Source organism: Hypanus sabinus, unplaced genomic scaffold, assembly GCF_030144855.1.
Source record: "Hypanus sabinus isolate sHypSab1 unplaced genomic scaffold, sHypSab1.hap1 H_3, whole genome shotgun sequence".
In the NCBI taxonomy this organism is placed as follows: domain Eukaryota; kingdom Metazoa; phylum Chordata; class Chondrichthyes; order Myliobatiformes; family Dasyatidae; genus Hypanus; species Hypanus sabinus.
This window is the reverse complement of record NW_026779044.1, coordinates 1,282-145,460: the sequence shown is the minus strand read 5'-3', so window position 1 is coordinate 145,460 and position 144,179 is coordinate 1,282. Positions and strand designations below refer to the sequence as shown.

Below are 144,179 nucleotides of genomic sequence, written 5' to 3'. Positions count from 1 at the left end.
GACCTACCCTGGCGACAGAAGACGAATTGCTGGCACTCCGATGCGGGCTGGGTCACTCTGGTGACGGAAGGTGAATTGCTGGTACTCCGATGCGGGCTGGGTCACTCTGGTGACGGAAGGTGAATTGCTGGTACTCCGATGCGGGCTGGGTCACTCTGGTGACGGAAGGTGAATTGCTGGTACTCCTATGCGGGCTGGGTCACTCCGGTGACGGAAGGTGAATTGCTGGTACTCCGATGCGGGCTGGGTCACTCTGGTGATGGAAGGTGAATTGCTGGTACTCCGATGCGGGCTGGGTCACTCTGGTGATGGAAGGTGAATTGCTGGTACTCCGATGCGGGCTGGGTCACTCCGGTGACGGAAGGTGAATTGCTGGTACTCCGATGCGGGCTGGATCACTCTGGTGACGGAAGGTGAATCGCTGGTACTCCGATGCGGGCTGGGTCACTCTGGTGACGGAAGGTGAATCGCTGGTACTCCGATGCGGGCTGGGTCACTCTGGTGACGGAAGGTGAATCGCTGGTACTCCGATGCGGGCTGGGTCACTCTGGTGACGGAAGGTGAATTGCTGGTACTCCGATGCGGGCTGGGTCACTCTGGTGACGGAAGGTGAATTGCTGGTATTCCGATGCGGGCTGGGTCACTCTGGTGACGGAAGGTGAATTGCTGGTACTCCGATGCGGGCTGGGTCACTCCGGTGACGGAAGGTGAATTGCTGGTACTCCGATGCGGGCTGGGTCACTCCGGTGACGGAAGGTGAATTGCTGGTACTCCGATGCGGGCTGGGTCACTCCGGTGACGGAAGGTGAATTGCTGGTACTCCGATGCGGGCTGGGTCACTCTGGTGACGGAAGGTGAATTGCTGGTACTCCAATGCGGGCTGGGTCACTCTGGTGACGGAAGGTGAATTGCTGGTACTCCGATGCGGGCTGGGTCACTCTGGTGACGGAAGGTGAATTGCTGGTACTCCAATGCGGGCTGGGTCACTCTGGTGACGGAAGGTGAATTGCTGGTACTCCGATGCGGGCTGGGTCACTCTGGCTTGTCATAGCGGCAGCGACTTGCGAAGGCTTCTTTAACACTCTCACCCCGAACGGCTAAAGCCAAGGGCTTATAAACTGCCGGTTTGGGTCAAGAGTAGATCACCTTAATTGCCAAGCTCAAGGGACACATGAAACGGAATTAGAAGGGAACAAAGAGTCAATGGTCCGGATCTTAATGCAACCTAACTAAATTTAAAGGGGAACCGATCCGGACCATGACACTGTCGTGATAACACGTGCCCTCTTATGCTTAGAATGATTTGTATGGATGGTATGCAAAATAACATTCTTCATTGTATCTCGGTACCTGTAACAATGCTAAGCCAATTACCAATTAATCATTAATTTAAAGGTTAAAAAAGACTTTCATTTCTACTGCACTGAAAAACTTCTGATTGTGATAAGCAGCTTTGAAATGCTATAGAGCTATATCTTTTGTGTGGAATGAAGCATCAAACAGTAACTTATTGAAGTGTGAATCGTCTAGCGGGTTGAATATTTAACTATTCTCTAGAATGGATAAGAACTTTGTAAAACAGGGAACCCATTAGGCATTCCAGAGATCATGGGTTCAATGCTAGTTATCAGGGTTAGTAAGCTGATATCAGACTGAGTCCTAGTGAACTGATAACAGGGATATTCAAAGCAACATCATCAATGCTATTGATATACAGAAAGGAAGCATTGCTTTTAAGAGATTAGCAGCCTGATTGTCTCCTCTGATCTTTCACAGAGGTCATAATTGAGATGAAGTGAAAGGCTATTGAAGAGGAATTATATTTAACACAGAAACCAAACCTACAGCTGAACTCAGAAGTGCTCCAGCGTAGGTCACCCCTTGTGTGGTTCCCAGGTCAGCCACATCACGTTCATTACTGGGGCTTACGGCTGAGCCCAGGGTTGGAAAGGCTGGTGATGGAATGATAGCTTGTAAATGCATTGGCATCCCTGCTTATCTGGAGAGGCAGCATACAGCAAAGGCAAATATCAGTTTCCAAATAAACCTGTTCTTGCGTTTCATCCATGTGAGGTTTCCCACTGTTTTGAAGTTCACAATTAAACGCTATTTGTGTGGTTGTGATACCAGGCTGAGTTCTGAATCATTTCTTAAAATGATAGGATTATTAGTCATATTGAAAATGCTTTTACCAATGAAGTTTGGTTTTAATGTGACAGTCTTTGTTCTTGATTCTTCCCGCTCTGTTGAACAATTCCTCGGTTGCCCTGTCTGTCTGCATGCCCCCAGCTGTGGCACAGGGAAGTACCTGCCCCAGAAGGGTGTTTCTGCCACACAGATTCCCGTCATTTGCATAACGTTTGCCCTCCTCAGATCTCCACACTGCACAGTTGCAAACATTACAATGCAGCGTCCTCACGTTTAGTGGTGGAGTGAGTCAGCACGTGTTTTACAAATTGCAAAGAACAAAAATGGCCAGTGGGATTGAGGCTGGCAATAAGACAAAAACTTCAATTGGCTGTCCCTGACACAATTAAAGTATTCTTCTAGTTGGGTGGTTGGCTGGAGTGAGGAAATAACTGTGGCAGCACGTTGCCCTCACCCTTCCCCCAGCCTGCAATCAATGGGAGAGATTTCCCCCTCTATTGTCTGTCTAGTCCCACACTATCATTGCACAACAAGCTGGCCTCCGACTGTCTGAGCACACAGGTCACCCTGACCAGTAGGGTCAAAAGCCTGGTCAAAACCGCAGCTGTACAATCAAATTTGCTCCACACTTTGCAGCTGTTTGCAATCAAAATACTCCTTGTAAATTGTAGGAATTAACTTCTAATGTGAGTTTAGGGCAAAACTTTCAAAAACTCCTGTTGGTGACTTAAAATCTCCAAGTCACAGTTCTCGTTTCGTTGTTGTATGTGTGTGAGCGTTGTGTGAATGTTTGTGTGAGTGTGTTTGTGTGTGTGTATGTGTGTAATGTGACACCATCCAGGGAAACACAGAGTGCTGACCAAACAGTTCTCAACTCTGGCTCCACACCAAACCACACAGGGCTGCAGAGTGGGTTACTGTCTGCATACTCCCTGTTCAAAGAGTCCATGAGGAAATAAAGATGTTGTGGCGACCCACTTTCTGCGCAGGCGAACCAGCTCACAAATAGCCAGCGCGCGGAGGGAGACTTTGGTAATTCACCTCTGACGTCATTTCCGCCCGGAGAGGGCGGGCGCTGGAGATTAAATGCCAGCGCCGCGAAATTTGAATAAACTAGTCTCAAAATGACTTACTGACTGCGTGTCGTTGTCTCTCGCTCTGTATGTAGTACATGGCTACATTGGTAACCCCAACGGTCCAAACGGGATTTGGACCAAAGATGACCGACTCTTCATCTGTTCACGCAGTTTCTGGACGCTGCAACCACGCGTGTGGGTTTGGCCAAGCAGAAGCCCAGTTCCAGATTCGGCAGATATCCTCTGACCCCAGCGTTACTATCACGTGGTGAGCGCCCTTGACCAGGAGACGGCCGCCCAGGTTGCGGATTTCATACAGTCGCCCCCGGAAGAAGGCAAATATGAAGCATTCAAGGCGCTGCTCATTGGGACCTTTGGCCTCTCACGGTGTGAGTGGGGTGCTCGCTTGATTCATCTGGACGGTTTGGGAGACAGGCTGCTGTCAGCATTGATGAACGAGATGCTGTCCCTGGCTGACAGACACAAGCCCTGCCTCATGTTCGACCAAGCGTTCCTAAAGCAACTGCCCGAGGACATACATCTGCTGCTGGCCGATGCAGATTTCAGCGACCCCCGGAAGGTGGCGGCCCGGGCAGATGTGCTGTGGAAAGCCAAGAGGGAGAGTGTGGCGTCTGTCGGTCAGATTACCAGGCCATGCGCCCAACAGCGGACCAGACCAGGCCCAGCAGGGGGGCACACACAACACAGAGACAGAGGACAGTGAACAGTGGTGTTTCTACTACCAGCGGTGGGGCACAAAAGCCTGCCGTTGTCGCCCGCCCTGCAAGGGCCAGGGCCAGCTGCTGCTAATGACTATGGCGGCTGGCCACCAGGACAGCCTCTTGTACGTCTGGGACAAACAGTCGGGATGCCGCTTCTTGGTTGACACCGGAGCGGAAATCAGTGTCTTGACCCCAACAGGGTACGACACCCGCAACAGGAAGCCAGGACCCACCCTGAGGACCGCAAATGGCAGCACGACACAGACCTACAGCACCCGCACAGTGCAGCTATAGTTCGGCACCAGCCAGTTCACGTGGGACTTCACGCTGGCCACGATGGCTCAACCACTCCTGGGAATGGACTTCTTGCGAGCTCACAGCCAGCTGGTCGACTTGCAAGGGAAAAGACTGGTACATGCCAAGACTTTCCAGACATTCTCCCTGGGTGAAGCCAAGTTGCCGGCCCCACACCTGGATTCCATCACGCTGTCGGACAACGAATTCACCAGAATCCTGGCGGACTTTCCATCGATTCTGGCACCGCAGATCACGGCAGCCATGCCCAAACACAGGGTACAGCACCACATCCCGACCCAGGGACCACCCCTCCACGCCCGCGCACGAAGGCTCCCCCCGGTAAAGCTCCGCCTGGCGAAGGAGGAGTTCAAGAGGATGGAGGAATTGGGGATCGTACGGAGGTCCGACAGCCCATGGGCCTCCCCCCTGCACATGGTGCCCAAAGCAGCTGGGGGTTGGAGACCATGCGGCGACTACCGCAGACTGAACGAGGCTATAACTCCAGACCGCTACCCCATGCCGCACATACAGGACTTTGCAGCAAACCTGCACAGGGCAAGAATCTTTTCCAAAGTAGACCTCGTCCAGGGGTACCATCAAATCTCAGTGCACCCTGAAGACATCCCCAAAACAGTACTTATCACCCCGTTCGGCCTGTTCGAGTTCCTCCGAATGCCGATTGGCCTGAAGAATGCCGCACAGACGTTCCAGCGGCTAATGGACGCGGTGGGATGCGACCTGGACTTTGTGTTCATCTATTTGGACAACATCCTTATAGCCAGCAGTTGTCGTCAGGAGCATCTGTCCCACCTCCGCCAGCTCTACTCCCGCCTGAGAGATTTTGGCCTCACGATCAACCCAACCAAATACCAGTTCGGTCTTGATACCATCGACTTCCTGGGCCACAGGATTACCAAAGATGGGGCAACACCTCTGCCCGCCAAGGTAGACGCGATCCGCCACTTTGCCCGGCGCAACACGGTCAAAGGCCTACAGGAGTTCGTTGGTATGGTGAACTTCTACCACTGTTTCCTCCCCTCAGCAGCTCATATCATGCACCCTTTGTACACCCTGATGTCGGGTAAAGGCAAGGACATTACTTGGGACGAGGAGGCCGCGGCCGCTTTCGTTAAAGCCAAGGAAGCCTTGGCAGATGCCGCGATGCTGGTGCACCCCAGAATGTACGTTCCGACTGCCCTCACAGTGGGCGCATCCGACACAGCAGTCGGTGGGGTGCTGGAGCAGCTCATCGAGGGGTGCTGGCGACAATTTGGCATTCTTCAGCAAGCGCCTATGACCACCCAAACTCAAGTATAGTGCTTTCGACCAGGAGCTGGTGACACTGTATCTGGCAATCCGGCATTTCAGGTATTTCTTAGAAGGCAGACTGTTCACCGCGTTCACGGACCACAAGGTGTCCGATCCCTGGTCGGCTCGCCAGCAGCAACATCTGTCCTACATCTCCGAGTACATGACGGACATCCAGCATGTCTCGGGAAAGGACAACATCGTGGCGGACGCTCTCCCCAGACTAGCTATCCACCGTCACTTGAAGTCGGCTCTCATGGCCCGCCTGAGAGGACTTAACTGGGTGGACGAGTTTCCCTGGGTCCTGCTTGGAATTCGCACAGCGCTCAAAGAGGATCTGCATGCCTTGTCGGCCGAGTTGGTGTACGGCGCGCCCTTGGCCGTCCCAGGAGAGTTCATACCAGCCCCAAGGGGGCAAAAGGAAGAACCCGCAGCAGTCCTGGACAGACTATGCGAAAGGCGGCAACCTGGCCCCCGTACTGACTTCACAGCACAGAGACCCCGATCCATGTACCCAAAGACCTGCAGAACTGTAAGTTTGTGTTTGTACAAAGGGGCGGACACCGGGCACCGCTACAGCGGCTGTACGAGGGGCCGTTCAAGGTGATCAAAAGCAATGGGTCCACGTACGTTCTGGACATTTGGGAGAGAGAGGAAGTTTTCACAGTGGACCGACTCAAACCAGCCCATGTGGACTTGGCGCAGCTGGTCGAGGTTCAGGCACCGCGGCGCAGAGGCAGACTGCCCAAACAGAGGCTGATCCAGACTGTGGACATTGGGGGGTGTATCGCCGGTTCTGGGGGTGGGGGGGGGGGTTTACGTGGCGACCCACTTTCTGCGCAGGCGAACTGGCTCACAAATAGCCAGCGCATGGGGAGAGACTTTGGTAATGCACCTCTGACGTCATTTCCACTCAGAGAGGGCGGGCGCTAGGGATTAAATGCCAGCGCCGCGAAGTTTGAATAAACTAGTCTCGAAACGACTGTGTGTCGTTGTCTCTCACTCTGTATGTAGTACATCGCTACAAAACTGCCTTGCAGCAAGAGGGCCTGAGAATCTGATAGTGATTCTGATAGCTTACAGGTTCTACCTATATAAATATACAGGTTCTACCTATATATACCTCTCTTATTTTTAAGTTTCAGTCAAAAATTCAGAATTGTCCAAATCTTTGAAAAATGTTTTGCACAAATCTTTCAACAATGATTAGTTCTCTAAGTAAGGCCAAATTTGTTTGCTTAAATTACTACTGACCTAAATGTTCTAATCTGATTCAGAGCTTTTGTTGAAGGAGGCATGCCTTGACTTTTACCATAAAACTTTTACTGCTTACAGATCTTTTATACTGAAAAGTTACTTCAAAAGTCTTGTTTTCTCAGAAAGTGAAGAAATGAGATGAATTGAATCCCATGCTTCAGATGTAATATTCTCAGCTGATCCATTAGATACAAGAGTAGGCGTAGTCCTTGAACAATTTTCATTCAGCAGATTCCTGATTTTATTATGTGTTTCCATAAAAACATAAGATATAAGGCATTAGGTCATTTGTTTATCAAGTCTGCTCCAAAATTTCATCATGGCTGGTCCATTTTTCCTCTCAGCCCCAGTTTCTTGCCTTACCCCCATATCCTTTCATGCCTTGACCAATTAATAATCTATCAACCTCTGCCTTAAATATACATAAAGATTTGGCCTCCACAGCCGCTTGTGGCAAAGAATTCCAGACTCACCATCCTCTGGCTAAAGAAATACCTCCCCATCTCCATTCTAAAAAGATGCTCCTCCATTCTGAGGCTGTGTCCTTAGGTCTTGGAAAATATCCTCTCCTCATTCACTCTATCAACGCCTTTCACCATTTGATAGGGTTCAATGAGGTCATCCCTCATTCTTCTGAATTCCAGTGAGTACAGGCCCAGAACCATCAAACAGTCTTCATATGACAAGCCATTTCTTTCTGGAATCATTTTTGTGAACCTTCTTTGAATCCTTTCCCCTGGGCTGCAGAGGGGGTGAATCTCATGGCCTCTCTGTATATTCCCTCAGCACATCCTTTCTAAGATAGGGCACCCAATCCTGCTCACAATACTCCAAAGTGAGGCCTCACCAGCGCTTTATAAAGTCTCAACTTTACATCCTTGTTTTTATATTCCAGTCTTCTTGAAATGAATGCTAACATTGTATTTGCCTTCCTCGTCACAGACTCAACTTCATGACCCCTGACACGTGGAACTTCCTCCATTCTGCAAATGTCTTCTACACTTTTATTTTGGCTCTGACTTCCCTTGTTAGACACAGTTGTGCCCTTAGATTACTTCTTCCTCTTTTGGATGTATACATTGCGTACCTACCAACTTGTTCCCAGAAATTCCACCTATTTCTGCTTTGCCATCATCCCTGCCAGTGTTCTTTTCCCATGAATTCTGACCAACTCCTCTCTCATGCCTCTGAATTCTATTGTAATACTGATACAACTGACTTTAGCTTCTCCTTCTCAAATGTCAGGGTGAATTCAATCACATTATGGTCACTTTCCCCAAGGGTTCTTTTACCTTAAACCAGGGGTCACCAACCTTTTTTGCACTGCGGACCAGTTTAATATTGACAATATTCTTGTAGACCGGTCGATGGGGAAGTGGTGTAAATCACGATCAGAATATAGTGATACTCGAAGGGATTTTCTTTTGTCCTGTTTATTCCGCAATTTAGTTTTCATGGCTCTCAGCACTTGCTTCTGTCCCAGTTGTTCACGTGTTTTCCGCTCAAAAAACTCAACGGGTTTGTCTTTAAGTGCAGTGTCTTAAGGTGCCAAAGCAGTTTTGAGGGCTTCATTGCCTCATTAGACAGCCTCCGGGCCCGAACTCCAGCCTCCCACCCACCTGCCCACCACCAGACGCCTTGGCCAAGTGAGGCCAGTCGTGGGTGGGGTGACAGAACAAAGTAAGGACCGGAGCTGCGGCAGTCACGGTCTGGAGAGAGTGACCAACTGAGCGAGGAGCGCAACAGGGCGTGCGCCCAACCCCCTTATAGATAGGTAGGATCTATCAGCCGACAAAAGTTTGGCTCGAGGGATGACTTTCAGTAGGTCACAGTGAGGTAGCTGTTCTGCTACTTACAAAGCCCTGAGCCTGATTTAGGTCGTCTGCGAATATTTTACCACTGGGTTCCCCACGAACATTTGGTGTGCTAAACAGGTTTAGAGGAGGCACCCATCTGTCCACACTCCAGGCCAGTAGCAACGGCACTTCTCACCGGCTGCACGAAGTGACCGGTTACCTGAGGCCAACCAGTGATCCCTGGCACCAGGTTATCACTGTGTTTAGGTGACTGATGACCTTGCGTGGGTAATGACCACACATCCGTAATGACCGTGTGTGCATCCAAGTTCAACAGTCGGCGTGACAGGGCATGAGGAAAGGTGCAGCTGACTCAGATCGCTTCATATTGCCAAATCATATCATTTCCTCACGGCCCAGTAGCACACGCTTTGGCCCGGTACTGGTCCGCAGCCCGGTGGTTGGGGACCACTGCCTTAAACTCTCTAATCAATTCTGGTTCGGACCATGACATTCAGAGGTTGGTCATTACTAGACTGAAGTCCTGACTCAGAAAGGACCTGGACCCATTGCAATTTCAACGGCAGACATAATCTCAATGGCTCTCCGCATGGCTTTAGGCCTCCTGGACAACACAAACACCTCGGTCAGGATGCTGTTCATCAACTATAGCTGAACATTTAATACCATCATTTCCACAATCCTAATTGAGAAGTTGCAGAACCTGGACCTCTGTACCTCCCTCTGCAATTGGATCCTCAACTTTCTATCCAGAAGATCACTGTCTGTGCAGATTGGTGATAATATATCCTCCTCGATGATGATCAACACTGGTGCACCTCAGATGTGGTGCTTAGCCCACTGCTCTACTCTGTATACACATGACTGTGTGGCTAGGGATAGCTCAAATACCATCTACAAATTTCCTGATGATACAACCATTGTTGGTAGAATCTCAGGTGGTGACAAGAGGGTGCACAGGAGTCAGATATGCCAACTAGTGGAGTGGTATTGCAGCAACAAGCTGGCACTCAACGTCATTAAGATGAAAGAGCTGGTTGTGGACTTCAGGAAGGGTAAGACGAAGAAACACATTCCAATCCTCACAGAGGGATCAGAGTGCAGCGAGTGAGCAGCTTCAAGTTCCTTGATGTCAAGATCTCTGGGGGTCTAGCCTGGTCCCAACATATCAATGTAGTCATAAAGAAGGCAAGACAGCGGCTATACTTTATTAGGAGTTTGAAGAGATTTGGCACGCCAACAAATATACTCAAAAACCTCTATAGCTGTACCGTGGAGAGCGTTCTGACAGGCTGCATCAATGTCTGGTATGGAGGGGCTACTGCACAGGACCGAAAGAAGCTGCAGGAGGTTGCAAATGTAGTCAGCTCCATCTTGCGTACTGGCCTACAAAGTACCAAGGGCACCTTCAGGGAGCGGTGTCTCAGAAAGGCAGCGTCCACCCCCAGCACCCAGGGCATGCACTTTTCTCACTGTTACCGTCAGGTAGGAGATACAGAAGCCTGAAGGCACTCACTCAGCGATTCAGGAACAGCTTCTTCCCCTCTGCCATCCGATTCTGAAATGGACATTGAATCTTTGGACGCTACCTCAATTTTTTAAATATACAGTATTTCTGTTTTGGCACATTTTTAAAAATCTATTTAATACTGTATATGTAATTGACTTGTTTATTTATTATTATGTTTTATTTTATTTATTATTTTTCTCTCTCTCTGCTAGATTATGTATTACATTGAACTGCTGCTGCTAAGTTAACAAATTTCACGTCACATGCCGGTGATAATAAACCTGATTCTGATTTTGATTTTGCCGTCTGGGAAAAGGTGCCAAAGCATTCGGGCTCTCACGACCAGACTATGTAACAGTTTCTTCCCCCAGGCCATCAGACTCCTCAATACCCGGTGCCTGGACTGACACCTTACTGCCCTATTGTCTTGTTCATTATTTATTGTAATGCCTGCACCGTTTTGTGCACTTTATGCAGTCCTGGGTAGGTCTGTAGACTAGTGAAGTTTTTTCTGTGTTGTTTTTTATGTAGTTCAGTCTAGTTTTTGTACTGTTTCATGTAACACCATGGTCCTGAAAAAACATCTCATTTTTACTATGTACTGTACCAGCAGTTATGGTTGAAATGACAATAAAAAGTGACGACTTGACTTGAGTACATATGGAGACAGATACACAACATAATAACATTTGTATACATTAAATATGAGTTCACCTGTTTGGGTTTTACAAAAAGATCACAGAGCCTATATGGTCTGATGCATGGTTAACAGCCTTTTATAAGGCTACTTATAAATTAACCAATGATAAAAGTAATGTAAATTTCTTAACAGTATGGCTCTGCTCAATGCCAGACCTTTCTCTGTGCCAGCAAATGTCTAAGAAGGTTAAGATTAAGACAGAAGAGACTTCAGATGCTCTTCTGACCTTATCTTGTACTTGGTGCTTTCAATGTGATCTCTTGTACATCAGTGAGACCAGGCACAGACAGGCCTTCTGCTTTGCCGAGCATCTACACCCTGCCCAGAATGGCTATCTTGAGTTCCTGGTTGTAACTCCATGCCAACCTGTATCTCCTCAGCTCCCCACTGCCGACATGAGGCCAAACACAATCTAGATGAACAGTTCCTCATAGTCTGCCTGGCTGGTCTACAATTCAGTGGCATGAATGCTGAATTCTCCAAGTAGCTCATCCTCCATCTGTTCTCTCTCCTCCTCATCCATCCTGTTCCTCTTGCTCATCAAACCCCACCTTCTTGCACACTCCTGGCCTTCCTTTCATATCACATTCCCTCATCTGCAGCACTCTGTCGTTTGCACGATCAGCTCCTCCTGATTCCATCTGTCCATTATCTCTACCTCCCCTAGACCCACCTATCATCTGTTAGCTCCTGCCTCTCCTCCCCTGAACCCACCAATCATCTGTTAGCTCCTGCCTCTCCTCCCCTGGACCCACCTATCATCTGTTAGCTCCTGTCTATCCTCACTGGACACACCTATCATCTGTTAGCTCCTGTCTATCCTCACTGGACACACCTATCACCTGTTAGCTCCTGTCTATCCTCACTGGACCCACCTATCACCTGTTAGCTCCTGTCTATCCTCACTGGACCCACCTATCACCTGTTAGCTCCTTCCCCTCTGCTCCCTCTTATTCCTTTACATTCTCAACTCTGTTGCAGGATCTTGACTGCCACCCTAGGGATCAGATGAGTGGCAAAGGTATAAAAGAAAGTATTAACACAACTGAAACCATTGATCGTATGTGCTAAGAGTGTAAAACATTTTGCACTTTGTTTGTTCCTTTGTATATAGAGCCATTGAACAATACCGGACAGATACAGGCCCTTCGGTCCCACCAGCCCATGCTCCTACCCAGCTAGTCAAAATTTCTGTCATTCTATATGCCTCCTATCGGAATATATCAATTAATACATTGCTATACGTATTAATATAAGTTCATATCTTCAGCTGAGGCATTGAGTATAAGAATTGGGAGCCATCAACTCTGCACTCAAACGCATCTCACATTTCACACACATCTGCCCTCACCCCATCCACCCACCACCCCACTCAGGATAGGATTCCCCTTGTCCTCACTTACCACCCCACCAGCCTACGGGTCCAACATATAATTCTCCATAACTTCTGCCACCTCCAAATGGATCCCATCACCAAGCACATCTTTCCCTCCCCCCACTTCTGCTTTCCACAGGGATTGCTCCCTACTCGACTCCCTTGTCCACTGGTCCCCCCCATCCCTTCCCACCGATCTCCCTCTCAGCACTTATCCTTGTAAATGGAACAAGTGCTACACCAGCCCTTACACTTCCTCCCTCATCACCATTCAGGGCCCCAGACAGTCCTTCCAGGTGAGGCGACACTTCACCTGTGAGTCGGCTGGTGTGGTATACTGCATCCGGTGCTCCCGGTGTGGCCTTTTATATATTGGTGAGACCCAATGCAGACTGGGAGAGCGTTTCGCTGAACACCTATGCTCTGTCCACCAGAGAAAGCAGGATCTCCTCGTGGCCACACATTTTAATTCCACGTCCCATTCCCATTCTGATATGTCTATTCATAGCCTCCTCTACTATCAAGATGAAGCCACACTCAGGTTGGAGGAACACCACCTGATATTCCGTCTGGGTAGCCTCCAACCGGATGGCATGAACACTGATTTCTCTAACTTCCATTAATGCCACTCCTCCCCTTCTTACCCCATCCCTTATTTATCTATTTATTTATTTATTTATTTATTTATTTATTTATTTCTCCTTCTTCTTCTTCTCCTCCTCCTCCCCCCCTCTCTCTCTCTCTCTCTCTCTCTCCCCCCCCCTCCTTTTTTTCTCTCTCTGCCCCTCTCACAATCACTCTTTGCCTGTTCTCCATCTCCCTCTGGTGCTCCCCTCCCCCTTTCTTTCTCCCTAGGCCTCCTGTCCCCTTCTCCAGCTCTGTATCCCTTTCGACAATCACCTTTCCAGCTCTTAGCTTCACCCCTCCTCCTCCTGTCTTCTCCTATCATTTTGGATTTCCCCCTTCCCCTCCTACTTTCAAATCTCTTAGTATCTCTCCTTTAAGTTAGTCCTGACGAAGGGTCTCGGCCCGAAACGTCGACACTGCTTCTCCCTATAGATGCTGCCTGGCCTGCTGTGTTACACCAGCATTTTGTGTGTGCTGCTTGATAAGAATTGGGTTGTCATTCTGCAGTTGTACAAAGCGTTGGTTAGATTGTACTGAAATATTGTGTACAGTTCTGGTCACCTCACTAACGAAGAATGTGGTAGTAAGGAGACAATGAAGAAGAAATTCAGCAGGATATTACCTGGAATGGAGGACTGTCCTTAAAAGGAGATGGACTGGCTTTATGTAGAATACAAAGGGGTGACCTTATAGAGGTTTATAAGATTATATAGGGCAATATTGGGTAGACAGCCAGATCTTTGTCCCAGTGCAGTGGAATCTAGGTTTAACGTGAGAGGGGTTAAACTCAAAGAAAATTCAAGGAGTAATTTTTTCCATACAAAGGCAAAATCTGGAACTAACTGCCTAAGGAAACAGTGGAAACAGATACAATTACATTTTAAAGGTTTTTGGATAGGTGCTTGGGTCAGAAAGACGTAGAGGAATAGGGGTCTGAGGCAGGAAAATGAGATTAGTGTAGATATAATGAAAAGCTTTTGTTCTGCATGCCATCTGGACAGACCACGCCACAGATCGAGATAGTAAAAAGAAAACAGAATGCGGAACATGGAGTTGTGGTCACAGAGAAGGTACAATGGAGGTAGACAGTAGGGAGCAAGGGCCATGACAAGGTAGACTGGGAGGTCAAGAATTAAAGAGATCATCTTTGGATGAGGTTTCTTAACCAAGACCATCTAGGGTTCTAAGTTCAGCTAGAGCAGGATATTCTGTTACGCAAATTTGGTTTGGGGTAACAGAATTGCAGAAGACCTTAATTTTACAGAGGATAGAATTAGAAAGATCAAAGGTATATATCTAAAGGTAGCAAAAGCCAAAAGCCTCGCAAAAGCTAAAGTAAGTAAGTTAATGTCTTGACAGGGTACAGATAGTTTTCAAACGCACATACCGTCATAAAGCTATACAGCATGAATGCTGGCCATCAGCCCATTGAGTCTGCACCAGCCATCAACCACCCAGGCTACATTAATCCGGCAATTAACGGAAGCATCGGGAAGAAACCCTTGCAGAATGTGCAAGCTCTATGCTCATAATAGCTGAGGCCAGGATTGAACTTGGTTCAATGGCTCAGCAAAATCATGGAGAAAGATTGAGTCAGTGCCAAGAGAATGGAATGTGTGTCAGAGGCCAAAGATAGTGGCTTTGGTCTTCCCAGCATTCAGTGGGAGTAAGTTATTGGGCATGTTCCACTGACAATTTGGTAGTAAGGAGATAGAGGTACTTCAAGTGAGATGGCAAGATAGAAATGGATGCTAGTGATGTTTCAGTGGTGAGCTGATGAATGAGGAATATCACAGCTCTTCCAAGATGGTGACTGCTCAATGCCAGGCTGACGTTCAGCTGCTGCACAGTGTACTGAGTGAACAGAAGTCGACAAAGCTTCTTCACATATGAAGAGATGTCCATCATTCTCCAATAGTTGAACAGTCTCAGAAATCATAAACTAGTATTCAGTGTTTTAGGTGTTTCTGTGAATCATTTTGTTTTAAAAGGAAACAGCACAAACAGGGCACCTCTTTTCCCTTATTAGGGAGAGAGAGAGCCTGTGGTATGTCGAATACTGGGTGAACGAGTAGTCTTTAGAGTACTGCAAGTCTGTGTCTTTATTGATGCTTTGTTGCATGCTTGAGTGCTTGGTTTTTTGCTGGTGGGGAGGGGACTTTGCTTTGCTGCTATTTATGTGTGGGAGGGGGGAGCTGGAAGGGTCTATCATTTAACTGTCATTCATTCTTTGGGGCACTCTTCTGTTTTCGTGGATGTTGGTGAAGAGAAAGAATTTCAGGATGTATTTTATATATATCTCTCTGACATTAAATGTACCTCTGAAACAATTGGCAACTCAGTTAAATTGAATAAAAGCTGCATGAGAAGAAGCTGAATAAGATGTTTATAACTTTATATGTGTATCCATTCATGCATTTCCATACTGGGTTCCACGGCAGGATGTTGTTATGAAAATTCATTATTATTGTGATGCTCCTCCAGCCATCTCACAAAGTGCACAGTTGGAAAGTAAAGGTGAACTATTAGAAACACACAAATAGGAACAACCGATTAAAGGTCGAATGACCAACCTGATTTATCACCACAGCACAATGTGGCTGAAATCTTGGTCCACCAGGAAATGGCTTACTTTCCAGATGCTGAGAGTTTCCAGAACTTGGCTAATATATGTTGTAGTAAAGTCCACTTTTAGCCTCTCTAAGAATGCGTGCATTTAAGTGATGATCCAGCATGATGGAGTACTTCTTCAGCCCTCATTCCTGTTTTGTTTTGATGGCTCTACACTACACAATGAGCAGTCGTCTGCATGGTTGACCTGTCAAAGCATGAATTATCTGCTTAGTTTCCTTTGACTTTTACTCACCCTCATTTAACCCTGTTGAACTGGTTTCTCCTTTTAAAAATTGTTTATTTTTGCAAATACTTCTATTACAAGCTGACAAAGAATTTACTGGATTTATTCTGAACATTCTGCAGGAGTTGTATCAATTTTGATCAAGAAGGACTGACCTGAATGTTCAGTCAATTAGCATGTTGATGTGTACAAGAATGCTAAAAAATGGACTAATAGCATTCAGTTTTCTGTTATTAATGATATATGTTCGTCCTGCCAGGTCAGTCATGTATCAGACATGTTAACTAACTACCTGAGTAGATCACAGGTCAAGGAATCTGACGCTGGGAACTTGCCTCAGGTTGATGCTCTAAAATAAATTCTTTTGGCAACTCTCCCTCTAGCTTCAGCTCTTTGCTGCCTCCATTTATCACCTCCCAACTTGTGACACATTTTCCACTCTCCCCTCCTCCATCTGCCAATCACCGCCTCATCTGGATTAGAATCAGAATTAGGATTATTAGCACTGTTTTATATGGGGTGGAATTTGTTGTTATGCAGCAGAACTACAGTGCAAAAACATACAATTACTATTAATTACAAAATAAATAAATAATGCAAAAAAGAGGGAATAATAAGGCGGTGTTCATGGATTCATAGATCATTAAGAAATCTGATTCCAGAGGGGACAAAGCTATTCCTGAATCATTGAGTGATAGATGTCTTCTTAGGCACTTCCTCTCGAAGATGTCCTTGATGATGGAAAGGGGTGTGCCGGTGATGAAGCTGGCTGTAAATGCGAGTCTCTGCAGCCTCTTTCATTCCTGTGCACTGGCTTCAAACCAGGCTGTGGTGTAACCAGTCAGAATACTCTCCGCTCTGCAGCTATGGAGTTTGTAAGAGTCTTTGGTGGCATTCCAGATCTCCTCAAACTTGTTAGCTCTTGCCCCATCACTTGTGGGTCAGGCATAGAATGTACGATTTGGGATATTTTGCTGCAAGTTTCCAGCAGCCATCACTCAGCTCCCCCAATCACAATCTTTCTGTTTTCTCTTTTCCCCCTCTCTCTGTCTCTGCCTGCCTCCATCTAGCTCCCTGTCATTGTCTCCCTACTCCATCCCCACTCCCCTTTCCTCAGTGCCATCTTATACCCATCCTCAGTCCACCAAGCACCTTGGAGTAAGTTCTCATCATTCGTCTCCTCTATGTTAGCCATTTGCTCTGCTCTCTGCTCTCAGCCTCGATGCAGAGTTTCAGCCCGAAACATCGACAGTTTCTTTCTTCCCACAGATCCTGCTCGACTCATTGAGATCCTCTGGCCACATTTGGAATATTATGTGCTGTTCTGGTCTCTACTCTACAGGAAGGATGTGATGTGCATGAAAGTATGCAGAGGAGATTCACCAGGACGTTGCTTGGATTGAAAGACCTCAGTTACGGGGACAGATTGAATGGTCTAGACTTGTTTTTCTGGAGCAGGGGAGGCTAAGGGGTGACCTGACAGAAGTATATAAGGTATAGGTAAATAGATAGATAGTCAGAGTCTTTTGCCCATAGTAGTGGTGTCAAAAACACAAGACCATAGATTGAACAAAGGAGTTTTAAAGGGGACTTGAGGGGCAAGTATTGTTACACAAAGTAATTTGCTAACTGTATGCACCAGAGAACTGGCCAGGGTTACTAGACAACACCTTCAAGCTACACCCAAAAGTGGATACATTGTAATAATCTTTTGGTCACTAGCCTAGGGAAATGCACAGGGACACAGATACAGCTGAGAAGTCAGTCAAACTCTCACGGAGAGAAAAGAAGACTTTTGTAGTCCAAATTAATTAATTAATAAACAAACAGGAAAATGGAGCAAATACTTACATCTACTTAGAGCCCTCCCCCCACCAAGACATTTGATTTTTCTAAAGCACGGGACTTGGAGAGATTTAGGATCGCAAACAATCATGCTTCAGAAGGGCATCAAGTAAGCACACTGATATACTGCATGAGCGAGAGAGCAGATGACATCATGGCTGGGTTGGGACTGACGGATGCTCAGAAAACGGAGTACAAAACAGTGCAGGACAAATTCAAAGAACATTTCACAGGGAAGTGAAATGTGATACAGGAGATGGTGTTCAACTTCAGAAACCAGGAGCCCGATGAAAGTGTAAATGACTTAATCAGAGTGTTGCATGCCCTCTCATACTACTGTGCATATGGAAATCTGAGAGATCAGCTCATTAGAGACAGGATTGTTGTTGGGCTACTGGACACTAAATTCTCAGAGAGACTTCAGTTGCAGGTAAATTTCACAATAGAGAAAGCTACTACTATGGTCAGGCAGTGTCAGTACCTCCAGTTGAACTCTGTCTTTTTGTGTGTTTCCCCTTAGCCGTCAGTCTGTGGTTTTGTATTGCCATGTGCTATTGTTTGTTTTCTTGCCCCTGCTTCAGCCCCTGTATCACTGAGTACTCAATCTGAGCCTCTCACCTGTTTCTCATTATTACCTGTGTTGCTGCCACAGTGTCTCATTGTGCTCCACCTATCATCTGCCTCTCTGTTTAATACTCAGTGTATTTCAGTCCTGTTTGTTGCCAGATTGTGCCAGTGAACTTTCCTGAGCCTTTCCAGCATTCATATCTAGACTCTGTCCTGAGTATAGACCCTGCCTGCTTATCTTGATTGTTCTAGTTTTTGACTCTGCCTGTTTCCTGACTCTGGTTTTTGGATTTCTCTGGATGTTTTGATCTCTGCCTGAACTTTGACACTGACTTTGTTGGCACCTCGGGATTTGTTACTCAAGTAATATCACTGTGTGCACAGTACTGGGTCTGCGATTGGATCCCTGCTCCAGAGCCTTTGACAGGCAGAGAGAGAATGATCGTCAGCAACTGGCAGAACTCGGGCATGAAAATGATGCTGAGCAAAAAGAATTGTACAAACAAGATGCAGTCAGAAAAACGACAGAAAGAGGGGACAGTAGAGCTCAGCTCAAACAAAACAGGCAAGCAAGACAAAGAGCAGGTAAAATGTTCAACTGCAGGAGATACAGCCAGTCTCCATCCCATGTCAAAGAGCTCTGTCCAGCAAAAGAAGTGAAATGCCACCAGTACAATAGAGTTGGCCACGATAAAAGACAGTGTCACTCAGAAACAGTTCTTCAGGAGGTCAAAGGTGACTGTGATTCAGACAAAGAGAGATCTTTCTTGGGGCCCTAGATTCAAATAGATAAGGCTGGTGTACTATGGTTCCACTGCAAAATGAGGCAGAGATGTTTAAAATGGACACGGGGCAGATATCACAGCCATCCCCAAATGCCTGTTCACAAAAATGGTGAAGAAAATAGGCATCCGTCAAACCCAACAAAGGAAGTGCTCATGGGTCAGTGTGAGAGGAGTGTTTACTATTTTCATCTGTAAAGATGAGAAACAGTTAAAAGAGGATGTCTCTGTTGTTCAGAATCTCTTCTCACCACTACTGGGATGACATGTCATCAAGAAGCTGAAGCTCATTGCAAGATTGGAGTCGTTTCACAATGTTCAGCGGCAGGAGAAGTACCCGGAGTTGTTCACAGGCCTGGGAGTACTGAGAGAAGTGATGACCAGGAGTGATGACCACAACAAAGAATCTACCCGTCCCATTGATGAAGAAAGTCAAAGCTGAACTTGAGAGAATGGAGGTGCTTGACATCATAACTAGAGTGAATGGACCTACTGTCTTGGTGCAGGCACTGTTTCTGTTCCCAATCCAGATGCCATAGTGAAGATCTGTGCTGATCTAACAAAACTGAATAACTCAGAAGGGAGAAGTTTATTTGGGTATGCTAGGTGGAAGAAAGTTCTTCACTAAACTAGATGTAAACTCAGGGCTCTGGCAGATCCGTTGAGCTCCTGAGTCACTGAAGCTCACAGAATTTATCACACCATATGAATACTATAACTTCAAGAGTCTCCCTTCTGGCATCTCATCAGACCCTGAACTCTTTGAAGTGAGGATGAAGCAAAATTTTTGGAGGGATTGGAAGGAGTAGTCTACCACATGGATGATATACTCATCTTTGGAGGCTTAAGTAAGGAACATGAATAAGAGTGGAAGCTGCCTTGGAGAAACTGAGACAGGCTGGTATCACCATGAACAGAAAGAAGTGCAAATCTGCGAAGTTGGAGGTAAAGTTCTTAGGCCATCAACTGTCTTCAGAGGGATAGCAACCAGATTCAGACAAACCGTCAGGAGTTTGGAACATGGAAAAAGCTATGAAAGCATCAGAAATCCGCATTTTCCTTGGCACGCTGAACCAGCTGGGAAAGTTCAAGATTTGGCAGAGCAAACAAAGCCACAACATGACCTCCTCTCTCAGAGAAATGTTTGGACCTGGGATACATCACAGGAGAAATCATTTTCATTACTTAAAGGAGAGCTAATCTCTCTGCCAACATTGGAGTTCTTTGATCCAAACAAAGCCACCAAGATCTCAGCAGATGCCTCTTCCTTTGGCTGAGGGTGGAGTGGTGTATGGAAACCACTGGCATTTGCATTGAGCACTGACTCCTATTGAACATCATTATGCTTAATTGAAAAAAGAGACACTGGCTCTCGTGTGAGCTTGTGAACACATCAGCTGCTACTTGATAGGCACAAAATTCCTACTTGAACCAGACACTAGCCACTTTTCAGCCCCCTCAGCTCAAAACACTTGGATGACTTACCTCCACATCTGCAAAGATTCAGAATGAGGGTTGTGTAGGCAGACATCGAGCCCAGAGGATCATGGGTTTGGGCCTCTAGTAGGCTGTGTCCTCTCCAGGGCGCAAGCCTGGGCAGGAAGATTTGAAGAACCGGCTGTTGCCCATGCAGCAGGATCCCCCTCTCCATGTCACTGTTGTATTCAAGGGAAGGACAAGTGCTGATACAGCTTGGCACCAGTGTCATTGCAGAGGTTGCCGGAGTGAAGTTGTAGACAACATCAAACTGCTTTAGGGGACCCCGGCTCCAGATTTCTTCCTCGGGGTTTACTCCCGGAGCCTTTCCCATGGGTGGGTATGGCCCCAAGGCAGCAGAGGTTTAAAATCAGAGTCTTCCTTCTCCTAGGTGGGCTGCCGTCCAAGGCTGATGAGCCCCATCTGCCCGAAGCAACTGGTTTTGAGGAGCCAGTGGTCCGCCTTTGCCCCTCCTCTTGTCAGTAGAAACAGTTCCACCGGGCCTAGTAGCTAAGCCACACGTGAAGGCCAAGAGTTGGACTTGGTTGTCAGAGGCTGTTTGAGTCACATGCCATTTGGAGCACTTTATAGGGAGTAGGAGCTTATCTGCACTACCACCCCAGCTATGACATCCTTAAGAACCGGCTTATGCAATACTGTTATGACATTGAACTTGCCTCCACCAAATCTTTCACAACACTAGACACCCCATCAAGGATGCCATGCAAAAGTGAGAGTATGGAAGCTGACTCCACCCTCATGGACAATACCAATGTCTACTTAGCTCAGGCATGCAAAAGCTTTCCTGCATCACACTAAACTGGATGAAATTTGTGCTGAATTGAAAAAGGACCAAATCTGTAGTAAGGTACTGTGAGCAATACTGTGAGCATGGATGGCCAGCTGTTCCAAAAGGATCTCACCAACTGAGACCTCGTGGCTTCAAAGAGATACAGTCACCATTTCTGATGGTTTTCTGCTAAAAGGCTCCGGACTCATCATTCCTGCTTCTATGCATACCAAAATCATCATTCAAATCCACCAACAATATCAAGGCATTGAAAAGTGTCACTTCAAGCAAGGCAATCCGTGGGGGTGTGGTGTGGGGGGCTGGTCTGAGTGCACAGCTGGGAGATTTGGTAAAGCATTCAGAAAACTGCACACAGGTCATGTCAAACCTCCCTGTTCCTCAGAATTCCCACTTTTCATGCCAAATACAGATATTTTATAGCTGGAAACAACACAAATCTCTTCTCACTGTGGAGTAATACTCATGAAATGTTGAGGTGTCCGAGCTGACCTCTGCATCCTAAGCAGCCATTATAAAGCACCTGATAACTGTATTCACTTGCCGTGGAATACGAGACGCTTGTGTCAGACAATGGTCCACGATTCAGCTGCTCAGAATTCAAAGCTTTGCTGGGGAATGAAGTTCAAACACCAGACGAGCAGTCCACAGTTCCCACTGGCAAATGGAGAAGTGGAAGGAGCAGTGCAAACTTTAATGAGTTCCTGCTGAACGCAAAGACCCCTACCAAGCACTGCTAACTTATCGCTCTTACCTCTTGCGAATGGCTACAGTCCGTGAGAACTGTCAAGCAGCTGAGAACAAGCCAGCCCATTCTTCCTTCCCTTCTCCAACCTCACTTACTGAAGTGAGAAATTTTGAGATAACATAGTGTGAAAAAACAGAGCACGCATGATCTCAAACACAGAGCAAAATCGTTATCGCTGCTCAGGAGTGTTCGGGTTTCAGATCAACTCACCAAAGGCGTAATAGTCCGTCAACATGCATCGCGATCGTTTATGATCAGAACATTACCAGCTGAAGTCAGGCGGAGTAGGCAGTGCTCGTGTGCCTTCAAAGTCTACAAAAGGTAGAGAAAGAAATGGAGTAGCCTGATCCATAGGGAAGGGTCGCTGTCGATCCACTCCGACACCTCCAGTAACCAATACCAGATCAGCTTGTGTATCTATCCCACCACAGAGATATCCAAGTAAAGAGGTAGAATAATCCTCTCACTTTGCCAAATGGTTCAGTCTACCCTAACCTCATTAAATATAGTGCTTTTTAAAAAAGCATTCTAATGTTGGAAACATTTCACAGAATGAGACTGGCCTTAGAAAAATAAGGACAAAACCAATGAGAGAGAGCCAGAGCATTAAAAACAAGGAGAAAGTTATAATGTTCTTTTTTATATTTATGTAAGGAGCATAAGTTATGTGCTAGGGGTAAAGCGAACTGAATTGCTCAATTTCAGTGGCTGTCACTTCAATGCAGTTCCATAGACAGGAAGTTTTTCAAAAGGGGGAGATGTAGTGTTATTCCTCTGCCATTCTGTTAGCCACTCCCACATGGGAGAAGCTCACATACTGTAACAGCAGTATTGTCAATAGGGTGTCCTGGTGTGCTCTGTACTATCCTTCAGAAATGAACATAACACAGTCTAATCCATGTATTAATTCCAAAATGATCTTGTTTCAAATTTCAGCTAATAATTTAATCAACTGTGTTTTGCATGTAAAAGAATAAAGTGATCAGAGCTGACATACGTACTAAATGGTTGTAATCACCGGTACAATGGGGTGGGGAGATGCATCAAGTCATTTCTCAGGTTACTCAGATAAGGTTTCAGTCTTCACAGCTGACAAAAATAGTGTGGCTTGAGGCAGAGGATTAAAAATAAATGTAAGTAATTTGCCAGAGAGATTGGGTCGGCATTTGGGAATGAGTAAGTGTTTAAGTTATAGAAACAGGCACTACAAGAAAGCTTTTTGTGTAGATGTGATGATAAGAATTAGTGATGGGCATAGATTATTTCTTTTCTTTATATTTTCTGCAAAGATCCAGGTCCACAACGAAACAGAATTGATGCTCCTTTCAGTATCTGTTTGGATCGCATCACAGATCGGGTCATTCAACAAGTACACAGTTTCATTCATGTGAGTCACAGAGATATCCAGGACAGGAATTTCCCAGGGACAGAAGCAAGCCATATCTAATAACATCCTGTGACTTTTGTTCATATGCATATAAACCTCTGTTTAAAAACTGTCAGGATCTAACCTGGAGCATCTTCTTAAATTTTGCTCTTGGATTATGGGCTGTAGTACTGGAGCATTGATTCACTGATTTCTTCAGCCACTTTTCAGCTGAAAGGTTGAGTGAGATAAGGCTTTTCACTTGAGAGTGAAGGGGGTGGAGAAGTGAGTTGGTGGAGGTGCGCAAGATGATAAGAGGCATACATAGAATGGACAGACACATTTTTCCAGGGTGGAAATGACTAATACAAGGAGGCATAATTTTAAGGTGTTTAGGCAGGATTTCACAGGTAGGTTTTTTGCACAGAGAGGTGGTGGTGATAGAGGCAGATATACCACATTAGGAACATATAAGAGACTTAAATAGGCACATGGATGAAAGAAAAATGGAGGCCACAGGAGAGAAGGGTTAGATTGATCTTTGAGCAGGTTAAAGAGTCAGTCAAACATCGTGGTTCTGAAGGGCCTGTATTTTGTTCTACCTCCCAACATAACCCCATTCAGAGAGGAGATTCATTTATGTCATCAGCTACAGTGGAGAATCAGAGATCCGAAGCATGAGAAGATGTATCTCACTCAGGTTCACCAGTTGAGTACATAAGGTACAATGTACACGAGTACATTGAGTTCATTGCAGTGTCCTTAAGCAGTGGCCAATCAGCAATCAGGATTAATTGGCAAGAAAAATTAAAATAAGGCAGGGGCAAGTGGAGTGGCCATAGTTAAAGTGGGGATTTTGAGGCTTCAGTCAGAGAAAGCAAGAAGCTTGAGGAGATTTTTGTTCTTCACAGTTGATTTATTGTTCATTATATCAGCTCAGTTAGGACAGAAGAGATGCCAGGCAGGATAGTGGAATGCTCCCTTGCAGGACGTGGGAAGTCCAGTGTCCCTGACAACACAACTACCAGAAGTGCATCCAGCAGCAGCTTCCAGTAATCCGTGTTAAGGAGTTGGAGCTGGAACTGGATAAACTCTGGATCATTCAGGAGGCTGAGGGGGTGACAGATAGGACTATAGAGAGGTTGTTACATCCAAGGTGCAGAAAACAGGAAACTGGGTGACAGTCAGAAAAGGGAAATGAGTTAAACAGCCAGTGCAGAGTACCCGTGTGTCCACCCCACTCAACAACAGGTATAGCACTCTGGAAACTGTTGTGGGGGGGGTGTTCAGTAGAGTCACAGTGATCGTGTTTCTGGCTCTGAAACTCAGAACAGAATGGGGAGAAGAGACGAGCTGTGGTGATAGGCGATTCATTAGTTTGGGGAACAGAAAGAAGTTTCTGTGAGTAAGAACAAGATTCCTGGATGTTATGTTGCTTCCCGGGTGTCAGGGTTAAAATTCTAAATTAGAGAAAGGTTGATTTTGATGTTATCAGACAGCATCTGGCAAGTGTGTATTGGACAAGCTGTTTTCTGGATGTTACAGAACAGGTTGACAATGCTAATTCTCGGGCTAACCTTGCCCCTTTGACTGGTTAGTCACTCCTCCTCGTTCTGTCCCTGGTCTAGTTTCCCCAGTAGTTCACACCCTTTGCTGTGCTGTTCTGCAGCACTCCAACAGTAAAACAGTCGCTAGCTTGGCTAATCAAAACAATTCCTTCAGTTAATGGACAAACTGACTAAGGCACCAATTTCACCTCATACCTCATGTCTCAATTACATCATCAGCTGGGTATTCCAGGTATCCACACCACACCCTACCATACCCAAACCCACGGCCTTGTTAAAAGGTTTAACCAAGCCCTCAAGAATGTGCTGAGGAAGTTTGTGTGACACAGGAAGAGACTGGGAGAAGTGACCACCCTTCCCCTTTTCACATATCAGGAGGTTTCTCCCCGTTTGAGCTTCTGTATGGCAGAATGTCCAGGGACCCCCTCAAGTTCCTCTGCCACCAGTGGGAGGACAAGATCCAAGGCAGCGCAGGTGAGGGTGTTGTCTCGTAAGTTTTACAAATGAGGGATTGTCTGGAGGCCTACGGAGAAGAGGCTCGGGGCAATCTGCAGAGGACGCAGCAGAACCAGAAGAGTTGGTATGACCGTAAGGCACGGCAACATGGATTTACCCCTAGTCAGAAGCTGCTACCATGGGAGACAAGGTATTCCAATGTTGAGGAGGAAGCTCTTGGCATAAGATTGGCCTTGGAGAGCCTCCGGTATTACCTACTAGGCAGAGAGTTAGTTCCGGGGACCGACCACAAAGCACTCACCTGGCTCTGCTCCTTGAAAGACCACAATGCATGTATCATGAGGTGGTACCTGGCTCTACAACTGTTCCATTTCAACATCCATCTCATGGCAGGATAGAACAAAGTCATGGCAAACCATATCTCCCACCTTGTGCAATCAGGCGGAGGTGGGGCTGATGTGACAGTACAGGTTGGCAATACTAGTTCTCCTGATAACATAGAAATCTACAGCACATTACAGACCCTTCAGCCCACAATGATGTGCTGGCCATGTAGCCCTCTACTTTACTAATCCCTATGTACCAACCTAAGACGCTCTTAAAAGACCCTATTGTATCTGCCTTCACCACCATCACTGATGGTGCATTCCACATACCCACCACTCTCTGTGTGAAAACCTTACTCCTGATATCTCCTCGGTAGCTATCTCCAAGCATCTTAAAACTACACCCCCTCGGGTTAGCTATCGCAGCCCTGGGAAAAAGCCTCTGGCTATCCACACAATCAATGCCTCTCATCATCTTACACACCTCTCATCCTTCATCGCTCCAAGGAGAAAAGGCCAAGTTCACTCCACCTATTCTCATAAGGTACACTCTCCAATCCAGGCAGCTTCCTTGTCCCTTTGCCTGGTTAGTCGCTCCCCCTCATTCTGTACCTGGTCTTGTTCCCCAGTAATTCACACACGTTGCCCTCCCATTCTGCAGTTCTTGGGAGTTCACTATTTACATGCCTCACAGTAAAACAATCGCTAGCTGGGCTAATCAAAACTATCCATTCAGTTAACGTGCTGTACTGGCTTACAACTCATCAAAATGAGGATTCCAGACACAGGCACTCCCAACAGTTTCATTTATTTTCACTCACACCATCACATTGGTTTGTAGTCTGCAGAATGGCTCCTAAAGACCCGGGGGAAGTTTGAGGTGTCCTAAAATAATGCCTGAGTTAGTGGGAACAGGCACACTACACCCTACACAGGCAGCACCACTGGTGGGGAGGCATTAATCTTTTAAATTCATCTGAGCATGTGGACACTGGTCTATGCATTTAACTGAGGCTTTTTTTGTGGAATAAAACTGTAGGAATTTAGAATCCCTGTTTAGAATATTCAATTTCTACATCTGAAGTAATTACTATGCCCTGGTCGTGTGATTACCCCCACCCCCCAGACCAACAGAGGATTTCTTGGTCTTTCTAGGTCAGGCAGAGGTAGGTTGAAACCCTGTCTGGCTTTGCTAGAGGTGTGGAGGTTTGATTTGAAATTGGCAAATAGTTATATTGGAAATTTAAAGACAAAGTGTGTCGTGGAAAAAGCCGGTGTATATTTGTAAATTTTTATGCATACACATTTATTTTAATTTGTCTATTTGTAAATACTTTTTTTCTTCACAACTTTTGGGCAGCTTTTGCTCTTTTTTCACTTACCACTAAATAAAACCCCTTGCGCTAACATGCTGTTGTGGCTTTGTAGTGTTCACAGGTTCGTGGACAGGCAAGTGATACAGAAAGTACTGTCTGCAAATAGGTATATTAATTATTTATTTACAAACAGTAGAAATTTGACCAAACATTCATGTTCTCCAAGTCACAGACACCAGAAAGCTGAATATTCAACAAAGATACTTAGTAAAAAGTGAGTGTAGAGTATACCTTCCCAATGGACATGTCTTAGACAAAGAAGTGGATTACAGCCCGGGCTTTGTGTTTAAACTTACTTTGCTTCTTGTTTTTGTTCAATCAGTTGCTTTAATTCTTCTTTTCTAAATCTGTTTTGTGTTTATTGTGTCTTCATATGTTTGTTACTCGTTTCCCCAGGGTTTTGCAATTGGTTTTAGGGATGACTCATTTTTCATAGTGGCCGTATGAAATTTCAGTTGATATTGGTAGAAATTTGGGCAATTTTATTCTGGATATTAGATTTCAGAGGGATTTGGGGGGCAGTTCTGCTGCTTTTGAGTTTTCTAAATACTCAGTGAGTAAGCAGAGCCAGTGTATCTCCCTGCATTACAGAATGGAGAAGTGGTGGGAGATCCTGCGATACATTCCCGAGAATGGTATTTGAATTTGTACTGTCAACCAATGTTTTAGATTGCTGAATTTGTATGAAGACTCCTTACAGCTTCACAGATGGGATGCCACTGATATTGATCCCTTTGACGAGGAAAAGACTGTGGGGGGTGGGGAGAACTATCTGGCTTCTCGGGTTTTGGTATTCTGTTTTAGGGGAGCTGGGAGGGAGTAGTCTTTCAGCCAAACCCTGACCAGAGTATGGTAACAGCTTTAAGAGACGTGAGCCTCAATAGCCCTGGTGGCGAGATTGCTTTAAGGGTGGGTATTTCCCTACGTATCATTTATACAATTGGAACGTCCTGACCCATGAAGTGATTTCCCCACCTGACAGAGTGTTGGTGTCAGTCATATGTTGCGGCTCTGTTTATGTCAAGTGGTGTTGTGAGACTGGGCATGTTGGCAGCTGAATGGCACTTACTAGATATGCAGTTCTTAGGCCTGCCCATTGTTCCCACAGGGTGGTGTGGCTGATCTGTGGTGCTGTATGTATGCCACCCCAGTGAGCACCTTGCCCAGGTGGGTCAGTAACAGAGCTGTTACAAGGGAAGGGTGTTCTGAATGATAGCCTTAGCCAGACTGATGCCTTGGATTACCTGCTCACAAAGGAAAGGGGCACTTGTACTGTTATTGGCTAAGAATGCTGCACCTACATTCCTGATTGGTTGAGGAACATCTCTCACCTGGCTGATCACATCTGTTTCTTTTTCAATCTTTTTATTATTGTTATTGATATCAACAAAATACAATTGATACATAGATAATGGGATTACAAACATACACATTTCAACTGCAGATGAAAGAATACATAAGCAATGATTACAGTATAAATGAGTATTCCCAAATCATGGATGATACAATATATACATAAACAAGGCAAATCTAAGTATATCATAATATATAATAAAAAAACAGAAAAAAAGAAAAAGAAAAAAAATTATGTAAAAAAACCTAAACTAATAAACTAATAACTAATAAAGAAAAAAAAAGAGAAAAGAGAAAATGAAAAACTGGAAAAAGAAAAAAAAGGGCTGTTTATAATATCTCACAAGAATACAAAATCATCAGTGTCGTCAACTCCGATCCTTTCAACATATATAAAATCAAAACTGGAAAATCAAATAGGCTTGTAACAGGGTCATATTACATTATATGAAAATATTGAATAAATGGTCTCCATATCTTTTCAAATTTAATAGAAGTATCAAATACACCACTTCTAATTTTTTCTAAATTTAAACATAACATAGTTTGAGAAAACCAATGAAATACAGTGGGAGGATTAATTTCCTTCCAATTCAGCAAAATAGATCTTCTAGCCATTAGAGTAAGAAACGCAATCATTCGACAGGCGGAAGAAGATAAATGAAGTGAGTCCATCATTGGTAAACCAAAAATTGCGGTAATAGGATGGGGTTGTAAATCAATGTTCAATACCGTGGAAATAATATCAAAAATATCTTTCCAATATTTTTTCAAAAGCGGACACGACCAGAACATATGAGTTAAAGACGCTATTTCAGATTGACATCTATCACAAATAGGATTTATATGAGAATAAAAATGAGCTTGTGGTGACCCATTTCCTAGCGTATCCGAACTGACTCACAATTAGATAGCCTACGGGGGTTTGCGAGCACAGAGCTTTGGAGCCTCTGCGCCATGGGGGGCCGGTTGACAGAGGCTTAAAAGTGAGGCTGAAGTTTTCGAATAAAGTTTTTTCCTTCGACTGCAGTTACCGACTCCGTGTCGTAATTTTAGCGCTGCGTGTAGCACACCGCTACAAGCTAATTTATCCTTGGACATATGGGCCCTATGTACGACCTTAAAATGTATTAATGAATATTTGGCACATATAGATGATGTATTAACTAATTGAAGAATTCTATCCCAATTCTCAATAGGAATAATAAGATTAAGCTCTCTTTCCCAATCATTTTTTGTCTTATAAAGGGGCTCTGAACGTATCTTCATAATTATATTATAAAGTTTTGATATAAGCCCTTTTTGAAAAGGGTTTAATTCAAACAAACTCTCCAAAATATCTGAAGACACAAAATTTGGAAGAGTAGGAAGTACAGTATTTAAAAAATGCCTAATCTGTAAATAACTAAAAAAATGAAATCTAGGCAAATTATATTTATTAGATAATTGCTCAAAAGACATAAAACAATTGTCCAAAAATAAATCAGAAAATCGTAGTAATCCCTTAGTCTTCCAAGCCGAATAAGCTCGGTCTATAATTGAAGGGTGGAAAAAACAATTGGATAGAATAGGAATATTTAAAACAAACTGAGTCAACCCAAAAAATTTCCGAAATTGAAATCATATACGTAAAGTATGTTTAACTATCGGTTTGTCAATTCGTTTCGGCAATTTAGAAATAGCGAAAGGGAGAGAAGTCCCCAAACCTGGTACCGATTTAATTTCCAGGCTCACCCAATGAGAGCTAAAAGATCCATCCCAATCTTTCAACCAACATATCAAATATCTAATATTAACTGCCCAATAATAAAATCTAAAATTAGGCAATGCTAACCCACCTTCCTTCTTTGCCTTCTGTAAGTATATTTTACCTAACCTGGGATTTTTATTCTGCCATATATATGAGGAAATTTTTGAATCATGATTTCAGAATAAAAATTGGTACCGCTTGAAAAATATATAAAAATTTAGGTAAAATAACCATCTTAATAGCATTAATCCTACCTATCAGAGATAAAGATAACGGTGACCACTAAGTAACCAAGCATTTAATCTGATCAATTAAGGGTACAAAATTAACCTTAAATAAGTCTTTATGGTTTTTTGTGATTTTAATCCCTAAGTAAATAAAAGAGTCATTAACTAATTTAAAAGATAAGTTTCCATAAATTGGGACCTGTTTATTTAAAGGAAACAATTCACTCTTATTAAGATTTAATTTATACCCAGAAAAATCACTAAATTGAGCCAACAATGATAAAACTGCTGGAATAGATTTCTCAGGATTAGAAATAAATAATAATAAATCATCTGCATACAAAGATAACTTATGAGTATCTGTCCCACAATTAATACCAAAAATATCCTGTGATTCTCTGACAGCAATTGCCAAAGGTTCTAAGGCAATATTAAATAATAGTGGGCTAGGAGGACAGCCCACTATTATTAGTGACCCGAAATAAACAAAAAAAGGGAGATCTTTGATTATTAGTAAACACTGAGGCTACTGGAGTGTGATAAATCAGTTTAATCCAGGAAATAAATGTCGGACTAAAATTAAACTTCTCCAATACATTAAATAAATAAGGCCATTCAACTCTGTCAAATGCTTTCTCCGCATCTAATGAAATAACACATTCTGAAATGTTATGAGAAGGAGTATACACAATATTCAATAACCTCCTAACATTAAAAAAAGAATAACGATTTTTAATAAAACCGGTTTAATCTTCCGAGATAATTTGGGGTAATACCTTCTCCTACCTGGATGTAAGTAACTTGGAAAAAATCTTGGAATCTACATTCAATAAGGATATTGGTCTATAGGATGCGCAATCAGTAGGGTCTTTATCTTTCTTCAATATTAAAGAGATGGAAGCGCTATAAAAAGATTGTGGCAAATTTCCCAATCCAATTGCTTCTTCAAAAACCTTATATAACCAAGGAGAAAGAGTAGCGGAAAAACATTTTAAAAATTCTGCTGTATACCCATCCGGACCAGGTGCTTTCCCTGAATTCATGGAGGAAATAACCCCTTTGATTTCTGCATCAGTCATAGAAGTTTCCAATAGTGAAAGATCATCTGGTGATAATTTTGGGAAATTCAATTTCCCAAGAAAATCACACATGGTACCACCATCCTGAGGAAATTCCAAATGATATAGGGAAGTATAAAAATCTTGAAATTATTTATTTATCTCACCATGGTTAACTGTCAAGACCCCATTTTGCTGACGGATCTTAGTAATTTGACGTTTAACCAAAACATTCTTCAATTGACTAACCAGTAATTTATCCGATTTATCACTATGTATATAAAAATCAGATCTGGACTTCATCAGTTGATTTTCAATCAAAGATGTAAGTAATAAACTGGGCTGATCACATCTGAGTCCACGTATACGATTAAGTAGGGAACCAGCTCATTGGCTATTACACACTGGGGTGGGGCTGGTGGCCATCTGGGGCATTGGGAGGCTGTTGGATAGCTATAGTATACTGGGAGGTGCCTATGGGTTTACGGTCCTGGGTATTGTACTCTTGTGTTTTATGTACAACTTAGTTGGGAGTTCATGAGAGTCATACTAGTCTAAGGGTTGGATCACCACATTTGCAACTTTCAAGGGCAGAAGTGTCCTGTGGGCATGCCTTATTCTGATTGTCGAAAGTCACTTCTGTTGTGATTATTTAGTTTAGAAGCTGCAGCTGCCTTTCTCATTGGTTAACTGCCTGATTAAAAGCAAGAGGTTAGTGAGGGATAAAATTGGCCCGTTAGAGAATCAGAGTGGTCAGCTATGTGTGGAGCCGAGGGAGATGGGAGAGATTTTGAACGATTTCTTCTCTTCGGTATTCACTAAGGAGAAGGATGTTGAATTGTGTAAGGTGTGGGAAACAAGTAAGGAAGTTATGGAACCTGTGACAATTAAAGAGGTGGAAGTACTGGCGCTTTTAAGAAATTTAAAAGTGGATAAATCTCCGGGTACTGACAGGATATTCCCCAGGACCTTGAGGGAAGTTTGTGTAGAAATAGCAGGAGCTCTGACGGAGATCTTTAAGATGTCATTAGAAATGGGGATTGTGCCGGAGGATTGGCGTATTGCTCATGTGGTTCCATTGTTTAAAAAGGGTTCTAGAAGGAAGCCTAGCAGTTATAGACCTGTCAGTTTGACATCAGTGGTGGGTAAATTAATGGAAAGTATTCTTAGAGATAGTATTAATAATTATCTGGATAGACAGGATCTGATTAGGAGTAGCCAGCATGGATTTGTGTGTGGAAGGTCATGTTTGACAAACCTTATTGAATTTTTTGAAGAAGTTACGAGGAATGTTGATGAGGGTAAGGCAGTGGATGTAGTCTATATGGACTTCAGCAAGGCCTTTGACAAAGTTCCACATGGAAGGTTAGTTAAGAAGGTTCAGTCGTTAGGTATTAATGCTGGAGTAATAAAATGGATTCAACAGTGGCTAGATGGGAGATGCCAGAGACTAGTGGTGGATAATTGTTTATCAGGATGGAGGCCGGTGACTAGCAGGGTGCCTCAGGGATCTGTTTTGGGCCCAATGTTGTTTGTAATATACATAAATGATCTGGATGATGGGGTGGTAAATTGGATTAGTATGTATGCCAATGATACTAAGGTAGGAGGTGTTGTGGATAATGAGGTGGGTTTTCAAAGCTTGCAGGGAGATTTATGCCGGTTAGAAGAATGGGCTGAACGTTGGCAGATGGAATTTAATGCTGAGAAGAGTGAGATTCTACATTTTGGCAGGAATAATCCAAATAGAACATACAGGGTAAATGGTAGGGCATTGAGGAATGCAGAGGAACAGAGAGATCTAGGACTAACAGTGCATAGTTCCCTGAAGGTGGAGTCTCATGTAGATAGGGTGGTGAAGAAGGCTTTTGGAATGCTGGCCTTTATAAATCAAAGCATTGAGTACAGAAGTTGGAATGTAATGTTAAAATTGTACAAGGCATTGGTAAGGCCAAATTTAGAATATTGTGTGCAGTTCTGGTCACCGAATTATAGGAAAGATATCAATAAATTAGAGAGAGTGCAGAGACGATTTACTAGGATGTTACCTGGGTTTCAGCACTTAAGTTACAGAGAAAGGTTGAACAAGTTAGGTCTCTATTGGAGTGTAGAAGGTTGAGGGGGGATTTGATCGAGGTATTTAAAATTTTGAGAGGGATAGATAGAGTTGATGTGAATAGGTTGTTTCCATTGAGAATAGGGGAGATTCAAACGAGAGGACATGATTTGAGAGTTAGGGGGCAGAAGTTTAAGGGAAACACGAGGGGGTATTTCTTTACTCAGAGAGTGATAGCTGTGTGGAATGAGCTTCCTGTAGAAGTAGTAGAGGCCAGTTCAGTTGTGTCATTTAAGGTAAAATTGGATAGGTATATGGACAGGAAAGGAGTGGAGGGTTATGGGCTGAGTGTGGGTAGGTGGGACTAGGTGAGATTAAGAGTTCGGCACGGACTTGGAGGGCCGATTTGGCTTGTTTCCGTGCTGTGATTGTTATATGGTTATATGATGTCTAGTTTCAAATATCCTCAGTGTACAAATTAGCACATGGAAGAGGTTTTGCTCTCTCTTCTACCTTAGTTTAAGATATGACCATTGGGACAGTATCCTCTGGGTGCACTTTTAACCAAGTATGTTTGTCAAAAGTTGAGTATTTGGCTTCGTAGTGTCTGTAACTTGGGGAACATAAATGTTTGGTTGAATTTTTACTGTTTGTAAGTAAATGTATCTATTTGCAGAGAGTGCTTTCTGTATCACTTGCCAGACCCACAACCTGATGCAACATTACAGGCATACCATCTGTTTTTTTAAAACTAGCGGCCCTTGTTGGGCTCACTTACCCACACCTGATAACAGGTGTGACACTGGTAATTGGGAGGCCTTCACAAGTGAAATTTTAAGAATACAAAACCTGGATGTGCCTGTCAGAATAAAAGGTAATGATACCAGATGTAGGGGACCTTGGTTTTCAAGAGACATTGAGGCCCTGGTTAATATAAAAAGGTATATGCAAGTATAGGCAAGAGAACACGTAATAAAGAAATCAGGAGGGCTACTCATCGTTGTATTTTTACTGGTATTCTATAAGGGCTTGTTGACTTGTATGTGTCAAGCTGCGGCATTGCGGGGGTGGGTGGAGTTGGGCCTCGGGTCTCGTATTATGTGATTGTGACCTTGTGTGTGCTTACTGTCAGTAACGTGTCTTTGCACCTTGACCCCGTAGTAACACTGTCTTGTTTGGCTGTATTCATATGGTTAAATGACAATTAAACTTGAAATGAAAAGAAAGCGTAACATTGTCTCAGCAGACAAGGTGAAGGAGAATCATAAGGGATTCTACAGTTGGTCCTCTGGAAGAACAGAATGGTGATCCATGTGTGGAGCCAAAAGAAGGGAGAGATCTCAAATTTTTGCATCTGTATTTACTCAGAAGATGGATACAGAGTCTATAGAAGTGAAGCAAAGCAGCATCAACTTCATGGACCCTGTGGAGATTACAGAGGAGGCAGTGTCCTGAGGCAAATTAGGGTGGATAGGGCCTGACAAGGTTCTCCCTTAGACTGTGTGGGAGGCAATTGCAGAAATTGCCATGGCCCTAGCAGAGATATTTAAATCATCCTTGGCAACAGGGTGAGGTACCAGAGGATTGGAGTATAGCAAATGTTGTACTACTGTTTAAGAAAGGCTCTAACAATAAACCAGGGAATTATAGGCCAGTAAGCCTGCTATCAGTAGTGGGAAAGTTATTGGAAATTATTCTAAAGGTCTGAATAAATGAGCATTTGGACAGACATGGACTGATTAAGGATAGTCAGTATGGCTTCATGTGTGTTAAGCCCATAAGACATAGGTGCAGAATTAGGCCATTTGGCCCATCGAGTCTGCTCCACCATTCAATTATGGCTGATCCTTTTTTTAAAATCTCCTCTTTAAACCCAGTTCCCGGCCTTCTCCCTGTAACCTTTGATGTCATGTCCAATCAAGAACCTATCAATCTTGGCCTTAAATACACCCAACGACCTGGCCTCCACAGCTGTATTGTGGCAACAAATTCCACAAATTCACTGAACTTTGGCTAAAGAAATTTCTTCACATCTCTGTTTTGAAAGGGCGCTCCTCTATCCTGAGCCTGTGCCCTCTTGTCCTAGACCAGGGGTCAGCAACCTTTACCACTGAAGAGCCATTTGGACCCGTTTCCCACAGAAAACACTGGGAGCCACAAAACCCGTTTGACATTTAAAATGAAATAACACTGCATACAATGTTTTTTTTTGCGTTTATGCTATGTATAAACAAACTATAATGTGTTGTATTTATGAAATCGATGAACTCCGCATTAGGGTTAGAAAGCGAAATTACATTTCTGCATGCAACAAAAACATTTTGAACTCCGAAAAAAAGACGTTGGGTTGAAGGTTATTTTTAAGTAAAATACTCAACGTCTATTTGAGTCCTTCTTGTATTTATGAAAAACGCCGAACTTAAATTGTCTGCCAGCAGCAAACCAAAAATAACGTCAGCCAGCTGTCAACCTGAAAAATAAAAGGACTATTTCACTGAACAATGAAAAAATATGAATATTCTTAAAATAATAGGCAATTAAAATATTTATCATACTTGGTTAATGGAATTTCTGCTCCTGGACCTCAGCGCACAGCATCTGCACATCAGGGCTGTATGACGTCACCTTCATCTTTACACAGCTGTCATCTGTGAGGCGTGCACGATGTTTGTTTTTAATAAAGTTCATGTTGGAGAACACCTGCGCACATACATATATGGATCCAAAGATCCACTTTCTAATGTTTACATAAATGTCGGGGATAGCATTCCATGTTTCGAACACAAGTTTGTCCGGTCTAGGGAGGTTTTCAATATCACTCCATTTGTGATTCTGAGCAAGAACGGCCTTCTGACGGATAACATCTTCAAGGTCTGCTGTCAAGCGTCTAAACTTGGACACCCATATGTCTTTGTCGGCTATGTCGGCCAGTTCCATCTCAAGATCAGGTTGACTCACACCTGCCAATGCAGTCGTATTCAGTAGGGATGGATCGATGCTTAGGGGAGTGACCAGGAAGGATAATGTGTTTTTTCCTCTCTGAACTCACAGAAGCGTTTCCCAAACGATGTTTGCATTGCGATGATTGCAGAATGTAAATACTCCAAATTTATCATGTCGAAACCTTGTTTGAACTCTCTCAAATTGGGGAAGTGAGACAAAGTGCCTTTCTGTAAATCTCTGACAAGCACTGTCAACTTGCGCTCGAATGCCAAAACATCCTCCAACATGTGTAGGGCTGTACATCCTTTCCCCTGAAGAGCTGTGTTCAGCGTGTTCAGGTGCACTGTCATGTCTACTATGAAGTGTAGCTTTTCCAGCCACTCTGGCTGTTGCAGCTCAGGAAAGGTGAGCCCTTTGCTGCCCAGGAAAGTTTTCACTTCTTCCAGACACGCGACAAAGCGTTTCAGCACCTCCCCTCTGGCCAGCCACCGGACTTTGTTGTGCAGCAGGAGATCCGAATATGCGCTTTCCAGCCCGTCCAGTAACAAACGGAATTGACAGTGATTTAAACTTTTTGACATTATTTTATTGACAATTTGAATGACAACATCCATTACTTCTGTGCATTCTGGAGGAAATGTTTGAGCGCACAGTGCCTCTTGGTGCAAGGTGCAGTGAAAAGTCAGCAGCTTTCTGTCCAGCGACTTCTGCAGTAAAGCCACAAATCCCTTGTGCGCTCCTGTCATACTTGGTGCCCCATCAGTAGCTACTGACACCAGGTGGGTGGTCTTTATTCCTTTGGCTCTTAAACAATTCAAGACAGCCTCACAGATGTCCTCCCCCTGTGTTTAGCCTTTTAGAGGTATCAACTCAATCATTTCTTCCTGTGGCCAGGCAGAGTTTACATACCGGCAGAATAGCGCTATTTGTTCAATATCACCTTTGTCTTTAGACTCGTCACAGGCAATCGAGTAGGCCACAGCTAAATTGATGTCTTTAATTTGCTGTCTTGTGATGTCTTCTGCCATTTTTATGTTTCTGTCTTTGACAGTCTTTGCAGAGAGGGGCATATCCCTGATTTTCTGCACAATTTCACTCTTATTTTTAAAGTCCGTGAATAGATGTTCTGAAATCTTAATGAAAGATTCTTTTATATATTCACTATCTGTATACTGCTTCCCGTGCCTGACTATTTCCTGAGCGGCAACAAAACTAGCATATGTAGTTGATTTTCCAGACTTCATCCACTTCTTGAAATGATTTTTGCTCAGATCAACCTTCCGCATCAGTTCCGAAACGGCTTTTTTTCTCTCATCTCCATCGGGATATTTTTGAGCAAAGGCTGCGTGTTTATTCTGGAAATGTCTTGCGACATTTGACTTTTTGTTGTTTGCTAATTTATATTAAGCATACCGGTAAACCAGTCTCATCAGCAGTGAAAGCAAATGAATCTGCCCACGTATCATTAAACGTTCTGTTTTCTTCAGTCACTTTTCTTTTTTTAGAATTCTCCATAGTTAGCCTACCTTGGATCAAAAAATTAAAGAAATCGCTCACTGGCGGGTGTCAGGCATTGGCAGTGGAGACGTATATTAATAGCGACAAAAAACACGTTTTATTTAGATTGTACAAGATCACCATAATCTTCAAATTTAGAATTACATTTCAAAAACTAACAAACTAACATAAAATACATTTTAATTAAATACTTATCATTTATTTTCCAAAGCCACAGGGAGCCGCAGCACAGAGATGAAAGAGGCGCATGCGGCTCCGGAGCCATGGGTTGCCGACCCCTGTCCTAGACTCTCTCACCATGGCAAACATCCTTTCCTCATCTACTATGTCTAGGCCTTTCAACATTTGAAAGGTTTCAATAAGCTCCCCCCCATCCTTCTGAATTCCAGTGAGTACAGACCCAGAGCCATCAAACGTTCCTTGTATGATAACCCCTTAATTCCTGGGATCATCATTGGGAACCTCCTCTGGACCCTCTCCAATGCCAGCACATCTTTTCTAAGATGAGGGGCCTGAAACTGTTCACAATATTCAAGATGAGGCCTCACCAATGCCTTATAAAGCCTCAGCATCACATCATTGCTCTTGTATTCTAGACCTCTTGAAATGAATGGCATTTGCCTTCCTCACCACTTTCTCAACCTGCAACTTTCAGGGTGTTCTGCACAAGGACTCCCATTTAGAGAATAGCCCATGCACTTACTTCTGCTATTAAAGTGCACGATCATGCATTTCCCAACATTGTATATCATTTATCACTCTCTTGCCCATTCTCCTAATCTGTCTAAGTCTTTCTGCATCCTACCTGTTTCCTCAACACTACCTGCCCCTCCACTAATCTTCATATCATCTGCAAACTTGGCAACAAAGCCATCTATTCCATCGTATAAATCATTTATATACTGTATTAAAAGAAGTGGTCCCAACACCGATCCCCACGGTACACACCTAGTCACTGGCAGCCAACCAGAAAACGATCCTTTTATTCCCACTCACTGCCTCCTACCAATCAGCCAATGTTAGTAACCATGTTAGTAACTTTCCTGTAACACTATGGACTCTCAACTTGGTAAGCAGCCTCATGAGTGGCACTTTGTCAAAGGCCTTCTGAAAGTCCAAATATACAACATCCACTGCATCCCCTTTATCTATCCTACTTGTAATCTCCTCAAAAAATTCAAACAGGTTTGTCAGGCAGGATTTTCCCTGAAGGAAACCATGCTGACTTTGTCCTATCTTGTCCTGTGTCACCAAGTGCTCCATCACCTCATCCTTAACAATTGACTCTAACATCTTCCCAACCACTGAAGTCATGCTAACTGGTCTATAATTTCCTTTCTGCTGCCTTCCTCCCTTCTCAAAGAGTGGAGTGACGTTTGCAAATTTCCAGTAGTCTGGCAGCATGCCAGAGTCCAATGATTTTTGAAAGATCATTTCTAATGCCACCACAATCTCCAGCACTACCTCTTTCAGAACCCTAGGTGCAGTTCATCTGGTGACTTTTGTACCTTTACATCTTTCAGCTTTTTGAACACCTCTATTGTAATACTAACTGCATCCACTTCTCTTCCTTCACACACTACAACATCAGGCATTCTACTAGTATCTACTACAGTGAAGACTTGCAGGATACTCAGTTAGTTTATCAACCATCTCCTTGTCCCCTATTATTATTTCTCCTGCCTCATTTTCTCGTGGTCCTCTATCCACTCTCATTTCTCTTTTATTTTTAACATACTTGAAAATCTTTGACTATCCACTTTGATATTATTTGCTAACTTGCTTTCCTGTTTCACCTTTCCCCTTCCAATAAGTTTTTTAGTTGCTCTCTGTAGGTTTTTAAAAACTTCCCAATCCTCTATCTTCCCGCTAAATTTTTGCTTTGTTGTTTGCCCTTTCTTTTGCTTTTACAGTAGCTTTCACTTCCCTTGTCAGCCACAGTTGTACTATTTTACCATTTGAGTATTTTTTCAGTTTTGTAATACACATATCCTGCACCTTCCTCATTTTTTTCCAGAAACGCATGGCATTGCTGCTCTGCTGACATCCCTGCCAGCAGCTCCTTCCAATTTATTTTGGTCAACTCCTCTCTCATACCACTGTAATTTCCCTCACTCCACTGAAATACTGCTACATTAGACCTTAGTTTCTCCCTATCAAATTTCAAGTTGAACACAATCATATTGTGATTACTGGTTCCTAAGTGTTCCTTTACCTTGAGCTCCCTAATCGCCTCCAGTTCATTGAATAACATCAGTATAGCTGATCCCCTAGTAGGCTCAACAACAAACTGCTCTAAAAAGCTATCTCTTACGCATTCAACAAACTCACTCTCTTGAGATCCACTACCAACCTGATTTTCCTAATCAACCTGCATGACTACCATAACATTGCCCTTTTGACAAGCCTTTTCTATTTCCTGTTGTAACCTGTGGTCCACTGTTGGGAGGCCAGTATACAACTGCCATCAACGTCCTTTTACCCTTGTACTTTAACTCAACCCACAAGGATTCAACATCTTCTGATCCTATATCACATCTTTCTACTGATTTGATACCATGCTTTACCAGTAGAGCTGTATCACCAACCCACCACCCACCTTCCTATCCCTCCGATATAATGTGTAACCTTGGACATGCCTAATCAGTCTTTTTTTTGAGGTAAGTTAGTTACCAGGAAGTAGATGAAGGCAAAGCAGTGGATGTTGTCTACATGGACTTAGCCAGGTATTTGACAAGGTCCCACATGAGAGATTGGTCAAGAAGGTTCAGTCGCACTGCATTCAAGATATGGTAGTAAATTGGATTAGACATTGGCTTTCTGGGAGAAGCCAAAGAGCGGTAGTAGATGGTTGCTTCTCTGACTGAAGGCCTGCGACTAGTAGAGTGCCACAGAGACCAGTGCCAGATCCATTGTTGTTTGTCATCTACATCAACAATCTGGATGATGATGTGGTTAACTGGATCCACAGATCTGCAGATGACACCAAGACTGGGGAGTAATAGACAAGACAGCAGGGAAAACCATCATGGCTCAGGGCAGGATCTGGAGCAGCTGGAAAAATGGGCTGAAAACTGGCCGATGGAATTTAATGCAGACAAATGCAAGCTGTTGCAGTTTGGGAGGACCGTAAGTCTTACACAGTGAATGGTAGATAGGGTCATAAAGAAAGCTTTTGGCACATTGGCCTTCATAAGTCAAAGTATTGAGTACAGGAGATTGGGATGATATGTTGAAGTTGTACAAGACATTGATGAAGCCCAATCTGGAGCATTGTGCGCAGTTTTGGTCACCTACCTACAGTTAAGATGTAAATACAATTGGAAGAGTACAGAGAAAATTTGCAACAATGTTACTGGGTCTGTGGGATGCAAGTTCTCTGGAAAGGCTGAATAGGTTAGGACTTGGAATGTAGAAGATTGAGAGGAGATTTGATAGAGGTATACAAGGTTATGAGGGGTAGAGATAGGGTAAATGCAAGCAACCATTTTCCACTTAAGTTGGGTGAGACAAGTAGAGTTCATAGGTTAAGGGTGAAAGGTGAAAACTTCAAAGAAAAATGAGAGGAAACTTCTTCAGAGAATTATGAGAGTGTGGAACAAGCTGCCAACACAAGGGGTGCATGGATAGACGAGGACTAATTAGGGAGAGACAACATGGCTTTGTGCGTAGTAGATCATGTTTAACAAATCTATTAGAGTTTTTCGAGGAGGTTACCAAGAAAGTGGATGAAGGGAAGGCAGTGGATGTTGTCTACATGGACTTCAGTAAGGCCTTTGACAAGGTCCCATATGGGAGGTTAGTTAGGAAGATTCTGTCACTAGGTATACATGGTGAAGTAGTAAATTGGATTAGACATTGGCTCAATGGGAGAAGTCAGAGAGTGGTAGTGGAGGATTGCTTCTCTGAGTGGAGGCTTGTGACTAGTGGAGTGCCACAGGGATCAGTGCTGGATCCATTGTTATTTGTCATCTATATCAATGATCTGGATGATAATGTGGTAAATTGGATCAGCAAATTTGCTGATGATACAAAGATTGGAGAAGTAGTGGACAGTGAAGGTGGTTTTCAAAGCTTGCAGAGGGATCAGGACCAGCTGGAAAAATGGAATGAAAAATGGCAGATTGAGTTTATTACAGACAAGTGTGAGATATTGCAATTTGGAAGGACAAAACAAAGTAGAACATACAAGGTAAATGGTAGGGCACTGAGGAGTGCAGTAGAACAGAGGGATCTGGGAATACAGATACAAAATTCCCTAAAAGTGGCATCATAGGTAGATAGGGTAGTAAAGAGAGCTTTTGGTACTTTGGCCTTTATAAATCAAAGTATTGAGCATAAGCGTTGGAATGTTATGGTGAGGTTGTATAAGGCATTGGTGAGGACGAATCTAGAGTGTTGTGTGCAGTTTTGGTCACCAAATTACAGGAAGGATATTAATAAGGTTGAAAGAGTGCAGAGAAGGTTTACAAGGATGTTGCCAGGACTTGAGAAACTGAGTTACAGAGAAAGGTTGAATAGATTAGGACTTTATTCCCTGGAGCGTAGAAGAATGAGGGGAGATTTGATAGAGGTATACACAATTATGATGGATATAGATAGAGTGAATGCAAGCAGGCTTTTTCCACTGAGACTAGGGGAAAAAAAAAAGAGGACATGGGTTAAGGGTGAAGGGGGAAAAGTTTAAAGGGAACATTGGTGGGGGGGCTTCTTCACACAGAGAGTGGTGGGAGTGTGGAATGAGCTATACACAGGTACATTGATGAGAGAGGTATGGAGGGATATGATCCGGGTGCAGGTCAGTGGGACTAGGCAGAAAAATGGTTTGACACAGCCAAAAAGAGCCAAAAGGCCTGTTTCTGTGCTGTAATGTTCTGTGGTTCTATGTGAGCTCAATTTCAATGTTTAATTGCAGTTTGGATAGGTGCTTGGATGGTAGGGGTATGGAGGACTATGGTCCTAGTGCAAGTCAATCGAAGCAGACAGCTTAAATGGCTCAGCACTGACTAGATGGGCCAAAAGGCATTTCTGTGCTGTACTTTTATACTTTTCTGTGACTGAGGGCAAGTCTGAGCTTCCTGGTGTCTGTCAATCTGATTTATCACCCTGCCCTCATTCAGATCTGTCAGAAAGCAAAGCTTAAAAAGGTAAATGAGTAATAGTATTGTGAACACAAAGCATTTATTTTCTGTGGTTTGTGATAATTATTAAGGATTTTTAGTTTGTTAATTATACTGAGACAACATCCAAATGGCCTCTGCCTGCAATAATCATTCAAACAACCAAATCAGTTGCCTATGTTATTTAAAACTGCAATTGTTCACAAGAGGTCGTGCGAGTGTAGCATAACCACCGGAGAGAAAGCGTTCAACCCTTACCCACATCTCTTCCATTTCACACACATCAGCCCTTATCCCATCCTCCCGCCACCTTGTCCTCACCTATCAGCCTACTAGCCTCCAAGTACAGCACATAATTTTCCAACTTCCGCCATCTCTAAAGGAATCCCCCAATCCCTTTCCCCCACTTTCTGCAAGGATCTCTCCCTACACAACTCCCTTGTCCACTCGTTCCTCCTGGCACTTATCCTTATGCGCTGAATAAATACACACTGCCCCTACACCTCCTCCCTCACTACCATTCAGGGCCTCATACAATCTTTCCAGGTGAGGGGACACTTCACTTGCGAGTCCATGGGGTCATCTACTGTATCTGGTGCTTCCGGTGTGGGCTCCTGTATATCGGTGTGACCCAAAGTCGATTGGGAGACCACTTCATCAAATACCTTCACTTGGTTCACCAGAAAAATTGAGATCTCCTGGTGACCACCCATTTCAATTCTACTTCCTATTCCAACATGTCAGTCCTTGGCCTCCTCTATTACCACAATGAGGCCACACTTGGGTTGAAAGAGAATACCTTATATTCCATCTGGGTAATCTCCAATTTGATGGCATGAACATTGATTTCTCAAACTTCTGGTAATTGCCCCCCCCCCTTCACCATTCCTGTTTCCCCTCTTTCACCATACCTTCTTACCAGCCCATCACCTCCCTTTGGTGCTTGTCCCTCTTCCCTCTCTTCCATGGTCTTCTGTCCTGTCCCATCAGATCCCCCTGTTCCAGCCCTTTATCTCTTTCATCAATCAACTTCCCAGATCCTTACTTCACCTCTTCCCCTCTCCCAGTTTCACCCATCACCTTGTACTTCTACCTCCCCCTCCTTTTCAGTCCCAATGAAGGTTCACTCTTTCTCATGGGTGCTGCCTGGCCTGCTGAGTTCCTCCAGCATTTTGTGTGTGTTGCTATGGATTTCCAGCATCTGTAGATTTCCTCGTGTTAATGAAAGAAATCAAATATAATTGAAAAATTTTTATAAATTCTCCAGACCCATTAAATGTGTGACAATAATATAATTTTATGGAAAACTTTATTTAAACTGTGCAATCATTCAAAATGCAGACTATTTTACAACAGTTTTAAAACATTTTGGCTTTTAGACTAGTTATATTTTTTGGCATGAGTTAGCAAAATTACAGATCAGGCACCTGAATTCTAGGCAGCATTCACTGTAATGCCCGTATAAAATAGCAACACACAGTTTCTCAGTAAAAGTAGTTAAAGACATAAATGAGGTACATTCAGAAATCAAGGCAAGCGTTTACTCTCCTGTAGCACTGGATATCAAGTGAAGCTGATCCCCTGAGACATAAAATTTGATATAATGCAGGTTCACCCTCCAGAACCAGGATCACAAACACTGCCTTTACAAGATAATTGGCAATTGAAGACAAAAGGTACAGAACACCTGAGGTACAATCAGACTGCACCCTCCACTTCGTCCCTTTAGTTCACATCTTAACAATATGCTCTAAAATAAAAAAAACTAACACATTACTTGTTCTCATCACAAAGGAGTAAAACACACTAATCAAAAAAGCAGTAACAATTACTTTTCTCCTACCTTTCCCAACTGTTGTAACAAGTGGTCACATGACACACACCAGCACCCGCACAGGTACGTGTAGTAAATGTCACACAAGTACCTGTTACACCAGTCACACAAGTTTAATACATAATCAAAACAAAAATACAATTTCAGACAGTTTAACACACAATTCCAGATTAATGTGCATCAACAAATACTTAACTTAAAAAAGGAGGCAGTAGTTTCTAAGTATATTTCAATTAACATCTCCAATCTTAAAAAGTCCAGCAAAATCTCATCAGCTAACCAGCATATTTTCCAGACTCTGCTTTTACTTTCTGAAAAGGCAGAATGCCTCCTAAAACTGTGCTTACATCTCCAACTGCAATGATGTTATCAGGTCCCCCTAATACATTTAAAAGGCAGTTGCTTCAATTAATGCTCTTACTAAAACTTGATATGCCAGAGATCAATGACATGTTTTCCCCAGCAACCACAAGTGAGAACCTTCATTGATAATAAATATTGTACCATTAATAAGGTCATATAACACCAGTAATCAGCCTGCATTACACCTGAAGTAGGTTTGAAGAGTTTGAATAAAATGCTGGTGGTTTGTAACAGCAGCTCTCATTGAAATACTGTACAGAAGATGTCACACATTCTAACACATTGTTTCACTGTTTCCCGATCCAGGGTCCTAGGAAATGCCAATGATATCAAACATATTTTCTTATGTTCACCTTATTCATATCCTGTCTGACGACTGAATCTTTGCCAACTAGGGCACAAAGCTGGACAGTGAAGAGAGGATGGGTTGGTCTCCAGGACCTTAGGTTTGCAATTGTCAAGAAATCTTAAATAATTAATGATGGATCCACATCATAAGGTAGAACAAATGGGCAGAAAATTGATCCCATGAACAACATACATTTTCAAACTGTTCAACAGCTCAAACTGAACACCACACAATTCAGACAAGAAAAATGCACAGCCAAGGTGAGTAACAGTTACTCAAGTGTTATTACAGTTGTACTGTACAACTTGTACCTTAATTCTGTGGGAATGAAGATGCAGGATCATAATCATAAACAGCATTCTAAACAAATGTCTACAATAATTATTCTATGGTGGGTAATCATTTTCATGTACAGTATTTCAAAATAGCTGCTGTATATAATGAAAAGATGCCAGTTTTGATTTGGAATGTTAGCCATGAACATTTGTTGCTGCATCAAAATAAAAAAAGCAAGCAATCAAACAACATTATTTTAAAGACAATTCAGGAATGAAGAACTAAACTACTTTTGATACACAAAGGTGAACAAAAAATAAATCTTTGGTTTTCTCGGACGGCTGATCTAGCTGTATTTGAAATCAAATAATTAATACTGAATTTATTGTCTTTTTAAAAATATCTTTTTCTGCTCTCCTCTGCTCCCTTAAATTTGTCAAAGCAAGAGATAGAACATTTATTGCTCAACATTGATTATATTATTTAAAGCTATTACAATTGCCTTTTCTTTTGCAGTCTTTTATTGTTAAGAATGTAATGCAAACGGTGTGACTGAGACACAAAAATACGCTGCTATCTTTAGAGAAAGGCTCAGCCAATCACATGATAGCAAGTTAAGTGAATCCTAGAAGGGAATATTGGAATATTTTACTTTGTGTAGAAAAATTGAATATTTCAAAACATTATAATTCAGGTCAGGTTCACCAGACTTCTAAATATGGCAAATAATGAGTAACGACTTCGGTGAAGTTCTACAGCTCTACAGCTGAAGAATCCTCTCGTAATTAATGATATTTTAACAATTATTGCCATTGGAGATGAATGTACATTTATAAAATTATATCTTATACAAGAGAATTCTCTTCATTTCAGCTTTAATGAAAAGTGACACAGTTCTTACGACTGGGATTCAGATACTGCATAGACACAGTGCCCTATCAACATCAACTCTTTGGATACAGTTTACCTTTGTATACCGTCTTTAGCATCAGTACAATGGATGACACTAATCTGAAAGACAAGTGCTAAACTGGCTATAAATCTGATCTACACTATAAAGAGCAGAGTGCAGCTAACCAGAAGTCGTACTCAGTAGTTAGTACTAAGGATCTTTCATTGAGCCGATATTAGAACATTATTCAAACATTAAAAACTTATGCCTTTGTACAGGACAAAGAATTAGCTTTTAAGTAATTTTAGACAATAAATCATTGGATATCTATTTATTATAATTTGATTTGTTTCCAATAAGGGATGGGATTTAATAGCATTTGGGCATTATCACATCAATATTGCTCATTCCCTAAATTAGGTTTCCAATTATTCTAGTGTAATATTGTATTAGAAAATCAATTTCAATTCAAAACACATACAAGTCTTATGAATGATTAGAAACTACCATAAAATTAAAAGATTTAACAGTTGAATGGCCCAAAAAATCCTAGAGAAAAAAATTATGTACATTTTCTTTGGTAAGCTTATTTTAAAGTAGTTTTGCTATATCGGCATCACATTGGCATGAACATTTACTGGCACACAATTCTAGTGATCTGTTCTAACTCTTAAAAGCTACACAGTAACGATTTTAAAAGCAGTAATTCAAACAAGATACCCTGTCAGTACACCACACACACACACATACGTGTGGCAGTTCAAATGTAACAAATACTTGATCCCTGAGGTTAGATAAGGAATAACACTAAAATAGGTTTTTAAAAAGAGGTAGTATCAAACAGGAGATGCAAGGCTATAGCACATGAGAGTAGCAGCTTCTAAACATTTTTGGTATCGTAAAGCTCTGTTTAATACAAGTAATTCCAAAAATAAATACACACGAGGCACCGAACGGTGCTCTTTGGATTGTAACTCTTAACGAGTATCGTGATTCAATACCAATAAGCTGAAGTTGTCATAAGAAAGATCACTTGGAGAAACTATGGCAGAAATGCAGTTATTGAATAGCTATGCACATTCTTTTATTTTAAAAGTAGCTTGGTATCCTTTTCAATTTGGTAAAATAATTACATTCCTATTATTTAGAATATGAATTCCTTTAATAATTTAATCAAATATTTTTAGAACTCTTCTGTACTCTTATATTTTAGGACTCACAAATCAATTAGATCAATTCATTCCAACAATAATATTGCTATAATTTTTCATTTGGCAGTTTGTTAAATGGAGTGAGTGCATTTGTCAGCAGGATCAGAAGGTTAAAAGGAATTTGATGAGTTCTGAGGGGGAATAGATAGGCTTTGTGTCAAGTCAAGTTTAAAAGAGTATTGCCTATTTATTGAAAAGACGGCAATGATTAAAGAGGAACTCTGGTACTTAATGTATTTAATCTACTATGATAGCTGAACATTTCTGGTTGAGATTTTCTGTTAGATATTTGGCAGTACTGGCTTGGCAACAAAGCTGCAAAACACATTGGACTAGGAGTCCACATACTCATTGAAACAGATCACTAAAGTGTCAGTAGAAATTCCCTTGGAATATTTAGATAACATTTTACTTGACTTTCTAGATATCACACTTAAAGCTAACAAAACTTACTAATAAATGCTACAACATTCCCCTTCAAAAAAACAAAAGTTAGTATGAATAAAGTGGAATCATCCCACTGGATGTTATACTCCAGTTGAAAAGGACCAGACAGCTTCAGAAGCATCTGTTAGAATGCATGAAATCAGAATTCAACTAGGACGGCACAGGGCTGTGATAGGGGTCAATGCATGAGGCATGTTTTCCCTAATTTCTGCATCTGCATTGTATTTTCCTGTTTCTACAACAGGAAACATCTAGGTAATCATTTCAGTTAACCCTGGCCTGCTTCAATTAGTCTGTGGTGCCTCCCAACACATATTCCATGAAGCAGATATACCCAGAGCAGTTCAGGTTCAAATTCACTGGGAATACATTGACACTGCTAGCAGTGCATAGTTTGGATATGTTTATAGGTGAGAACAATGAAGCACTGAACTCCTACAGAATCTAAAGTGTTCCTGCTTTCCTCTGATCAGACTAGCTCTTCTACTTCTCCCCCAGTGCTTAATGTCAGTGTGCAGTACAAATACAGCAGTTGTGGAATGTAATCTTAATATTTCATGGATTGAGATTACAAATCAAAACCTTCAAAAATCCGTCCTGACTTTTTGCTTTAAATTGGAAAATAAATAAGGCAACAACTTCAGCTTAAAGGTGTTGTGCATGGCCCCATTTTAGAATCTCACCTGCCCATGTAAACAGATCTTTAGTCAAACACTCTCATGGCAAAGCCCTCACAACCCCTACATCACAGCAGAACAACACCAACAAACATTTCTTTTATCAAAACAACACATTTGTGTAAGGAAATATCAACTATTAGGCAATGGAGTCAAATACCTGTTAAATACTGGAGTTCATTATTAGGTAAGATTGAGGTAGATTTTCAGCAGAAAGCCTGAAATATTATTTCTGCTCCATGATATACCTTTCAAAATAAAATCAAAAGAAATGGTAATGGTCCTTTTCACATTTTTTGACATACAGACATTCATGGTGGGTAAAATAAAAAAAAACAAATGGAACATTCATAAAGCAAAGTTATGTAAGAACCTGGAGTGACTTTCTCTCCAAAGTGTTCTTTGGCTTCCTGCACACTTGTCCATCGTACAGATAAATTATGCTGAAACTGGATCAGGTTACTTAGATTGGAAATTGGTTGTTGGTGTTTTCACTGGTTGGTTTTGACGTCATTTGGCTTGGTCGAGGCAGTGCCAGCAGGTCATTGGTGGTGGAATGAGAAACGACCAATAGGGATTGGTCTTCCTCTGAGGTAGACAAGGCCGGAATGCTGGCAGTTTCTGCCTGGACAGATGACCCCAGGAAGACAGGTGTCGAAGAAAGGTGCGACATTTCCATCTCCTCTCTGGAATCATGGGAATATCTGCCCGAATCTCCAGTTTCATGGCTTCCATCACTATTGTGTGAATATTCTGTATCTCCCATGGCAGTAAACACAGATGGCAAGGTTGTGGGGGGAATCAGCACCGAGCCACTCAGTTCTTCACAGGTCAGCCCAGTCAAACCAAACCCATTTCTTCTGACTGGCTGCAAGCAAAAGAATGGTAGTTTAGTAAAGGCACACAGGTCTAGACAATTGCTTTGGTCTGAGTGAACACTGTATGAATCTACTCCACCACAAGCCACTGAAAATCCAGGACCATATTGTTGAACTTTATCCAAAATCATTTAAAAAGGGGCAGTAGCAGACAGTGAGTGAACTTTGGCAACTGTGGTTCCAATAAAAAAATACAAGTGGTTGCTGATGGGGAATAATTAAATCAGTTAGTGCCATCATTCGATGAGGGACTATGACCAGCTGTTTAAAACTACAAATGCACAATTTATTAACATGTTGAGTTAATCAGGTCAAGCAGATGGCCCTCACTAAAGGTTATTGAACATAAAACTGATTCTAATTGATTAGTAAACCCAAGCCCAACAAATTCCAATCCAACTTCTGGTAGCAATAGCTCTAATTATAGAAACTCTACACAACATTAGCCGATGAGAAGTTGTCACAGTTTATATCACATAGACAGGCCAGCTCAACCAGTAGAGTTGGTGTTTAATCCTATTCCTATCTGACCTAATCTCATCCCATCAGCAAACCTTTACAGTCCCTTCAATGGCCATAACCACTTTAACTTTCAAGTTCCAAATCATACCTGATTCTCCTTGGATGTGCTTGTTGATCTCTTTTTTGTTCCAAAAAATAAGCACTTTTTGGTCTTTTCTTTTCTGTGACCAGAGCTGCTAATAATCAAATCAGATCCACCCTGTTGGATACAAGAGCAGTGGATTCACAAGGGTTACTATCTACTCAAAACTGCTGTGCAGAAGCTGCTGCAGTTGCACTTTGCATTACTGGTTTCAATTTTATCTCCTTTCAGCTCGCTCAAGCCAAAGGACCTCTAGATTTTTACTATTGGAGCTCTGAAATTTGTATTAACAGTATTCCCCTATCAAGATTAAAGCATTTCTTTACATTACTTCTCCCCTTCTTAAATATCACCAATTTTATAAAATTATTCCCAGATCACCTGTCTCCAAATGGTGACCCTTAGTTGTTGTTTGTCCTGGGGAGTTACTCCACCATTGTGTGTGTTGCCCCAGATTGTCTTTGTGTTTTCTTCAACTCAAGAAATTTATAGGTTAAAATTTCAGATTGCTTTTCAAAATTCTTTTCCCTGCTCTCTATTTCTAATGGGTTTTATTCTCTCCCTTTTGATGCTCAGTGCACTCCAAGTCATTGGTGTGTTCCAGTGTAGCTGGCTTGCTTCAGGGAACATTACAAGCAGGGTAGTCCCTGGTTAGTGTAAGCTGAAGCACCAGGTAGTGAAGTGGAAGAATTAGAGTTAGCTAATACACTACATGGTTGAAAACCTTTTTGGATGTCCTCAGAATGTGCAGACAATATAACAATGCAAATTATTAAAACGTTCACAGTGTGAGGTGATGCATTTGGGGATGGGTTGTCAGATAGGGGTAGGACATTTACAATGAATGGTCCAGCCTTAAGCAATGTTGTACACTTTGTGTACAAGGGCAAGGATCCCTAAGGCATCAGCGCAGGTAGTCAGGAGTGGTGAAAGTCAGATGGCCTACATTAGCCAGAGCACAAAACAGAAGAGCAGGGAGGTCCTAGCCAGGCCATAGCTGAAACACTGTGTGCATTCCTTCTCATCACACAACATTAAGGACATGGACTGCACTGGAGAGGGTGTGAAGATTTTCTAGGACAGGGGTTTCCAACCACTTTGATGCCATAGGCCAATACCATTAAGCGTGGGGTCCATGGACCCCAGTTGGGAACCCCTGCTCTGGGATGGTTCAGTTACAAGGAGAGACTGTACGGACTGGGTGGTTTTCCTTGGAGCAAAGAAAGGGAGGGGTACACAACACCATGAAAGGCAAAGACAAGGTAAGCAGTAAATTTTACACCTTGGCAGAGGTTTAAGGTGAGTTAAATATTTTGAGGGTCCTGAGGAAGAACTTTTCCACCCAGAGGTTGTGGCAAATTGGATCACACTGCCAGAGAAGCTGGGGGAGGCAGATAGTCTCTCAATTCTTGACCATCTGATGAACACCTTAAGTGTCCAAAATGTAGAAGGCTGTGGACCAATGGGGACAGTATGGATAGGTTCTTGATAGTCAGCATAGGATCAGTGGGCTTGAATCAGAATCAAGTTTATTATCACTGGCAAATGATGTGAAATTTGTTAACTTAGCAGCAGCAATTCCATGCAATACCTCCTACCTGAAGGTAACAGTGAGAAAAGGGCATGCCCTGGGTGCTGAAGGCACTGTTACTGTGCTAAATAACTGCACTGTTACCAGGCATAAGCCTTTTTTTAAGAAAATGAAAGCAGGTAAAATATGAATAATAAGGATAACAAAAACAAAGTTACCTTGGTATCCAAGTAGACATTCTCAGCCATCATTGGCATTAAGGTTTCCATGTTTTCCCAATGTTCATCCTTGCTCTTGGCCAGATGGTTTCCACTGACAAGTGGTCTCGTCACATGTGCCAACTGAACACTTCCTGGTTGATCAGCCTTGACTCCATTAGATTTCCTGGATAAACAAAAGTTCACCATTTAAAGGAAACCTTGGCAACAATACTGGCAGTGCTGGTGCTGTAAAACCCCACTGTTAATTCACTGATGCCACTGCAAATTAGGCAATGCTAGTAAATATGTTTCACAAAATATGACACTTCAGTATGAACTATTCTTAGAAGCAATAATCTGTTTGTGGGGTGGGGTGCAGGTAAGGATTTGCAGCACATTCAATACTTTGATTAGTAGAACATCTCACACTCCCAAAGATTAGGTTCAAAATATTTAAAACAGGTTTTAATATAAATCTTTTGCCTATCATTAGTGCTCTGTATTCTGTCCACACAATACCTTGCTTTGCTTCTATAAAGGAGGATAAGGATGCAGATGATAATACAAGTCAGGGCAATGCAGACTCCAACGATGATCCCAGTCATTGACTTTTGGTCCAGGTGGTAAAACACATCGGATTTGGCTATGGTATAAAGGAAGTGATATTAGAACACAACAAAAGCATTAAAATCACTTCAGCATCTGCTGTCACCTTATTGAAAGTTTCCACAATTGAACTCATTACAGTGTGGTACATTTCTTATGTTCCTAATTCACCACGCCCACATTACAGATACAGACAATAACATTAGAAGAGATCAAATACTATTTTCATATACAAAATGGTGAATCTTTGTGAATAAATGCTATTCAAATAATAATTTCCATTTAGATAATTCTGGTATGTTCACTATCTCCATTCCCCAGAGTCAGATGGCCTGTATTACGTGGAACTTCAAAAGCAATAGCTGAAACTATTGCACAGTGACATAATATTAGGCATAATTGTCCATTTGAAGTGGAATATTATTGTAACTTTAGCCATGGTTTAATTTGCCAACTTTACCTTTTGTTGTAGCTCTCATGATCAGCATTTCACTGACAACTAAGTCCAGTTAATTTATCTGTAACAGATCTGGTAGGAAAGGTTTAGAGTACACTTTAATTTTACACTCGGCACCTTACCTTTGGCATCTGCGCCGTTGACGGAGTCAGACCACTTTGCCCCTTGACTGAAATACACTGTCTCTGTAGCAGGGACCACCAGTTCTACAACATTTGAAAATGGTCCCTCTCCTACTTCATTTGACGCAGATACTTGAATGAGGTAGACATTTCCAGGAACAAGGTTCTCCAGCAAAACCATAGTAATCGTTCCTAAAAAGAACGATAACAACAGTAAATCAAAGGCTAAAGATCTCTAAAAGCACAATGACTCATTAGATCATAGGAATGAATTTATCTGGCAGATCAACATGCACCTGGTACAGTGTTAGCACTCTGGTGTAAAGAAATGGGTTGTATATGTAAAAAATGAGGAACAGTCCAGGGGTAATGATTGGTAAACCAGAGACTTGCTGCTAGACCAGGCCTGGCCCAGCTGGTTCCATACATTTTGTGCCTGCAAGTAGCAAAACCCAGACAAGCAATATTCACACAAGGCAACAAACACCTTCAACAAGAGAGATCCTTCATCTCCCCTTAATACTCAACAATGCAGCTGCCATTAACTTGACCACTCACCAGAAAATCTAATTCGATCAGATGCATTCCATCCTAAAACCATTTACATAACCTACAAAGAAGCCAGAAATGTTTAAGACCAAAAGACCACAAGATAGAAGACAAGAATTAGGCCATCTGGCCCATCAAGTAAGCTCCACTATTTATTATGGCTGATTTAATTTCCTTCTCAACCCCATTCCTCCCGCCTTCTCTCCATAACCTTTGGCACCCTAACTATACAGATGTTCGTCAAGTAGTTGCACCTCCTTTATTGCATAAAGGTTCCCAGTGAAAAGGGCAATTACAAACCAGTCTCCTGACCACTGAGAGGAAAATGCTAGAATTGATTAGGAAGTGGCAACAAGATATTTAAAAATTATGAAAAGGATCGAGGAGAACATGGATTCATGGAACAGGGAAATGTATGACGAATCTGAGAGTTTCCGTTCAGATTGCAGGAAAGATCACTTGCTTGTGAAGCTGAAGCAAGTCATTCAACCTCTGTCACCTGCTCTGCCACTCGATAAAATACAACTAACCTTTTACCGTAACACCGCATGTACCTCATAGCCCTCGATTCCCTTTATATCAGGGAGAAAAAAAATCTCACTTGAACACTCACTAACCTCTTAGGCAGAGAATTCCAAAGATCACTGCCCTCTAGTCTTATCATCTTTATTCAAAAGGGTTGACCTCTAATTTTGAGACAATGGACCTAATTCTGGAGGCTCTGGGCAACCCAGCCAAGGGAAACATCAAACGCTGTAAGACCTTTGTGTACATCTGTGAAATGATGATTATATGATTATCATCATTCTAAACTCAATTGAAAACAGGTCTTGACCTCTCCTCACATGACGAAGTCTTCCATGGTAAAGGAGCCAATGTTTTATGCACGCCCCCATATAAACATTTCCTTCATCACTAGAACAACAGTGCTTACCATCTACAATCTGCAACGCAGCCACTTGCTAGATCTTCTCTAACAGAACCTCCTAATTTCACAGTCTCTGCCAGCAAAGGTCAACAGTTACATGGGAGTATTCCTGAGACACAGCACACCAGTTTGGAAGTTTGCCATCATTCCTTCAACATCGATTGTCCAGTCCTGGCTCTCAGCCCAGCTGCTCAGTGAATGTACTGTCATCAATTTGCAATCTGTATCCCCTACCATGGGCCAGCTAGTAGTGTAGTGGCATCAAGGCAGATGGTCCCAAGTTCAAGCCCATTCTGGGCAGCAGCAGTGTCTACATGGAAGAAAGGCTTGGCAACCTACTTCCGTACCTTACCATGAAAACCTTGTGGGGCCTATGGTTGATGAGGTCACAAAGAGTTGGACTCGACTTAACAACTAAACAACAAATACTTACCACCATCTCATAAGCAACATTTGTAAAAACAGTGTCAGCATATGCCAAGATTATTGAAATATACTTGACAGTCAAGGTCTACTTATTAGATATACCTGACACATGCACACAGTTCTGATAACAATATAGATCTATTATTCTGATCTATTAATATTCAACAACATTGACAACAAAAATAAATATTTCTAGTTTCAATTGGGACTAAGCTGAATACAACTCTCAACACCTGAATAAGTTACCAAACAAGTAAAGCCAGCATTCAAATAACTGTTTCATCCACAGTTACCTTTGGTTTACTGCTTGAGGTGCAAGCAAACCTAGCCTGTGACCTTTCCAAATCAGGCATCGTAAAAATCAATTAAGTTGTATTATGATAAACACAACTTCAATTATAAGGCTTGTCAAATGAAGAGTGTTTGATGGCTCTGGGACTGTATTCATTGAAATTTAGAAGAATGAGGGTGACCTCATTGAAACCTATCGAATGGTGAAAGGCCTTGATGGAGTGGATGTGGAGAGAATATTTCCTATGGTGGGAATGTCTAAGACCAGAGGACAGAACCTCAAAACAGAGGGGCATCCTTTTAGAGTGGAGATGAGGAGGAATTCCTTTAGGCAGAGAGTGGCCACAGGCAACTTTGAAGGCCAAGTCTTCATGTATACTCATGGCAGAGGTTGACACCTCAATTTGACAGGGGATGAAGGGATATGGGGAGAAGGCAGGAGATTGAGGCTGAGAGGAAAAATGCATCAGCCATGATGAAATGGTGGAGCAGACTCAATGGGGGGTGGGGGTCATATGGTCTAACACAAGAAAATATGCTCAAGGCTTATAGTGCACGAAGGGTTAAATGCTCTTGCAATGATCCCAAGGTATAAATGTTTGATATGTATTCTACTTGCTGTACTCTTCCTCAAACAATCATCTAAGCTCTCCGTCCAGAGCAAGTACTTCCAATAATTCAAGATAATAAATGGAACATTTTGGAATGGTGTCAGGAATTTCTCCCCTTCCTTACATACAGATATAGGACTGAAATTCCAAAAGCAAAGAACAAAATAAAGCATCCACCCAACTGAATAACAATGTGAGTGCATGAGTTCAATGCATGAGTGAATCTAGCTCATTCATAATCATCAGTTTAATGTAGGAATGAACCTAGTTCATCTATACTCATCAGGCCACCAGTGTAATCGTCCAGTGTTCACATGGATATTACTTCACAAAATATTGTAGGAAGCTGGATTCACAAAGGTCTTTTGTCCTGAATCCATTTTAGCTGTTATTTTTACATAATCTCAATTTCACTATTTTTCTGGTTATTAAAGTACAGTCAAGGAGGTTGCAACTCCAAAATTTAAACCTGAAAAGATACACAGAGATGCTTGCTGAGCACAGCTCACCTTCCCTGTGGAGCACTTGCCAGTTGCCCGCGACCCAGGCCTTCCTGGAAGCATACAGGATGGTGTAACGAGTGACAGCCATTTGTGTGTCTTCTGGGGGCTTCCAAGAAACCAGAGCAGTTCCTTCTTCTATCAAAGTGGCTTTGACTCCTGACGGTGGCTTGGTTGGAGCTGCAAAAGAAATTAACAGAAGTTACAAGCAATAGGTACAGTGACTGGCCAACAATTCTAGAGGGAAATTAACACTTCTGAGACAGGAGAGACCGCAGATATTGGAATCTTCTGGAGGAACTCAGTGGACTGAGCAGCAGGACGTCTCCAGAGTCCTTCATGATGTTATCTCAAGAGCAATTAGGCCTGCACAAGATTTAGCACTTTTGAAGAGTTTTATACAAATCCCCATCCTCACCATCAATAATAACAGGGAGCAGTGCAGGCTTAGTCTTCTTAAAGTCATCACCATCCCCTTTGTCTTATCAAGCTTTATTGTCCAATTTAGTTTAATGCATTATATTTCTATCCCAGTTTACCCTGCAATTAACCATGTCCTTCAGGTAGAACCCAATTCCCTTAAGAATGACCCTTTGTTTACAAGATACTTCAAATGTGAATATTATAAAATACTACCATAAAATCATACTACTTAATGGAATCTCCTCAGTTATGGATTATGCCAAGAACAAGAAAAAAAAGGCTTAAATTCAGGTAAACATTTATTTCTTAAATAAGTGCCAGTTGTTTTTTTTTAAAAAAACACAGGCTCTGGGATGTGAATAGTCTGATATAGACCTTACCTTCAGGTAATGTCAACTGATAAACCACGGGGCTCCAGGGGCTGGAGAGCTGGTCAGCATGAAGACGCACTGCAAACTCATACTTGGTGAAGGGTTGTAGACCATTCACGAGCATGTGCGTTTCAGACCTGTAAAATAACCATATAACAATTACAGCACAGAAACAGGCCATCTCTGCCCTTCTAGTCCATGCCGAACGCTTACTCTCACCTAGTCCCACCGAAAATAAAAGGAATTATTAGAAGCAAAATTTATTGAGGACTGATTTCATAGCTGAGCAATATGCACTGCATACTCGTAACAGCATCCATGAAAATGTATTTGTTTGCTCCTTTCTAGTTGCATGTTAGGTAAATATTAAATAGTTTGGACAGAGCACTCTGGGTCTGTTCTTGGACCAGGGAGCCATTCAACTACTTTGCTCAAGTAAAAACAAAAGCACCAATCTGATAATTACAGATTACGATAACTAATGACAAAAGTTTGTATTCAGCTCTGGAAGAAATTTTCTCAAGAGTGATACCCCTGGAAAAAGCAAAAATAACCCAATCATGACTGCATTGAAAACATTAGCTCCTGATATAAACATTTAATATTTTCAAAATGTTTGCTGGTTAAGTTTATTTTCAAGCATCCTGCAGTATGTTCCTAGTTACACTGATGATGATCAATGCAGGCTGAAATTTACTCTGGCCTGTGGTAACTACCCTTTATCCACTGTTCTTGTTCAAAATTTAAAAGGTTTTACACAAAGTGCCAGGAATGCGCTGCCAACAGGAGTGATGGGAACAGATATATTGGCAACATTTAAGAGGCATTTAGGAAAGGACATGAACTTGCAGCAAACAATGGGATATGGACCACGTGCAGACAAGAGTTTGAAATGGCAACATGTCATCACAGACATTGCAGGTTGATGGGCCTGTTCTGCCATACCGTTCTATGTTCTATAAACAAATGGAGATAACATTCAATCCAGATTAATATCTTTAGGCAACAATCAGCTCTGCCACAGGTTTACCAATATGATATGACACCAACCCAAGCCACTTCAGTCAGTGAGGGAAAAGACTGAGCTGCAATATTGCACAATAGTTTGGAATTGTTAAACTAAACACAGATTAGTGCCACATCATCATGAAAATCTTATGTCCAAATTCATAGTGCTGGTCTATGAAACCTGTTTCATTAAAAACTCCAGCCTGGCTGCAGCCTCCATTGCCTAAATTTCAAAGTGAAAACGAGTATCTGTTAACAGCTCTTTTGAATGAGAAATTTGTTTCATGTTGCCAGACAACAGCAGATACCAGGATTTTTGCTATCTGACATCCTTATTTACCTTGAGATTAGCTTGGAAAGACTCACGACGATGTATTGGTCTGACCATGGCAGACGTAAGTGCTCACAAGGTATAACAAATGGACGTATTAGCAAAGACCAGAGTTAACTGGAAAGAAATCCAAGCTGCGTTGCACTTTGATGTGCCAATGTAAATATTAAGTGGTTTTGTGAAAAGGTTTCACTTCAAGTACAGAGATAGTTTAAATCTGAAGGTCACTGAAAACGGTGCATGAATTATGATGCAAAAAGTGCATATTATTCACCATACAAAGAACTGACAAGCAACAGAAGCAATCTTGCAACTTCTAACAAAGTCCTACAAATTGATAAACACTTTAGAGAGAGAGAAGTCAACTTACGTTTGAAGATACATGACAAGAGATGCATTCTGCAGCCCCACAGGGTTACAGCGGATGGTATAGTTGATCACTGGTGCTGCAGTAAAGGCTGGCTTCCCCCACCGTAATGAGATAGAAGATGAACTATTGGCTTTTGCGTACAAGTGGTGAGGAGGGGGTGGAGGAGGCACCATGCGATCCCGAACAGCTGGTCAATAAGAACACACATTATTTATCATTATTAAGTTTTAAAGAACAATGTTGTGAAATTAAAAATCATGTTTGAATTTTTATTTGGAGGTAGGTATCACAAAGATATATTTTGCCTAGGATTTTAATCACAATGGTAAAAGGAAGGATTTAGGATGGTTACCAGCTGCATGCAAATTCAGTAGTTAGGGGAGAAGATGCTTTTAAAAGCGTGCAAAACAACCAAACTAAACTGAACAAAACTGATCTTCAAAGCTTCTGAAGATTGATCATGTACATTTTTGTCAGCATGTTAATTATTCCCATTTTAGGCTTGTAAAACTAGGCTTGTTGAACTCTAAGGATATATACCCAAAGTCTGCAGCAGAAGCAACTTATTTAGATACTGTGTTGGGGTATCAAAAAGACGAGAACAATTTGAGACAATTCTAATATTCCATCAGCTAACTGACAGCTGTTCGATCCAATTTACCAAATATCCTAATGTACAGTCTGAGCATTCTATGCAAATCAAACTCTCAGCTCTTTGGCCCACCGTGCCTGTACCAACTGCGGTACCAGCCTAAAATGAACCCACATACCTGCACAAGATACTTCTACCTGCTCATGTCCGTCATAATGCCCCAAACATTTCCATCACATCTGCACATTCCACACATCTATCACTGTCTCGTAAAACTCTTAAACTTTCCTTCTCTCACCTAAAATCTATGTCTTATAGTAATTGACACACCCAATCTGGGGGGGGGGGGGGGGTACGTGGAGAAAGACCATCTACTTTATCTATGCCTCTCACGACCTTACATATGCTCTTCCCAAAGCCTCTAATGGAGAGAATAATCTAGTGTGCCTGAACTGTTGTTATACCTATTGCTCTCTAATCCATCCTGGTGAATCTCTTATCACTCTTGCAGTGTGCTGACCGGAACTATACACTTTACTCCAAATATGGCCTAAATGAAGTTTTATACAGCTGCAGCATGACTTTCCAACTCTCATACTCAATGCCCAAACTGCAAAATAAAGTACACCATACATCACCTTTACCAGCCCAACTACTTGTTTTCCCACCTTGACGGCACTAAGAATCCTCTCCACATTGATACATTTAGCAGTCCTGCTATTTATTGTACATTTCGTCTGAATATTTGTCCCCAAAGTACAACGCCTCACAATTCTCTGGATTAAATTCCATCTGCCATTTCTCTGCCCAAGCTTCCAACTGGTCAATATTCTGCTGTAATTTTTTTTAGAATCTTCTCAACTATCCACAACTCCAGCAATTTTCGTGTTGTCTGCAAACATACTAATTAATCAGTCTACTTACACTTTCACCCAAGTCACTGTTCACGAATGGAGTTCCCGGCATAGGTTCCTGGGAAACACCACAAGTCACAGACCTCCAGTCAAAAATAACACCACTCTATGGCCAAGGCCATTTGGAATCAAGTCTCCATGATTCCACATCTCTTAATCTTCTGAATGCACCCATAAGTTGAGTACTTTATTAATGTGCATTCCTTAACATCCACAGCATTCATTTGGAATTTTGTGATAAGCTTCACTTCTTGGAAAACTGTTTATTACTCTAATTTTCCTTATCATGTATACTATGTTAATAAAATTTCAATAATCCAAATTTCCAGGAACTTTGATGTTAGACTAATAATTCTCTGGACTAATGCATGTTACTCCTATTAAACATAAAACCACCTTTTCTACCTCATTTTTTCTATAAGCAATTTTCCCTGACCTGAACTCCAACAGCAAAAATCCAGATCCCTCTCCTCACCACCCTCTAGAATCACACCTCTGATGGGTGAGGCAGGTGCTAAGCAATCCGATACCAGATTATCGGCCTTTTACCGTACTTGTTTGATCTGCTGTGCACAATCCTGACAGTGAGAAAATCATTTATAAAACCTGTAAGAAACTATAATCTCAGTCCCGGTCAACCTCTGATCATTTATGGAAACCCATGAGTGTGAAATTTCTGATGCTTTAGTTGTCGTTGATAGGATGCCTTAGTTTATAAGAATAGCCATATCATCTATTACTATTTAATGTATGTTATATTGGCCAAAGATTTCGGAATGGAGGCAGTATATTTGGAAGATTTATTTAAATTATGAAATCTTAGATGGAGAAGTTCCAGCGATCAGTAAGAAGTGAACACTTACACACACATCTGGGGGTGCTCACAGTCTGATCTGCCTGATAACCTTCACCCATGTAATTGTATGCCAGCAAGCGCATATGGTACTTCCTTCCAGGGTCTAAATCGGAGGAAATAATAACAAAAACACTGAATATCCAAACAGCGATGATATTTGTGATATTGAAAACTGTTTCCACACTTTCACTGATGAAAAATGGTCTACCATTTAAATTGCAAACTTCTTTACTCAAATACACGCTAAACCAAGGCAAATGTGAGGCATTGACTAACAAATGTCTTCTTCGAAAAATTAGATGGAATTGGTAATAATTTTGAACAAATCTCCCCTGCACACAGGGGGGCCCTGAACACAAGCAAAATTGCAAATAAAATCCCAAATTCAATAACATTCAGTAACGTCCCCCAAACGTCTGCAGCCAGTTATTCCCCCCTTTGTATGAGACTTTATTGCAAATCTAACTGGTTGTCTTTTGGTACCGAATCGTAATTCAGTATGCAATTTTGCTGATCAAGTCAGCTTTATTCTGTTATAGTTACAGTGGACACTTTCCATTCAACTTTTGCCTTTCCCAACATTTTCCAATAGCAAAATGGATCTAATTCACAGTTATCGAGAGTACCACGATTCCTTAAATATTTTAAGCTGACACCAAAAAATCCCAATATAACATCAAGAACAATTTTAAAACCAATGCCTTCTAATCTTTCTAAAAGAAAGCACCAATTATTAACACTTGGTTAAATATGTAACCACCAACAACAACCTGGTGAAATCACAGGTCATTTCTTTGAAAGGAGCTGGTGCTGTCTGAGGGCTTCTAGCAGCATCCCTGTTGAGGGAGCTGGTGCATCAGATGCAGTTTTACTTTTCAAATAAACCTTCTATTTAAACTTGCTCAATACTATCAAAGCCCTGTACTTCTTGGCATCATTCCAAGGAATCAGACATCCCAAGTTAGGACTAACTGCCATTGAAAAGTTCAATCAGACCCGATGTTAGCACAGCCCCAATCTGTATTTTCCAACACACCAACCATGTGGAATCTTCTACATATTCATCTTCCTTTGCAACCTAAAGTGATCTAGTCAACTATATGTAGTGCCACCTCAATAAGTCATGTGACCAACCACATTTCAGTTATTTTTGGCCTTTTCTTCGTGAATTTTAGTACAATAAGTGGAATTCTGTTCTATAATGATGGGTCAGCTCTTTATACAAGATTATAAAAATCCACCTAGCTGGTTAGCTCTCTTAACATCTTGCCTGCTTTCTCTATGTTTACTGGTTAGATTTAGTCATCTAACTACAAGAACAACTGATTCTGCATCATTATGACTAGTTCCATTCCCTGATCATCCCAACACTGAACGTGTTTTTTTGCATTAATGTAATTCAACTTGCCAATTTCATATAAAAACTGGAAACTGAGGCCTATATGGTAACTATATAGTTACCATTTAGGCTTTGTTACCACCAGCTAAGGTTATGCAATCTTTCCAGGTGCGAAATGGTTCCCAAGTTAGAAAGTGTTGCCTCTGTGCACACTGCACGAGGAATGACAGGATGATGGTATGGACATCGTGCAAGTCATGCCACAACATAGTTGCACAAGACCCTCCAATATATTGTTGCAGTTTTAACCTGAAGACTAAAGCCTCCTTCAGCACTAATCAAAGGACCCAGGCCTCTACGGGCACTTTATGTCCATTCTTCCCCAGATAGTGCTTTCAACTAGGAACATCCCTAATCATGACCACACAGTCCCACTCCCCACAACTTCACTGTCAACATCCTCACCAATCCCACCATTATTTGCATGACCTCCTCAAAACAAGGCCTGCTATCTTCCCTCCCTGCCATACAGAGTGGCAAGCTCTCTGTACATCCAATTTGTGCTCCCAGTCGAATTATTCAACCTTGTTTTTAAAAGATAAAGTGGACACAGAATTGGATACTGCATTTTGAATGCACAAAGACTGCCTATAAATCATTAGCTGAAGCCTGTCTATTCAACATGACATATCCACTTCAGCACCGTGACAGAGACCATTTATTGTAGCAAGCAGAGGCAGCATTTTTGGGGTTGGTGGAATCCATTTACCTCTAGAAGTATTTGGTCAGATACTTCTGCAAGTAACAAAGCCAAATGCTATTCAGAGTAACCAACATCAAATTAACAAACTCTGCTTAGCCTCCATGTACAACTTTCAGTACCATACTTCCAAAATAAACCACAGAGTAAAAGCCTGCAGTTGTTTAACAAAACAACTCATTTACATGGGACCCCTACTGACCTGTTGAATACCAGAGGATGACCACACTAACCATTTATCATACTGTCAAATAGCTTAAAATGTCTGCTGGCCTGCTGAGTGGTTACCCTGAGTCGGTCATCATTCCATTAAATGGAGACAACTGAAGGTCTAATGTCAACATAGAATTCCCCTTCCTCAGTGAGATATTGCTTAAAGCAATAGTTTACACAATACAATCTAATGCAGGAGGTCTCTTTGTAAATGCAAATAATTCATTCCATAGCATTATAAAATTTAAGATTTTCTTATCCAAAACTGAAAAGCACCATTATTTGGATTTTAAATGCCTTCACACTCTACATGAATGAAATCTGTATGAATTTAAGCCAACACAATATCCATTTTTTAAGAAATTCAAAATGATAAAACCACAAACAAGTCAATCTCATTTACCAAGCATGGTTGGTAAAAGCCACTTTGACAATCCTGCACTTCAGAAGAGAATGGGATAAATTTATGCTTTGGTTGGAGGAGGTGGTGATGGTGAAGAGAAGGTATTTGTATTATTTGTGTGACTGACTTATAATCCGTTACAGGCTTAAACTTTTGTTTACATTACAGTTGGCAAGTATTGTTTACAGGATACAGGCCATTCTTAGGATTTATCTGTATTATAAAAAAGATTAAACCAGTAGTGGATTTTAACAAGAGAGTAAGCAAATAGGGAACTTTTTCCATGAGAATACCCATGTATGAACATTTTCCAGCAGAGGTCACTAGCGAGTAACCAGGAGCTTTCTGTTCCCCAGCCACAGGCACCAAGGATAATTCAGGCAGCCATTCACCCCCCCACCCCCAGCTGCCCCCACACCACCACTCCATTCTCATTCAAGATAAGCCAACAGTAGTACAGTCTGTTTGGCTCAGCCCATCCCAGTGCAGAAACTTCAGTTTTGTATTCTATCATACACTTATCAGTGATCGAATGAAGAACTTGTGGTTATCAGAATGAAAAGCAAGTTTAACTTGTAATCAATTCTAAACTAATTTCTGAAGCTATTTGACCTTATAACTTAAGGATTTCAGTTACAATTTTTGAACAAGGTATGAATTATCAAATAAACAATTCCACTGTGCAAGGAGAGAAAAACCAGTGAGCTGCTAACTTTCTCAGTAGGACAAAACTCTTACCTTACACAAAATGCCTTAGAGGGCAAATGCAGTAAAATCTTAAGGTTTGTGCCTCCAGGCTCCCTTTAGTGAAAAGATTAAATAATTGTACTGACAAATTATAGATCCTACAATGCAAAGTACATGTACTTTAAGGTAAATAAAAGGGTTAATGGTTTGTGAAGTGATTGATAGTGCACCATTGAAGAAAACAACAGTACATTCAATTTACTGAGATTTTTAAAATTGCCAAACCAACGTTAAGCAATTTTCATTCTACACTTCAACAGAAGTACCAGATTTCTTACTTTAACATCCCCCAGATACAGTAACAAAAGAACATAAAACCGAAAAAAAAATTCAAAAATAAAATCAAAATCAGATAAAGCAAGTGATTTCCACCCAGGGTGCTGGAGCTCTTATTTCACAGCACTTTTCTGCTGCTGCTGCTAATGGATCATCTAAAACAAAAGCACATCTTCTGCAGTTTTAATGGTTTCTCGGTAACCAGATAACCTGCAGGAGGCTTAGCTGCAGAACACTTGCAATGCGTTTAAATAATCCCCATAAAAGTCGAGAGCTACCACTTTATCAGGAGATCCATTGCAGATCATTATTTATTGTGTACCATCTAAAAGTGCGAAAAAATCTGCATATTAAAACAACAACTTTGACTGGAGAACCACAGAATTAAATATTGCCATATTAGTGTCTCCACCATTACTGAACTGACCATTGTCATCTCTTTCTTGCTGGAGGTAATTTGTTTTATTTAAATGCTCAATGGAATGAACAATCACAACTGCTCCAGTATAGTTTATTTTAAAAAAAACAAGTAACCAGTGGAATTTGTATTGTGTTTCAGCGTGAAAGGCAGGTTAGAAAAACTCTAAATGAAGGCGAAATGTGACATTTACTTTTCACGTCACAGATCATCTTAACGATAAACAGTTTCACTCTTTCAGTTTGAGGAGGACAGACTTTGAAATGAAATAAATTTGAGAGGTAATAACAGCCTTATTGGAAGTTATATTCCAGGACAGTTTTAATTTTTGTCTGAGCCTTTGAAGTGTGAACACAGAGGGATTCAAATGGCAATTATTAGAACAAAGTTAGTTCAGATACAAACGCCACATGCTAACAAGAAGAGTGCAGCCACAGTAAGACAGGGGCTCAAAGTTACGAGGTAGTCATTTCAAGCAGCAGGAATAACAAGCAATGGACAAACGTGGATGGGTTAGTGCAGTAGTTGGACTTTGACACAATGCTTATCCCCTACAGAAAATATTCTGCAGAAGAACATCTTTAACCATATTCACTTGGCTGTAAGTCTCTCAAGCCTGTTCCAGAATTTAATGTTATGGTAGCTGATCTCTACTGGCATCAGCCCCTTCCCCTGAACCAGTTCCCAATATCCCTACATTCCCCCTCTATCAAATACTTAACCGCCTCCACTTTAAACACTTCCAACGATCCAGCTTTCACCACTTGCCAGGGCAGAGAGTTCCAGAGATTCACCTACCTCTGAGAAGAAATTTCTACTTTCTTCAGAATTAAATGACCAACCCTTATCCAGTAGCTATGCCTCATTGCTCAAGACTCCTGTTGATGAAAATCATCTCACCATCGACTCTGTCAAACTCCTTTAGGCAATTATATGTTTGAATAAGGTCAGCTGTCATTCTTCTGAACCCCCTGAACACAGACCCAAACTATTTACTCTCTCTTAATAAAATAATCCTCTGAACCCAGGAATTCCCTTGGTGAGTCTCCTTTATAATGCCTTTAACGTTACTCTATCCATTTAGGAAAGGGGATCAAAACCATGTATAATATTCCAGGTGGGGCCTCACCAACACCCTGTACAATTGCAACTCCTTTGCGGTGAAGGCCAAAATGCGGTTTTTTTTCTCCCCCCTTGGACCTGCTTGCAAAATTTTTGTGTTTCATTCATGGTCAGCACAAAATATCCTTCAGGTCTTGTGGTAAAATGGATCTTGTGGTATGGGTTTCTCACCATTTGGCAGACGAGGCCTCCTCATAAGCACCAGAACCTTGTCTGGCTGGCAGTGTGAGAGGCTTCTCCATCAGATCCTTCCAATGTAGAGTCTCATTCCTTGCCCTCAACAAGATAATCATCCTCCTCTTTGTTGAGCTGTAAATTTACAAAGTGGTCTAGGAAAGGATGCAAGTGCCCTTGTTGAGGCTTGTCCCAAGCAGCTGTATTATAGGCCATTCTGGTCTGTGGGCTGTTCCCCAGGGACACATACTAAGACAAAGACCAACTGCTGATGGAAGATCATTAGCAATATCCTTCAGGTCTTGTGGTAAAATGGATCTTGTGGTATGGGTTTCTCACCATTTGGCAGACGAGGCCTCCTCATAAGCACCAGAACCTTGTCTGGCTGGCAGTGTGAGAGGCTTCTCCATCAGATCCTTCCAATGTAGAGTCTCATTCCTTGCCCTCAACAAGATAATCATCCTCCTCTTTGTTGAGCTGTAAATTTACAAAGTGGTCTAGGAAAGGATGCAAGTGCCCTTGTTGAGGCTTGTCCCAAGCAGCTGTATTATAGGCCATTCTGGTCTGTGGGCTGTTCCCCAGGGACACATACTAAGACAAAGACCAACTGCTGATGGAAGATCATTAGCTGGGGAAGAAATATAACCGAAGGTCTTGCCTCAGCTCTACTGAGGGGCTGTGCCCTGTGAAACAACCTTCAGATAACTGAAGGGTGTTCTGTTCAGAGGCCCCGAGCAGCATTAGTGCTTTATACATAGAATTTAGAACATGCCAACATTTTGAATGCACAAACATGTAAAGAAAGCATTACACTGTTTTCTATTTCCTTAGTATAACTTTTATGAATTTTTTTTAAGTGCAGTGGTTTAGAACTAGAATGAGTCCACTGCACAATTCTGTGAACTTACAATTCTGTTGAAGTACTCAAAAATTTTTGGACCTAAAACATTAATTCTTTCTCTCTCCATAAATGCTGCTCAACCTGCTAAGCATTTTCAACATTTTCAGTTTTATACTCAAATTATAATCTGCCCCTACCCTTCAATTCCTGAGGGACAGCTATACTGAAGACAGAGATATGGATTGGCCATCAATCTGACTCTTCACCCAAGCAATAAATATTGCCCTCTTAACAGCCAGAACACCAAGTGAACATTGATGGTAGTGTGCTGGTACTGGCAATTGCTTGGAGCTCTGGAGCTATTAATTTTCTCCTCTGTTTTGCCCCAAGGTAGAAAGGGTGATTGAATTGGAGTCAACTCACTCAGGACAGAGTGGTAGCAGATTGCACCTCATCACAATTTATGTTCCTAGACCAGACATCCAAAAGTACATCTACACTCCAAAAAGTTGGCAATGCCATTCCAAAAAGGAGTAAATGCCATAAAGTAATCACCATTACTTAACATGAATGAGCTATAGTTGCTTATAAGTTATTTTTTATTGGGCACACAGAAGTACAAGTTAAAAAGATTGAACAACTGCCTTTGTTACGTTAGTAAAAACATAATCTATTTTCAGACATTAATCAATAAGGCAGTTGGACTGTCAGATCAAATCTCTGCAAGATCCAGCATCCGGTTAACAACATAGTAAACCCTAATGTAAAACTACAGAACTTTGCCACTGTTAGTGCAAAAACAACAATTCCTTACTCAGAGCAAGACAAATCACCAGCATGTCTACATGCTCAGTCTGTACAGCAAAAGCATGTGCAATAGATATCCCAATTAGGTGTGTAATGAAAGCACCATTTAATCAAATTACCATCTGAGGGTTTTAGCCCATTACTTCTACCTACTGAATCACAAATTGTTAATTATTCAATATTTCCTTTAACTTGGTTAAATGGACAAACCATTTGGGGAAAAATACTTGGTTTTCTTTCTTTAAAATAAAGAACTTGTTATGTGGATTCTTAGGGACAATGCCAGACTGTGCAGGGTGATCTTGTAATGAAATAAAAGGTTCTAGAAATGCAGAATGGATATGCTTGCCCTCTCCACTCCTGAGACATTGTTGGACATGCTAAATCTCTCAAACTAATAAGACAATGTTTCTAAGGATTTTTGAAGAGTCTTTAATATTTTAATGCACGTCACAGTTCGTAAGGCACAATCTTACACATGAAACAAATCACCCAGATACAATCTAAAACATCAGTGTAGCAGGGCAAAATTTAATTGATGGTACATTTTGTAAGAGAAGCCTCGGGGACCACTAACATTTAAAAGCAACTTGTATAAATTCAGACAATGGATCATAGTAACAAACCCATTGCTGTGGTATTCCCAAAACTCTAAAACCTAAATTAATGTAAATTAGAGTAGAAATATTAATAGATTTTGAAATATAATATGTGAAACAGTTTTGACCCAGTGGCCTGCCAACTCCACACTAGAATGAATTACTACAACTTTCTGTGCAGTTGTGACTATCATCTTCAATTTACCCAGTCCCTGCTCAAACATGGAAATCTTTCAACAGGTATTGCATTCAAATGTTTTATCAAGTCTTTCTATCAATATTTTTAGATTTATTAATTCAATATCAATCTTAAATTTACACTTTTCATATGATTAGAAGAAATAATTTTTTACCAGTTTCCTTTCCAAACTGCACCATTCCCTTGGCACCATTGTTCTTCTCATATTGAGATACCCAACTCGATTCAAATAATATTCTTTATTTACCTTTCCTTTTCATTCTATTTAAATCCAAACCCAAAAAATCGCATCTTTTCTACTTCTATTTGCAATCCAACTTAAAAGATGCAAATTTAACCTAGCATCTCCCAATTCTATAAAAAATATTTTAAAAATCATTTTTATATTTTGATCTACCAAGTTTCATCAGCCCTTGTGGTCATCTATCCATTCCCAAATGATGGGTTTTTCAAAAGAAGTTTAGTATTTCTTTCAAAATGGTACATTTAGTCCTGAATAAACTGTTGAAACAAATACACCAATATGTAAAGAACACCCAGACAGGAATGTATATCAAGATTATATCAGGACATTGTTGAACGGAGGAAGGAAATGTGCAGCTGGATCCTGGACTTCCTATCAGATCGCCGATGGGTGATAAGGATGGGCTCCTGCACTTCTGCCCTTCTGACCCCCAACACCGGTGCCCCCCAGGGTTGTGTTCTGAGTCCCCTTCTCTACTACCTTTTACACCCACGACTGTACTGCCACCTACAGCTCCAATCTGCTGATCAAATTCGCAGATAACGTGACATTAATCGGCCGTATTTCTAATGAGGACCAGAAAGCCAACAGAGGAGAGGGTTGATACTGACACAGAGATGCCAGGATAACAACCTCTCCCTCAATGTCCAAAAAAAAAGAGATGAACGTGGATTACAGGAGGGCTACGGGACAGCTTCTTTCTACAAGTCACTAGACTCTTAAATTCACGTCTGTACATTGCGACTGAGACATTACGCAAAAATTTTTATTCCCTTAAGTTGTAGGATGGATGTAAGATTTAAATTAATTCAAATTCAAGGAAGGGATTGAGTGTGAATCTAAACAGTGTGGAGAATCTGATTTATTTTTCTAAACCAATGTATCAACTCTGAACATTGCACAGTAATATGCCAAATTTACTCCTTAAGGTGATAACAATCAATGGACAAAAATCACCAAATTGGAAACTAAATAAAATGGCAGATTCTGAAATCTGAAATAGAAACAGAACTGCTGGAAGAATTTCACAAGTCAGGCAGAAAGAGAAACTGGTCAACATTTTGGAACTGGGAAAACAGAGAGGCACTAGTTTTCAAAGCAGAGCTCCAGTGAGGAGTGAGATGCAACACAAAGGACACATGGAGGTATGTTAAGACAGACCAAGTGATAAGTAGCAGGAGCACTGACGGTTAAGGAGGCACGTTATAGAAAGGGAAACAATGAGAGGGCATTTTACAGGAAAGGTGGAAAATTTGGTGCTCATTCCAGAAGGCTGCAATGTGCTCAGATAGATGTTGCTTTAGTTTACTTCCCGCTGCAGGACTGCTGAAGGGTGCATGTTGCAAGGAAAGATATCCACCAGCTACAACGGAATCGCATCATCAGATTCCCTTCCCGCACTCCACTCTTACCTTCCAGCGGATCTGTGAGGGCCGGGAGTGATTCTCTCTTCCCACTCCTGACACTTCTCTGTGCAATCATTGAAGGTTCCTCCAGCTCTCCCCTCACCAACTTCCAGAGACCAGAACATCCCTTCCAGATGAGTCAAGAGGTTCACATGCAACCCCTCCAGCCCATTCTACTTCTTTCAGTGTGGGACTACAATAGTGAGAACAAGTGCACATTGAACTCTGTCCCTGAGCATGCAGTTACATGCATTCCAGTCACTTCCCATTCCCACACCAACTTATCCATCCTCTGCTTTCTCCAATGCCATAGTGAGGCCAGATGTAGAGCAGAAGAGCATCTTATTCCACTCAGGTAGCCAAAAACCCAATTGTGGGAACATCAAGTTTTCTAATGTCAGGTAATCCATACCCCATCTTCCTTCCCCACTCCTTGTGGCTTTGGGCTTGTACACGCTGGAATTAAGGAGATTGAGAGGGGATCTGATTGAAACATATAAGATTATTAAGGGATTGGACAAGATAGAGGCAGGAAATATGTTCCAGATGCTGGGAGAGTCCAGTACCAGAGGACATGGTTGCTTTCAAGAAGGAGCTAGATAGGTATCTTATGGATAGGGGAATCAAGGGATATGGGGACAGGGCAGGAACCGGGTATTGATAGTAGATGATCAGCCATGATCTCAAAATGGCAGTGCAGGCTCAAAGGGCCGAATGGTCTACTTCTGCACCTATTGTCTATTGTCCTACTAGGTTCTCTGCCACTTTGTTCATTTTTACCATTCCTCTCCCCTCCCCTCCTCCAATCCCTAAGTGGTAGGTGGGAAAGAGGCCTGGTAAAAAGTGAACAATATCCAGACTAATTATTCTTCCCTATCTAGTACTGTCTGTCAATCATTCTCCTACTATCACCTCTTCCTCCCCCCACCCAACCCCAGGTCCATCTAAAACCAATATTTTACTCATTTATTTCCACTTAATGTGTCTCAAAACTCTTCCCCTCCCCCCATCTGCCCATAATCCACTCCCCACCCCATACAACTCATCAGCCACTGGCTCCTACTTCAGCATTCCCCTCTCCTCCACTTTCCATCTAAATTCAACACATAAACCATTCGGGAAGGAGGACCTTTCAGAGGGGCAACAGTGGAAGGCCTCGTTGGAACAAACATAACCAAAGAAGAAACAAAGAAAAAAATTAATCTTAGGATTTACTTTTAGTTTAAAAAAAAGTCCTTAGCATATAGATTTAAAAAGGTCTTATTCAATAAGACACATTTCATTATTGGCCTTTAATTATCTTAGCAGTGCCCCATGGTAACACACACTGAACAATATCGTCAAATTTATAATCATGTGCACAAGTACATGTACAGGCAGGTGCAATGAAAAACTTACATCAGATATAAAGCATTCACAAAAACAGATTAAATACACAGTAAATCACACAATGAACACAATTAAACCAAAAAAGCCAGTCCACGCAGTCCATTTTAGTGATCAAAGAGGTCCATATAACCATATAACAATTACAGCATGGAAACAGGCCATCTTGGCCCTTCTAGTCTGTGCTGAACGCTTACTCTCACCTAGTCCCACTGGCCCGCACTCAGCCCATATCCCTCTATTCCTTTCCTGTCCATATACCTATCCAATTTTACTTTAAATGACAATACCAAACCTGCCTCTACCACTTATACTGGAAGCTCGTTCCACACAGCTACCACTCTCTGACTAAATAGCTTTGCATATAGTGTATATATATTGTAAATAGTAATAGTAAATAGGTCATAGTATTGTTATGGCAGATTGTAAGTGTAAAGACTTGTTTGGAGGAAATTCACCTTACCCATTGTGTAAAATATACCAGTGACAGCTATCCCTGGCAATATAGACTAAAGAGTTCAGAGATGCACATTTTCTCCATTACAACCACAGTCACACATTCCAGAAGCTGTGAAAGTTCCTAAAAGAAATGGAGAAAGGACTGCAAAAATGCATCCTTTAACTTACAAGTTCCTGATGTGAGTCAGAGCAGAAGTTTGCATAATTTCAGAATTCAAAGCACACCTCGGTCTAGATAAGGGGAGCTTTTTTGGGTTGGGTGAGGGAATACATTGGAAGTAGAAGGGAATTCAGTAACCTACTGGTCAGTTTCCTTTGCTGATAATCACTCCTTGACTTGTTTGATTCTTCAGATATTTTAATGCTGGACAGAGAACAGATCTGACCTGTGTGACCTCACACATCTCTATCCTCTAGCTGAGAAATAAAGAACCATTAATTTGGTGGGGGACTGGAGAATGACTGGCACCCACTGAAGTCAGCAAGACCCATGGGACTTGGGGAGGTGAAACACATGGAAGTGAAGCACAGCAGCAGTGTTGAATGTGAGTGTGCAATTGTGTTTTCACAACTAATGGTCCTCGTGTGTTTACTCTAATATCGTGTTTGTGCCTGATTTCTTGTGATTCTGAAACTCAGCAGTTCCCATCTGATGCAAGGATTGATACTGACCGGTCAGTAAGTCATCAATCACACACAGCACGTGTAAATACCGAATATGGATCATCACTCCCTGACTTGTGCTTGATAGTTCGGATATTTTAATGCTGGACAGAGAGCAGGTCTGACTCTGTGACCTCACGCTTCTCTACCCTCTGCCAAATGTGACAAGGGACTGGAGAATGGTTGGCATTTCCATCATAGTAGTGAAACTAAAATACCCACACATACTCAAAAGCAGAGTTCTGACCTCTCTTGTTCCTAGCCCAGAGACACTGAAGCCAAATAACCACAGGATATCAGAATTTAACACCATGAGCACAATCTCATTCAGATATTTAAAGATTATTCTTTTTAATTAGCAAACCTTCCACCTTAACACTCCAATCATTCACAAACTGTAATGGTGTGAATGGGAGTCCCAAGTGGTGATATAAAAGCCAGTATAGTCAACATTTCACTTTGAACATTGCCCAGGAACACGTAGGGGACAAGAATAATTCATCATTTAAAAGTTGCACCAATATGTCAGTAACGCTGGCTACTTGCCAAATGCATCATTCCTTGCAATGTTTGCTAACCATTTATTTTCATTGACAAGCTGTAAATAGCTTTGCTTCAAAAGGAAGGCGAATCCCTCTTCTGTTAAAAATATTTGCAAATCTCAAAAGTTCTTCAAAAGAACTGAGCTGGCAGGTCATCGGTGAGGGCACGAGGAGGGGAGGGGGGATGAATCCGGGGTCAAAACCATGGAGAAAATGTTTTTTTTCCTGAAGGGTCATTCCATTTGTCCTAACCTTCATTTAGTGGTGATAAAGACAAAGGCAAACTTTCTGAAAAACCAGACCTCTCAATTCTAAAAAGGTCCCCTCTGGGACCAAGCAACAGATAAGAGCTGGCTAGACAAGACAAAAACAGTGTCTACACAGACAATTTTACTGCCACTGTCTTTAGGTTTGAGTACTTCATACAAGATGGGGCTTATCCTAGTTAGGTATGCAAAATTAGAGTCCATAATCCAGGATAAAGTTTTGATTGAAAGCAAAAAGTTAATGCCTTCTATGTGGTGCCATTTCAAGTGAGCTCACCGTATATTATCCAGCAGCAGTAGTGGCTAGCCTGTTGGAGTGAATTAGTGCCCCAAGCTCATTCTCAGAATACAATAAAGCTGCAGCAATTATGCAGGAAAGAATCCAACCATGCTAGATAGTGACATCTGGGCCATGCCCTTTGACACACTTAGAATCTGCCCTGCTTTTCCAGCAATTGGGAGACTGAGATCTGGGGGACTGTAAAGGGAGTGGCGACACAAAGTCAAAAGCAGGCAGTATGATGTTACAGAAACCTTCGAAAAGGTTAGTTTTCCTACTCATAACAACCAGATTACTGATATTGTTGCGTTTGAGAAACCATTTAGGAGCTGACCACCACAAAGCAAAGCAAATCCTTACATCACTTACATCAAGAAGCAAACATTTCTCATGTCTTGCAGCAGTGTTAATATTGTGAGGGTGCCGAAAACTTTAAACTCCTAGCTGGTTGTATTTTAAACTCACATTCAGTCCACATTAAGTACTGCCTACACTCAATATGTAATGATTGCTTTGACACAAATTGTATTTGCATTTAAGATGAAAGGAACAGATGTGCCCGATGTGCAAACTCCTTAATGCTGCAAGTCTCAACTGCAAACCAAACTCCTGGCTACATCATTTATCCTGGATCAACAAACTGATATTTGCAATCATAGTGTAAACCTTAATTGGAACTTCTATTGTAAATCCTTTTATTTCTTCATGGTAACCTGATGTTTATGATTTATTTGTGTAATCCTGCCTATCTCAAGCCTTTGTTCTGTCCTTTGGAAGGCCTTCGGGTCAAACACTCCCCCACCCCACCCCCATCTCCAAAAAGAAATGGTTCCCTATCTACTGAGAATGGTTCTTTACCGGAGAGAAAAGATAATTTTAAAATTAAAAATCATTAAGGGTGGTCGAAGAATGATGTAATAATTCACAAGGAAATAAGTAATGTTACTTAATGTATGGAAAGGGTTGATCAGCTTCAGAATGCAACATAAACCATTCTAAATGAAAGTGCTTTGTGCAGAACATGCCATCAGGCCTAAAAATACACATTCTTCTAGAATAAACATGGTCTATTAGTTTTTCATGGGTTAACTACCATTGTGACCTTGTAATAGAATGAAAACTTACATTTATAAATTAAGACAACTTTGATCTGATACAAAGAACACAGACTACAGGACACAAGTATTCAGACTCAACAATACAACTTCATTCATTGTAACAGCTCTCCAAAGGATGCTCTCCCTTCTGTGTAACCGAGACTCAATAATTCCGTAATAACGATTTAACAGTTAGAATTTTTATTTTTGGTTTTCAGAATCTGTCAAGCATGTTTCAACCATCAACTTTTCATTATGTGTTCTGCTTACCAAGAAGTAACCTTTGAAATGGTCCAAATGGACAGACTTCAAACACACTGTACATTGTTACAAACTTTTGCTTCTGCGATATTGCCTTTAAATGACATGATTCAATAAAGATATCAGCTCTCACCATGGTATTAGTTTAACTACAACATGAGAAAAATTGTCATGATAATTGTTGAACCTGAGAATTGTCTCCAACTTTGGATGCTGAAAGATCTGTTCAAGTAAGTCACAAACAAGAGAAAATCTGCAGATGCTGGAAATCCAAAATGCTGAAGGAACTCAGCTGGCTAGGCAGCATCTATGGAAAAAAGTACAGTCGATGTTTCAGACCGAAACCCTTCAGCAGGATTGGAGAAAAACGGCTGCAGAGTAGATTTAAAAGGTGAGAGAACTACCAGGTGATAGGTGAAACCTGGAGGGGGAGGGATGAAGTAAAGAGATGGGAAGTTGATTGGTGAGAGAGGGAAAGGGAGGGGCGGCATTACCGGAAGTTTGAAAAATGAATGTTCATGCCATCAGGTTGGAGATTACCCAAACGGAATACAAGGTGTCCAGCACATAATTCTCTGAAACTTCCGCCACCCCCAAATGGGATCTCACCATAAAGCACATCTTCCCCTCCTCCCCACTTTTGGCTTTCTTCAGGGATCACCCCCTACACTACTCTTGTCCATTCGTCCCTCCCCACCGACCTCCCTCCTGGCACTTATCCTTGGAAGTGGAACAATGCTCCCTCACTACCATTCAGGACTCTAAACGGCTCTTCCAGGTGAGGTGACACTTCACCTGTGTGAGCTTGTTGGGGTAATTGACTGCACTTTGTGCTCCCGGTGTGGCCTCCTGTACAAATCTGTGAGACCTGATGTAAACTGGGAAATTGATTCGCCGAGCATCCATGCTCCGTCCACCTGCACAAGTGGGATCTCCCAGTGGCCACCCGTTTTAATTCCACTTCCCATTCCCATTCGCATATGTCCATCCACAGCCTCCTCCACTGTTGTGAGGAGGCTGCACTTCAGTTGGAGGAAAAACACCTTATATTCCGCCTGGGTAGGCTCCAACGTGATGGCATGAACATCGATTTCTCAAACTTCTGGTAATGCACCCCAGCTCCTCCCCATTTCTCATCTCCTTTCTAACTTCCCAGCTCTTTACTTCATCCCTCCCCCTCCAGGTTTCAACTATCACCTTGTGTTTCTCTCTCCCATCTGCAGTGGTGACTGGGTGGCAACATTCTCCAACTGTTCCAGCAACCCAAGTGTGGTTCATATTTCCAAGGCCTACATGGTCTATTGTCTATCATTCATTGAGATTCAGCTCTACAAGAACATAGATTTAAGGGAGTAGCTTGGCAGAGCATCGTGGTGGGAAATACCTTTCATTCATTTTTACATATTCTTTAACAGATCCCTCAGCATACATTGATGGCAATTTGAATTAATCTCATTTGCTTTCACACAGTCTCTACCCAATGCCTCTTAAACACTGTTAGTACATCTGCTTCACCTACTTTTTTCTAGCAAAATAGTCTGGGCACTCACCACTTTGTGTAAAATTAAAACTTGAAAATACCTTTAAACTTCCTCCAACCCACCTTATAGCTACACCTTCTACTATTTGACATTTTCCATTTCACTTGTACATATGATCTTGATGGAAGAGAGGAAACATGGACTGATTACTAGCTGTAGCTCAAACATAATGAAACCAAGTGATTGGGGGGGGGGGGGGGGGACAAGTTACTCTGAAAGAATAATCAGTTCTCCACAATATGTTCTACAAAATTAATCAAGTTGTTGAATTAAACTTTTAAAATATAGAACAAAGGCAGGGAATCTTAAAAAATTAAACCCAAAAGATTTGCATTCTGAATTTCAGTTGATTAACCAATGTCAAGCACCTTACGCACAGCCAGTATCTCCCAGTGTTCATCCATTTCAATTTCACTTCCCATACCTATACTGACACACTAGTCTAAGGCCTCCTCTACTGCTACAATGAGGCCACACTCAGGTTGGAGGAACATCTCCTCATATTCAGTTTGGGTACCTTCAACCTGATGGCATGAACACCAACTTCTCCAGCTTTCAGTAATCACTCTCCTCTCTTTATCTCCATCCTCTTCTCTCTTTTTCCACCCCATTTTAGTCATCCTCTCACACCTTCTCTTCTGCTCCACCACCCACAGGACCTCCAGATCACCTCCCTCTTGTTCCATGGTCCACTATCCTCCCCTTTTATATTCCTTCTTCAGCTCTTTACCTCTTCCACCTATCATTTCCGTGCTTCTTACATCATCCACCCTCCCCCACACATGGTCTCACCTATCACCTGTGAACTTGCTGCACTCATTACTGACCACCCCCCCCCCCCCCGCACCCCCACATTCTTGTCCTGGTGTCAGCCCGGATGAAGGGTCCTGGCCCAGGGCATGGCCTGTTCATTTCCCTCCATAGATGCTGCCTGATCTGCTGAAGTCCTTTTGTGTACATTGCTCATGATTTCTAGCACCAGCAGAATCTCGTGTTTATATAGCCAACCAATACAGCAAGTTACGCTAATCATAAACAGGAGGCCACCAACTCCCTATCTCTCACTGTAAAGCAATCCTGTCAGATCCCACACAAAATGCTGGTTGAACACAGCAGGCCAGGCAGCATCTATAAGGAGAAGCACTGTCGACGTTTCGGGCCGAGACCCTTCATCAGGACTAACTGAAAGGAAAGATAGTAACAGATTTGAAAGTAGTGGGGGGAAGGGGAAATACAAAGTGATAGGAGAAGACCGGAGGGGGTGGGATGAAGCTAAGAGCTGGGAAGGTGATTTGCAAAAGTGATACAGAGCTGGAGAAAGGAAAGGATCATGGGACGGGAGGCCTCGGGAGAAAGAAAAGGGGAGTGGGGGGGAGCACCAGAGGGAGATGGAGAACAAGTAGAGTGATGGAGAGAGAGAGAAAGAAAAAAAACAAACAACTAAATATGTCAGGGATGAGGTATGAAGGGGAGGAGGGGCATTAACGGAAGTTAGAGAAGTCAATGTTCATGCCATCAGGTTGGAGGCTACCCAGCCGGTATATAAGGTGTTTATCCTCCAACCTGAGTTTGGATTCATTTTGACAATAGAGGAGGCGATAGATAGACATATCAGAGTGGGAATGGGACCTGTAATTAAAATGTGTGGCCACTGGGAGATCCTGCTTTCTCTGGTGGACCGAGCGTAGGTGTTCAGCGAAATGGTCTCCCAGTCTGCGTCGGGTCTCACCAATATATAAAAGACTACACCAGGAGCACCAGACGCAGTATACCACACCAGCCAACTCACAGGTGAAGTGTCACCTCACCTGGAAGGACTGTCTGGGGCCCTGAATGGTGGTGAGGGAGGAAGTGTAAGGGCAGATGTAACACTTGTTCTGCTTACAAGGACAGGTGCAAGGAGGGAGATAGGTGGGAAGGGAATGGGGGGACGAGTGGACAAGGGAGCCGCGTAGGGAGCTATCCCTGCGGAAAGCGGGGGGGGGGGGGGGAGGGAAAGATGTGTTTGGTAGTGGGATCCCGTTGGAGATGGTGGAAGTTACGGAGAATTATACGTTGGACCTGGAGGCTGGTGGGGAACCCTATCCCGAGTGGGGTGGCGGGCAGATGTGCAGGAAATGGGAGAGATGCGTTTGAGAGCAGAGTTGATGGTGGAAGAAGGGAAGCCCCTTTGTTTAAAAAAGGAAGACATCTCCTTTGTCCTGGAATGAAAAGCCTCATCCTGAGAGCAGATGCGGAGGAGACGGAGGAATTGTGAGAAGGGGATAGCATTTTTGCAAGAGACAGGGTGGGAAGAGGAATAGCCCAGGTAGCTGTGAGAGTCTGTAGGCTTATAGTAGATATCAGTAGATAAGCCGTCTCCAGAGATGGAGACAGAAAAATCAAGAAAGGGGAGGGAGGACACGGAAATGGACCAGGTACATTTGAGGGCAGGGTGAAAGTTGGAGGCAAAGTTAATGAAGTCAATGAGCTCAGCACGCGTGCAAGAGGCAGCGCCAATGCAGTCGTCGATGTAGCGAAGGAAAAGAGGGGGACAGATACCCGTATAGACTTGGAATATGGACTGTTCCACAAAGCCAACAAAAAGGCAGGCATCACTGGGACCCATGCGGGTGCCCATGGCTACACCCTTGGTTTGGAGGAAGTGGGAGGAGCCAAAGGAGAAGTTATTGAGAGTAAGAACTAATTCCGCTAGACGGAAGAGGGTGGTGGTAGAGGGGAACTGGTTAGGTCTGGAATCCAAAAAGAAGCGAAGAGCTTTGAGACCATCCAGGTGGGGGATGGAGGTATATAGGGACTGGACATCCATGGTGAAAATAAGGCGGTGGGGGCCAGGGAATTTAAAATCATTGAAAAAAATTCAAAGCGTGAGAAGTGTCACGAACATAGGTGGGAAGAGAATGAACAAGGGGGGGATAAGACAGTGTCAATGTATGCAGAAATGAGTTCGGTGGGGCAGGAGCAAGCTGAGACAATAGGTCTACCTGGACAGGCAAGTTTGTGGATCTTGGGTAGGAGGTAGAAACGGGAAGTGCGGGGTGTGGGAACTATGAGGTTGGTGGCAGTGGATGGGAAATCCCCAGAGCTGATAAGGTTGGTGATGGTATAGGAGACAATGGCCTGGTGCTCCTTAGTGGGGTCATGAACAAGGGGTAAATAAGAGCATTTGGGTTTTTTTTCCTCTCTGTCTGCCCATCACTCTGACTGTTCTCCATCTCCCTCTGGTGCTCCCCCCACTCCCCCTTTCTTTCTCCCGAGGCCTCCCGTACCATGATCCTTTCCCTTCTCCAGCTCTGCATCCCTTTCGCCAATCACCTTACCAGCTTTTAGTTTCATCTCATCCCCTCTGGTCTTCTCCTATCATTTTGCATTTCCCCCTCCCCCCCCAACTACTTTCAAATCTCTTGGTATCTCTCCTTTCAGTTAGTCCTGACAAAATGTCGACAGCGCTTCTCCCTATAGATGCAGCCTGGCCTGCTGTGTTCCACCAGCATTTTGTGTGTGTTGTTTGAATTTCCAGCATCTGCAGATTTCCTTGTGTTTGCCTGTCAGATCCATTGTCCTGTTCTATCCCTATCTCTGGACGTTTATTATTTCAGAAGTGTTTGCCGATTTTGATTTCAAATTATTAAACTACCTCCATTTACACCACTCCAATTCTAGGGCATGTTCTAGGGTATTATCACTCATTACATAAAAACTTTCTCCCCCACATTCCCATCCTACCTCATGTAAATATTTTTTGCCTTAAATCTGTGTCCACAGAATTAATAGTCAGTAATACAGCACAGAATCAGGCACCTCCTTATGAGATAAACTTCCCTTTGTCGACCTTACCTAAACCTGTCCAAATTTTGCTTACCCCTTTCAAATCTCTTTATCTCAACTGCTCCAAGACAAACGAGCTAATCGCAGTTACAATGCTTCATCACCAAAAAAAAACTTTCTAGTAAATGTCCTATAGGCCATTTTAAGGACTTCCACTTCCTCTTCAAATGGGGTGATCAGCATTGGATACAAAATTCCAGCTTTGGCTGGCACAACCAAAGCTTTAAAAAATTAGACAATACTTTTTCTACTTTTGTACTCCAAACTTCTCATGCTCTCTCAAGCTCTCATGAATTTTGAAAACACCTGAATGCTTTTCCACCTTGAAAGAACTCAGTCCAAATCTCCAGGCTCTATGGTCACATATACTTCAGCGACATGATATTAAAATCTCTGCCTATAGCTCTCCCCCAAAATGCATCACCTCACACCTCTCTACATCTGCCACTGTTTGCTCATTCAGATCATTGATTCATTGCTTACCACTCCAAGTCTGGCATCATTAGCAAATTTTATGATTTACTCTGTAATCCAGTATTCAAGACAATTATATGACATATATCAAAACTTCATTTCGAAAGCAACATTTAGTAGGATTTTTCAGAAAATTAAAATCCATGAAGAAACAGGTCATGTCTTCAAATTTGACCAAGAGTTAAATTATTCCCTTTAGTTCTAATTGGGGTGGACACATTTATCTCATGTTTACAATTTTAAAAGAAATCCTAGAGAAATAAATGGAAGATTTAATGACAATTTCATCTCAAATTTTTGGACTTGGGTAATGGTCTCAACACAAGATTTCTGTAGCAAACACTACTCATGATATAATGTGAAGACTTCAAACTGCAAACAAGGAATTTCCTCACCAAAAAAAAAACAAAGGCAATCCAAAAAGTAACATTATTGGTAGCATAGTCCCAAACAAGATGAGAATAGTTAAAAGCAGCTAGTTTGGGGCATCTGTGTCAATAACCCAAAGTTTAAAATGAAGTTAATTTAAATAGATATTGAGATGTTACATTCATGTCCAGATTTTATGGTTACACGCTGTGGTTCCAAAACTTATTAATTACACACGAGGGAAATAAATCTTTATTGCCTTTAACATTCACTGTTAGGCATTTCACATAAAATAGAATTCTTCTTAAGTGTAGCCACTAGAGTTATCGGAGCAGCTACTGAGGCTATTTTGTGAATTTCCAAGTCTACCAAATAAATAAGTTGTTGTTTTCTTTTAAAAATCTAAAACACTGACCAGGATACTGGCCATTAAACAGTTCTGCGGGGCCAAATATGAACCTTGGAGAGGGGGGGGGGGGTGGGGGGAGCATGTTGTGTTTTTTTCAAAACTATACAAGGTAAGTTGAATTTGGCAATGGGCACGAAGATGGTTCAGGATGTGATGTGTTTTTAATTAATACAGATATGTTGGGGTCCTTAAGATTCAAGTATGTTTATTGTCATTCTTCAGTATGTGATTTATGTACAGAGAAAAAAATGATTGTTACTCTGGATCCGATGCAGCATAAATTTACTTTGAGTTTCAAACTTTTTATTATCCAAGTACATATATGTCACCATGGACAACCCTGAGAGTCATGTTCTGGAACACATGCTAAATAATCCATAGAATAATAATTGTGACTAAAAGACAAACTAAACCTATTAAGAAAGCTTTATTGAGTAGAATGGAAACCTCTCTAAAGGAATACACGAATATTGTGAGCAAGATTAAAGGTATAACATCATCAATGCACTAAAATGAAAAGGTTACAAGTGCAATTTTAAAGGCTGGAATAGTCTCCATGAAGCTGTTGCTAAGCAATATAAACATGGTGTTGACTTTAATTCCTACCTCAGATCAAGATAAACAAATTGAAGACTTTGCAAATATTGAGATTCTAATACAGTAACAGCAGAGGCCGAACAATGGCTGAAAAAAAAGTGATGATAAAGTTCATGTTGCCAAAACAAGTGAAAATGTTTCTCAAAGTCCAGGCATGCTTTAACTATGTATAAAGCTGAGGATTTACAGGATGATGCACACAGTGCATCAAATGTGTGCGGAGCGAGCTCTATTGTTAGCAGAAGGTCCTGCGCATCTGATAACTCCTCAGCACCCATTAGAACAGAGGCTGAGGTTTCTCCGGTGGCCTGATGATGACCTTAGCCAAGATATGGTGCACTTTAGAATAGTTCAACTTCATCACCAAGCTGTGCCAATTTCACTCTTAGAAAATGCTCAAAAGCCAATGAAGAACAGTTCAACTATGAGACGGTGGATAAGATTTTGCATTGCTTCTATGCTGAAGACTGCCTTGTGGCAATGTCCTCTGGGGAAGAACTATCATGACCTCTCTCTCTATCATGACCTTGTATCCATTTCTGCTGAAGGCAGCTTTCAACTCCAAGTGGATAAGCAATAGACATCAGGTGTGTAATACCTGAAGAGCAAAGAGCAAAAGACATGGAGGATTTGGATTACCATATACCTTCAGTGGAGACAGTACTGTGTGTGTAATGGTGAATTCAGTCCAATACTCTTACGAATGGACACAGTGGCTGGAAGAACTGCCAGTTGGAAGATGTCATGGTTTTTAGATGTTTGAAACCACTGGAGAAGTAACTGCTGCACAGTTACACCACTTTACAGAGCAAAGATAGCTATGGAGCAGTGACCTGCCTTTTGTTGCACAATGTGTGTTCTCAGATGCACAGTGCTTTTATAATGGGAAAATCTGAGGTAGCTCCATTAAAGTTGGGTTCCATCCCTCGCTGCTATGTATGGACACATTGTGGAGGGAAGCGAGGCATTTGCAGCTTCAGGACTCAGATTTTTTGACTGAGACTTCTGTGCTGAAGTACATCAAGAATGAAACTTCAAAGTTCTGAACCTTCATTTCAGAAATTCTTGTCTCATAGGCATCTCAATGGAAGTATGTAGTAAATACATTGAGCAACCCAGCAGATATAGCCTTCTGAGCGTTAAAGTGAAAGCTTTTCTGAAGAAAAGGACTTGGATGTCAGGACCTCAGTATCTTCTTCAGCCTGAAAGCAAAAGGCTGTGAACCCCAATTGTTCTGGAGAACTTCTGCTTGATGATCCATAAGTCAAGGGGAGTGTTTTTAAAATGTGCTATATAAATAAATTTGACTTACAATGAATGTCATGCTGATTGCCGAGAAGGTGGATGTATAGCCCATCAAATTGTCTTCTTCGACCTGTTTGAGGAAGACAGTGGCCTGGATTCTTAGATTTAAGAATCTGCTCTTATTTCTTAATCTGAAGTAGACGCAACTGAATATTGTTTACTCTTAAGTCTGACTTGGATGAAGGACAAGGGTATTCTTTGGGAAAAGAGATGAAGAAAGCCAAAGATCAGATCGGCCAAGGTTGTCTCTCAATGGAGGAGGTCAGAGAGGCTGAATTGGAGATTGTTGGTTTTTGTCAAAGTAAAAGATTTCCAGATGAATTCTCAAGTTTGCAAAGGGGGTAAAAGTGTGAAAAGGAACAGTCACATTTTCAAGCTCAATCCAGTACTTGAAGATGTGTCCTAAGAGCTTGTAGATGGCTTAGTAGGGCAGCCATCTGAAGAGTCTAAACATCCTGTTACACTGGCAAACGATCTTCATATCTCAACCCTCATTCGGAGCCAGATACAGTACATCAAGTAGTAGGACATGGTGGCCATAACCACGTTATCTAGGTCGTGTCAAAATTACTGCTTTCCCAGTGCCAGTATAGCTGCAAGAAACCTATACAAGTGTGTTGTTTGTCGACAAATGCACATAGCTCCAAGATGCCAGTACATGGCAGGTTTACCTCTAGACAGTGTCACTCCCCAGATGAACATCATGTAGGAGTGGACTACTTTGGACCTTTTGAGGTGAAGAGCATAGGAGTACAGTGAACACATTTGGGCTTGTATTTACTTGTCTAGTTATATGAGCTGTTCACATTAAAGTAGCATCCTCTTTAGACACAGATTCCTTTGTTAATGCACTTTAACGCTTTATAGCAAACAAGGACAGGTTCATGAACTGCGCTCTGATAATGCAACAAACTTTGTGGAAGCTGAGCATGAGTTGAGAGAAGCTACTAAGAAGAGGAATCATCTACAGATCAAAGACATCTTTTTCAGAAAAAAGCATTGAAGATTTTTAACCCCCCCCCACCACTGGCTCACATCATGGAGGAACATGGGCGAGATTGAGCAGGTCAGTAAGGAAGATTCTCAATTCTACCTCTGGCCTAGATGACTGCTACATGACTTGTCTGGAAGAAGAAAGAGGGCATTTGTATGAAAGTTAAGATTTCAGGTGTACTGTTTTCTTGTTCATATAACCATATAACAATTACAGCACGCAAACAGGCCAACTCGGCCCTTCTCATCCGTGCTGAACACTTACTCTCACCTAGTCCCATTGACCCGCACTCCATTCCTTTCCTGTGCATATACCTATCCAATTTTACTTTAAATGACAATACTGAACCTGCCTCTTCCACTTCTACTGGAAGCTCCTTCCACACAGCTACCACTCTGAATAAAGGAAGTTCCCCCTCATGTTACCCCTAAATTTTTGCCCCCTAACTCTCAACTCATGTCCTCTTGTTTGAATCTCCCCTACTCTTAATGGAAAAAGCCTATCCACGTCAACTCTATCTATCCCCCTCATAATTTTAAATACCACTATCAAGTCCCCCCTCAACCTTCTACACTCCAAAGAATAAAGACCTAACTTGTTCAACCTTTCTCTGTAACTCAGATGCTGAAACCCAGGTAACATTCTAGTAAATCTTCTCTGTACCCTATTTTGTGACACTTTTCCTATAATTTGGTAACCAGAACTATACAGAATACTCCAAATTTGGCCTCACCAAGGCCTTGTACAACTTTAACATTACATCCCAACTCCTATACTCAATGCTCTGATTTATAAAGGCCAGCATACCAAAAGCTTTCTTCACCACCCTATCCACATAAGATTCCACCTTCAGGAAACTACGCACCATAATTCCTAGATCACTCTGTTCTACTGCATTCTTCAATGCCCTACCATTTACCATGTATGTCCTATTTGGATTATTCCTACCAAAATGTAGCACCTCACACTTATCAGCATTAAACTCCATCTGCCATCTTTCAGTCCACTCTTCTAACTGGCCTAAATCTCTCTGCAAACTTTGAAAACTTACTTCATTATCCACAATGCCACCTACCATAGTATCATCTGCATACTTACTAATCCAATTTACCACCCCATCATCCACATCATTAATGTATACGACAAACAACATTGGACCCAGTACAGATCCCTGCGGCACACCACTAGTCACTGGCCTCCAACCTGATAAACAGTTATCCACCACTACTCTCTGGCATCTCCCATCCAGCCACTGTTGAATCCATTTTACTACTTCAATATTAATACTTAACAATTGAACCTTCCTACCTAACCTTGTCAAAGGTCTTACTGAAGTCCATATAGTCAACATCCACTGTTTTACCCTCATCCACTTTCCTGGTAATCTCTTCAAAAAAAATTCAGTAAGATTTGTCAAACATGACTTTCCATGCACAAATCCATGTTGACTGTTCCTAATCAGACCCTGTCTATCCAGATAATTATATATGCCATCTCTAAGAATACTTTCCATTAATTTATCCACCACTGACGTCAAACTAACAGGCCTATAATTGCCAGGTTTACTCTTAGAACCATTTTTAAACAATGGAACCACATGAGCAATACGCCAATCCTCCAGCACCATCCCAGTTTCTAATTTTTCTGTTACAGCCCCTGCTATTTCTACACTAACTTCCCTTAAGGTCCTAGGGAATATCCTGTCAGGACCTGGAGATTTATCCACTTTTACATTCCTTAAAAGCACCAGTATTTCATCCTCTTTAATCATCACAGTTTCCATAATCTCCCTACTTGTTTCCCTTACCTTACACAATTCAATATCCTTCTCCTTAGTGAATACCGAAGAAAAGAAATTGTTCAAAATCTCCCCCATCTCTTTTGGCTCCACACATAGATTCTCTAAGGGACCAAATTTACCCCTCACTATCCTTTTTGCTATTAATATAACTGTAGAAACCCTTTGTATTTATTTTCACCTTACTTGCCAAAGCAACCTCGTATCTTCTTTCAGCTTTTCTAATTTCTTTCTTAAGATTCTTTTTACATTCTTTATATTCCTTGAGCACCTCATTTACTCCATGTAGTTGCAATTCTAATAGTTTAATAATTAAGGGGCTGGGATGTAGAAGCCATGTATCTCTAGCTGTCTGTATTGTACTCTGTGCTGCTGTTTATAACAGCAGTTGGTCATGTAGGTGAGGGCATGGTAAAAGCTGAGTTTAATTAAGTATTGATGTGTTTGCCTTTGAAGTTCAGTTAAACCTAGGGAACGAGCCAGGGTAACAACCTTAAGTCAGCTTAATTATGTTGAAGAAAGCTCAAGCATGTTTAATGTGCTATTACTGTTTATTTTGTTATATCGCTAGTTTCAGTTTCTTTTGTTTTTAAATTGCTTGTTTTCATAGTTTCTTAATAAAGGATTGAATACATTCTTTGACTATGGCGACTTGTTATTGGAATGGAAGACATGTCATACAGGATCAATTCCCACCCCATGCTTAGTCTCTAAGCCACTACAATATGGATATAACAGATTTCATTCAAGCAAGTTTGTGAGACTCTACCTGGAGGATCTTCAGAAGAATTCCTGTTTGTATCGATAGATAATGCTTTTACATCACCAGCTTCAGTGTCTCTCTGGTGACATTGATTGCAGTCACAACAGAACACCCCCTTTCAGTAGCAGAGGGAGCAGCATGGCTGGTTAAATATTTTACAAAAGGCAAGGACAAAAATCTCCCCTTGGTACCGATTAAGATTTTCATCTTTTTTAAGACATGCTCCATTTAACTTGATGATTGCCATTAAATGTTGTATGTTCTGACATCCCACAGGCTGTTTGAGTGTATTAAAGTCATGCTACAATCAGTCTCTACTTTCTAAATTTCTCTGGTAGCAATATTGGTGACATTTTAAGGGGGATAAAAATATATAATTTCAAATTGTTACTAAATTTATAAGAATAAAGTTGCTTTAATGTCCCTTTTATAAATGCATTTAAATTAAGAGGATGGATTTGATAATTCAGGACAGTGTGCAGAAAAGATTTGCTATGATGTTGCCTAGATTGCCAACTGGTTATATTCAGGCATGGGAAAGACTGTTTGTTTTCCCTGGAGCAGATCAGAGACATGATAAAATGGCATACAAAATAATGAGACAGATTGCCATAGGTAGAGGGTAAAAATACACCCCCCCCCCCCAGAGAGGGCAAATTTAAGGGGCCCTGAAGAGAGATTTTTCAGATAGAGGGTGTATGGAGTCTGGGTTGTGCTTTCTGAAGAGGCAGTAGAGGATGATCCTCTCACACTCGATCAGCTCTTTGATCACTAACGTATATAAACATTTGTAGAAGCCTACATCTGTAGAATGGGATTTGTGTTAATCAATACAACAGGTAGCATGAACATTGTGGACCATTTCTGTGCTGTACAACTGCACACATTTGAAAAAAAAACTCATACAGCTTTTCAGCTTTCTGAAGCTGAGGATGTCCTCTTCTGGAAAATAATCAACAAAAAGATGCATCTACCTTTGCAATTTGATTCCACGAAGTTCAAGATTCATATTTACATGACCTTTCATTATGTACAATTGTTGAAATAATTTTATTTAAAATTTCATTCTCAATGCTTTTGGCGAGTTCTATACAGACTTGAAAAATTTGAAAAACTCAACAATAGCTATCCCTGAGATCTGAGTGCACATATTTACAGGTTCCAGATAAAGGAACAACCAAACTTTCTGAATTTCCAATCAAATGGAGAATCATGCTCCTTACACAATGCTAAAGGCACAGCAGCTGCAAACTGCACTTTGTTTCTGAAATTTGGATCCAATTGAAAATAATTTGCGGAGGGCAAACTCAAAGAGCAGCTGCAACTATATCATGCATTCAGCGTCAATAACAGAGGGTGAAATTCTACCCAAAACATCCACAGCAACAGTGCTTTTTTCATGCAGTGTTTTGTCTTTATAAAGCAAGAACAGAACAGAACAGAACAGAAAAGATGAATCCCCAAAATGAAGATGACCATTTTCATTATCTGACTCTGTCTTGGAAACTACATATTTCTTCTGATTACCTAGCACTGATACATTATAAACAGCACTCATCACTAGATTCTTAAAGGGATTTGCATAGCTGTGCCTTAACACTACAAAAAGCTTAGCCAAAACTATGATGCAATTTTCTGATAATGTCGACATTTCTACACAGAGGTTAACTATTCACTTTCATTCATAAAGTAATATGCAGAAAATGCAGGCAATTACTGAAGGTTTAGAATAACACGAGCACTTGAAGGGCACTAACATACATTAGCCAATTGGCATTTAAACCACTCCAAAGAAAAGTGCAGTGAACTAATGATTTACAAAAGATAAATATGGCAAGCTATTAACCATGTTTACAAGCCATTCTAATATTTACTTATCTCATTACTTACTCATCTGCAGGTCTTATCTTTCATTTATTCAAACAGAATTGAACATTTTACTGATAATTAATCAGATAAAAATCGCCCTTTTTTGATCCCGCTCCACTATGATAAAGCCTTGAATTGAAGAGCGTTCATTTATAGATCTTCTTTCTTTAACTCATTCTTTGGATTTTTGAAGAAGAGAGCTTTGCTGCTACAGTTATTTGCTTCTGCAAATGATAATGATTACAGGTCCTGCAGTATTTTTTTTAAAGTATAGTTGTTATCATTTTGCCACACAAACTCTGTTGATGACAATCAAAACTTGGGGCTCTCCAAAATTACCTTACGCCTTACGAGGTAGAACTTTTGTAGCATTACTCATTTCGTAATTTACAGTTATTTTACTCACAACAGAATTCCACAAATAAAGAGTTATTTCCCAAACCCCGCCCCCCCATCAAAAAAAGGAGGAAAAAAAAACTGATGCTGGAGGAACTCAGCAGGCCAGGCAGCATCTGTGGAAAAGAGTGAACAGTCGACGTTTTGGGCTGTCAGGATTCACGCATCATGATGAAAGGTCTTGGCCCAAAGGAGAAATAAATATTGATCTGGAGAATAGGGAAAATTCCTCTTCTCCATGTAACCTGTATGCCTCAAGGGTCTACATCCAACAGACACAACACTGCAATGGCAACCTAGACTGTGAACTCAAGTTTCAGGACTAGGAGTTGGACAAATGGACACACAATCTTTTGATGGAAAGTGCTTTCTCTCTACTAAGACTGACACTTAGGCAGTCTTGACTCTGCTAAGACTGACACTTACTTGGAGGTTGAATGGTGAATCTTAAAGGATATCACTAACAGAACAATAATCTATATATCTAGTATTTTAAATATAACATTGCTGATAAAGCTTTCTTTAAATCACTGAACCTGTATTTGTTCCTCTTTAGCCTTAACCTTTTAGCTCATGGTCCTATGATAACAGACTGCATTTAAGAGTTGTCAGTCCATGAAAATTTAGTGCTCCCCTAAGATTCTTTAATGGCTTTCTCTTTAACTCTAAAATAGCAAGCACTCTGTCTATAAAAAGAATGCTATATGCCTTTTTAACAATTAAAGAAAAACCAAAGCCCTTATATGGTAAACAAGGCAATTTAAACTTGGACATCTATTGTTCAGTTAATCCCATAAACAAGCGTCCTACTGCTACTGCAAAAAGAGTTAAACATGATCAGAATCAGGTTTAATATCACCGGCATATGCCATGAAATTTGTTAACTCTGCAGCAGCAGTACATAAATAGAAAAATTATATTACAGTAAATATATATACACATACCAAATAGTTAATAAGTAATGCAAAAACAGAACGTAGTGTTCATGGATTCAATGCCCATTTAGAAATTGGATGGCAGAGGGGAAGAAGCTGTTCCTGAATCACTTAGTGTGATTCTGTACCTCCTTCCTGATGTTGGCATGACTTGGGTGGTAGGGGTCCTTCATGGTGGACGCTGCCTTTCTGAGACTCCGCTCCTTGAAGATGTGCTGGATACTACAGAGGCTAGTGCCCATGATGGAGCTGACTGATTTTTACTACTTTCTGTATTTTACTTTGATCCTCTGCAGTTGCCCTCCGCTCCCCCAGTGAGGTAGCTAGCCACGGTAGGTACATCTGTTCAGATGCTGCAGCTGAGTTTACAACTCTATGTACTTTACTTCAATCAGTTATTCATGCTCATGTCCACTGCCCCCTCCCTCCGAGGTTACATTTCTATGCATTGATTCTTCATTTGAAAGAGTAGAGAACTTTGATCCAAGTCACTCTACACTTAAGGCAGTTCTCCCCCCTCCCACACCCAAAAGCAGCGAAGATCTTGTTTGATGCTACCCTCAGCCACATCTCCTCCATCTCCCAGACATCTGCATCGCCTTATCTTCCCACCGGCTTAACAGGGATTAACTCCCCTTGTCCTCACCTACCACCCACGAGCCTCCACAGCCAACACATCATTCTCTGCAACTTCTGCTATTGTCAATGAGATCTACCAAACATCTTTACGAACCCCACTGACTCTCTGCTTTCTGCAGGAATCTCTTGCTCCTCAATGCCTCACTCATCTCCCTCCCAGCATTTATCCCTGCAAACAGCCAAAGTGCTACACCTGCCAATTCACCTCCTCCCTCACCTCCATTCAGGACCTAAAACAGCCCTCCAGGTGAGGCAACACTCCACCTGCAAATCTGTTGGGAGTCGCCCATTATATCTGGTCCTCCCAAATCGGCCTCCTCTACATTGATGAGGCCCAACATAAACTGGGGGACCGCCTTGTTGAGTGCCTCTGCTCCATATCCAAAAGTGGAATTTCTAACTAGAAATTTCTAATTTCTAACCATTTTAATTCTGAATCCCATTTCCCTTCTGTCAGGTTAGTTCATGGCCTCCTCTTCTGCCATGATGAGGCCACTCTCAGGATGGAGGAGAAATGCCTTACGTTCTGTCTGGGTGGAATCAACCTAATGGCATGAACATAAGTTTCCCCTTCTGGTAATTTCCCCCTCCCCCTTCTCTCTTTTATTCCCCACTCTGGCCTCTTACCCCTCCTCACCTGCCTTCCACCATCGCCCTTTTCCCCCTCCTCCTCTTTCTTCTCCTGTAATCTGCTCTCCTCTCCTATCAGATTCCTTCTTCTAATGCTCTTTAGCATTCCAACACACCTGGCTTCACCTGTCCCCTTCCAGCTCACCTCCTTCCCCTCCCCCCTTTTTATTCCAGTGTCTTCCCCCTTCCCTTCCAGTCCTGAAGAAGGGCATTGACTGTTTATTCATTTCCATACATGCTGCCTGACCAGCTGAGTTCCTCTAGCATTTTGTGTGTTTTGCTCTAAATTTCCAGCATCTGCAGGATCCTGTGTTTAAAACTTTGTTTGAGAAGTGCAGAAACTCAATATTACTTTTATCCAAAACACGAACAGTTACACCTCCTAAAACCACTTCTTCGCAACTCCAGCGACTTGGCTTCAACGACTCTGCTGCCTGTGTGTGGCTGCATGGGCTTTGCCCTGATCCTCTAGCTCTCTGCCAAACCCTAACCATATACAGGTTGCTAAGTTAAATGGCTGCTGTAACTGTCCCTGGTGTGAAGTGAATGGCAGAATCTGAGAAAATCTGGTGAGAATGTGAAGAATAGGTAAAAGGGAAAATTTGTGGGAAAATAAGATTGCTCCAGGAGAGAGGACAGAAAGCAGCCATGACTATCCGTCAGAAAGAAATGTGAGAACAATGACTGAGCACACACTCACTGCTGATTAAGCATCATGCCTAGTTCCTGTATATTAAAATATTATCTTACTTATAGAGCACTCTTCATACAAATAATCTACTTCAAAGTGCTTTACTACTGAATAAAGTAATAGACAGAAGATGTTAGTTAAGAACAATATTAAATAATTAGGTTTTGAACTGGCATTTAAAAGTGTCAACTGGGTCCACATCCCTTATAGTTTTAGATATTGAATTCCACAGATTAGGAGTGTAGTTCAAAAAAGCTGACCTGCCAATTATCTTTTAAAGGAGATTGTTTAAATTTAAGACACTAGCGAAAAAGGACCCAAGAGCTCAAGCAGGATTATAAAGCAAATTTGATTCTCTAATCTGCTCCAATCCCAGACCATTGAGAGCTTTAAAAACAAGTAAGAGAATTTTAAAAAGAATTCTAAAAGATAAAGGAAGTCAATACAGAGTAGCTAGGACGGGTGTGATATGCTCCCTCATCACGATTTTAGTTCAAACTCTTGTAGCTACATCTGAATAAGTTTGGAAGTTTGTCAATAGATTACTTTGAAAGGCCAGGAAAAAGAGCATGACAGTAATCTAGTATATTCAATATGAATTAATTTTTCCAGTGTCGTTATGTGACAGAAACGGACATACTTTTGTAATTTATTAAGTGTAGAAATTCTGCTGTGGTCATTTTCTTTATGTGGGATTTAAAATTCAAATATGAATCAAGGATCACACCCAGGCTTGTTACTTCTGATTTTACAAGGGGTGCCAAATTCGCAAGTATATCAAGAAAAGACAAATGCTTTTGTCTTTGGGACCAGCCAAAAGCATTTCAGTTTTATCTTTATTTAGGTTTAGGAAATTATTGCTCCAATATCCTGATGAAATATGTTAAGATATATAGTACAATGCATTCTCTTTCACAGAGAATTAGTATGTTAACAATAATCCAAATACTTTTACAGATACAATAAACATGGTATTAATGAAAACTGCTGAAGCAATTAATTATTTCAGCTCAAGATTAATATCTAAAATAATGATTAATTAGTTCAGTAACTTCAATAGTGCAACCATTTCTCTAACTACCCAAAAGAACACAAATATTTACTGGCAGCTATTTGTTCGATTAGTTTTAAAAACGTGGAACGCATTGTGTAGCTCACACTCTAATAAATATCCACAACACACTATGGAACAAACATACTCAACAGATCTTTCAAACTTAGCTTTTCAAAACCTACCAGAGTGTTTGTGTCTCATTGTAGGATGGCACACTTCTATACAGGTGTTTTTAAATTTATTTATGCTTTCACACCTTGTTAACACACAGCAACTACTTAAACACAAACAGCTAGTAAAACTCTCCATTTCCTACTAATCTGCATCATAGTCCTTAGTCCAATTTGTGTTGTCTTTCAGGCCCACTTTGGCCTGTATAATTTTATTGCACTGTGGGAGACCATCGTTAAAATAGCCATTCATTGCATAGGCAGAAAATACTAAAACAAAAATTAGCTTTACCCCAACTCAAACTCAGCTCCTGTTTCATCCCACTGAAAACAAGAGCACAAACTAACTCTGCACCAGCTAACTAAATACGAACCAAAATTTAGTGCCTTGAACTGGTAACCGTTAAAGCATAGTTCTCAGTGCTGCTTTCTGCTTTGGCCATCCTGTCCACATTAGTAGTAGCTCACATCTGGACGGCCAGAACTGTTTCAATGTTAAGTGATGTTATTCGTTTGAGTATGGTTTTCCTATTCAATCTGGGGGTTTGAGAGCCAACACCAAATTCTATCTTCAAATAAGGAAAACACATGCATGCTTTTTCCAGCAGAGGTCACTACACAGCAAACCAAGTAATCGATCCCAATGTATCAGAATCGGGTTTATTATCACCAACATGTCATAAAGTTTGTTAACTTAGCAGCAGCAATTCAATGCACAACATAATCTAGAAGAAAGTTTAATAAATCAATTACATTATACGTATATTGAATAGATTAAAACTTGTGCAAATACGCCCCAGAAACAATGCATTTTAGAAAAGTGAGGCAGTGTTCAAGGGTTCAATGTTCATTTCGGAATCGGATGGCAGAGGGGAAGAAGCTGTTCCTGAATCGCTGAGGGTGCGCGTTCAGGCTTCTGTACTGCCCACCTGAAGGTAACAGTGAGAAAAGGACATGCCCTGGGCGCTTGAGGTTCTTAATAATGGACACTGCCTTTCTGACACACCGCTCCCTGAAGATGGCCTGGGTACTTTGTAGGCTAGTACCCAAGGTGGAGATGACTAAATCTACAAACTACTGCAGCTTCTTTCGGTCCTGTGCAGTTGCACCCCCACCTTCCATACCAGACTGAGATGCAGCCTGTCAGAAGGCTCTCCACAGCACATCAATAGAAGTTTTTGAGTGCACTTGTTGACATACCAAATCTCTTCAAACTCCTAGTAAAGTACAGTCGGCCCTTCTTATCCGCAAGGGATTGGTTCCGGGACCCCTCGCAGATACCAAAAAATGTGGGTGCTCAAGTCCCTTATTCAACCTGTCTCAGTGCGGTGGACATTAGGACCCAGCGGTGGAGCTCTGAATCCGCAGTGTTTCTGTTCACGAAAATAATCATGATCACAATTGAAAATAAAGTGGAAATAATAAAGCAATCGGAAAGAGGTGAAACGCCATCGGTCACTGGAAAAGCATTAGGCTATAGTTGGTCAATGATCGGAACAACTTTAAAGGCTATAGTGAGAAAGGCCCTGCCCCAATGAAAGCTACAATTATTACTAAGCAATTGTTTAATTGTTGGGTTTTGGGTTTCTGATCCTCCACATCAACTAGGCACGGATGGAGCGTGCAATCGGGGGTGATCTGTCACTGGATCGAAATCGCAAACTTCCGTTCCTGAGCCTGGCGCTGAAACATACATTCTTAAGAAGTGTTTTATATGCATAGAAAGGTAAAATATATACTAAGACAAACTTTTGAATAACTGACGCTAAATAATACCAGATGTACCTGTTCCGACTTGTTTAGCAAGAGAACTTCCAATTTTTTTCCGATCCCGATCCACGATAACCTACACACATCCTCCCATATACTTTAAATCATCTCTAGATTACTTACAATACCGAATACAATGTAAATGCTATGTAAAATAGTTGTTATACTACATTGTTTAGGGAATAAGGACAAGAAAAAAAGTCTGTACATGCTCGAACAACAAGTGCTGGTAGAGCGCTTCCAGGTTTTCTTGATCCGCTGTTGGTTGAATTCGCGCATGTGGAACTCGCGGATAAGGAGGGCTGACTGTATAGTCGCCGTCTTGCCTTCTTTATAACTGCACCGTTATGTTGGGACCAGGTTAGATCCTCAGAGATCTTGACACCCAAGAAGATAGAGCGATCAGAAGTAGAGAGAGTGAGCAGATTCATGAGGATTGGTATGTGTTCCTTCGTCTTACCCTTCCTGAAGTCCACAACCAGCTCTTTCGTCTTACTGACATTGAGTTCCAGGTTGCTGCAGCAACACCACTCCACTAGTTGGCGTTGGAAATACTAAGGTGGAGCTTTACAACCCGAATTTAGGCAGCACGTTAAATATTCCTGCTCTTGTCTGTAAAGAGTTTGTATGTTCTCCCCCTGACTATGGATCTGCTCATGTCACTCTTCATTCCCTCACATTTCAGAGATGTACAGGTTAGGGTTAGTAAATTGTGGGCATGCTAGGTTGGCAACACTTGCAGGATGCTCTCTGCACATCCTAAGTTGGGGATGGTTGTTGACGTAAGTGATGCATTTCACCCCATGCTTCATTGTTTCGATGTACGTATGACAGGAGTTCAATCACAGGTCATTCCTTCACTCTGTGACCAAACGCACACGCATGTGGTCAGTACCCAGTGTCATCGACCTACAAATGTAAATCCTGTTTGAACTCAGTATAAAAGTGAAAAAGTCTTGGAGTATTAGTTTGAAGATCTTCCTTTATTAACCACCTGCACCCTTGGATTTACAATAAATTAGTAGCTTCATTTTCAAAGAAAGGAGCTGTGATTCTACAAATCCCCACAATCCGCAGTGATACCTGCCCTTGCATCAGTTTCTCCAAGTACAGCTGATACTACTTGACCACACAATGTTTGGGGTAATGGCATCTTTCATGACTTCAGTATATCTTGAAAGTGCTTTACACTGTTATTGAAGTAGAACTTTGAAGCATAACCTCTTATAATTTATGAACTCTGTGAATTTGTACAGAAGGAATCATAAAGAGTAGTGGAATAATGACTTTTTCCAAAAAAAAACCTTTATATTTTACTTGCTTAACAACGAACAATATACTTCAAAGAAGTTCAACTACAATCCAGATGATGGGTACATTAACTCTAAAACTGAATTCTATTAGTTTAACAGAACAATCTGCATCCACCCATCAACCAGTTCAACTTGGGCCCATTATACTTATCTATACAGGTCACACCAACAAAAGATTAATTTCCTGAAAGCAAAATACAGCAGATGTTAACACATTTGAAACAAAAACAGAAAATACCAGTAATGCTCTGCTGTTCAGGCAGCTTCTATGGTGAGAGAAAAACAGAATGCTTCAGGTATCGAAAAGTCATGAACCTAAAAAGCTGCTTGTGTTTCTCTCCAAAGATGGGGTCTGAACTACTGAAACATTCTCCGCTTTCAGTAGACTGGTCATTTCTGCACATTACAAATCGGATTTTGATATTTGTGGGTGAGGTTTCCACTTTGATAATATAAAACTTGGCAGTAAAGTAGCAGCATATTAATGTTTTTAGTTAGCATGGCTTTCATCATCTAACATCTTTGCTCTTCAGTAAATGTCACCAGGTCAAGTGCATTGAAACAAGACCATTGAAAATCACTTCTTAATAATAGACCTAATTTCCTCAAAGGTGCAAATCTTGCCCAAAAACACGTTGATTTTATTTTCCTTCTATCAATTTTCAAAACGATTCCACAGCAGTTACTATTTCCACATTTTTGTAAGTCCCATTGAATACAAATACAACCTCACATCCAAATCTGGCTGTAGTCCACTCTGTTGGACATGGAGTCTATAGCACATCTGTGATGGACCCTTTTTGCTAAAGGGCTGCAATTATACTTGCTACAATGAATGCTATTATTGTAAATGACCTGACTAATTAAAAATTATACATTAAATAGGTCAGAGCTGAAAACAGCTCAATTTATAAATGGGCATAGCCTGTCAGAACAGAGAGAGAACTTATCACCATCCACCAAGAAGAGATAAAATCCGGGGGTTCAGGAGGTCAAAAGGCTGTGACTGGAGCAAGTGCCTTAAGCAAACTATTCCCATTTAAGCCAAATTGCAATTTTGTGAAAAGACCGAGACAACAAACTAGCTTATATTTTTCCCCACAATGAATACCAGATTTCAATAAAACATTCAACATAATTTATAAAAGTAAGCACCACAATCTAAGTAACAATAAGAATTGTTATAACAATAACAATAAGTCCAAATAAATTCAAAAGACAATTTAACCAGTTAACTAAAAATGTACTGGTGCACCAAGTTCCAGTGACCAGTCTGAATAACAAAAGCAGAATCCAAATGAACATCAACTTTGACCCGTGGTTATGAGAAAAGGAGGCAAGGAAGTAAAAAGAAATCTATCATTATATGCCTGCACTGCTTTTACATTCTTATCCAATTGTTGTTTTCATAATTATGCTTTAGCGTAATAACATGTACAAGAGCACCAGCATGAAACCAGTCCACTTAGCTTGCAAAGCCTTTATCTTCCATATTTTGAAGTTTGACAAATTCCAAAGTTAACACGTAAGGGAATACAGTTTGAATTTAGCAGTCATTTTTTGACAAGTTTTTTTTTGCTTTAATTCATTTTGATTTGAAACAATGTGATCATTAACCATAAATGAGGTGAAAGTGTGGCACATGAAATAAGGTCTACATTCATTACAGCTTGTAATGTGAAATGAAACACGTAGCTCTCGTTACAAAACCGACATCAACAGGGAAAAAAAAACAAAGGATGCTTGAATAGAAAGAGAAGCTAATCAATAGGCAGGTTTCATCCCACACTCTCCTTTCATTACCCTGGACAGTATCTTGCCTGGTTAAATGGTCAGCTGCCAGCCACCTGCTCTGGCTGGAATGGCCACAGATGGTCAGTTGTCCAGTTAGTAGTTAAGAATGTGTTGTTGTTCTCACATCACATGGGGATTGGGGCCATTGACGGGGATACGTGATACATGAATCTGAGCTCATCACCAGGCAACTGTCAGGGACCACAGCCAAACAGCGACCGAGGTCAGTCTTAATAATTCTGCAATGACTTACACCAAGGCTTTCAAATATAGTAACATCTGGGCATTATCTTTTTGCTAAAGGAAAACATTTACAAGTCCTTACTATGTAGGATAAAAAGTCATAATAAAAGCAGTTCTAATAATATTCATCGTAGATTGAAACACACTGAAAAACATCAGATGTTATCACTGAAACAAGAGTTCCTGATGTTATCAAATTGCAAAAGCTTCTGAACTCAGTTAATCCTAGCCCATTACCAAGTAAATTGTGAGTAAAAGCAGTTAAGCAGATCTACCTGATACACCAAATATTAAGTCCTAATTTTTTTTGCATATTTTATATTCCAAATCCTTGAACATTTTTTGGAAATAGTATAATTTACAATAATGTAAAAGTATTGGTTAGTACACTCCAATTGGTGTCGCCCCTTCTTGTGCAAAACCACATTTTAGTTGCACAATTGATAGAAAGCTGGGAGTTATAGAGCCTCGCATAAAGTAGATTTCAGATAACTTCATGTAGTCTGGAGGCAAAAATGTAGAACTACTGGTTAAGGGACTGCAATGACAGGCAAGTTGTGTCAGTAATTCACAACGGAAAGAAAAATCTTTTCAAAAGGACCAACATAAAACTAGTACAACAATCCCGGCATGCTCTGTAAGGAGTTTCTATGTCCTCCCCGTGGAATGCCTGGGTTTTCGCCGGCTGACCTGGTTTCCTCCCACAGTCCGAAGATGTACAGGCTAATAAGTTAATTGGTCATTGTAAATTGTCCCATGATTAGACAAGGGTAAATTTGGGGGTCGCTGGGCGACGCATATCAAAAACCCTCCTTCTCTAAATAAATATAGGAGTCTCTTTTATAAGCTATATTTTTGAGGTGCTAAATTCAAAAAGAAAGTGATTTACTTCCCATTGTAATTTCAATGTTTAATAAGGTGAATGAAGGCACAGAGGAAAGTTGAAATTCCCAACTGTGATATTTTTATTAAATGCAAGTAAACTCTATGCCTGTTATCGAGGTGGCAAATTCTTAAATAATTTTTTATTGCATTTTTAAATGATTACAAAGTATGAAAAAAACAATGTATATAACCCATACCCCCTCCCCTTAACCCCTCCCCCCTAACTACCCCTTAGAGAAAAAAAAAAGAAAGAAAGAAAGAAAGAAAGAAAGAATGCCTGGTGGTTGGAAGATCTCCACATGCTCCATGGAGTTCGTAATAATTTTAATATGTATATTTATTTCTTTCCCCTAGTAACCAATTGTTTCATCTTAAAAGCATCTATATATTTAATCCTGTCTTTTGTAAATAAGGGCTCCAAATTTTCAAAAATGTTTCATATTTATCTCTTAAATTATAAGTAATTTTTTCTAATGGAATACAACCATAGATTTCTTTCTTCCAAGAATCTATACTTAAATGTGAATCCGATTTCCAAGTAACTGCAATAGCTTTTTTGGCTACTGCCAGTGCAATTTTTATAAATTCTTTCTGATACTTATTTAGTTTGAGTTTCGGTTTTATCCCTTCAATATCACCTAGTAAAAATAATATTGGATTATGAGGAAATTGTGTTCCTATAATTTGTTCCAGTAAAAGTCTTAAATTTGTCCAAAAAGGTTGAATTTTAGAGCAAGACCATGTCGAATGTAAAAAAGTACCAGTTTCCTGGTTACATCGGAAACACTGATCCGATAAATTTGGATTAAATTTTTTTATTTTTTGTGGTGTAATATATAATTGATGTAGAAAATTATACTGCACTAATCTTAACCGAACATTTATTGTATTTGTCATACTGTCAAGGCATAGTCTTGACCAATTTGTTTCTTCAATTTTAAGAGGTGGCAAATTCTTGTACCGCATAAAAGAATGGACACAATGTCCCAACTCAAATCCTGTTACTCTTAATCAATCTAAAGGAAAAGAATTAGAAGTTCCAGGCAAATTCAAAACTACTTATTCTGAAAAGTATGCAAAAATTGAAACTTTTAGCTTTTATAATTGTACACCAGCCATACATTATTATGCAAGTGATTCATTCAAAGTATGTTTGTACTTTCAGAATATAAACATGACATTTACATTCAGTTCCAGCTCACTTGCAGGAAGCGAGGCATTTCAATAAAGATTTTTGTAAACTTCTTTGATTAACTTAAAAGGTTAAATTTTCCTCCTATAAACATTGGATAGGTTTCCCAGAACAAAAATACCAAGATTTTTTTTCCTCTTGGACATTTTGAGTACTGTGTTGGGCAACTTGTTTGGTGTTAATAAACTTTATCATGCAGCTGATCCATGGGGAAAATTAAATTTCACCCTTCCTCCCACCCTTGGGGATTTCCCACACAAATGAAGCCTAGTACAAGTATACAATGAAGGAAAAGATACTATAAACAGAGTAACAGGCTGTAGAGATGAAGCATTGAGAACCTCTAGTGTGTGTAAAGCAAAACCTTAAACACCGATTCCTTAAAGTCAGGTTTAATCTTTCTCTTTCTTTTGACAGGAAAAAGGGAAAACTTGGAATCAAAAGCACCAACCTAAAACTTTGACAGAGACTCCACAAGTTATCATCAAGCCCAAGTGAAATATTTGAACATTACATACCTAGTCCGCTGATGGTATACTGGGAATCCCGCATGCTGAGTTCAATTGGACCGGTTTCCTGCTGGCTCTCCTCCCTGTAGCAGAGTCTGTATCCCTGGATTTGTACATTGTTTTCCTCTGCTTGTTTCCATCTTACCACAATTGTTGTGCAATTCAATGGCTCTAAACGCAGCTCTGGGGCCAAGGGGACTATGGAAATGGGAAATTATAAACATTTAAATTTTTATGGATCCTTTTATCCTTCATGCATTAATTGGTACTTAGTACCAATGCCAGAGTAATACCCTCCTCTCCTTCTCAACAACCCATGTGATACAGACATGACAAAATCACAAAATTCAAGTTTCATGATGCATCACAATTTCCTTCTGTTTTAGAATGTTACAGATAAACCGGAGCATCATTACTTTGTCAAGAAAGGTTTACTGACATGGATAAAAATAAGTTTAACTGGGTTTTAGTGCACACTTTTCGCAGGATTCAATAATAAAGGAAATCTGATATCAATTTTTTGTTTTCTTCATTGATATTAAAATTTTAGTTGCAGTAAAATTGGATTTTAAAATGAAGTTATTTCTTCAATTAACTTAATAAACTCCATTAAGTTTATTATACAAAGTTTATTAAACTCCATTAAGTTTAAGTACATTATAAACCCCAAAGAGCCAAGCTTGTGTTCTAAATCTGAAGCTTCAGGAAATCTTTTAATTGTCTACTTCCATCTATAATATGTATTTATTTTAAAATTATTGCTTTCTGCTTCAGTTTCTGGACATGTTGTGGTTTCTGCACTGCGAAGAAGCTCGAAAAGGAGATGAAAGAGTGATAATGTAAAAGCCAGGGTTGACAGACAGGAGGCTATACAAAGGCAAGAGGAAAAACACAAGTGTAAGCAGAACTCAGGATGTACTTTTCCCAAGTCTCGCTTTTCTTCTTTTAAGGGAAGGAATGCCATCCACCCTGCTGCTGACTCCCCTAATCTGATGAAAACAACAGGGCTGGAGCCCCACAGGGACGTGTCCTGCTCCTTGCCTGACAGCCCCAAGATTGATGGGTTCAGATAGCAGGCAACAGAATGAAATACTGGTGCTTTGACTGTTTATTTGGCTGTATCAGCAAACATAAACACACCACCTCTTTGTTTGAGGCCAAACTGAATTATCCTAGGATGGCTACGATTTACCAAAATCAAAAGTAAACAGCAAGATATTCTCCCTCCCGTCATCACGCTTCCCACGAAACACAAGCTCGTCTTTAGAATGAGGGATAGCAGGCTTTTGCAAACCCTGATGATCCATTGATTTGGGGGCAATCCTAACATTACTGGCATAAGGACAAAGGTCACTAGGGTAACAGAATCAACATCTTAACAAGATTATTCTGACAGTCTCTTATGAACAACAGGCAGATCACCAGATGCGTTGTCTTGGACTGGAGATACTACATTTTCCACTACAAAATCGTAACAGCAACATTTGCCATCTTGGTTAAAACAGGCTAAAACAACTCCGCTTAGCAGCCCTAATACTAGCAACAAATCAAGTTACTTCCTTCCTCATGCACTTCACAACCTAACTGCGAACATGTTCTATGCTGAAATGCTGAATCCTACAGCTGCATTACTTGTACCATTTAAAACAAATGTTGCTGAGTTATGTCCACCAGACAGACAAGCCTTTTCTACCACAGTTCCCTGAAGGACTCTGCGCAATTATTCTCAAATGCTTTACAGTAAGAAATTAATATTTAGGGTTCACCTTTCCAATTAAAAAGGCACTCATAATTCCTAATCTAAGTTGCTTACAGGGAAATAAATTTGAAGTGCTAATAACTGTTCATGTTGTCAGTTATGTACCAACAACTTCAATGCTCCAAGGTTGGACACACTTTGAGTGTGAACCGCTGGCCATTTTAACTGAGAATGACCTTGTGACTTAGGTCTAAAGGAAAAGGAGAAATGTGCCCCAGATGTCCTTTTAGGACTGATTCCTCTTTAAACATATTCAACACAATGGAAGTACTTCTGGATGCATCTGCATACAATCATTCATTTGACATTTTATCAAAAAAAAATTAGTCATTAAAAATCAAAAATAAACTAGGTTCTGAGTCAGAGCTCGAACCACCTGCAACCCCCTTCCTCTCCATGCCCCCAGACTGAAGGGCCCAGCACACATTGTATCTGTTTCATGTATGTAGTTCAAAGTGCTCTTATTTCTCAGTAAGTCGTAGCAGGATTTCTTCACAGTTCCACCGCACACATTTGCATAGAGATAAGTTAAGTCAACAGAACCGAAATTCCTTTGTGCAGTGATCACAGAATGGCATTGATGGATTGTGTAGAGAATTATGATCCTAGCATGGTCCCCACTCTGCTGTGGGGGATGCAATGAGCAGTGATGAATGAAGCACAATATCAAAACTTACTACAAAACAAGCATCAGGAGATCATTCCTTAATTTAACAAAGGAAAAATAAGTATCTTATACTTTGAGGGGAAGGGTAAGAGTTTTTGTTTGGAACACAGTAAGATTTTTCCTTCACTAATATGCATCTTCCAAAGACATCAAATTAATTAAGAATTGGATTAATTGAATATGCACTGAGGAAAACAAAATAGACAGAAAGATCCAGGATTATTCTGTAATAATTTAGCGTACCGCCAGAAACAACCATGTACTTACAATCAAATTAAATGGAGTGGCATTTGGGCTCCTTCAGAGGTCATTCAACCCAAAACATGGTGTTCTACCAGGTTCTTACAAGGCAAAACAACATCTCTCCACATTTGGTAATAAGAATCTAATTTTGGTTTCTACTCTTCTCTTCCCAAATACAATGATCAGATGAGGAAGAAAAGGAGGGAATTGGGGAGTCAAATGGGAGTCACTGGGGACATAAGAAACCACAAATACTATAATCTGGAATAATATAAAAAGATGCCACAGGTCAGGCAGCATCTGTGGAGGGAAATGGATGGTCTGTAGCGATGTGCTACACACAGCGCTGAAATAACATCTATAAGTTGTTTCGAGACTAGTTTATTCAAACTTCACGGTGCTGGCATTTAATCCTTAGCGCCTGCCCTCTCCGGGCAGAAATGACATCAGAGGTGCATTACCAAATTCTGGCTATTTGTGAGCTGGTTCGCCTGTGCAGAAAGTGGGTCACCACAGGCCAGCATTTTGGGTTGAGACCCTTTATCTGAACTATAGTGAGATGGCAATCACTTCTAAAGTACTTGAGGGTACTCTAGCCAAGGTCAAAATTCTTAATGTATGCAATGCATCTGCATCAAATCCATTAACCAGAATTGGGGAAATCTGGCCTTTCTTTCCCCCATGCTAGCCCAGAAGGCACAAATGCCAATAGAACATGCTGTGAATGGAACCTGTAATTTTCTGATGTGTACCCCTCAAAAATCATGTTGCCAGCAGTGGCTCAGCCTTTAGAGGTTGTCTTCAAGCACTAGTAGGATTCTTGAGTATGGCAGGTTATGAAACTTTCCACAAGGTTGACCAAAAAGATTCAAGATTTATCCTACAAGTTGATTATATGTAGAATTAAAATTACAAATGGGATTGGAAAACAGATGAGTAAACACAGACAATAGACTAAAATGGAGATGAGACTAAAATTGAATTTCCATTTGGGGTTCACAGGATAATCATGGGTTTATTACTCACTCCCCTGGCCAGCATCAGAGCCGGACTCCGGAGCGAAGGCTCCCGAGTTTGAATCCAAATCAGACCCCCCCCCCGAACACGCTCTCCATCCATGCTGGGTTGAGGGTTGAGCACCGAGCTAGCCACTCGGCCTCGTAAAAAAAGAGGGTCGAGTCAGGAACGTGCATATCAGAAAGGAATCCAATCCGGACACCATGCGCCAGACAAGAATGGCTGACTGTCTGGTGCGACATGCTAAGAAAACTCACTCCCCTCCATAGGTATCAAGACTCTCCACGTGGCCAATATTAGAAGACAGGTCGCTGGAGTTATCAAATGGGGATAAAAACCCTGACTTTGCCTACTTTCTGGATTAAGGTCAAACATGGTTCCAGAACCCAGTGAATTTATACCTTTATGTTTTTTCTATAAATGGCATACTTTATGGAAGTGAGTGTGAAATGATGTATTCCCCCTTAACCCTACCAATAAAACAGAACAGTACAGCACAGGAACAGGCTCTTCAGCCCCAATGTCTGCTCCAAACATAGTGAATTAATTAAATTAATTCTCCTCTTCCTGCTCGAGCTATGTTCACGTGCCATCTAACGTATTACTATTGTATGTCTCCACCTCCATCCTGACAGACACTTGTTATTCAAAAGAACAATTTGCCTTGTACATCTACTCCTTGACATTTCTTTCCTGAGAAAATGATTCTGACCATCCAACTGCCCCAGTAGGCTCGTTGTTTCTGCTTCTGGAGGTGGAGTGGAGTAACAATGGTGCTAAATGGCGACTCCTTTGCTTGCACCTTCGGAAGCAGCTCTATTTCCATCTTTAATATCTTTATTTTTCCTTTTCAAGGTTCTTTTAAAGACCCTGGCCTGGAGTTACATGCTGACTTTGGTTCTTTGTGGGAATGGGACCCACTCCCATGGTTTCACAACTGGCTGTTGTTCAGCATGCCAGGAGCTCGGCCTAAGAGTCTGGCTCGGGTTTGGAAGCCTGGGATCCCCAATCAAAAGTCGGTGTCATGGTAGAAGACCCGTGTGTCGTCGAGGGAGTCAGAATATCTGCGTTGTGTACAGAGCTCAAAAAAAGCAATGTAACAGACTTCTAACATCATAAACCAGCAAGTTGTTTGTTATGACTCCCTACCCGCTGGGAAAACAGACACCTCATTCTCCCTTATTCGGGAGGGAGATCCTGTGGAATGTTGTAAACCGGGTGAAATGTAAAGTCTTTGGGGTAACTGCAAGCCTGTGTCATTGCCGTTGCTTTGCTGTATGCTTGAGTGCTTGGTGGTGGGTGCCAATACTTTTTTTTGCTGATAGGGAGAGGGGGATTGTTGCTTGTTGCTGCTTATGCACTGGAGGGGAGCTTGGTGGGTGGACTTTGGGGGTCTAACAATTAAATGACATTCATTCTTTGGGACACTCCTCTGTTTTCGTGGGCGGTTGCAAAGAAAAGGCATTTCAGGATGCATTGTATACATTTCTCTGACATTAAATTGGACCTTTGAACCCTTGTTCCTGACCCACTGAATTTGCATATCATCTCAACTCCTTAAGACTCTCCAGGTCTTTCTTGACAAAAGACCTAACAAGTTCCCCTTCAGCACCACCCTCCTCTGTCTAGCAAAACTTGTTTTCACCCTTAACCAGCTCTCTTTTGGCTCCTCTCACTTTCTCCAAACCAACAGTGTTACCATCGGTTCCAGCTTTGTCTCCTTTTAACTGGCTATGTGGACAGTCCAAGCCTACACTGGTTACGCTCTCTAACTCCTCCCCCACTACACTGATGGCTGCATTGGTGCTGTTTCCTGCACCATGCTGAGCTCGTCAATTTTATCAACCTTGCCATCAACTTTCATCCTCCTCGCAAACTCATTTGTTCAATTTCTGACACCTCTTCCTCCTTTCTTGATTTGTCTCCATACCCACAGACAGATTATCAAACACCCACCAACTCTCACAATTACCTTCACTACATCTCTTCTCATCCTGTCACTTATTTTCCCTTCTCTATCAATAATTTCCTTCTGGTTCCCCACTACCTTCTCTCAGTCCATGGCTTACTATCCTCTCCTTCTTCAGCCCCATGCCTCTTCCACCTATCACCTCCTAGCTACTTACCTCATTCCCTTTCATCACCTTCACCTAGACTCACCCATTTCCTACCAGCTTGTGCTCCATACCTTTTTATTCTGGCTTCTGCCCTCTTCCTTTCTAGTCTTGATGAAGGGTCTTGGCACAAGGTTCATTGCTCATTTACCTCCATTGAAGCTGCCTGACCTGCTGAGTTCCTCCAACAACTTGCGCTTCTGACCATCTATCATATCCATGCCTCTGAATCTTATAAATTTCTATCAGATTGCCTCTTAACCTCCGAAACTCCAGAGAAAACCCAAATTTGTCCAACCTCTCCTTGCAGCTCAGACTTTCTAATCCAGGTTAACCCCATTAACCCTCTCCTGCACCCTTTCCAAAGCTTCCACATCACAGAATGGGACAGTCCAAATAACACACAATACTCCAAGTGCAGCTTATGTAGCTACAACACTATTTCCTAATTATATGCCCTGGCCAACGAAGGCAAGCATGCCATATACCTTCTTTGATAATTTTTATCTACTTGTGTGGCCAGTTTCATTGAACTATGGACTTGGATCCCAAGATCCCTCTGTATATCAATGATGTTTAAGGATCCTGCTATGAACAGCATACGTCACCCCTTTACACTATTGCTCCCAAAACATAGCACTTTACACTTGTCAGGGTTAACTTGCCATTTCTCCATCCACATTCTTATCTAAATACTGTGATATACTCTGGCAGCTTCTACACTGTCCACAACTCCACCAATTATTGTGTCAGACGCAAACTTACTAACTCACCAATCTATTATTTTCATTCAGGCCATATAATGACATCACAAACAGAGACCCTAATATGGATCTCAGCAGATCTCTGGTCATGGACCTTCAACCAAAATAATATCACCCCCACTGTCCTCTGTCTCAACAAGCAAGCCAATTCTGAACCCATTTTGCTGTGGAGCTCATGCATCTTAAACTTCTGGATCAGCTCCTGCCCTGAGGGATGGCATTTAGAATTTAGAAGAAATGACTGCGTTCACTCCATGGCAAATGTGTTTTCTAAATTGTTCAGCTTCAACAATAGCAAACTATTATCTCAGCTGAAGAGAGAGAGTTTCATATTATTCAATTTAATTTAATTTATTGAATTGACACACTAAGGTTTAAGATAGCCATCGTGCATAAATCTCACAGTAGAAGATATGAAAGTTGCCGGGATTTGAAATCACATTCATAATGAAGACAAAGAATCAAAAAGTTTGATAAATACAGAATTAGTTAATGTTTTTTCCATTGCTGAGCAGTTGCATTTGTTGTACACAAACCTATCAGTGCAATGGTCCACACCTGATTTGTACCCAATTTGAAGGTCTAGTCCAAATATCTTTTTCACAATCAGATCTGAACAGGAAAGACCATTCTAAATTTGCACAGCTGTCAAATATCCAATTGATACACAGGATTACAAATTCCTGCAATGTGCAATCCTCATAGACCTGAATGTTATAATTCCAGTTTCACCTGATCAACATCTATTCCTCTGGATTACAAATGTTTGTTAATAAAATGTTAATCAGTTAGGATGTTTGACATTTTACTTCACTTTCTCCAAGATAATGGATTACCTTTGACACTGGTAGCTTTTGGGGTTCTGTGGGAAGTCCAGACTGAAGATTCTCCCCACCCCACTCTGGTTGCTGCAGAGATCCGAACAAGGTAACTACTGTCAGATTCTACATCTTCTAGCAGGTGTTCCAATTTAGTTCCTGGAAGCTCCACCAAGTGGACAGCACGTTCTGTGCTTTTTCGATAGTAAATGCGATACGCAATGATATGACCTCTCCTGAATTTTGCTGGAATAGGGAGCCATGAGATCAGGATGTTGGTTGGGCTAAGGCTCGTCAAACTGATCTCTGGCACCCTCAGGGGGACTGAATAAAGAAGAATTGAGAAAGTACATTATATTTTAAACAGATGACTACATTTTTCAGTAACTTAAGAGGCAAGAGAAAACAATTACTTCAATTACAATCACTGATTGACACATCTCAGATAATCACTAATTACAAACTCCAGTAGCACAGACATACTATAATCTATTTTCACATGGTACTGGAACTGAACTTTAAATGCAGAATGTAACAGTTATACTTTATTCTGCTCTGTAACATGCAGCAGGATTTATCTTTACCACAGTGCACTGAATAAAGATAATTTAACATAGAATTTTAAATTAACTTTTTATCTCTAGGATTTTTCTCTCGACATTTATTGCTTATTTATTTATTATTTTGGTCATTTTTGTATTTGCATTTGGTTGCCTTTTGCACATTGTTTGCTTGTCCATTTTGTTGTGTGCAGTTTTTCACTGATTCTGTTGTTTTTTCCATTACTCTGGAAGTAGTTACTCTGGATATCCACAAAAACAAATGAATCGCAGGGTAGTATATTTACTTTGAACTTTGCTTTCATATTGTACACACAAGTCTCTCAGGTATCATCATGTTGAATGCAACTGATGAGATAATTTTTAAAAGCCAGTGAGAGTAACAATTTACTCATTATGTCATGACTAAACAACTGATGCATGCCATAACTGCTGATTTCAAATATACTATTTTAATTATCCCTGGTGAAAGTGTGATTTAAAGAGGGGAAAGTAAATGCATTTAACAACAGTGAATAACTGTAAGATAGTATCTTTACAATTCTGTTATCTCAGTTATGAATGGATAAATTAAACTGCAATTATAACAAAAGTACGAATTAGTTAAAAACAATTCTTTACTTGAGTCATCCACATTTCAGGAATGGATGACTCTGGAATGCGTGTTAAATATACTATGCCTCAAAGGCAGAATAAACCAAGGTTACAATTCAAACAGATATCAAATCACCAAGTTTTTCTGGGGGATAAAAAGGGCAGATTTCAGTTTGGCACAGAAGCCAGCATCTAACAGCAGCATCTTGGAATAACTTTATATATACCATCTTCCAAAGTGTGCTGGGTCACGTGCTCCGACATTCGACTGGCTCCCATAGGCATGTATGCAACAATATAAAACGTGTAGTTGCTGGCTGGCTCTAAATCATCAATAATATAACGAGTTGTATCATTCCCAATAACCACTTGATATTCCTCATTATTTAAACCTGTAGAAAGAACACAAAAACCCTGTCAATTTGAGAGCCAGGAATAATTATCTTGGCAATTTATTGTGCCACAATTTCTTCAGTGGGATGCACAAGAAAAATAATATGCAGATCTGCCTAAATAATCTGAAAACTAGTTAGATTTTTCAGTCTTTGATCTACTTTTGCTGCAAATAACACTTTCCCCATTGTCACAATGATAATGCAATGTTTATTAGAGGCTGATCTTCCCATAATCAACTCCATCATTACTCTGCTCTTAAAGCAAGGCAGTGCATTTTAATACAGCCAAAAGCAAAATTATTCCCAATTACATTTTCCCACATTCATGAATAAGCTTGAAAGCCACTTAATTTGTGAAACCCAGGAGCCCTATACACAAGTAGTAATTACTGGCTAATAATGAATTTGAAAAGTCCTGATTTCTGACCTAGAGAACAAAATCCTTGAAGGAAAATTAAAGAGTCTTGTTACCCCGCTGAATGCTCCAACAGAACTCATGCTGGGCTTAACGAAATAACTATAATGGAACACAAAGCAACCATTCGACTGCAAGCTTCCCTCTGTAGCCCACACTCTAATGCCTTCACAAGACTGATGGTGCGGCCTGAACACACTTCACCATACACTTTAATTATACCTTCTGCATTTCTATACTCTGTTCTATGAACTCATAATAAACACCTTTCCCTTGAGAAGGTAAACCTTCCACCCGATTTTAATCATCTCAACAGACCACATTGTTTGTGCAGAAAAGACTGCTATTCTCTTCTTGTGACCTTTGCTCAGCAACAGAATATTAACAACAGATGGTCATCCTCTCACATTCCAATTAGACATCAGGAACAGGGCATGTCCAACCACAAACAACCCAAAAAAATTGATGATGTGGATTAACTTTAAAACAAGCTACTTCAATTTATGTACAAACAAATGCTTCCTCTTAAACTCTAGTTAGGATGCACCTTGTCAGTTTGCAGCATTAAATTTTAACACACGACATTTTATAGTTATTTAAAAACATTATACTCTACTGGTTAAAGGAGGAAAACAAATCCGAGTGTCAACTTCAAATTAAAGTCTCACCTTCAGCTTTCATGTAATGAACAGAATATGCAATTACTTTATCAGAATTATACATGGGTCTTTGCCACGACAGAAGAATCCCTGAGCTTGACACAGTTTCAGCCTGGATATTTCGAGGTGCACTCGGTCTGTCTTCAGACATTACAACAATCAGTCGGGCTACTGAAAGAACAGATCCTTGTTCGTTTTCAGCCACACACTGGTAAATGGCATCATCTTCAGGAATGATCTGGTTTATCACCAATTTGCTTAAAAATAAAAATAAATTGTCTTATTAATAAAGTTATCATGATAAGAAAGCTGGTGCATAATCTAAACAAGTTCTGTCTCCAACAATTTATTTTTGTGAACTTTGGATATTAATATTTATGAAACGTGCACAAGTGGTAAGAATGTGATTAATTTACTGTTCCAAAAAAAAGGTTTCTAACCACGAGAACTTCATTCTTTCACAAACAATTTCACTGCTAATCTGATTGAATTTAGTTCAAGCAACAGCTGTAAATCGAGGCCTTTCGAATTTCTGTCTTTTAGCGCAGAAATTCACCAAGTCAACTGTGATGCCTCATAGTGCGACAGCTTTCCTGCCCAGAACGATAATACTGTAACTTGTGAATTTGTGACAATGATCTACAGGTTACAAAATGTGTTAGATCAGGTTACTGAATGGTTTATCTGTACACTGCAGATAAGTGGCTCCATCTGAAGTTCTACAGACTGTCGTTGATTATGTGCTTTGTACCAGAGTCAGGCTTGCATCAGCATGCCTGACTAACAAAGCCATAAAACAGCTCTTTAATGTGGCAGTTTGATACCATAATTAGGACTAAAAACTCAAGACCCAGGAAGATTTCTTTGGTTATTACTCTGAGATTTGCTACCTCTCTAGAGAACTTCTAAAATCCACACTTGGGAAGATCTCATGAACTCAGTTATGGTTTGTCAGTGCCACAAGAATCTGTCAATATGAGCTGAACTTTCAAAACTTATTAATTCTGTGTCAATTTTGCATCTGTGATGGCCAGGCAGTGTATACTTTCTTTTTTCCAGACAATTAAAATCTTTTAAAAAGAGAAATTCACATTTCAATCAACTTGCATTTTCTAAACTGGAAATAAAGATCCAAGTGAGAGACTGGTATGCAATGCTCAGCACATGCCTCCCTTTCCCCAGTCCCACAATGATGCTAGTCAGGTTTTGAAGCTTCCACCATTAAACATCATCACACTTTCAAAGCACAAAAGGAGCAAGTGCAGATGACCCTTTCATTCTACCTCAAAAGATACGGCCAACTACACCCCATCAGCAGACACAGAGTTCCCCCTGATGGCTGTGGCTCTCCACAAAATAACATCCAGCATGTTTACCAAGTAAAATATTCATGATTTGCTGAAATTCCATACCGTGAGCACAACTATATTTAGTTTTCTTTGCAGTTTTCACAAGGCTAAAGATAAGGTTTTGAATTATTCATTTGTGGGTCTATTGAAAAAAATTGCACTGTACAGGTGGAACATGATTACTGCAAACCAACCTGAAAAATTCCAGCTGAAGATAACAACATTGCATTGTATTTCTTTTAAAAAAGTATCAACATCACTACCACGCAGAGTCCATGCGGGTCCATCTATGTATATCAGATTCAGTCTGGGCTTGGTGTCTCTTTTGTGCTTGGGCTGAACGGAACAACCCCATGCTTTATCCATAGGACGATGATGTAGACAGCCAAAAAACATGGCTCAGACAATTGTATTTATAGTGGTGGTCATATGGGTCTGGCAAATATTACCACCACTCAAGTTTGAGTCAGGGGTTTTAATTTTACATCCCAGGAGTATTCTAATAGGCAAAGTTGACTGTCTAGTGGAACTGGTGCTCACCACATAGTTTAAACAACAAAACTGTTGCAAAGGCAGTCACACCATGGGCAAATGTCAGAATTAAAGTGCATTTAACAATAATTTCTCTCTTAATTCTACCAGCAGACAGGAATCAAGGTTTTCAAAGTAAAACTGAAAAGTCAACATTACCTACTATACTGGACTTTGATACGTCCATTGGAGTGAATCCTTTGCCCATTCTTCAGCCAACTAATCTTCGGTGTAGGTATACCTTCAGCCTGACACATAAACCTGGCCGTACCAGCACGAGGACGGGTGAGACTTTCAGGCCACTCAACAAAAGATGGCGGTGCTGAAAGAAACATGGAAAACATCTCTAGGACCACGTCCTCATTTTGTTCTGAACGAGTGCCACACATCTAACTCTATCGATCAAAGCTACACAATGGGGGGGGGGGGGGGGGGGGGGGAGGGGAGAGGAATCAATGCGGAATAAATCTTTGAAGTATAACAAACTCCGTAATGGACTGACATGTGTGAAAATACCAATGCAAGGAAGTAAATTTCCTAAATGGGACAGGACTTCTGAATAGCAAGAATTGCCATTGTGGACAAACATACTGTAACCTGGTTATCACTGTTCATCCTAGTAAGCTAAACAACTCCAGAATATTAATGCCATCATCTTGTGCCCAAAATACAGAAATGCTTCATCTTTCAGTATCAGCAGCCATTTTGTTCTATTTAACTAAAAAATACAATCAAAATAAGTTTAAAGTGTCTTAATCACTTCCATTTTAAACCCAAATCAAACATAAATGGATCAAAAACAAAATGGAACCTAAGATGGTTATTTTACCTAAGTTTTTATATATTTTTCAAGCGATACCAATTTTTATCCCGAAATCTTTTTTTACTAATGTTGACTCTAAAATTTCTTCATATATATGGCAGTATAAAAATCCCAGGTTAGGTAAAATATATTTACAGAAGACAAAAAAGGAAGGCGGGTTAGCATTACCTAATTTCAGATTTTACTATTGGGCAGTTAATATTAGATATTTGTTATGCTGGTTGAAAGATGGGGGTGGATCTTTTGGCCCTTGATGGGTGAGTTTAGAAACTAAATCGGTATCAGCTTATGCTTTGGGTTCTATTTTAGGGACTTCTCTCCCTTTTGCTCTTTCTAAATTGCCGAAACGAATAGTTAAACATACATTGCGTATATGGTTTCAATTTCGGAGATTTTTTGGGTTGACTCAATTCGTTTTAAATAGTCCTATTGTATCTAATTGTTTTTTTCACCCTTCCATTATAGATCAAGCTTATTCAGCTTGGAAAACTAAGGGATTACTAAGATTTTCTGATTTATTTTTAGATAATTGTTTCATGTCTTTTGAACAATTATCCAACAAATATAACTTGCCGAGATTTCATTTTTTTAGATATTTACAGATTAGACATTTTTTAAGTTCTGTACTCTCTACGTTTCCAAATTTTGTGCCTTCAGATACTTTGGAGAGTTTATTTGAATTAGACCCTTTTCAAAAAGGGCTTATTTCAAAACTTTATAATATAATTATGAAGATACGTTCAGAGCCCCTTTATAAGACTAAACAGGATTGGGAAAGAGAGCTTAGTTTTAGTATTTCTAGTGAGAATTGGGATAGAATTCTTCAATTAGTTAATACATCATCGTTATGTGCCAAACATTCACTAATACAATTTAAGGTTGTACATAGGGCCATATGTCCAAGGATAAATTAGCTCATTTTTACTCTCATATAAGTCCTATTTGTGATAGATGTCATTCTGAAATTGCGTCTTTAACTCACATGTTTTGGTCGTGTTCATTTTTGGAGAAATATTGGAAAGATATTTTTGATATTATTTCTGCGGTTTTGAATATTGATTTACAACCTCATCCTATTACCGCAATTTTTGGTTTACCAATGTTAGATTCACAGCATTTATCTTCTTCAGCCCGTCGAATGATTGCATTTCTAACTCTGATGGCTAGAAGATCTATATTGTTGAATTGGAAAGAAATTGATCCTCCCACTGTATTTAATTGGTTCTCTCAAACTATGTTATGTTTAAATTTAGAAAAAATTAGAAGTGGTACTTTTGAGACTTCTATTAAATTTGAAAAGTTATGGAGACCATTTATTCAACATTTTCATATGATGTAATATGACCCTGTGCCAAGTACATTTGATTTCCCAGCTTTTAGCTTATGTATTTTGAGAGGACCGGAAGTGAAGGCATTGATGAATACTTATTTTTGTGAGATATTATAAACAGCCCACTTTTTTTTTTCCTTCTCTTTTGTTTGTTTTTTTTTTCTTTTATATTACTTATTAGTTATAGTTATTAGATTAGATTAGTTAGTTTTGCATTATATAAATTTTTTTTTGTTTTTTTTTTCTTTCTTTTTTCTGTTTTTTTTATATTATACATTATGAAATATTTAGATTTACTATGTCCATACATATATCTTATGGCTTATGTCTTGGTAAACTCATTTATATTGTAACTATTATGTATGTTTTTTTTTCATATGTAATGGAATGTGTATGTTGGTAATTTCTTTATCAATATATCATCTGTATTCTGTCCATATTACTAATATTAATAAAAAGAGTTAGAAAGAAAAAAAAAAGAAAGAAAGAAAGAAAGGAACCTGTGAGCAGCTAAAAGTTCAACTAAGTACAAAAATGTGAACACACAGGTTAGAGATTTTTTTAAAATGCAGATTTAGTCTCCTTTCTCTCTCCCCCCCACCATTATCCACTAAAGCTTTTCACTAAAACCAGAAGTAATTCAGTAGCTTCTGATAAGTTATCATCCCACTGTTCACTAGTCACTTAGACAATCTCCACTGTGTTCATCTACATTCTTTCAAGAATCACAGTTCTATTTAATTACCTTTTAAAAGCTTTGCCCCTTTTGTAAATAACAGTAAAGAAAATACCATCCCTGTCATCCTTTCTGAATCTGAGTACATAATCTAGGCCAAAGCATTAATGCATCACGTAAGGAGCAGATGTAAACCCATAACACTACCTGAAACGAACAGGGAAGCTCTGCCAGTCCAATATTTCTCCCTCAACCAATCATCCCAACACAAGATTAATTTGTCATTATTAATGAAGTTCTGAGTTATTTTAGTGCATTTATCCATAAGATGGTGACTGCATAACAACCTAATTCATCAGGTGTAAACAGACATTTCTGAGAGAAGGCCAAGTGCTAAGCTTTTTATTTACTTTAATAAATTGATGCAACAGTAGTGTAGCAGTTAGAGTGATGCTACTGCAGCTTGGGGCGTTCCGAGTTCAATTCCGGCGCCGTTCCCCAAGGATGTGCTCCCCGTGGACTGTGTGGGTTTCCCCCGGGTGTTCTAGCTTACTTCCACAGTCCAAAGATGTACTGGGTGGGTTGATTCATCATTGCAAATTTGTCCCATTTTTAAGTTAGGGTTAATCAGAGTTGTAGGGTGGCTGAGGTGATGTGACTGGATGGGCCTACTCCACACTGTATCGTAAAATTAAAAAAAAAGCTTACCAATGTCAGAGAATACCTTCAAAATGTACAAACTTGTGTAAATCTTAGCTTAAAATATTTGTTATCTTACCCAACACTGTAAGCATAGCTTTTGCAACAGTGTAATTGCGTGTGCCTGGTGTGGTGGCTCGACACACGTATATTCCAGCATGTTGAACCTTCACATCAGATATCATCAGATTCCCATTCCCCAGAACACGTGTATTGAAAACATCAATAGATCTGTGATCTGTTTGGGAAGAGAAGTTTTTAAAATCAACAACCCATCAAAATTAGAACTTAGAAGCAAACTCCAGAAACAGTTATGCAATAATTAATAACTACATTTAGGTTTATCAATATTAAAAAAGCAGGAAAAATAACACATTTCAAATAGAAGGACTTTGCTGAGCATTTAGTATCACTGTGTTCTACATATTGGTTTGCAGTTACAAGGCTTTTCCGAAAAGTCACAGTATTTTAAACTAGTTTAACCATTGCTGTGTACTGTCTAAGTATTGATAGAGGAAGAGAGGAAATGGGAACTCACCTAATCGACTCCAGGAAACAAGAGGTTTAGGGGAACCAATGGCAACACACTCCAGCATAGCTGTCTGATGCACAGGCACAGTGATATTTTGGGGACCTGCGATTATCACTGGCTTTTTCAATGTCTTTGGTTCCCATGCTGTCAGTAAGAAATCATTTAAAAATCATTAATAAATAGCAATGACTACCATTAGGGAATCCTTTAAAAAAGTAAATAGCCAGAAACATCAAACAAACATAATAAATTGGTGTAATTCTTCCAGTTAGAGAAAAATAGGAGCATCAATATTCCGTGAAAGTGGTAAATTCCATGAAGATCCCAGGCAAAAAAGTGAAAAAGCATTATATTGAAATGAAGCTAATGTAATGACAACCCAAGAAACCCCATTATGTTCAAAAAACCCCCGCAAAGAACCTCTGTTATTCTCTTGCAAACCTGAGAAGGGGGTCAACTCCATCCTCATCATTAAATCCCACCTACTTTGGCATAATAGTTCAAAGTTAACTTCATTTTCAAAGTACAAATAATGTCACCATATACAAACTTGATATTCATTTTCATGCAAACATTCATAGTAAATACAAGAAATACAATAGAATCAATAAAGACTGCACCCAACAGGATGGGCAAACAATACGTACATGACGCTGGAAGAACTCAGCAGGTCAGGCAGCATCCGTGAGAAAAGAGTAGCCAATGTTTCAGGCCGAGACTCTTCATCAGGAAAGGGTTTCTGTTTCCTAATGAAGGGTCTCGGCCCGAAATGTTGGCTACTCTTTTCTCACGGATGCTGCCTGACCTGCTGAGTTCTTCCAGTGTCGTGTACGTATTGTTTGATCCACAGCAATTGCAGTTGTATTTTTGAGGATGAACAAACAACAGTCCGAAAATTACAACAAACTATGCAAGATGAAATGAAAAGAGACAATAAATAATAGGCAATAAATACTGAGGACATGAGATGAAGAGTCCTTTAAGCTGAGTCCATAAGTTGTGGGAACAGTTCAGTGTTCAGGTGAATGAAGTTATCCCCTCTAATTGAGGGGTAATAACTATTCCTGAACCTGGTGGCTTATGTCCTGAGGGCTCCTGTACCTTCTTCCTGATGGCATCAGCAAGAGACCATGGCCTGGATGGTGGGAGTCCCTTGATGGACGCTCTCCATGTAGATGCGCTCAATGGAGTGGAGGACTATACCCATGATGGACTTGGCTGTATCCACTACTTTATGTAGGCATTTCGGTTCAAGGGCATTGGTGTTTCCATACCAGGCTGTGTGAAGCATCCAGTCAATATATTCTCCACCACACATCTATAAAAATCTGTCAAAGTTTTTGACATCACGCCGAGCAAATAGCAAAGAAAGTAGGAGCATTGCCATGCTTTTTTTGCAATGGCACTTAAGTGGTGGACCCAAGACAGGTCCTCTGAGATATTTAAAGCTGCTGACCCCTCCACAAGACCTCCAGTTTCCTTCTCCTGACATCAATACTCAGTTCCTTGGTCTTCCTGATCTCCTGTGAGGTTATTGTTGTGACACAGTTCAGCCATATTTTCAGTCTCCCTCCTATGCTGATTTTTCACCACCTTTGATTCAGCCAATGGCAGCTGTGCCATCACTGAAGCTATGTTTAGTCTCACAGTTTAAGTATAAAGGGAGTAGACATTGTACAACTAAATGCGCCAGGGGCTAAGTGCACAGCCTCGTGGTGCGCCTGAGCAATCCTCCCAGAGGACCATAACCTTGTCGTGGTTTGGAGGCTTGTGCGTCTCAATGACCCAGAGAGCTATGTTGACTGGAGTAACAGCTTTATGCTCCGGCTCTTGGTAAGGTCACCCACGCTACACAGGTCAAAGGGTGGAGGCCAATGAGAGTGGCCCACGAATCTTGCAGCTTTGGGGGTCCAGCTCAGGGCTAACTGATTTGTAAACCAAAATGGAAATAACAATGAAGAATCCTTCTATATCTGAGTGCAACAGCATTCCCGAGTCACCACCCGGGACTTGCATGACTGATAATGGTGAAAACCGAGAGGAAGCCAGCTGCCTGATGAAGGAAGCTCTGAAAAGAGATGGAGGGCCTTCATTGCTGCCCCAAATGCTAATGGGTCGTAAGCTTCTGAGCTGATGGAGATTGTGCAGATGACGTTGCCAATCCGAACTGACTGGAATCTGCAAGAGGAAATAGAGGGTCCAGTTGCACAAGGAGGTATTGGGGACAAGAACTTGAAGCTTATTGATTATTTTGGGGGGGGGGGGGGGGGCATGATAGTATGGACTGCTGAGCTGTAACCAATGAAGAGCATTCTGATGTATGCATCTTTACAGTCCAGATGCTCCAGGGTTGAGTAAAGAGCTAATGAAACGGCACCTGCTGTGGTAGGCAAATTGGAGCAGATCCAATTTGCTTCTCAGACAGAAGTTGAGATGCTTCAGCGCCAACCTGCCAAAAGACTTCATCACAGTGGATGCAATTGCGACTGGACGATAGCCATTGAGGCAGTTTACCACCAGTATAACTGAAGTGTGCTTGAAGCAGGTGGGTACCTCGGACTGCAGAAGAGAGAGGTTAAAGAGATCAGTGAACGCTCTGGCCAGTTGATCAGAACAGGTCTTCAGTGCTCAGCCAGGTACCTCAGCCGGGCTGGATGTTTTCCTCCTGAAGGATGCCCTCACATCAGCCTGAAAGGTCATTGGGGAGTTTGTGAAAGTGCCTCCGTGTTTTGGCAGTCAAAATGAGCATAAAAGACATTGAGCTCGCCTAGGAGCAAAGCCTTGTTGTCACCCACTCTGTTTAGCTTCACTTCGTAGGAAGTGGTGACACTCTAGCCCTGCCACAACTTTCAGTGATTCAAGTTTGGTCTGGAGTTATCACCTCACATGCAAAAAGGCATTCCAGAGCCATCTCAGATTCTTAGTCACCAGAACTGAACACCACTACTCTGGTCTTGGACCAGTTGTGGATCTCGTGGCTTATCCAGGACTCTGGTTAAGGAAGACTTTGAATGATTTTGTGGGGACATGCTCATCTAGGAGTGCTTATAATTATAAAGTACATGACACCGGTACTTTAGGTCACTGGCATCTTCCTGCCCAAAGATGCTCCAACACACAATTACACCAATGTGACCTATTAACAAGTACTTCTTTGGAAAGTGAGAGGAAACAGGGGCACCCAGAGGAAACCCACACAATAATGGGGAGAACATGCAAACTCTTTACAGCCAGCAATTGAAGCCAAACTCAGGCACCGGTTGCCGGCAGGGTAACAGCGCACTGGGTCCTGGGTCCCAGTGCAGTAACAGCTTAATGCTAACCATTAATTATTTATTGTGTACAGTTATTGCGTACACATTTATTGTGTACAGTTCTGGTCACCGAATTATAGGAAAGATGTCAACAAAATAGAGAGAGCACAGAGAAGATTTACTAGAATGTTACCTGGGTTTCAGCATCTGAGTTACAGAGAAAGGTTGAACAAGTTAGGTCTTTATTCTTTGGAGCATAGAAAGTTGAGGGGGGACTTGATAGAGGTATTTAAAATTATGAGGGGGATAGATAGTGTTGACGTGGATAGGCTTTTTCCATTGAGAGTAGGGGAGATTCAAACAAGGGGACATGAGTTGAGAGTTAGGGGGCAAAAGTTTAAGGGTAACATGAGGGGGAATTTCTTTACTCAGAGAGTGGTAGCTGTGTGGAAGGAGCTTCCAGTAGAAGTGGTAGAGGCAGGTTCAGTATTGTCATTTAAAGTAAAATTGGTAGGTATATGGACAGGAAAGAAATGGAGGGTTATGGGCTGAGTGCAAGTCAGTGGGACTAGGTGAGAGTAAGCGATCGGCACGGACTAGAAGGGCCAAGATGGCCTGTTCCTGTGCTGTAATGGTTATTATGCTACCATGCTGCCCTAATCAAAATAACTTAAATTTCTTTTGCACCAGGAAGTTAAAGAAATGCTGATAAGCCCAACTACCTTACGTGCACACTTCTGTGGTTAAACTAGTGGTTGGCACAGTTTTGGACCATAGCTCCTGCGGAGACACTGGTTTAGGGAGAGAAAGACAGACAGATTTTAAGTGAGCTGGGGTAGTTGGCATATCTTTCACACCACAGTTCCTGAGGGAACATTGGATTGTGCATAACAAGATCGCACAAAAAGTAGGTTGAACCAGAGAGGCCATTTTGTGAGTGGACCAGTGTTAGAGTGAGAAGTAGAGGCTTTGGCTGATCGAGATTTTAGCAAGGAGAGGTGTAGGCAGATTTCCTCCCCATTATATTTTTTTTGCACATTTAGAGCAGTGGGGATGCCAGGCAGGAAAGTAGAATACTCCTCTTGTGGGATGTGGGAGGGCAGGGAGACGACTACACCTGGAAGAAGTGCATCCAGCTGCAGCGTCTAACAATCTGTGTTGAGGTGCAGCTGGAAATGAATGAACTCTGGATTATTCAATAGGCTGAGAGGTTAATAGAGGGAGATAGGCAGCCAGTGCAGAGTACCCCTATGGCCGTTCCCCCTCAACAATAGGCAGACTGCTTTGGAAGGAACGACCCAGCAGAAAGCCACAGTAGGCAGGCATCTGCTTTCAGTAGGAAAGGGGGGTGGGGGGGGGGGGGGAAGAGAGAAAGAGAAGAAGCACACTGTGGTGATTGGGGATGAGTTGGTTAAGGTAACATAAAGGAGGTTCTGTGGGCAAGAACAAGATTCTGGACAGTGTATTGCCTCCCGGGTGTAAAGATAGGATCGTAAAGAAAATGTTTGGGACACCGGCCTTCAAAAATCAAAATATTTAGGACAGGAGTTGGGATGTTAAGTTGAAATTGTGCAAGAGATTGATGAAGCAGTTTTGGTCACCTACCTACAAGAAAGATGCAAATAGGATTGAAAAAGTGCAGAGAAAAAAATACAAGGATGTTGCCAGGACTAGAGGACATGAGTTATAGGGAAAGGTTGAATAGGTTCGGACTGTATTCCCTAGAACGTAGCAGCTGAGGGGAGATTTGATAAACGTATACTAAATTATGAGGGATACAGATAGGGTAAATGCAAGCAGGCTTTTTCCACTGAGGTTGGGTGAGACTACAACTAGAGATAATGGGTTAAGGGCAAAAGATGAAATGTTAAAAGGGACGTGAGGGTGGTGAGTGTGTGGAATGAGCTGCCAGCACAAGTGGGAGATACAGGTTTGATATCAACACTTAAGAGAAATTTGGATTGGTAGATGAATGGGAGGGGTACAGAGGGCTTTGGTCCAGGTGCAGGCCAATGGGGCAGGACAGATCAATAGCTTAGCATGAACTAAATGGTCTGAAGGACCGGTTTCTCTGCTGCAGTGTTCTGTGACTTTGGACCTATCTGTCGAATCAATTCCTGGCACAGAATGCATGGGCAGACTTTCAGATTGGATGCATTTTCAGCTCTAAAGTTTAATGGGAGCCAAACTGAACCAATCACTGGAAACTGTCAAGTAAGGCAGACTGCTTACCTGTAACAACAGTTAAACTGGCTTCTGCACTCCTGCGCCTGTTTGCAATGTTGGTGGCAACGCAACGATACAGTCCAGCATGTTGTCTCTCAACACCATAGATCTGAAGGATTCCTGTTGGTAGAGCAGTTATCCTGAGGAGAAAAAGAATTTTGTCTTCTAATAAAAAACTGACTGAATTTGCAGATTTACACAACATCGTGATACATTGTAACCTTCAGGGCATCACAACAAATTCAAAAACAAAAATCAATGAAATAAAAACATTGGAGCATTAATACAAGTAACATTCAGTCATCCGGAAAATTAGTTAGCTCAACATCATAAGGTAATGCGATTACTGCAATTTTACAGAATAAAATAGTATTCTAACTAGGCAGATTTTTGCTTTTACAAGTGTCCCACTTGTATATAATACCTGTCGGTAGCTAGGGGCAGTGCTGTCCGGTTGAATTCCCAGGTGATGATTGGTGGAGGATTTGCATGTATCTTGCAGATAAATCGTGCCACTTCCCCTTCCCTTACCACTGTGTGAACTGGCTGGACCTCAAATGGAGACATACCTGAAGTGAAAGGAACAAAACTAGATTTAGAAACAAGAGAAGATCTGCAGATGCTGTAAATCTGAGCAACACACACGAAATGCTGGGGGAACTCAGCAGGCCAGGCAGCATCTATGGAAAAAGGTACAGTCAACGTTTTGGGCTGAAACTCTTTGGCAGGATTGGAGAAAAAGGGCTGAGGAGTAGATTTTGTTCAGCATTTTATGTGCATTGTTTAGAAATTTTGCTTAGTTATTAGGACTCAACTAGAAATAACCCTTGAGAGAAGAATGTCTCCAAATATTGGATGAGAAGTTACTGTAACACTATAACTAATGGGTTAACTATAACTATAACCACTATAACTAAATGGGTGTAAGGTATGTTCATCTGAGATGCTCACAGCTGTGGCATGGCTTGAATGCCATCATCTCTTACAGATTGAAACCAAGTTACAAGGCTCTGCTTCCAGGTGCTCACTGTGACCGTCACAGCATGGGGGAAACTTCATGAACTCCCACAGAGCTCAATAACCCTGAGGCCAACGTGAAAGTATCCTTCAAGATGGTGAAACCCGGAAAGCAACTGGCCCAGGAGGGGTACCTGGCAGAGTACCAAAGACCTGTACTGCTGGTCAGCTGGCTGGTGTGTTCACCTACATCTTTAACTATTCACTTTACTAGTCTGAGATACCCACTTGCTTCAAGCAGGATTCAATTATACCAGTGCCCAAGAACGTGGCAATTTGCCTCAATGACCATCATCCAGCAACACACTGAGGAGGTGCTTTGAGACATTGGTGTTGAAACACTAACACCTGCCACAGAAGCCACTTGGATCTACTCCAGTTTGCCTACCATCACAACAGGTCCAGAGCAGATGCCATTTCTTTGGGTCTTCACTCTTGCCTGCAATATCTAGGCAGCGAAGATGCATACATCAGGATTCTCTTCATTGACTGCAGCTCAGTATTCAATACCATCATCCCCTCAAAGCTAATCAGCAAGCCTCCAGACCTAGGCCTTAATACCTTCTTATGCAATTGGATCCTCAATTGAAGAGCCCAGTCAGTTTGAATTGGCAACAACATCTCCTCTACAATCTCCATCATCCCGGTTCTGCTCACCCCACTACTCTACTCGCTTTACACCCATGACTGTGAGGCTAAGCACAGCTCCAATGCCATATTTCAGCTGACAGACAAAACCACTATCACAGGCCAATCAAATGCAGAGACAAATCAACATATGGGAGGGAAACTGAAAACCTGTCTGAGTGGTGCAATAACAGCAAGCTCCTACTCAATGTCAGCAAGACCAAGGAGATGATTATTGACATCAGGAGGGGGAAACGGGGAGGACAGTGAGCCAGTCCACTAACAGGTTAACATTTCGGTGGATCTGACCTGACCCCAGCACGCAAGTGGCATTATGGAGAAAACATAGCAGTGTCTCTACTTCCTTAGAGGTTTGTGAAGATTAGGCATAACATCAAAAACTGACAAACTTCAATGGATGAGTAATGGGGAGTACATTGACTGGTATGGGAACACCAATGTCCTTGAACAGAAAGTCCTACAAAAGGTAGTGTATACTGCCCAGACTATCACGGGTAAAGCCCTCCCCGTCACTGAGCAAATCTACATGGAGCATTGTCGCAGGAAGGTAGCATCCATCATCAGGGACCCCAACCACCCAGGTCATGCTCGCTTCTTGCTGCTGCCATCAGGAACATGGTACTGGAACCTCAGGACTCACACCACCAGGTTCAGGAACAGTTATTATCCTTCAACCATCAAGCTCTTGAATCAGTGGGGATAACTTCCTTCACCCCATTATTGAACCGTTCCCACAAGCTATGCAAGGAACTGCCATCTCATGTTCTCGATACTTACTGCTTATTTATTTTCCTTTGTAACTTGCAGTTTGTTGTGGTTTGTACATTGGTTACTTGTCTGCCCTATTGAGTGCGATCTTGATCCTATTGTGTTTCTTGGATTTACAGTGTACACTTGCAAGAAAACAAATCTCAGAATTGTATAAGGTGACATACATGTATTTTGATAACGGTTACTTTGAACTTTGAGATAAGCTTGCTGTGAATTGTAAATAAATCGTGCAGTAGGTTACTAATTTGGTTGACATGATGGACTGCACTCATGTGAAACTGGCTTTCCCAATACAAGCAGATGTTTTCGCCAGCAGCAAGTGAAAGGATCCTGATGAGGAGAGTCATTTCTCACACTCCAAGACCTGAAAGGAACTCCAGACTCTTTCAGGATTGCAGAGTTACAGATGACAAAACTTCCCTGAGGATAAATGATCATTGGACTTTACTACGCAGCCAATACAAGCGTTGCTAACAATGAGAACATTAGGGCTCATAAAAATTTCACACCTCTGGAAAATTTGTAACTCATCAATATGTGCAGAGGAATTAATTTTAAGGCCCAGTATAAAGAAGAAAGGCACGCTTATAGATTAATACAAACTTCTAAGGATTAAAGAAAACCAAAATCTAATCAATGGGTAAAAAATGCAGATTGTGACCAGTTAATAATCAACCAGCCCGTAGGGGATGCAATAAATGTCAGAGATCAATCATCGGTCTGGGTGAAAAGGTGCACACAATTTACCAGAGAAAGAAAATACCAATCCCTCCTCAATCAGCACTCCAAAAAATTCACAATTTTAACACAAATACGGTCAGAGCAACTTGCATGTGGCATTTTTCTCAACTGCACAAGAGAGTTCATCCTGCAAGGATCCACACCAATAAAAACTCAAAGGTCCTCAGTACATGATAAACTTGAGGGGGGCAATTATTAGAGAATATAATTGAACTCAATACTTCTGCATTAAAACAGGAAAAAGTTAGGCCAGGATTCATATTCACAGCTTCTATGCAGTGATCTTCCTGGATCCATAGTGACAGAATAAATGCTGATGCAGAAACATCCGTAAAAACTCTTTGGCTGAGGTACAGGAGGGTGAACACCTTTTGAAAAACTTATGCCAAGTATGGAATACTGGTTATTGATACACAGGTGAAACAGCATTGACCAAAACATCATTCCCAAATCTACTAAATAATCCCAGGAACCACTTTGTGTTTATTGAATATAAGACGACCAATGCAAAATAAATGTGTCAGAAACATACTGATCTATTCAAAGGTAACTTGCCAGGACCAAACTTGAAAACTAAGGCTCAATTTTTAAAAACATATATTTTAACAGATAATTTATGTTGGAAATTTAAAGGTTTTTCACACTTTCAGGGTTGCTAATGCACCCGATTTTACTGTGAATGTAAAATGCAATCTGCTTTTGTCTTAACACAATGCCATTGAAGCACTATTGCTTAAACAACAAGTCTCTTGTCAGATTCCCTTATATAGCACAATTAGCTTCCTGTGAGATAAAAGCCAAGAACTAGCCAATACTAATCAGATTTACAATCAGTTAACATTGTCCATATGTAGCAGCACTGTGAAAGGTCCGTCCTTAGATAGCTCTATCCATTACAGGGTTTACGCACAAACAGATGTACAGCGCAGAAATCAATACAAGGATTTCAGTGAGGAATGGAGTACTTCTTTCCACTTTTACAACAAACATTCCAAATTAGGACATTAATATATGGCATTGGGACATTAACAGATATTAGTAATAATCATTATTGCAGTAGGTAATTTGAGCAGCTCTAGCTATAATTATTTTGCATTTAGGAAAGAAAATGCTTCAATTTGGCCAGGGTGCTGTGTATGAGGTACAAGGCATTAGTAATGTGCATACAAATTATATGATACAGTTCTTTGTCCTCAATTTAGCAATAATCTATTAAATGGACCATCAAATGCAAGAAAGAAATTTTCCTGCAGTCTGACAAAAAATTATCAAGTCTTTATCAGAACCAAATGCAAAGAAATTTTAGTAAATCAGGAAAACTTAGAACAGAAAATTGTTAAATATATTTTGGTGTAATGTTTTGACTGTGTTTCAGCTGAGACCCTAAGTAGGATTTCAGTAAAGAATGCCATCATAGAGGTATAATTGACTATGAGCTGGCATTTCAAAAGGTCAGAGATAGATTACAACTCTGTTCATAAGCAAAAGGAGACACTGCAATAACAGAAAATAATGTAAGATTAAAATAATCTGAAAGAAAAATCATGTAAACTAAAACCACCCTGCACCATAATGTTTTTGAAAATTAAACAGCTTGGTTAAACGATCACCACTAAAACACCTTCTGCATGCCTGGAGGTTCCATTCTCAGGCTGGGACAACTACAGATTTCAAAATCTACGTATGAGGAACTTGTCTGTCTACAGCCATCAGAAACCACACAAAGCTACACAAGGTGAATACAACAGGCAGTGGAACTAACAGGGCCTTCAACAAGCTATGAATAATTCGGCAACACCATTTCAAACTGTGCAGTATGGAAGGTTCCCATCTATATTTAGGAAAGGAAGACTTTGCCAAAAAGAATGCATCTTGCTGTAAGATAAATCTGAAAGTAGATGCTACCTTGTTACCAATGTTAGACAGGCTCCCTTATCCTTCATTCCCCTACCTAAGCCCTCCCTCCCATTTTTTTTCTTGGTTTCTCCAAATAATTTCCTCATTCAGAAGGAGAAACACACGGGAATTTGGCAGGAGGCAGTGTGTGTGCGACAGCTAACGTGACCTAGCCAGTTACCATTTAAACTAGAAAACCACAGTGCAAGAAACAAACATCAACCATGAATGCATTAACTGGTTGGCACATATTAATTTTGCAAAATGGATGCAAACTATAACAGGGCAGGTGAAGATTTACCTGAATTGTTAGGTTCAGCATAGGCCAGTGTACCTTCTAACATCTGGAAAAGCTCACCATACATCCCATGGAGATTAGATAAGAGTGATACACATTGGAATTCAATTGCAGTGGATCAAGAGACAGTACTAAACAGCTCATGAACACAAAGTTTTTTTTTGGCCTGTAAGTTCCCTTTTGGATACAATAATGAGAAAAATAGAGCTTTAAAAATCTTCAAGGCAGCAAGTTTCAATATAATGATACAATGTTTAAACTCAAGCTAATTTAATGTACTGTATCACTAAGTTAGCTTCTATAGTCTTCACTGAGGTGAAGAAATTGAATAGTCTACTAAACAAGGCAACAAAAGACAACAAAGTGTAGAACTGAGAACAAGGACTCTTACTTCTGGATGTACTGTGTCAATTTTCAACTGAATGAGAACAAAGCTAAAGAAAACACTAAAATCTCAAGGAAAACAACTGAAACTTATCAATTATCTTTCTGCAAAAGAGCAATTCTTTTTAAAAAGTCCTATGCATGATTTAAAAAAAACACAAAGCAAACAGTGAGTGATTTGGATCATATCTCTTGGCTTTGTTGATAATCAGATCTCTGTGAAATGTGCACAGTGCTCTGAAACAGATGGGGAAGGTGCAGCAAAGATTGGGTGACTACCAGCTTTCTGGTAGGAAGGTTACGTCATGGGTGGGTATGACGTGGTAATGTGCATGCAGAGAAGTCCCCTTCCAAACCTAGTTCGTTGATTTCAATGGAATCAAAGTTCTGAACTAGACTGAGCCTGTGCATTAACTACATTATTACAGCTTACAGCTTAACTACACTTACAGCTGGGGAATTCTTTCTACCACACAATAAGATCATCAAAACATGGCTTTAAAATGCTATTTAGTACAAACAATTTAGATCTAATTTATGGGAACCAGACACAGTCCTATGGAGATCAGAGTGACAAAGCCATGTGCCTGGCCATTGGCAATACACTGCCCAATCACATCACCCTCACTCCTAGCCCTCCTAATTTTCCCCCCTCAACTAAAAGTTCTGAATGTAATTATTCAATTTGCTTCTACTATCCAATCAGGTAACACAGAATATTCAAAATTTTAAACAGACATCACATGCTTTTATTCCTCATGTGGTTTTGGCAGTTATCTTAAATCTTACCCTTCAATTATCATTCCTTAGATGCAATGAAAGCAAGCAAAAATTCTTAGAGACAAGATAAAATCAATTTTCTATTGAACTTCTTCATGAATGCATGGCTGATGTTACCAATCATTGATATTGCTTAAGAGTATTTAAAACTGGTAATAAAATTTAGAATATTCACATTAAATTCAAAGTGAAAGCATGCAGCCCAGTCCATCACAGGTGAAGCCCTCCCTAGCAGTACATCTTCCTAGAGCGATGACACAAGAAAGCAAGATCAAAAATACCTACCATCCAGGCTATGCCCTCTTGTCACGATTACCATTGGCAGGAGATACTGAAACCTTTAGGCCCCACACCAATAGGTTCAGGAACAGTTCAGGAACCCTAAAACCATCAAGCTCATGGAAAAACTTCCATCACTATTCTCAACTGATTCTACAACTTACAGTTCTCTACAACTCATGTTCTCAGCATTATTTTCTTTGCAGTTTGTTTTCTTTTGCACATTGGTTATTCGTCAGTCTTTAGTTATGTAGTTTTTCATAAATTCTATTAACTTTTTTTTAAATTTTAGAGATACAACACGGCAACAGGCATCCATGTGACCATTTAACCTACAATCCCGCACGTCTTTGGAATGTGGGAGGAAGCATGAGCACCCGGAGAAAATGTACCAGACTCACTACAGACAGCAGTGGGATTTGAACTAGGGCTGATGGCACTGTAATAATGTTATGCTAACCACTACATTATCATGCTGCCCATCAATTTGTATTATACTTTTTACTGTAAATGCCTGCAAGAAAATGAATCTCAAGGTAGTATATAGTAACAATCATACGTAGATAATAAATTTACTTTGAATGTTGACTTCAGTTCTAACGTCAAATGCCTTAACCCAGATCAGGCTGTTACGTTCTTATATCCAGTTTAAAAACTGTCTTGTGGAGCCATTTCATTCCAAGACCAACTTGTCAAAATGCTTTAACTTTACCAAGTTAAATAGTTGCCTAACAAATGCCTCAAAAGTTTAGAATGGGAAATCAGGATGATGCTTACAACTACAAATGAACTTTTTTGCCTACAGTTCTCTACAACTCATGTTCTCAGCATTATTTTCTTTGCAGTTTGTTTTCTTTTGCACATTGGTTATTCGTCAGTCTTTAGTTATGTAGTTTTTCATAAATTCTATTAACTTTTTTTTAAATTTTAGAGATTTAAACTGCCATGAATCAAATATATTTGCACTTACACTTCTGACTTAAACAAAGTCCTCAAAATATGCAGTAAAGCAGATGGAATGGCTTGCTGAGAATTTTTTTTTAAATGTACTATTTGCTGACAGAAACTTTAAATCAAAGGAAAAAAGGGGCAGGTTTCTGACAATAGATCACTCATCCATGTAATCCTGTTGTACAGAAAATTCATGAGGTTTTATCAAATTAAAGAATGGGGTGGATTGATGAGGATGGGATTGATTGGGCAGTGTTTTTCCAATAAACAACACTACCACAGGAATGGCAATAACTGGAGATTTTGAGCAAAATCAAACTGATTCTTTTGTACATATTTTTTGTGCATGAGAGTTTAGCAGTGATAGTCCTTCCAGTGGATGACAACTTGCTGTACTAAACACACACTGAACTAATCTCCCTGTGGCACCACCACATGATGGAGGGCTCCAAGTATTAAAGCTCCATAAATTTAGTAGTCCATAAGACAGAAACAAGAATTAAAATCTGCTCTACCATTCGATTATGGTTGATATATTTTCCCTCTTAAATACATTCTCCTGCCTTCTTCCCATAACTTTTGATGCCCTGACTAATCAAGAACCTACCAGCCTCTGCTTTATATATACCCAATGACTTGGTCTCCACAGCTGTGGTACTTTCACAGACCATCTCTAATGCCTCCTTAGCCTTCTAGAAGTGGCATCTAAAAGTGAAAACAAAACTCCAATGTTTTATAAAGGTTCTACCATGCCACTTTCAACAATTTGTGCACCTATTCTTCAGGTACCTCTGCTCTTGCACCTTGTTAAGAAGCTTCCTTTCTTCTTTATTGTCTCTCCTCATTCTTTACGACAATATCTGGCATGTTACATTTCTTTTATATTAATTTTCATCAGCCTGGCCTGCATTTTGCTGTAATCTATCAGCATTCTCTTCACAGTTTACAACACTAACAGGATTTAAGTCAGGTGCAAATTTGGAACATCCATTTCATTAACAGAGATTCAAATTGTGATGGATATTTGCTTCCTGGGCCAAGAGGCCTCTTCTTTGCTAAGCTCGCTTTTAAAAGCACAGCAGCTGCAAACTTCCAACTAATATATTTCGTATAGTTTCTGGTTGTAAATGCAAGTTAATCTTTAGTTTTAAAAAAAAATGTAAATGAAAAGCAGTAATCAGTTTGAAGTTAAAATAAATACCGCCTATATAGCAGCTTTGTAAACAAGTTATGTATATACAGATGCTGTATCTGTGGGAAGGAGAATGCACCTCACAATAACTGTTTTACTATTCTTCAGGAGTATAATACAAGATAACGGGTTATTTAATCTGGTTTGTTTCAAAAGAGAAGCTGATAAAATTGTTTAGTTCAAGGAAGTTTGCAGGCCAGATATGTTAATAATCTGGATGTAGAATTCATGCCTTCGTGACCAAGTTTGCAGATGATACAAAGATAAACAAAGGGGCTAGTAATGTTGAGGAAGCAGAGAGTTTGCAGAAGGGCTTGAACAGATTAGGAGAACGGGCAAAGAAGTGGCAGATGGAATAGCGTAGGCAAGTGCATGGTCATGTACTTTGGTGGAAGAAATAAATGAGTAAACGTGGAGCGACTTCAGAATTCGGAGATGCAAATGGATTTCGGAGGCAGAGTACAGGATTCCCTAAAGGTTAACTTGCAAGTTGAGTCAGTAGTAAGGAAATGAATAGTTAGCACTTATTTTGAGAGGACTAGAATATAAAAGGAAGGGTGTAATGCTGAGGCTTTAAGCTGTCGGTCAGATCACATCTGCAGTATTGAGCAGTTTTGGGCACCGTATCCAAGGAAGGTTGTGCTGGGGAGCCCCAGAGGAGGATCACGCAATTGACCCTGGGGATGAAAAGGTTAATGTACAAGGAGTGTTTGATGGCTGTGGCCCATCAAACTGAAGTTTAGAAGAATGGGGGCGGGGGGGGGGGGGTATTTCATTGAAACCTGCAGAATATGAAATGCCTAGACAGAGAGCACAATCTCAATAGGACATCTCTTTAGAAGAGTTACAAGGAGGAATTTCTTTAGCCAGGGTGTGTGGTGAATCTTTGAAATTCTTTGCCACATATGGATGTGGAGGCCATGTCATTGGGTATATTCAAAGCAGAGGCTGACAAGCTCTTGATTAGTAAATAAACTTAATATCAAAATACATACATGTCACCGTATACAACCCTGAGATTCATTTTCTTTCAGGCATTCACAGTAAATACAAGAAACAAAATAGAATTAATGTAAGACAACAAGACGAACAGTGTGCAAAAGACAACAAACCGTGCAAATATAAAATAATAATAAACATTGAGAACATGAGATGAAGAGACCTTGAAAGTGAGTTCATAGGTTGTGTGAACATTTCAATGATGGGGAAAGTGAAGTTGAATGAAGTTATCCCCTCTGGTTCAAGAGCCTGATAGTTGAGGGATAATAACTGTTCCTGAATCTGGTGGTGTGAATCCTGAAGCTCCTGTACCTCCCTCCTGATGCCAAGAGCAAGAGAACATCTATTGGGTGGTGGTGGGTCCCAGATGATGTATGCTGCTTTCCTGGGACAACACTCCATGCAGATATGCCCAATGGTGGGGAAGGCTTTACTCTTGATAGACTAGACTGTATCCACTACTTTTTGTAGGATTTTCCATTCAAAGGATTTGATATTTCCAAATCAGGCCATGATGCAACCAGTCAATATAGTCTCCAACATAGATCTGCAGAAGTTTGTCAAAGTTTTAGATGACATACTGAATTCAAACAAATTTCTCAGTAGATGCATTAAAGGTTAAGGTCAGAAGGCAGGAGAATGGCATCAAAAAGGAAAATAAATCAGCCAAGATGGAATGGCAGTGCAGACTCAATGGACTGAGTGGCCCAATTCTTCTAGGGTGCATCACAACCTGGTATGGAAGTTGTCCTGTCCAAGACCGGAAGAAGCTGCAGAAGATCGTGAACCTAGCTCAGCACATCACACAAACCAATCTTCCATCCTTGGACTCACTTTACACCGCATGCTGTCGGAGCGGTGCTGCCAGGATAATCAAGGACACGACCCACCCAGCTAACACACTTTTTGTCCCTCTTCCCTCCGGGAGAGGGTTCAGGAGCAAGAAGATACATACGGCCAGATTTGGGAACAGCTTCTTTCCAACTGTGATAAGACCCGGATCTGGGCCGTACCTTCCAAATATCCAGACCTGACTTGCACTACCGTACTTCCCCTTTTCTATTTTCTAATTATGATTTATAATTTAAATTTTTATTATATTTACTTCAACTTGTACTTCAGGGAGCACGAAGCGCAGAAACAAATATCACTGTGATGATTGTACCCTCTAGTATCAATAATTTGGTGACAATAAAGAATTTGTATTTGTATTCCTTTGTATTCCTAATTATGTTCCTAAGTCATATGGTCTAATTCAAGGCATCCCTTACTATGTGAAGGCTTCAAATTCCACAAATTTGACTGATCCTTCAAGCTGAAAATATGCAAAGCAAGGTTTTCATCTAATACATTGGCTGTTATTTCTCCTCTCCACAGATGATCATCTCCAGTCTTTTTCCCCTTTTATTTTAGACATTAATTTCACAAGATACAGTTTATACTACACAAGATACAGTAATTAGACAGCACAGGGAAACATTCTTGCTCTGATAGGAACATACATGAAAGAAATGTACCTCAAACTAACAGAGTAACATTACAAATGCTGCAAGTTGCAAATTGCTCCTCAAATTACTGATTGTGGACCTGAGAATTAGCTTAATGTAAGGCTAATCCTCAGGTCGACAGTCAGTTTAGAATGAGAGAGGAAGAACTGAAACCAATACAATAAAGCTTTATAATGGGAGAGTAAAATAGAATGACTATTGAATTATTTCTGAAAAGCTCTGATCGTGGCAAAGTAGATTACTGTGTGATTACCATCACAATATACAGAGGAAATCATAAACCAGAATTTGATTTCTGATACCTTACATCTGCTCCCCTATTCTGAACAACACACGCTACCATTGTCAGTTAATTACAACCCGAATATCTTGCCAATTCACAGCAGAGCCCAGTTCTCCAAGGTATGGGTATTCAATACAAGAAACATGTTTAACCATGATTGATACAAAGCAACTTACACTACCCATCATCAACCGGGGGATACATTTAGAGGAAAAAAAAATCATGCAATCCAGGTTCTTAAATAAAGATGCCATCAAGCGCTCTTCAGTAGGCTCTACAGTCAAAGCTTATTCAACTTTTTAACCTTTTTGAGTTTGACCTTTTTATTTGATGTTATAAATAGGTGCAACTAACTCAGTAAGAAGCCCTTCACACTGTTGTTCCTCTTCTGTAGTCAAGCACCGTGCTCATGCACATCCACACAAGAACTCATTAAGACCTTGTACAAAAAGATTAGTCCACTCTAGTGACAATCAAGGTCCTACAGAAGGACCTTACTTTAAAAAGATGCTCCCACAAATGATTACATTAATTATTGTTACTCCTAAACAGGTGTATTATTTAATTATATTTTCAAAACTTACTAATGCACCTTAAGCAAATTACATCAGATTCCAATTATTGTAAAGCAAAAATACAAGGTTCTTGCTATTGGTAAATACAGGATGTGTAAGGAACAGATCTACCACAAGGTTCCCTATTCCAACAAATCAAATGCAGATAGTACTTCTCTCCTGTTCACCCACATCAATACGTGCTCAAACATGCAAAAGGCAACAGAATGATCAACATTAAAAACTCTACAGAAGTCCAAAAACACACAGACAACTTAACAATGCACAATTATATATATATGTATGAGTGACAACACACACAAAATGCTGGTGGAACACAGCAAGCCAGGCAGCATCTATAAGGAGAAGCACTGTTGGCGTTTCGGGCCGAGACCCTTCGTCAGGACATACAATTGATTTTATTTTCCCTCAGTCATGACATGTTCTAAACAATAAACGTGGGAAGCACAATCTTGAGAGCAAGAAAATAAAGGTTTTTTTTGAGAAATTGAGTCCAAGCTATTTTTCCCTTCATTTTGATATTACAATACAAAATGAGAGAATAAAAAGCTATCAAAGGTAACAGATGGTATAAGTAAATGATATCACACTGAATTTCAAGGTCATCTAGATGCTTAAGGTAGTGAGGACTATATCTTTAAATTACACACAATTGAAGCATCTTTTAGTCACATGTCACATTGAGACTAAATTTGATGGAATTATGAATTCAGTGCTCCACTGGGCATATTACAAGGGACAAGCTTATTCCTTGCTGTCCCACACAAGTGTTTCCTTTGTCCTTGGAAGGTTCCATCACAACAGTTTTAACAAATAAATGGAGTGACACAAGTGACTAAGGTGTGCTGAAGATGGACAGAATGTTTAATTATAGGGTGGTGGACAAAATGCCAAGCAATCAGACAACACTGATCAGGGTGGGTGTTAATCTCCTTCAAGTTATTGAAGGTGTTTCACCAGGCAAGTGGCAAGAATTCCAGCATTCTCTGGACTTGGGCCTTGTAGAAGGAGGAAAGCCAGGAAGCAAATCATCTACTATAGACAGCCAATCCCTGACTTTCTGTCATAGTCGCACTACTATTGTGACTGATCCAGCTGAGTTTTGGATCAAGAATGCTATTGGAAATGTTAATAGCAAAGGACCCAGCACTGGCACTGATAATGCCAGCGAAGGTCGAAGTTAAGTGGTTGAACTCTTGTTGAATTGTCCTTCCCTAACACATTTGGCGTTCATGCTATCACTTACCAGTTCATGCCTGGACATTGAGTCAAGTCTTGATGCATGAAGCCTTGGACTGCTTCGTTTTCAGAGGAATTTCAAACAGAGTGTGCAATCATCAGCAAATGTTCCTCTACTGATGCTATGTTGGAAGGTTGTCAAAGTAGCTAAAGTAATTTCAGTTTAGGATGGCTCCTTGAGGACCTCCTGAAGTTATGCAAAGGAGGAGCAAATAACCTCCAACAGCCTAACACTGCACGAAGGAAAATGTTTATCATTCCAGTTATTGTACAGCTTCCATCTTGATGCCCATCAGGTTTCTGGATGTCACTCTCAATTTCACTTGCATTTCACCCTTTTGTTGTATCTAATACTCTGACCGCTTCTTGATGCTCATGGTCAAAAATTAACTGAACATGGTTACAAATCTTCTGCCTCATCTCTGCACCTCAAAATCACTGAGGATGGGCATGTTCTTGGAGCTTACTTCCCCTACTGTCAGTCTTTAAATTGTCCTTCGCCATCCACTATTAGATGTGGCAGGAAAGCAGAATTTTGATCTGGTCCATTGCTTCTGCAATTCCTTTGGATCTGCGTACTAAGTGCTAATTTCGCCATTTATAGGGCTATGCTGCAGGCTTGCAAAAAGTACTCTGTACATTGCGGGGTTTGATACTTGATGCCCCTCCGAGAACGTCCTGCTGCACTCGCCATGGAACAGGAGCAGCTCGATGGGAATGTGGGACGTGCTGGGCCACGAGGTCACAAACTTCAGTTGGACTGCTGGTCCACACCACCATTTCAATTTCCAGTTGTTGTATAAATCAGGGGTTTCCAATGCGAGGGTCCATGGACCCCTTGGTTAATGGTAACACTCCATGGCATGAAATAGGTTGGGAACCCCTGGTATAAAGGGTGTACAGTTCCAATTCTCTGTTCTACCCTCAAGAAAATGTAGCTTTTACCACTAAGCCCAATGTCCAGTATAAAAGCAATGAAAATTTACAATCTGTTGAACTATAGACAAAATAGCAGACTTCAAAAGTTACTGTGTTCATACTGCATTGTATCTATTTACCACCAGTACACACGGTTTGATGGATGCTATGCACAGTTAAATGCTTACAGAGCTAAGTAGTTTGAAGCAGGATGTTGATAAGAATAAGTGTCTCCAAAGCTATCCAAACAAGACAAACACCACAAACTTAAATACAGGTTACATGACTTATGGAAGACTTTTGGGCTCTTGTTTGTTAAAAAGGCAAAAAAAAACCCTTGAAAGTACTTCCCTGTCAGCCTGCATAAACTGATCTTTAAAACCATCCAAAGAAAGTTCTGCATTACCCCTTTTCGCTGCTGACTGAAACGCTTGCCAAGTACAGTTCCCTCGGGTTAGAAGGGGAAATGGAATGGAAAATGAAAGAATAAATATTGTGCTAAATGATTGGTAGACTCATTAAGATTTTATAGGAGTAATGTATGGGAAAAAGTTTGTGCAGATTTCTAGTTCACAGAAATATGTTTTCTTGCTCAAGAGCACATCCTCCCTTACAAATGCACTTTGTTATAATAAAACCTTTCTGCTGGCTGATAAAGTACAATTCCTATTTCCATATCAAAATATAATCCTTTCTGTGAAATGTTTTACATTTTGACCCACTAAACATGGTGTTCAGAAAGTAAGTTTGTGGACACATGAGATTGCAGATTAACTGATTGCTGGATTAACAGCCAAAGGAATGGAGGAACTTAACAGGTCAGGTAGGACCAATAGAGGGAAATGGACCGCCAACATCTCAGGTCGAGACCCTTCATTCAGACCCAGATCCAGTCTTAAAATGCTTCACCAAATCATTCAAGCCCACCCACGCCAGATGTGTTCCTGCATACATACACTAAGCTATAATTAGGCACTCAGCAGGAAACCTCAAGCGTCAACAGGTTCCACCCATCAAAAATGTGCAGGTTTGTGCATCTTTTTTCCCTTGAAAACATTAAATTTGAATTGTTGATTGCAAGGACACTCCCCTACGCCGGCAGTCTCTTAAAAAATGACCAAAAACTAACTGAATTTTAACCATTCAGGGCCCCAAACAGTCCTTCCAGGTGAAGCGACACTTTAGCTGCAAGTCTGTTGGAGTTGCATAGTGTTTCCAGTGTGATTTCCTGTATATCGGTAAGACCTGGCGTAGATTGGGAGACTGCTTCACCGAGCACCTATGCTCCATCTACCAGAAAGGCAGGATCTCCCAGTGACCACCCATTTTAATTCCACTTCTCATTCCAATGTGTCTATCCATCTATCACCTCCTTCACTGTTGTGATGAGGCCACACTGAGGTTGGAGGATCAAAACCTTGTATTCCGTCTGGGTAGCCTCCAACCTGATGGCATGAACATCGATTTCTCTAACTTCCAGTAAAATACCGTCCTTCACCATTCCCCATCCTCTTTACCCTCTCTCACCTTATCTCCTTGTCCATCAATCCCCCTTTTCTTTCTTCCACGGCCTTCTGTCCTCTTCTATCGGTCTCCCCCTTCTCCTGTATCTCTTTCACTAATCAACTTCCCAGCTCTTCACTTCATCCATTCCCCTTAAGGTTTCACCTATTACCTTGTGTTTCTCTCTCCCCTATCTTTAAAATCTACTCCTCAGCTTTTTTCTGCAGTCTCAGCCCAAAACGTTGACTACACTCTTCAATAGACGCTGCCTGGGCTGCTGAGTTCCTCCAAAATGTTGTGTGTTGAGTGAGAAAAACTTTATTTTAAAGGCTGCAAGCATTTGATTGATTTATTTTAAAACTATTTGATAAGGAAAAGTCTGGGGTCAATGAGAAGGATGTAACAGGTAATCAGGAAAGTGACCTGTTGCTGTCACATTAGCTAGAATTGATGAACTTCATAAATTCCTCTTAATTAACCAAACTGGAGGGACAGAAAGGTGTTCCTAATCATGAGGGTGAAAGGCATCTTTTGCAGGTGAGTGATTCTTGGATGCTTTTTCAGTTCAAATATAATTGAGGCACGTACCATTCCTACAAGACAAGAGTGAAAAAGAAACATCTTCCGTCAAAGGCAATATTTTGTTGAAGAATCTGATTAGCTATTTGTCTTTACATTTCTAGCCAAAACAAAGGAAAACACCTCACAATTGGACCAGTTTTGAAGTAGAATATTTATAAGTTAACGTGGCAATCGATGTATTATCACCATTCATAAAACTAATGTATTTTTGGATCGTTGGACAAGGATTGTTGGCCAATGAGAATCTTTCTGAACTCCAAGGACTGGCAGTTAACTAGCAACTGTAACTTACTCCTGGTGAGTAGAAAGTAGCAGAATCAAAGGGAATTGACGGGCATACTGGGCAGAATAACCAATGGGATCAATGTAGAATATGTCTAAGTGGGTGGTTCAATTACCACCAGAAACAGGCAAATCAAAGCAAGTTTATTAAGCAACAAGTGACGACTACCTGACACCACTGAATGAAAATGGAAGCTTATATTTCCTTGTGACATGGGGAAAAACCTTTCAGAGGAATCCTTATTGATTCCATACTCCATGTTTCCCTACAATGTATTCTCACATTACTTTAAAGACACCTTCTGATTTCTCTTGCTATACTACCTCAAAACACACACACACACACACACTTTCATGTTTTACAGCTTTGAATCATAGTGGATTTAATTTGGCTTTCTTGACACTTATCAACAGAAACAGACTCTTTTGTGTCAAAGTGAAACATATCTCTACAAAATGATCAGTTCATTACAAATATAAAACACAAAATAATTGATTGCTTAAGTATTCATCCCCTTCATGTCAGTATTTAGTAGATGCACCTTTGCCGGCAATTACAGCCTCGAGTCTGTGTGGATAGGGTCTCTATCAGTCTTGCACATCTGGACAATACAATTTTCTCATATTCTTCTTTACAAAACTGCTCAAACTTAGATTGCATGGGGATAGAGTGAACAGCACTTTTTATGTCCAGCCACAAATTGTCAATTAGATTGAGGTTTGGAATCTGAATTGGCCACTCCAGGAACTTAACTTTGCTTTTAAGCCATTTTGTCTTTGACTTTATGCTGGAAAGCAAATCTTCTCCCAGTCTACAATTCTCTTGCAGACTGCATCAGGTTTTCCTCCAGAATTTCCCTGTGTTTTGCTGCATTCACTTTACCCTCCACCTTCACCAGCCTTCCCGGGCCTGCTGCAGCCTCCACCATGCTTCACGGTAAGGATGGTGTGTTTTTGATGGTGTGCAGTGTCTGATGGCCAAAAAGCTCAATTTTGCTTTCATCAGACCATGGAACATTCTTCCAGCTGCCTTCAGAGTCTCCCACAGGCCTTCTGTCAAATTCTAGCCAAGATTTCAAGAGAGTTTTTTTCAACTGTGGCTTTCTCTTTACAACTCCCCTAAAGCTGCACCTGGTGAAGCACCCAGGCAACAGTTGTTGTCTCTCCCATCTCAGCCATCGAAGCTTGCAACTCTCCAGAGATGTCACAGGTCTCTTGGTGGCCTCCCTCACTAGTCCCCTTCTTGCACGGTCACTCAGTTTTGGAGGACAACCTGCTCTAGGCAAGATTTACAGCTGTGCCATATTCTTTCCATCTCTCGATGATTGACTGTACTCTGAGGGATATTCAGTGACTTGGAAATGTTCTTGTATCCAACTCCTGCTTGTGCTTTTCAACTGCTTTTTCATGGAGTCTGAGGGCATGAACATGTGAGTGATGATAAAGCTGATTCTGATTTGTGTCTCCGTTGTGTACTGGGAGTGGAACAGGGACAGGGAGGGGGAAATCACGGTTGGGAAAAGGTGTAGAGAGAGGGGAGGAAGTGGAAAGCACCACAGGGGCCTTCTGTAATGATCAATAAACTAATTGATTGGATTCAAGTGACCTGGCTTGGATTCTCAGGGCAGGGTGCGTCTGTATCCACGTCACTCTCTGCTCCCGGCACACCTCCTCTGCCACCTGTCCCATACCCCTCCTGCTGTGCTCCACCCTTGCCATTTCCAATATCCTTTGCTCCCGCCAGATTTACAAACTCACTTTCTGCTCCACGTTGACAAATAAAGTACTGTGCAAAAGTCTTAGGCACCGTAGCTATTCACAGTACTGTACGTGTTCACTATCCCTATTAGGCAGGGACCTTAGACAAAGCAAATACCATAACATCCTAATACAAATCAAGTTGATTGATTAAGCATTTTTCTGCTATCGTGGCAATTATACAATTGATTACCAACCATCAATTCCTGAAACATTTCTTGCTGCAGTTATGCACTGTCCTGGCTCCAGTTAATTCAGGGTCCATGGTAGAATATTATTTAAATAACCAGTAGCCAGAAAACCAAAGTTGAACATATTGGCAAAACCACAATTGTTCAAGTGACAGCTTGGAATGGTGCCAGAATTTTCACTGACCCAAACCTCTGGTTAAACCTCTATAATGGATTTCATTTCCAAGACATAACCCTTCAATCAACAAAGTAATCCACTTTGTGGCTTACAAATCAAAACAGTTAAAACACAGTCGTTACTTCCTACAGCTGTCAAAATCTATTACTGCGCTAGTTAGTTCTTTCAGGATTCTCTCCGTCCTATACAGAAGAGGGGACAAAATTACCGCTACAGAGGGGATTCAATTTCACTTTTACTTTTACAAATATTGACATAAATTTCCAGAAAACCATTCACAAAAGGAAGTGAAACTCAAAAGGTGTAGTAACATAGTTGCTTTTGATATTTGTATAATTGAAGCTGACAATTTCTTAAATGAAACCATCCTGCTCTTAGAAGCAGCAACAGGAACATTACGTCATTATAAAAGGCTGATTTGAAAAAATACACTTCAATTTAAATTGATAAAGCAAACCTGTTGTCTTGATTTCTTGAAGATAAAAAAAATGCATTTTCCCTAAAATGCGTACACTTCTGCGAGCAAATATTTCTATCCAGTTTTAAATTTCTCATGATGGCTGGAAAACCTACTTTGTAAAACAATAAATCCTGCGCATTTAGCATTGTCATGTTTTGTATTTCTAACATTAACACTATTTACTTCTCCGAACTAGATTCTCCTTAAATAGGAAACAACAAATGTTCGAAAGCAAAAATGCTGGAATGTAAAAGGACACTTTGCTTTGTTCTCAAGGGAAGGGAGCAATAGTGTTAAGACAGTTCAAATTCAAAGCAAAATTGCTACTAACTTCTCGTGTTTTTTCCTTAACTTCTTTAAATTGCATAATTTCTGTGTTCTAAGTGAGCAAGCCTAACGACTGATATTTAACTGTAATTTCCGCTGACTTGTACCAGACACTGCTGTAGTTCACTCAAGACTCAATCCATGTAGAATTCTCCTCAACATTACATATACAGCTCCAATCTTCCTTCTACTGAAAGCATATAATAGCTGCCTACTACTTTTCTATCCACAACACCCAATTTTGAATATGCATTTATTAGAGTTGGATATTTTCCAGATCCTACTTTTTATTCCCACGTGATGATCATGAAGGTATAAACAGTATAATTAAACTCCATAGTTTTACCGTGACATGCCACTTCCACAATGATTATCTTGATAGATACCAAGACTTTGTTGTTAGGAAGTTGTCAATAATTTAGCATCAAATTGGTTGGATGGAAGAAAGGGAGCCCCTTTTAGAAGTATCATTTAGTATTACATCACAGAGTTTACATAGAGGGCAGAGGGTAGCCTGCAATTGTTCAAATGCAACAAGCAAATTCTCTCTCAAATGACTGCATATACAGGCTTGTTGCTACAGGCAGTCTAATGCTCTTGGAAAACAAGATGGCAGATTAATGGCTTTTACCATGGATATTAGCAAGTAAATGTATACCCTTCATCACGA

At 40.9% G+C, this 144,179-nt stretch overlaps 1 protein-coding gene across 1 annotated transcript; it reads right to left on the bottom strand.

The window, feature by feature from the left end:
- Positions 1-44,335: 44,335 nt before the first annotated feature.
- LOC132386066 (protogenin-like) lies at positions 44,336-124,362 on the bottom strand (the record flags this gene model as incomplete). Its single annotated transcript, XM_059958353.1, has 18 exons — positions 44,336-49,954; positions 50,575-50,685; positions 52,318-52,483; positions 52,819-52,942; positions 53,485-53,676; positions 56,799-56,969; positions 57,593-57,720; positions 59,293-59,479; positions 61,662-61,757; positions 102,334-102,522; positions 109,725-110,030; positions 111,088-111,252; positions 112,339-112,586; positions 114,369-114,531; positions 117,817-117,975; positions 118,276-118,413; positions 123,756-123,889; positions 124,174-124,362. Coding segments are annotated over 18 exons (3,271 nt in total), but the record flags the coding sequence as incomplete, so codon positions are not given.
- Positions 124,363-144,179: the final 19,817 nt, after the last annotated feature.